Genomic DNA, 144179 nt, shown 5'->3' with positions numbered 1-144179 from the left:
TGCACTGGGAAGGAAAGAGAGAGGGAAGATGAGGCTTGTACTTTGCTGGATTGACTGGGACCAAGTTAAGGCCTAGCAGCACTACCAGGAGCTCAGCTCAGCTCCTTGGCTAGACAACTGGCCCTCCATGCCAAGTACCCAGAACATCTCCAGGCTATAACTGGGAAGGGTCTGGGTGGAGCTTATCAGATCAACCAGTGAGGCCTGATAAGGGTTTCTTTTCTTTCCAGTGCCTGTTGGGAAAATGCAGTTTCTCAACTGAAAATGATGAGAGTTGCCTGTGTGTTAGTCCATGGCTCCATTCTAACAGGCAGGGCCACACATAGGCTTCCCATTTTGAACTTCCCCAATGCTTCAGAAAGTAGACAGGACTCCCTAGGACTCAAACCTTTTTCTGGGGTGGTGGTGGTATCTCAAGCCATTATCCTTTAGGTTGTAGCTCAACCCCTTTATATAGACAGGGAGACATTGTAGGTGCTGTTCTTTGTTGACTGAATGTAATGTAAAATAGGAATCATTGCACTGGTCAAAACAGTTTCAGAGATAGGTCCCTCCTGGCCACTACCACAGGATGTGGGGTACAACTGCTAGATCCAGGTTGAGAAGCTCCTGGAGATTTGGGGATGGAGCCTGGGGAGTTCAGAGACCTCGGTGGGATATAGGGTTGCCAAGTCCAATTAAAGAAAAATCTGGGGACTTTGGGGGTGGAGCCAGGAGACATTGGGGGTGACAAGCATAATTGAACTCCAAGGGAGTTCTGGCCATCACATTTAAAGGGACAGCACACCTTTTTAAATGCTTTCTTCCATAGGAAATAATTAAGGATAGGGGCACCATCTTTTGGGGCTCATAGAATTGGACCCTCTGGTCCAATCGTTTTGAAACTTGGGGGTATTTTGGGGAGAGGCACTAGATGCTATACTAAAAATTTGGTGCCTCTACCTCAAAAAATAGCCCCCCAGAGCCCCCAATACCCATGGATCAATTCCCTATTATTCCCTATGGGAATCGGTCTCCATAGGGAATAATAGAGTGCCCAGTAGACATTTCCCTCCCCCCCACGCTTTCTAAAGGGGGGGAGGGCCTCCAAACCAGGGAATCCCCTGCCTCCTCCCTCTCTCTCACACACAAATACTTACTAGATCTTCTTCTTGCAGAACTCTACTTGCTGTGAAAACGAAAGCAAAAGAAAGGGAGGGGCCGTTCTCCATGGAAACTATTATTGACCCTTTCCAATGAAGCCCTTCCTGTTTCCTGTTTCCTGCGCAGCCTTAAAGGCACACATTTTACAAACGGATCAGGAGCTCTACAACTACATGATGCCTACACGCATATTCTCCCCCTCTTCCGGATTTTTGGAGAGCGGGGGAGGAGGCTGCAAATGCGAGGGTCCCCCGCCAGGGCGTGGGGGGGGGGGGTTGGGAAGCCTAGTGGGATACAATGCCATATATCCACCCTCCAAAGCATCCATTTTCTCCAGGGGAACCGATTTCTGCTGTCTGGAGATGAGCTGTAATTCCAGGGGATCCCCAGGTCCCACCTAGAGGCTGGCATCCCTGTCAAAGGGCAGCCATGTTGGCCTGCAGCAGAAGAGCTAGATTTGAGGCCAGTAGGCACCTTAGAGACCAACAAGGTTTTCAAGCAATAAACTTTTGAGATTGATAGCCCTACAATTATGGAACTGCCTCCTCAGGGACATGCACCTGGCTTCCACACTTTTGATCTTCAAGAAGTAGTTGAGGAATTTCATTTAGGACTACGTTTATTTAGGACTACATTTGACTTAATTTAATTTTTCTTTATTAGCAGTCCTAACTGTGATTTTAAATTGTGGCCTTTTATATCTGTTCTGCAAGGTGGAAAGGTCTCTAATAAACGTTTTCAAGAAATAAATAACTTTCTCCTAGACCTTTTCAAGTGCCATGGTAAGCTATGCATGCCATTCTGGGTTTCCTGACCTCTTACAAGAGCTCTCTTACCTCAGCCCACTGTCATCAAATGTAGCCAGAGGCTCCTTTTGGCATGGCTGTTGTTGTGTATGTGGACTTTATGTTCCATGGGTATGGGTACCGTAGTTCCTACCTGGCTCATTGGAGCCTTTAGGACTGAGCTTGGGAACTGGGAACAATGGGAAGCAGGATCCAAATCTCTGCTTCCCCGGACTAAACACCAGCCCCTACTGGTTCAAATGACCCAATGGCGTTCTAGTGTGGGAACTCTGGTGTGTATATAGTTGGCCCTGTTGGCCTAGTATTTCAGTCTTAGTCTGCTTATTACCATGCTGTAATCACAATAAAAGAGCTTTGATTCACCGCTAGCAGTCTCCTCATGCACTGAACCCACTATTTAACAGCCATCATTTAAACATCAAGTCCTTCTCCTGCTAGGAGTTGTCATTGTCAGTTGAAGTCAGGGAACACCCTCTCTGGACTTTAAAAATGAAACAAGAACCCCAACTCTCTTTATTTAAGAAGCTCAGGATAGCATTCAAAGTGTTTTCCAACTGTATCTTCATGACAACTGTACGTCTCTGGGTTAGAGTACACAACTTGATGCTAAATGAGGGTTTGAACTGAGGCCTGTCTGGTCTGTGTCCAACAGCAACAGTTGAGGGCAGCAACAGTTCTCCAACTAGCTGGCACCTTCCATTACTTGATTGTCCCTCTTTCCCCCTGCTTGTAAGGAGGCTGATGGTCCAGAATGGAAACTAATTTAAAATTCACCATCTGACTTTTAATGCCGATGTATTGATTCTATTTGTATACTTTATTTTTTATGATCTGTTGTTTTTATTATATGATGTACATTGCCTAGAGCCCTGCAGTAGCAGAGATGGGCGATTCATAATTTTAACAACAACAACACATACTACATCAGCTTTGGCCCTGAGCTGTTAAGTGTCCCACAGTCCCAGGTCACTGTTATAGAACCAGTACTGTGTCTCTGTTTAGACTCAGAAACAGGGCCCTTTTTTTCAAGCAGGAACCCACAGGAATGCAGTTCCAAATGGCTTGATGTCAGGGGTGTGGCCTAATATGCAAATGAATTCCTGCCAGACTTTTCCCACAAAAAGCCCTGTGTGCAACAATGGTGATGTCAGGGGGTGTGGTCTAATATGCAAATGAATTCCTGCTGGGGGTTTTGTACAAAAAAGGCCTGCCCAGAAAGATTCAAGTTCAGTAGAACCTCAAGAGACCGAGCAGCTTTTCAGATCACTCTTCCAAAGGAGGTTTGACTCTTGAATCTCACTGCCTGAAAACCTCATTGGTCTTTAAGGTTTTACTGGACTCAAATCTAATTCTTCTACTTTATATCAACATGGCTACCCTCTTCAACAAACAAACCAAAATCCAGAGTTTTCACCAGCACAATTGCTTTCATGGTAAGCATTAAGAAAAATCAACAACTACTCATTAGCACAGCCCTCCTCCAGTTATATGGGAATTAAGTTATATATGGAAATTTGGCTGTCTGTGACTTGAATCAGATAGAAGTCTTATGTTTTCTCCTTTTTCCTGCTCTCACATTTTTATAACATGTAAGGCCACTGACCCCCATATTTTGAAGCATTCCTCGCTTACACCCAAGCCGTTTGCAATCAGCCTGCCCTGAACCAGAGAGCCTGTGGGTGTTTGCTTGGATTAATGATGTGGGTCAATGCTCTGCTCAAAGACAGCATTGAAGGAGTCAGCTGAAAATGGCTGCAACTGAGTGGGTGACAAGCGGCATTCAGGACGTTTATATATTATCAGTCTTGGATTGCATAGAGGCTGAAAGAAGAAAAACAAACAGGACAGTAAAGGCACAGTTTGAGGGTTTATTTGCAGTTTGCAGGGGGCTCCATCTAGTCCAGCATCCTGTTTCCCACAGTGGCCAGCCAGAGCAATTGCTGACAGGACACAACTGCTGGTAAGCATGGTGATCTTGTCTATTAGTTACTGATTGGCCTATCCTGTATGAATTTGCCCAGTCTCTTTTTAAAGTCTTCTGGGCTAGTAGCCTTCACTACATTCTATAGCTATGAATTCCATGGTGTATGAAGAGTTTTTTCCCCTTTCCTAAATCTATTGCCCCATTAATGTCTGGTATTGTGGGAACAGGAGACAAAGTTCTTTTTATATATTTTTACCATGCCGTGAATAATTTTTATAAATCTCTGTCCTGTTCCCCTACCTCCAATCATCTTTTCTCTCTACTAGAAAGCCTCAACTCTGTAGCCTTTCCTCATAAGGAAAGTGTTTCAACCCCTTGAACATTTTGGTTGCCTTTTTTCCTGCATCTTTCCAAACACTACAATATCCAGGGTCTATGTAAATGTAAGGAGACGTGGTTCCCTGATATGCATAATGAACTTTGATTCACATTTGCCATGTTGTCCACTCACCCAATTTGATCCTTCACAATCTGCTTTCAGTTTCATAATCAAGAATAATTTGGTGCCATCTGAAAACCTGGCCACTTCCCCAGATTCCAGCTTAATTATGAACAAAATTAAATAGCTCCTTTCCAATGCAGATCTCAGTGCTTATTTTCCTTCTTTGCGAAAATAATCCATGTACTTCTAGTCTCTTCTTTCTGGGTTTAACCAGTAATTAATCCTTGAGAATGCCCACCCTCTTATCCCAGGACTGCCAAATTTACTTAGGAGCCTTTGGTGAGGGACTTTGCTAAATACTGTCTTGAGATTCCAGTGAGGTACCATCTACTGGATCACCTTTATCGTCAGTTCTGTTAACACCATCAAGCCTCTGAGGAATTGGTAAAGCAGGACTTCTCAATACAGAAGCCATGCTGATTCGTTTCCTGTATGCTTCACCATTAAATATTTTTAAATCAGTTGTTAGGCTAACTGGTCAGTAGTTTTCTTGCTCTCCCTTGATCACACTGTTGGATAACAACAACAAAAATCAGTGTTGTGTATTTGTCATTGTCCAGCCTTCTGCCAATGAAGACCAGCTCATTTTAGAGAAATTTCACATTGTTTTAGGGGAGCAACAATTTTGTATCTGAGTCTTTAAAGAACCTTTAGAAACGTGCTGCCCAAATTCAGTGACTTAGTTATTAATTTGTCAGTTTAATTTAATTTAAAAACCACCTCGAAAAACAAGGCTGAAGGACATTTGTACCTCTTGACTAAGCACTAGCATGAGTGGATGGAAAGAAGACCATAACTGCTGTACCTTTAATAATTGTGTAGAAGAAGCTCTTTCCTCAGGTGCAGCTTTTCCTAGCCTGCTGCTCCCATTTGTTTTCAACTGTTAAAGATATAGAAACCTTGTCCTCTGTTGCATCTGTTCCCAGTATCAAGTGTCATAGTCAGGAGGGCTAGATAATATTCATCCCACACACAGCAATCAGTGTGTTATCTTGTAGGAACAAACACATTTCCCCAGGTCTAGCAAGGTTTTATGGCTGCTGTCTTGACAACTCCTTGGGCCCTTAACAGCCAAGAGTCATCAGGTGATGTTTTTGGCTGGGAGATGGCTTCCTGATAACCAAAGTTACATAGGAGTGCCTCTTCACCTTAATTCACACACAGGCTGAGATCACACATGCTAAATAATGCAGTTTCAATCCCCTTTCCGACTGGATTTTACTGTGGGCGCTTTCACACACACTAAATAATGTGCTTTCAATTCTCTTTCAAAGAACTTTGCAATTGGATTTTATTGTGTGGAATGGCAAAATCCACTTGCAAACAGTTGCTGAAGTGGATTGAAACTGCTTTATTTAGCATGTGTGAACTGAGTCTGTAAACTAGCAAAATCCAGTGTGAAAGTGGATTGAAACTGCATTATTTAGCATGTGTGGTCACAGCCACAGTGTATTCATTTGAAAACAAAAAAGCAGTACACAGGCTGCATACGTCTCTCACGGAAAAGGAAACAAAATGGGGTACAGCTGTCTCTGGAGCATCTTAAAACTCAGAAATAGGAAGCACACATCAGTATTTCCAGAGAGGTAGGCTACTGCAGCAAAATAAAACTGAAGTACAGCAGCATACGTGATGAAGCGAGCTCCAGCTCATGAAAAATTGTGCTGGAATAGATCTTGTTAGTCTTTAAGGTACTATTGGATTTCTCTTTTACTTAATAATGATATTTCATTTACACCTCATCTTTCTCCCCAGTGGGAACCTAAAGCAGTATACATTGTTCTTCACTCCTCCAGATTATCCCCCTCCCCCAAGAAACCCTATGAGATAGGTTAGATTGAGACTGTGTGACGGGCCCAAAGTCACACAGCAAGTTTCCCTGGGAAGTAGGGATTCCAACCTAGATCTCTAGGTCCTAGACCAACATTCTAACCACTTTACCACACTGACTCTCAGACTGACTCCTCAGATGCAGTTGCTTCACCCATGGGGTTATGCTTTCCCCGGCTCAAGTGATCAATCCCCCAGCAGCTGCTGTGCAGGTGCATTTTGATCATGACTCCATCTAATTTCCCTTGCAGCTTCTTGATCTCTGAAAAAAAAAAAAAAACAAGAGCAGGAAATTGCAAGGGAAGTTGGAGGGAGCCCTGGATCAAAATGCACCTGCACAGCAACGGGTGAGGAACTGATAGTTTGAGCTAGGGAAAGGAGAAGCCCAGGGGTGGAGCAACTGCCAGTGAGGAATCAGTTTCAGGATTGTGTATGTGAGAAATACAAGCTTCCTCTAATAGAAGTGCAATTTTGAGAGCAGACATATGGAATGTGAGCTACAGATAAGTAACAAAGGAAGTATTCCAACATCACAGCCATGCCTGGTTTATTCTTGGGTTTGTGTACCACCCCCTGCTCCTTCCAACCATGCACAGAACTGAGTCTCCAATCCAATTTACTGTGACATCTTAATTCAAGCTCTTCAACAAACTGGAGTTTGTTTTTTTTATCTACAAAGGATTCTAAAGGATCCAGTCTTATGGGCAGGAAACAAACTCCAGTCATTATAACAAACTGAGGTTATATGAACCAGAATATCTTTAGATCCATGAACAACTGAAACAAGGAGACAGTGGGCAATACCAAAAATATTGCCATAAACTCCAGTTTGTTTATCTGAATAAAGGAAAATGCTTATTTATTGCATGATAAATCCAGCCTTCTGAATGGTCCCTTAAAACAAGTCCTGTGTTTCTTAGGTCAGCTCAGAATGAGGGTATCAAAAGGGGGAAACTCTGGTAACCACTACCAAACAAGAGGCAAGACAGATTCATAGCGATACTAAAATCTTAAGAGAAACAGCACATTCTTTCATGCCATTTCATGCTGGATGAGAGATGAAATCTGATCACAATGAACAGTATTTACAAGCTCATAGTTTAAATTTAAAAGCACAGCAAACATTAACCATTGCCCTTGAGCTTACATTTTCTATTTGTGTGAAATGAATGAATGGACTTGACAGCTGTTTGCTTAGTTGGTTTGGGAAAGAGCAACTATTTTCCTCTCCCTGACTGTCTCCCTCTTTCTGTGCAGTTGCCTGTATTGCATCAAGACTCCAAAGAAAAATAACTCGCTGAGTAGTCTAGTTTACATGTGCTTGTCACTCAAGGAAAATGTAAACTGACCTAGATTTTTTTCTCTGACACACCCACAAGCTTGATCCTAATCATGATTATTTGGAAGTAAGATACAGTATGGGACTTACTTCAAAGTTGGATATTCTAATGCAAGAACAAAACTCACAGTCTCATAGTTACAGATGCTTCTTTCTACTCAATGCCATAAAACATATTACTGATCTTGAAGATACATTGGCTGTTATCCAGCAGCTGATACACTAACCTTCTCTCTCTGCCTTTTTTCTGGACAATTGCTGGACATTGCTGGACAATTCCAGGCTCCTATTTAACCATTCCTACCATGTAAGTCTTCCACAGTTTCTCTGTGTCAGGGGTGTGGTGGGGTAGAAGTTCTCTCCCTTTAATAGAGGCTTTATGGCAAGGGTCGGGAACCTCTGTCCCGAGGGCTGTATATGGCACTTGAGATCATTTGGTGTGGCCCTCGGGGATTGCTGGGCCAAACCAAGTCATGTGGCAGCCTTTCTGGGGCTTGACTGGCCAGCGAGGATTGTGGGGCCCAGCAGGAATCACAGGGCCCAGATGTACTGTGCAGCAGCCTCCTTGGGGTCTGGCTGGCCGCCCAGAATTGCTGCAGGGCTTGGGAAAGTTACTGTCACAGTTCACGTAAGTTCCCCCTCATGTCTTTATTTCCATTTCTTTCTTTCCCTTTATCCCGCTTTCTTACCATTCTTCCCCCTTGTTTACCTTTATTACCTTTTCTTCCCTGCATTTCATTTCCCTTTCTTCCCCCCATTTCTTTCCTTCCCTTTCTTTCTCTTTCTACCTCTTTTCTCCCTTCCTCTCTCTCTCTCTCTCTGTGGAGCCTGTGTGGTGGGCATTGTAAAGGACTGCTGCTGGGGTACGTGGGTGCATTTAAAGGTCTGCTGGGAGCAGCTGCAGTTTCTGTATGAAAGGAGGGAGGGAGAGGTGGCAGGGATGGGGGGTGGGAGTCAGCTACTAGTTCAATTTGTACTTGTTGGTGTGACCTAATATGCTAATATTAGGGGATGTGATTTAATATGCTACTGAGTTCCTGCTGGGCTTTTTCTACAAAAAAGCCCTAGACCTATGCATTTGCCTAGGCCAGCAGGCCGTGTGTGTGTGCCAGATTAGGCTCTCCCCACATGACTTCAAATAGAAAAACAATTATTTGCATTAATTTTGCTGGCCTGAATCATTCTTCCTCGGCGGAGCACTGTTTTTTAAGTTGATAATTTTGTATGGCCCGCAAATGATAAATATCTGAATGGCCCTTGGCAGAAAAAAGGTTCCCTACCCCTGCTTTATGGGCACTATGCCAAGATAAGGTTCTCCTGCCACAAAACACATTAAGCCTATTTTAAAGAGACAGGATAGTTTTCTCCAGGCCTGTGGCCAAACTACGACTGTTTTCGCACACAGCTTACCTTGCAGTCACAATCCTGTTCCCTCCGCAGCGTCTGGTTGGATTTCCTACCATCTGCGCCGAAGTTACAGGAAGTGCCGCAGCTTTTGCGTAGCAAACGTAAACCGCTAAAACCCAGTTTACGTTTGCTACGCAAAAGCCGCGGCACTTCCTGTAACTCCGGCGCAGATGGTGGGAAATCCGACAGACACTGCGGAGGGAACAGGATTGTGACTGCGAGGTAAGCTGTGTGCGAAAACGGTATACCTACCCTACGGTGGGAATCTTACCAGGTTGCTATAGCTTTAGGAGATCTGAGAACAAGAGCCCCAATCCCAACCAGTTCGGAAGTCCCATCTGTTTCCACTGAATATGCTTACAGTCCATAGAATGCAGCTTAAAACAAATACTGGCTTTTTTTCAGTGCCTATATTCATTTCCCACAAATGAGCTTAATTCTGTACATTACCTTCATACTCATCAGTGCGACCCACTTTCATGTATGCCAGTGGGCGGCTGACCTTTAAGCCAGCCTCATCACACTCACATCAGTAATGCTAAGGTAACTTGAGCACAAGTGTACCATGTTAGAAGTGAATGCGGCCTTAGGGGAATGCCACTTTTTCTTTTCTGGACAGATGGCCCATGCCTTTAACCTGGGATCATTTTGTAGAAAAAGAGGTGCTGGAGCTCATTAGCACAACTCATTTGCATATGCCAAACATCCCTGATCACCAGAAGGTGTACTAAATTATATCAGCTCAGCATCTACCTTAAAATCCTTCTTGAATTAGAATTGTCATGATAAAACCTTACTCCCATCATGCTTTTTAAATTACTTTCTCCTATGTGGCCACAGTAGCAGGATGAAGATTCCCATTTGTCTGCTTTATGTGTTTTGGTTATTTTCCCATTTTTTGTGGGGGAAAATATTAGAAAGCTTGTCAAATCTTAGAGTTCAGCAAAAATCTCACAGAGTGTTTCAACAATGGTCCAGAAGCAACTATTTGGGAGGGTTTAGAAAGAAAAAGCACAATAAAATGTAGAGGTTCCAGAGCTCTGTTCTTCTGAGCTCCTGCCCAAAATGAGGCCTGCCTTTGACAGTTGCCTGCAAGAGCCAATAAGCTTTGCCCCAATTACAGTATCTGTTCAGTGCCTGTCTTGGCCAGATGTTAAAAGGCAACTTCAGTTAAAAGCTACCTCCTGTAGCAGAGCGACAGACCCACTCACCTCTGCCTGAGATCTGGCAGAATTGTTGCCCATCAGATCGAAAAAGATTAGGTGAGTCTGGTGTATTCATAGTTTGTGAACTATCATAACTTTGTGCATGTAAAAAAAAAGCATGTGGTGGATATACGTTTGTCACCTGAACAGAATAAGGTGTTTGGCTGTTGTCCAATGCTTACTGATACTAAGGCTGCAATCCTGCATGCACTTGCTTAGGTGTAAGAAAACCCATTGAATGCAGTGCAACCCACTTCTGAATGCAACCTGCATAGGTGCCAGCAGTATGCAGTTTGAAACAATGCAGCCTAAGGCCTCCTTCCAAAAGCTGAGGTCTGCAGTCACTTCAGTAATGAGACTCCATTAGTTAAGGCTGTTAGCAAGCATCAAATACTGCAGAGTTTGCAATTTAAAAGCCTGCACAGACAAGGCCAACTAAAATAAATCTTGCATCTACAGTGACTATGTACAATCACTGTGGTTAATTTTTTATTTGCCTTCCAACAATTGCACAATACTCACAGAAGGATGCCAGCCTCCAGGTGGGACCTGGGAAATCCCCTGGAATTACAGCTTATCTGCAGACCACAGGGATCAGTTTCTCTGGAGAAAATCGATGCTTTCGAGGGTGGACTTTGTGGGATTGTACTTAATTGAGGTCTCTGTCCTTCCCAGGCCCCATCCCCAAATCTCCAGGGATTTCCCAACCTGGATCTGGCAACTCTATCCCCCTCCCCCATCCCCCGCGGGTGGACAGGAGTGACCTGGCAACCCTAGAAATAAAATAACTGCAGTGTGGGAGAACTTTACTCGTTGAACCTCTGCCTGTCTCCTAGTTGTTATATTGGCCACAGAAGAGTGAAAAGCTTAATGGCTTGACAGAATTTAAAACCTTGAGGATTAAAACATTCCATTAACAGGAACCTAAGGTGAAACATCTGGAATATTCCCTGCAGAGAGAGGAAGTGCAGGAGAAAAGCAAAAAAAAAAAAAAAAAAAGTGCATGGTCACTGCAGCCAATTTTCTTTATTTAGCTCCTGCCTGGAGCAGTGTTGCTGACTCAGTAGGACTCCTCTGGAGCAAGTTTATGCGATTAAGAACGCCAAGTTTCAAGCCAGCCCGTACCTGGACTGGAAGGCGATGGTGGTTGGGAACGCTTGGGACAGCGCTTCTTTGACTGGACCCTATTAACCCCTCGATGGGCGGCAGGGGCTGACCTTGAGCCGAGGCGGAGGCGCGGCCGCGTAGGGGGGCTGTGTCAACAGAGCACCGCGCTTGGCCCCCAGTCCCGCAAGCAGAGCAGCCCACCTCCTGCCAAGGGCGCGATCACGGCCAGGCCAGCCCGGCGCTGATTGCTTGGCAGGCGCCTCTCCTGCGAGGGGATTGGCTGCTTCCCCGCTTTCACGTGAAAAAGGCCGCTCAGCGGTTGATAAGCGGCAGCAGCCAGCTGGCGTGGTCGGGAGACTGCAAGTGAAAGGCTGCGGCGGGGAGACCGCAAGGGGGAAAGACGTCTTCCCTAGTGGTGGCCCGCGAAGTAGTCCTGACTGCTCCGTGGCTCGCCCATCTGCCCTGCTCTTCTCGGGTTTCGTTTGTTCCATGTAACAAAGGTGTACCAGGTAAGCCTCATGACTAGGGAAATTTTAAAAAGGGTTGGCGTTACAGGTAGAGAAGACGGTTTTGGGAGGCTAGGTACAGTAAAGTGGTTTCTTTGATGGATGCTGTAGAGTGCAGACCTGGACACCTGCTTTGGAGCAGATCCGAATTGGACTCAGTTGGGGCTCAGTTCTTAGTGGGATCGGCGCTCTCTTTGCATCACTGGCACTCTTTAACTTGGTATTCCGAGCTGCTGACTATTGCATGCAACACTGTGCTCTGACTAGGCACTTTTTTGGTAGGAAGCGAAGCCCTCTCTCCACTATCTGGTATGGCGATTGTTCTTATTTGGTCATGTTTACAACTTTTTGTTCCTACCAGTTTTCTAGGGTTGGGTTTAATCTGTTGGGAGTACAATGAAATATAATAACTGTAAAGTCTTAAGTGGCAAAACTTACCTTCTGCTTTGGGGATTCAAACATTCCATTAACAGGAAAGTGAATCGTTTCAGGAGTGGTAAATGTAGCTGTTAATCTTGCAGAGTTGGAGAATGATGATGGGGGGATGGGAGGGCTGTCTGCGGATTTGGCTTCTTTCTCTCCTCTTCACTTGGTGATTCCTCATAACCTTGTCAAAATTGGAGTCTCTTAAGTTCCTGTTAGTAAGTGGCAGGACAAGGTAACTAAAATATATACATAAAAATATGTATATTATCTCCCTACTCCTTTCCTGAAAAATTAAGTGGCTATAGTTGAGAGCTTTCCCCCCAAATTCAGTCTAGGGTGCTCCAAATCCACTGGGTCTGTTATAAAGTTGGCAACGCTCAGGTTCAATTTGGGTTTTGTTTCTTTGGGTGAGGGGAAACTGCAGCAATAAAAAAAGCTTCCTTCAAAACAAACCAGCCATTGTAGGATGTAAGTGGTTCCTGTCATAAACTCTGCATTATTTTAAGGACTAACCTAGGAAACCATAATTGGCAACAATGAAGGGAGCTTGGGGAATAGTTACTGCACGCCTATGTAATGAAAACAGACTTTTCCACAGAAGTTCCCTAGTGTCTCTGGAAACATCTGAAATTGTTGAGCTGCAGGGGACTTATTTAATGTCTTTTGCTTGAATTGTTCCAGACACAGGCGAACAGTATTTTAAATTATCTTGCAGGGCACTTCATAAAACATTATATGAGGGCTCATCAATGTGGCTTGTAAGAAGTACTACAAACAAGGGATATAGAGCTAACTACTTAAATGGGACTTGTGAATGCTGGTTTTTATTTTGGATGAGCATACATGAAACACCCGGGCAAGGCTTCAAAGTGTTATGAGTGCTGATTATGGCTATTGTTATTTCATATAGCATCCTTGTGTATTCTTAAGCTGTGGCTGCCTGCTAAATGTTAAAAATCTGGTATCTCTGACCCTTAACATAGAGTTTTCATAGATGAATAAGAGTGCAAAATCCAACCCTTAGCTGATTCCAAAACCAAAGTGGAATCTACGTGTGTACCCTGAATAGCATATTACTATTGCTTCAGTTCTTCTGCCTGCTGTCATCTACAGTTCTGGTTAGTCTTGCTTATGACTAAATTATTTAAAGCCCTGCAGCCATCGAATCATGAATTATGAAGAGGGTGAGGGCAGTCAGGAAGTGTTTGCAGAGCTTCTGCCCGTATGTATCTGATGCAAAAGGAAACCAAACCTGCCTGTGTTTGCATTTCAGAATGATCCAAGTTTTGGATCCAAGGCCTCTGTCCAGTTCCATCATGCCTGTAGATGTGGCCATGAGAATCTGTCTAGCTCGTTCTCCACCTGTGAAGAGCTTTCTCAATCCATTGGATGAATATCGGAGAAGAAACTTTGTGGACCGATTTAAGCCTCTTAGACCATGCCTCCATGTGAAACGTGAGACTGAGTCTCAGAGCAATGACTGGAAACGCTCTGCTGGCCGAAGCAAAAAGAGAGTGGTCTTTGCAGATTCTAAAGGTCTCTCGCTGACTGCAATCCATGTATTCTCTGAATTCCAGGAGAACCCAGCATGGGATCTTCAGTTTGATATGTTACATCTTGAAGACATAACAGCTGGCTTAAAATTGCATGAAGAAAAGAACTTGATTCTGGGTTTCACTCAGCCGTCAGCTGATTACTTAGACTTCCGGAACCGCTTGCAGAAGAATTTTGTCTGTCTAGAGAACTGCACCCTCCAAGAAAGAGCTGTGTCAGGGACTGTGAAAGTGAAAAATGTGAGTTTTGAGAAAAAGGTACAGGTCCGGATCACCTACAACTCATGGAAGACTTATTCTGACATAGATTGCGTCTACATGAACAATGTATATGGAGACTCTGACAACGATACCTTTTCTTTTGCTCTTGACTTGCCTCCAGCCGTTCCAATAGAAGAAAAGATTGAATTTTGCATCTATTACCAAAGTGGAGAGCGTGACTTCTGGGACAATAATGACGGGAAGAACTACAAGATTGTCCATGCAGAATGGAAGTCTGATGGTGTCCAAGCACCAGCGTCACCCAAGAAAGACTGTATGACACTCAAGTCCTCAAGGAAAGTGCATGAAACAGGCTGTGAACAGCTCGGCAGCCCTCGGATATCTAATGGCCTTTTCCCAGAATGGCAAAGCTGGGGGAGGATGGGAAACGCCTCTCCATATTGGTGAAGGAAATAAGCTCCAGAGTTATCTCCTGTCAGCAGTGGAACATTAACTGGTCTCCTAGAAGGATCTGCTGACCGCTTAAAAAACAAACCCAACTTGTTACAGCTTCAGAAAAATCTAACTCCATCATGGACTTGAGAGAGAGAATACAAATTCAGTGACACTGTCTCCTCATATAGGAAGAGACTGGGTTGTTCATAAATGTGACTGTCACTTGCCTGAATGAGAGAGGCTTGTTAGGAAGTAACATTATGTGTGTGGTGGCTTTTTTGTAAGGTATGATTGTTTGTAAGGGGGATGTTGAATACAGAGCCACAAAAAAAAATTGTGCCTGTTATATAAGATGTAGCGCAGACTGTGAGAGATGCTGAACTCCCAAACCTGGGTCCTAAAATCAAGGCTGGACAAATCTTGATAGTAACACCATTCATAGTTTTAGGATTTTGGGATAGGAGTATCTCTCTTTCAGTGGGACTGAAGGGGAGAGAAAGAAGGGGAAGATGTGTGATAGCACTGTATTATAGGGAACAGTAAAGCTTTTTGGTGGGGGATCTGGTGTCCCAAATCGCATGAAAAACTCTTCAAGAATCTGTAAGCAGCAAGAAAAAATGTCAAGAAAGAACATCAGCCCTTCCAATTCAAGTACTTCTCACAAAGATGTGGGAGTGAAGAAGGGTTGCTAGTCTGTAGTCAGCTGCATGACAAACAAAAATTCAATGGATGTGGCTTTCCCTCATATATGGACAGGCTGCACATGTTCTGTTTGGAGAGGGTAGAGGAAAGAAGACAGGAGGCAGCATAGGATGGGGATGGTGCTGAGGGAATAGGCCTCTCAATGGTCATGGCTGTAGAAATCCATCCTGCTAGACAATGGACTCGTTCTGCTTTCATAACGCTTGTGAAACTGCAGTTCACAGGCAGGACAGACAGGCTATGCCTTAAAGAAAATACCATAGATTACATAAAGAATTTAGTTTAACAGACAGACTGCCTCTTGTAAAATGCCTTAACCTAGATATTGTTGGCTAGTCTATTGATTTTTTGCTTTGTAAAAGTTTCTTTACCTTCCTTACCTTGCTCACTTTTGCAGAGGTTTTTAGTAATAACTTACTCTTCAATGGCTAGCCCTTCACAACTGTGAAATAAACCTAAGCAAATAAAAGTCCTTCATATTGAAGGGGTGATAATGCGGTTGTACTTTTCAAGCTAATCAGTTTAAAATGACAGTATGCACCTTGCACATAAATAGATATAGGTTTTAAAAATTCATGCTCAGACCTCATTATTTTCTCCATAGCTTTTACAGATGCAGAAAGCTTTGTGTGTGACTTCATAAAAATACTAATCTTTCCCCCAAAAGATCACATTTGTAAATAATAGCACAAAATTTTGGACACATATTGTATTGGACAAAGCAAAATGGGAGTGCACATGAATCCCTATGTTCTCTTCCTGCTTTGTAGTAGTGGTGTTTTTCTATGGAAATGTAAATCACAGTGTTTGCTATGCCAATACTGAGATGGAATTTGCATTGTAAAAAAGGGAAAAACCTCTTCCACCTGTTTTTTTTTCTACTGTATCTCACTACTGTGTGCATTCATTATTTTTAAAATAAATTGTGTTTTTGATAATTGTGGTGGCTTCAACTTGATCATCATGGTACATTTCTGACTAGGGGAAGAGAAAATGGAAAGCAAGAAGCAGGGATGGAAAGCAAGAAGCAGCAACAGGCTATATCTAATATTTTCCTCTTTCTGCTCCTTCCTGAGCAGTCATTGGCTGACATCTACCTTTTGGAAAGGACAGAATACTTAAAACCTCTTCAGCAACTCTCTGTACAGTGATCTTACACACTTGTGTTATGATGTAGTGTCACTGTTAGCCATGCCCCAATATTCTTTGGTTGTGGCCTAGCATCACATCAACAAGTGGTGACATGTGCAGAGAGACCATGGAGGTGGAAGCTGAGTCAGCATTGTACAAACCAAGCACCACCCCACAGTGTTGTTTCCCTACCACCCCACATCACCCCGATGGCCATCTCCTGTGAAAGAGCTGTGTTCTTAGCTTGGGCTGTGCTTGCCAGGCTAAAGGGTGTGTGATATCTATGATTGCAGCATATGTTTTAGCAATCAATTAGCATGCTTTTTGTACACAGACTTTGGCTAAGTGTAGTTTAAGCACAAAGACCCCTGGGAGGCTGAATTGTGCATGTTTCTGCACCCTCCTCTTGGAACACAATTAGTGGGCTTCTAGCCCTTAATAGTTGCAAAGACGGGGGGGTTTGCATTACAAGGGCAATTTTCCCCCTTTGACCAGTCATATGTAGCTTTGTCGGAGAAATTCCATCAATCTCTCTTTCTCTCTGTTCTTGGGGGGAGGGGAAGGCCAACTGCTGACAGCCACACAGGCAATATTTAGTTTAAGCAGCTTTATCATGATACCCTTGGCTGAAAAGCCTATTTTCCAAACAATGCATGTTGACATAGCACACCTGCCAGAGACCCACCCTGATTCTTGCATTTTTCAATCACAAATATGCAGCTTCCCCCACCATGCTTCAGCCATGGATCCTAAAATACCTTAAAGGTTGTAGTGCAGATCCAGTACACTGTTAAGAGTGCAGTCAGCCACAGCGTGATCAAGGAGGGGGTGGAAAGGCTTGATTATATAAGTGATATTTTCTTTGGAGAAATACTTGGCTTAAGAATTCCCACTGGCTAAGACATAAATTTAGCACACCGCATCAGGTCATTCTAGGAGAAAGGGAAGTAGAAATAAAAGCACGCTGCAAGCTCTTATGCTTTTGTGAGATGAGCGACTCACTGTGACAAATATGATTTGGATGCATAGGACACTGGTGATACCATTAATGATTTAGCTCAGGACAGGAATCTCTAGGACTTCCGCTCCATGTTTTCCAACCCCTTAAGGATGTTCCTGAATAAAAGTATAACTTAAATGTTCCTAAATAAAAGCAAATCAGTGGGCTAAGGTTTTTTGTTTTTAATAAAGTGTTTGCATGGTACACCAAAGGGCGCTAACCAAGATGAATCCTATGCTTGTTACATGTATCTGGGAAGGCATTACCATCTTAGGCTGTGGCTTCTGTTCTTTTAAAGCACTGCGGAACAGGAGGCAGGACCAAGCTTCAATAGTTACGAATGAAAGCCCCTGAAAATAAATAATATGAAGAAAAAGCATGTTGCACATTTAATAAGAAATGCTGGAAATATTTGTATCTTGTATATATGTTACTTATAGGCTACAGCAGACAGAAATGTCTCAATTGATTTGTTAACTTTATTCTGCTTGGCACATCAGAATTCTAGGGTGAATAAGTTTTTCCACATGAATTGGGCCTGAACTAATTTTGAAGGTGTGCTGAATGAGTTACTGAGCTTTTATTGGTTTGAAAAGCAACCAAGTCAGAACAGCGGCAATCACAGCTGAATAAAATGCTCTTAATGCTATGATTCTCTTCTAGGCTTGCTGTTTGCCAGCCCTCAGTGCCCACTGTCCACCAACACTTTGGCGGTCAGGAAAAAAAATTGCCCTAGGAGGATGGTATTACATCACTTCCAGGGAACGCCCAGATATGATGTCAAGTCTCTCCAGGAATTGCCATAAAACTCTATTGTTTTACCTTATAGCATCTGCCCCCTTCCCCAGATTCCCCCTGGTTTCCAGCTGCTAACTGGCAGCCCTATTTAAAAAGTCTCTGCCCAAAATGGCCCCCCTGCATTCCATATGTCCTCTACAACAGTTTTGGGAATAGCTTAAGAATGGTCAGCATTAGAGATCTCCAAAGAAGGAATTTTAAAATCTGTGGCGCAGCTATCACAAATGCCTCTCTATATGACAGCATAGCAGCCCTGATCTATTTTAGAACCCTATATAATTCACCAGAAAAAAAAAATACTAAGGGGGCTTAGATCCCATCTGAAATTTCTGTGGATGGAAGGATTTCATCCACAGAGCATCAGGAGCTTTGGGGCTGGGGCAAGTGGTGGATATGACACCACCATTGTATGCAATGTCATTTCTGCCCCCCACTGTTCTCCCACTAGCCCTGGGGGTGGGGAGGAAGAATGACTGCCTGAAGCAGGCAAATAGTATGCCTAATGGAGCATGACTTCTCCACCTCCTCCCTCTACTGAAGCCTAAATGCTGCTCCTGGAGGATGGAGGAGAACCCTAGGAACAACTTGTGGAAGGGAGTCTAAGGTCTGCAGTAGGAAGAGATTGGTATCAACTGCCCCTGCTCCTGCATGCATAGGACTTTTAAGCAGAATCCAACCCATTTCCAACTTGCTTTCAGGCACAGAGAAACATTTCAATTTAGTAACACTTTACTGAACAAGAAAGGCCATTTCCACATGAGTTATCTGCTGGACCTTTCCTTTTCTTATCTGCCCTGGGTTCGATGCATTTGTGCACCTCCCCATTTCCCTCCCTCCAGCATTCCTCTGACCGTTTGCAAATAGGGTTGCCAAATTCAAATTATCAAAGGCAAGAGATAGCTCACTGCTACAGGGCAAATTAAGCCTGCTCTATGCAACCATGATGTGTAAATTGAAGGAAGGAAGAAATGCACAGGCAAAGCCATATGGCCATCATGTGCATTCAACTAACAAAAAGCAAGAATAGTTAGCACTAGTGACTGTTCCAGGTTATTGGGGTACCATTACTGTAGAAAAAAGTTAATAGCCTGTTGTCTTATTGTTATGCTTTAATGCAAGCCACGGGGAGGGGCGGGTGCGAAAAGAAAGAAAAAGAAATAGTTGTTTCTTCCCTTTGAGACAAGACTAATGTTGCGTGAAGCCCCATCGTTCAAATCTCAGGTTACTAGCAGTAACTTACCATTTTGTCATGCTATGTCTCTGGTTTAACATGATTTGTGGAAGGAGTATACTTTACATGGGCCATGGTTTATTTTGCTCATGCTCAAGAAAAAATAAGCAAGACACAACAATATGAAAATAGAAATAATAAACTGTATGGGTGGTTTTCTGTGACTCTGGAAATGGGCAAATGCTTACAATATGGATTAAAGAGTCCAATGCTGTGAGGTTGTCATGCCACTGGAACAAGATACCCAGGATCTTACACTCAATTCAAGGACTCAGAATAACTTCCGTGATCAGGAACCCTTCTGGGAAAGGTATAGCAGGCATTGGCTTAATGAAACAGCTGCTAAGAGATTAAAAAGTAACAGCAAGCAAAGTGTGGGGCAGAAGTCCTGGCCATGGGCCTCGCAGGAAGGCTGAATCCACTGGATTGGATTGGCACGTGTGTGTGTGGGTGGGTAGGTGGGTGGACCTTTGGGAAGCGGAGCATCAACTGGGACACTCTTTGCCTGTCTATTTAGCACTTCAAGTAGTGGCTGCCACCCTTCTGATTCCACACTAGCCTTTGTCCTGCTCTCATTCTCAAGTTTGTGCGGCGCAGGGAGCAAGCAGGGAACACGCAGCTCCGCTCCAGAGATGCCAATGCAGGATCTGGAAAAAAAAGAGCTGCCTTGAGGAGCCCCGCACAGAAGAGAGGGAAGTGCTAAGTGCAGAATTAGTCCAAAGTCAGGAAAAGGGGGAGGTGGTATGTGTAATGGCAGCCATATAAACACCTAGTGTGGAGCAACAAGGCAGCAAGAATACCTGCAGGCATGTTCTTAATGAGCTAGGGATGCCAGGCTCCAGGTGGAACCTGGGAATCCCCTGGAATTACAGCTCATCTCCAGACTACAGAGATCAGTTCCACTGGAGAAAATAGATGCTTTGGAGGGTGGAGTGTATGTCATTGAACCCCACTGAGGTCTGTCTTCTCAGGGCTCCATCCCCAAATCTCCAGGAGTTTCCCAGCCTGGTTCTGGCAACCCTACCCCCTCATCCCCCACTGGTTGCTAGGAAGGACCTGGCACTGCTATAATGATCTTGTGTGGCTTTGTGCACATGTTGGAGCCCTGGTGGTATTCAGGTGCTCTGTTGGACTCCCCCTGCTGGCATACAGGCCTCTGCTGATGCTAAATTCGCCTTGTGAGCCTTAACAGTCTATTCTTTTCCTCTGTGCCATGCTTTTCCTGCTCCTCCTTCCTGAGCTTCTCCTCCTCCTTAGTTTTGGCTTGTGCCTCAGACTTGCGCATAGTCTCCCAGATGTGGTGGTCTGCCTTCTGTTTCTTTGACCTGGAGTGACATGACATTAGAGCACACAGAATGAAAGAAGGCCACTATCCAGTCTGTGGTCCAGGGCCCTCTGTTTCCATTGTAAAGGGACAACTATTTAATTCTGAAACTCGGAAAGGAGGTTTGAGCAGCATTGAAAATACTGTACTTTTTTTTTTTTAATCATATTTGAATTATAACTCAAATGGTTTCTCAAAAACATCTAGAAAAGAGTTTGGCATTGGAATTGCTCCCTCTTTTCTTTGGTATTATTTAGGAAAGGTCAAATTAAGTAATATCTTCTTGATACGGAAAATGAGCCACAGTAGTTTGGTTTTACAATTTATGTCTAGTTTGCTTATAATTTCCCCAGTAGAGAAAGAAGTCCTTTTCTCCCTTTCTCACAATACAAGAACTCGTGGGCATTCGATGAAATTGCTGAGCAGACAGGTTAAAATGGATAAAAGAAAGTATTTCTTCACCCAAAGGGTGATTAACATGTGAAATTCACTGCCACAGGAGGTGGTGGCGGCCACAAGTATAGCCACCTTCAAGAGGGGTTTAGATAAAAATATGGAGCACAGGTCCATCAGTGGCTATTAGCCACAGTGTGTGTGTATATATAAATTTTTTTGCCACTGTGTGACACAGAGTGTTGGACTGGATGGGCCGTTGGCCTGATCCAACATGGCTTCTCTTATGTTCTTATGTTCTATGTATGTAAAGGACTCACCATAATGGGTTTAAATTAAGGGTGGAAAGGTACTTACTGAATATTAAGAAAACCTTTTTTAGAGTAAGAGTTATTCAACAGTGGAATCAGCTACTGAGAGAGGTGGTGAGCTCCCCCCCCCCCGTGGCAGTAGTTAAACAGCAGCTGGACAAACGCTTGTCAGGGATGCTCTAGGCCAGGGGTTCCCAACCCCCGGGTCGGGGACCGGTCCCGGTCCAGGGCCTGTTTGCAACCGGGCCACCACTCCCTGCCCTCTGACAACGCCATCGCTGCCTCCTGCCTTGGCAGTGCAGCAATGAGCTGCTCAGTCACACCCCCCACCAGCATGATGAGGCTCAGCTGCCGCCACCGCCTGTCCCCTCCCTTCCTTTCCCCAGCATCGCGCTCCATCCCCCCTCCTCCTTCATCCACATGATTAGAGGAAGCTCAGAGGCCCTACCCACTTCAACGTTGTTGGAAAAGCAGGCTGGAGGAGGAGGAGTTTTGCCCCTCCCTCACTTCCTTCAGCATGATTCAAATCAGCTCAGCCATGCTGAAGCTTCCCAAGGCCCCTCGCGGTGAACCCTCTGATTCCGTGGGGGTGGGGAGAGGCCGACGGCAATGGGGCTCGGCTCTACGCTGCCCTCTCCACAGCCGGCGCTCGCAAAGCGCTGGGTTTGCGGAGGGGGCGGGTGCTTCCTCCTTGCCTGTGTGCCTGGCTTCAGCTGTGATGCTTAAAGCAAGCGCTGGGATCGGAGGGCGGAGGGAGTGATCCCAGCGCTTGCTTTAAGCATCAGAGGTGGAGCCAGGCAGACAGACAAAGAGGAAGCACGCTGCCCCCAGCGCTTGCTGGAAGAAGATGGAGCCAGGCAGGGAGGCGCGGGGGAAGCGCCGGATCGGCGGCAGAGGCACCGGATCACCCCCCCCGGAAGGTACGTACCTTCGCTCCATAAGACACACACACTTCCCCCCCACTTTTTTGGGGGGGGGGAAGTGCGTCTTATGGTCCGAAAAATACGGTATATATGCATGCATACGTGCATGTTATGTATGCATTTATAACAGAATACAGCAGGGGCTGCAACATAAAGCAGAAGATTGGCCAGGGTTGTTTCCCCACTTGGGTTAAAATCAGCTTGGGAGGTGGAAGCAATTTTGAGCAGATTAACTGGGTTAAATAACTTCCTTTTCCATGTTGGAACGTGATGCCAAATAAGAAAATATAGAAATTCTTCTGATGATTTGTGATGGCTGTACTGTTCCATTTGATAACCTCATCTCAGTAAATTAATCTGATGAAGCATCACAAGCTCTGGAGAAAGAGAGTCTTTAAAACGACTTAATTCACTGGGCTCTTTGGTCCTTGGCTTTAACTTGTTTTACTCTCAAGAATAGGGCTGCCAATCCCCAGGTCTGGGCAGGGGGTCTCCTGCCCAGGAGGTTCCCAACCCTTCGGCTCACATTGGGCTGGCGGGGGGGAACCTCCCCCAATATCGCTGGTGCGATGACGTCACCTGGAAGTGATGTCATAAAAATGGCGGCACCCATGCAGGGCCACTCTAGGCATTTCCAGGAAAACTCTATGGTTTTCTCAGACACTCTAGCTATTTGGGAGGAAAAAACTCTATGGTGCATAGGTGCAATAGAGTTTTAACCTTCCAAATGGCTAGAGCGTCCGGGAAAACCATAGAGCAGCCTAGAGCAGCCCTGCATGGGCGCTGCTATTTTGATGATGTCACTTCCGGGTGACATCATTGTGGCATTCACGTGCTCCTTGCATGAGAGAGAGTCCCCCGCTGCAGGAAGCTGGGGACTTGGCAACCCTACTCAAGTCTGACTGTAGCAAACACTTAAATATAATTGAAAACTGTCTTCATACTTACTATGTGATACACTCCCTATAGGACTTTTGTACAACTCAGCTAGGAATGGACTATATACTGAATGGACCGTGCTTAGATTTCTAATGAGTATGCATTGGAAAAGGACTGTTGCTGTATGTTGTAGACTTTGTAACATTTGTATTGACATTTATGTTTGCACTGATTGTAAATTAATACATTTGCTATATAGTTGGTAACTTTCAAGATAATTGTATTTTTCCCAAGGGCATTTTGTATTTTCCAGTCTTGAAAAGCAATAGGTACATAAGAACTAGGGACCATAATATATCTGAAATTACCATCTGTATTCTATCATCAATGTCTAACTGCATTCATCTGTGATAAGAAAACTGAGGGAACAGTGGTTGTAGTTTCTTTTGCCATTGCCTTTCCATACCATAGTCATATATATCACCTCTCCATATGCAAAGTAAAACATAAATGGCAAAAGAAAAACAGAATCTGTGCTGTTCTTTAACTGATTCCCTATAATACCTTTATTTCAGTGTTAAAAATGCTGCAAACTTATTTTAAAGCTGTGGTAAATGCCCCTGCAATGCCTAAACTGCAAGTCTCTCTTTCAAAAGCCAGCACAAAAATAAAATGAGATCACTGGGAGATTATTCTGGTCTTTGCTGGAGAGTCAGGCACGTTTCTGTCTGTGAGCCCCCCTCAAATAACTTCTTATGGCTGTCAGTGTTTAAAATTCATGACAGCAGTTTTGTTAATAGTTTTGCCTCAGGGGTGATGAAAAATCTTTAGTAAATAAATAACATTGGGGGAAAGAACAGTGTTGTCAAAAGGAAGGGTATTATGGGAAGTAAAATGTCATGGTTGTTAACAATTTTTCATTAAAATGAAGGGGGGAAACGAGTGAAGTGCAGACATGTTTAGTCATTTTTTGACAAAGGAGCACTTGGATTTTAGAGCCCAACCTATTTTCTCTATAATGTGTGAATTAATAATCTGAGGATGGAACCAAAACTGGAGTAGTGGGCAATGTTTTTTTCCCATAGCATCACAAATGCTTGTGTTTTCAAATTTGCTCTTTCAAAGAAACTAATAAATGTATCACAACCTTTGCATTGTTTATATCCCCTCTTTCCTTTTTTTGGTTTTTTTTGTAGTGTGTGCAGGGCTTTTTTTGAGTAGGAATGTGTTCTAGCTGGCTTGGCTTCAGGGGGTGTGGCCTCATGAGTTCCTGCTGGGCTATTTCTACAAAAAAGCCATGTGTGAAACAATGGTGATGTCAAGGGGTGTGGCCTAATATACAAATGAGCTCCTGCTGGCTTTTTTCATAGGAAAAAGTGTGTGCGCACGCACGTGCATGTGCGTGTGCATGCTTGGAAGTCATGGTGAGTTCTGGCAACTCCTACTGGGGCATGGAGGATGTTCAGAGAAGTGGCTTGATACACTTGCCTCTGCCTCCCACATCCTGAACTGATTCCCCACTAGCTTTATGCTGCTCTCACACTCCTCTTCTCTGCGGGGCTTCCATTGGTTTTCATACTATCTGGCTTGGGGCTGCAACTACCTTAACCTTTTTCGCGTGGCAAGCAGAAACTGGTTTTTAGAGGATCTTGTTTGCTGTGTGAAATAGGCGGGGCAAGTTGCAGCCCCGGGGCACATAGTGTGAAATCCAGCAGAAGCTCTACAGAAAAGAGGAGAGTGAGAGCGACATAAGGTTAGTGGGAAATCAGTCCTGGTGTTCCTTGGAGGTTTCCTGTCCAAGTGCTTGCCAGGGTCAGCCCTGCTTAGGTTCCAAGATCTCACAAGATCAAGCTTGCCTGGGCTACCCATGTCAGGGCCTTTATATCTCCTCTTTCCAAAGATCTTGGGACAGCTTACACAGTCCCTACATTTTATCCCTGCAACTGTCCTGAGAGGTAGGTAAAGTTGAGGGACAGTCACTTGCTCAAAGACTAAATAAACTACAGAGCAAAATAGGTAACTCAGATCCTCCCAAGGCAAGTCTAAAACTCTGTATCTACTGCACTGCTCTAATTCTCAAAGATATACTAACTTCTGAAGGCAAATAGTATTGTATCCCACCCCCCTCTAGAGATGACCTCAGTTCCCCGATGTGGGTTCACCTCAATTCAGATGACTGTGGCATGGATAGAGAAGGGTTTTATGCTCCCCTTCACATACACACACACTCGGATTCCCAGCCTCCTGCTGGAGGAGGGGGTTCCTCTGATTTCAGGGCCTCTAACCCACTGGCACAGGATTGGCCGACAGGGTTATGGAGACAGAAAAGACATCACAGCATCACAGATGGCGTTCCAGTGAGCCCTTGCCCCCCTAATCTCCTGGTGGTTGCCAGCTAACCCTAGAAGTACCTCAGTGGTGGAGAGAATACCTTTTTAACACAGGCAGGTTCAGGTTCCTGCTCCTCAAAAAAGCTCTCCCTTGCTTTCCTTTTCTTTCCTCACCCAGCACAGTTTAGCCTGGCCACCTCCACCCACACCCGTTGGCCCTCCAATGCTTTTTGCATGTTTAAGGATGGATCCCCTCCCCACCAGTGAGGTCAAAACTCTTCCTCCTCTTGTTGTCATGTGACTCTGATGTCATATTAATGCTGCCATTTGAGGGCTTGCAAAAAGTGCTAGAAGAAACGTTAAACCAGCATCAGCCCCAAATACACAAACTTTAAAAACCAGTGGGAATGCTTGCTTATTTTTATTTCATATTCTTATATAACTTCTTGACTATTGAAATTATCTTTGGAATTAATATCTAATTTTAAAAAACCCTATGTGGTATGTCAAGAGGCCACCTATTTTTGCCAACTATGCATATCATTTGTTTGTTTCAGTTTGAGTCATAAGGTTAATACTGGTCTTTGGGAGGGGGGCGGATTTACCGTAATTTTTAAATCCGTGGGGTTCTGGTGTGGTCGAAGTCGACTCAGTGCCTCCAAGTTCTTTTCACTGAAATTTTATTTGATTAAGCACAATGGATTTTGATGCCACAGACCATTACAATTCCAGCTCCTCCCTCCTTCCTTCTCTTTTCAAGCGGGAGATTCATTCATGCAGTGGTTTAAATTAAGTGTCTTTGTACGGTTTTAAATTGGTGACGTGTGTAACTGCCTCACTCCCTAGTAAGTAGCACGAACTGGAACAATGAGAGAGTGGTGCTAGACTAGAGTCCCTGGATAGTTTCCACTGTGCTTTATTTAACACTCACCACCCATTTCACTCTTCCCACGCTGATTGCCAAACTCCAGGCGCTTCCTGCACTTCATTCATGCACACATACACACACACAGAAGAACTGGGGCAGAGAATATATGGCAGGCAGAAATGGAAGGGGATGGGAGTGAAGTCTGCCATACAAAGAAAGGTACCACTCTCCGGTCCAATGCCTTGGCTACAGTTGGTATTTAAAAATGGAACAGCTTTCTTTTCTTTTTCTTTTTTAAAGAGAAGAATGTGCTTGCTTGGGTATGCTACTGCAAGAAAAATCCTGCTCAGAGAAAAGAGAATTGGACTTGACAGTGCAAAGGACCACTGAGCAGTGTTGCTGCCTCCCTGGAGATTTTTCCCTACATGGAGAAGCAGGAAGCCTCTTGCATTTAAGAGAAACGTTTATATGATGTCATGCTTATTCTGAGCTTTCCCCTTGAAGCTTGATTTTTTAAAAATTACTTTGATCTGGTTAAAAGGGGTTTCTTCATAGTGGCTATGGGAAAGGGTCTGTACAGATTCTTCCTTTGTTACCACAATGGAGAGGGGCAGAGCTAAACTCCAATGTCAAAATGGTGTAGGGCAGCTTGCTGCTGTGCACCATTCTCTCTCTCCCCCCTCCCCCAACTCTGGCACTTGAAAGGGCTTTTACAGGGCATTTTTTTGTAGCAGGAACTCCTTTGCATATTAGGCCACACATTCCTGATGTAGCCAATCCTCCTGGAGCTTACAGTAGGCCCTGTGCTAAGAGCCCTGTAAGCTCTTGGAGGATTGGCTACATCAGGGTGTGTGTGGCGTAATATGCAAAGGAGTTCCTGCTACAAAAAAGCATTGCAGCACAGCTGGGGTGGGGTGGGGAAGGACTGCAGGGGTTTTGGCTTTCAGAAGGGTGGCCTAGTTCATTCCTCCTGGCTGTGATGGATCATGTTTCCATGTAAGTGTGCTTGGTGTCACAAGTGGCTATGATCCTAAATACCTGACTTAAAGGTTAAGTGTCACTGAGGTGCCAGAGAGAAAAAAAACCCCAGCCTTTCTTTGATAATTCTTTATTGTTTGGTTAACTCTTATCTCTATTTTGTTCTGAGCTGAAATCAATAATATATTTGATATGGGTTTAAGATTCTTTGGTTGCTGCCATTTTTTTCTCTGTGGTTGTTTCTGATATTGCTCTTAGCAGTGTCAGTAGCACCAAATAGGAAGCAAACAGAAAACAACACCTTGAACAAATTATTAGCATTTGCTAGAATTTTGATGGGTCAGAGGCACCCGTGTTTAAATGTAGACTTGTACGTATAGTGGAAAGAAGCTGAAAAAAAGAGAAGCTGAAAGTTGCAGCAGAATGCAGAGAGTGAAGTACTACTCTGTCAATCAGACTAAGGCTGAAGGCAAGTTCCTAGTCTTTAAAACAAGGCCTGGCCAATCCAGAAGCATCATACTGCTATCCAGTCACAGAGACAGATGTTACAGGGACTGATGTTTTCCTGAAGGGTTGAATATGCCGTAGTTTGTCAACCTGCATCCCAGTCTCAGCCTATGATTAGGGCGGGGCGGTGGGCCCTTCCACTAGGCAAACTAGGCGATTACCTTGGGAGCTAGCCTTCTGGAGGCATCAAATTGGGCGCCCCCTCATGTGACTTGGTGATGTTATCAGTGGGGGTGGGGGGACACCAGAAGTTAGTCTTGCCTAGGTTGCAGACAGTCTAGGCCTGGCCCAGTCTATGATGCTCTCAGTTTGTCTCAGAGGCCCAGAAATAGCTATAGGTGTCTGTAGTGTAGAGCTTTTTCAGAATGGCCATCACTAACCCCACTAGTCCATGTGAAATAGCAGTAGTTAGCCTAAATCTCAGAACCCAGTACCCAGTTTGATTCAAATACTGGTCTCATACAAAGTACTATACCTCAAAATGTTCTAAACTCACATAAGACTGCTGAACTATTCTGAGGCAGCAATGTTTATTAAAATCAAAACACATTTGAGTACAACTATAGAAAGCTTTTAAAAATGCTGCATGGTCCCACTCCCACAGTAGCAGTAAATATATACTGGATGTAGTCCAGATTTAGTCCATTCCTTCAGTGGGTGTGATTTCCTTGGTAACCCATAAAACATTCACACTATAGACCCTATAATTTCACCAGAAGCATTGCCTTCACATGCTAAAAGGTCAAATTCTTATTCAAATGTTGATTCTCAGATAGTATCAGCAGTAGCTTACACTAAGCCTAGCTTAGTTGTCAGTACAGGTGCAAGTGGTTTTTAAAGCATTTTTCACCCTCAGAGAGAACTCATTCTACATCAGCTCTTCAGCCTTGGAATCCAAGCTTGTTCAAGAGGATTATTAAGAATGTTCTAGCACTACAGGCACTGGCTAGTACCTCTGACGGGCCATACTGTTACCATGCATGACATCAGACTACTTTCCACTGGCTGTGCATTGTGCTAAAAGGCTGGTATTTATTTATTTAAAAAATTGTAGTCCTGTTAGTAAGCTTACAATTAAAATATCCAAAATCCCAGTAAAGTGAAAGCAGATATAACAACCTACTATGAGTAAGAAGTTCTAAGAACAGTACAGAATAAAAGAAGATGAAAACATTCCAAGGCAGTAGATAAAGCTGAAAAAGCCTGTACTCCAACCATTTATCAGACAGGTCTGTGGATCCTTTCCACGAGGTTAATCCAAGAGATCTGAGAGTCCCTTGTAACAGCAGAGAGTGATTCCTTCTTGTGTCATCCAGCTACCATGAAAAAAATCCTGCTGATTTCTAAGGAATGAGGCAGTGATTCTCTCCTTCCGTGGTTTCCTTGTCTTTCCTTGGGATGTGGCTCATGGAGCTGCTGCCATCCAAAATCAATTAGCTCCTACATCACCTCTGAGCATTAGCTAGAACATATGGAAACTGTTTTCTGGGAACCAACAGTTTAGCCCTAGAAACTTTTAATTTGTTGAGAGGCACCAAGGAGCTACAGTCCTAAAGCAGTTGCAATGGTTATTTTGGGTATAAAAATGAAATCTATTTTCCAGGGCAAACTATTTCACCAGAGAGAGAAGCAGATGCAAATCTGTGTTTGTAGATGATAAACCAATGGTAGTTTTCAAATGAAAACTGGAAGCTGATGTTTTGTGAAACTCTAGGCCAGGGGTGTCAAACATGCAGTTTGGGGGCCAAATCAGGCCCCCGGAGGGCTCCTATCAGGCCCCCGAGCAACTGGCTGTTATCTGTTTCCTTCTCACTAGTGTTTGCTCCGGCGTAGCGCCCCATTTACCTCCGGATCTTCTCTTGGATTTCGCACATGTTGCTCCGGCGCTGCGCTTTGCTCCGGCGCTTCAGGGATTTTACGCCGGAGTATGTTTTTCAGCATGTTGCCGGAGTTTCCGAAAACCTCCGGATCCACTCTGGATCCACTCAGCGGAGTTTCCTGTGCGAAATCCATCCACGCCGGATCGACTGCTTTGGGGGCGTCACCCTCTCCCTTTCCGTCCTCCCACCCCATCCACCCGCTTGGCCAATCATCAGCCTTTCGCGGCGCTTCCCCAAAGTGCCGGCACGGCCATTTTTTTTTTTAAAACTTCACAGTTTTGCGTAATAGCGATATTTCGAAATTAACAAATAGAAAAAAAAAACCCTCCTGGAATAGCCTCAATTGCCACTTCAATTGGTTTCGTTAGAATTTTTTTTTATTATTGACTTTAGTTGCGTTATTCCGCTGTTGCGTTATCTCGATAATGCGAAAACGACCATTGTTGGGGGGGGGGGGAATGTAGTGCCGGTGCGGGCCAAAGCGTCCATGTGTGTGTGTTTTAAAAAGGGAATGCCTCCCTCAGCTGTGCCACCAGGATTTCTGGACCTGCACAAAATCGCCATGTATAAAATGGGAAGTTGGAGTCCTGCATTCTTCTCCCTGGCTACATTCCGCTCGGTTAGAAAATAGACGCGAGCTCGCTCTTCACACGCGCCACAGAAGGGGAAGGAGAGAATGGAGCGGGGGGGGGGAGCTCTGGCAGCAGGAATCAGTCAGGTCCCCGTTGCAAGCGCCAGCCGGGGAGAGGAAAGAGAGCGGAGGAAATTTGGGGGGGGGATCTAGTGCTTCAGAATTTGGGGGGGGGGAATCTAGTGCTAGGATTCTCCACTGTGAATGCTTCCGTTAATACATAAAGGGCTGTGGAGGATTCTACAGCTGCAGCCAATCCATAAGCAGCAGCAGCACACGTGATGCAGTTTGTCCAAGAAAAGAAGGGGAGGGAACAGCTCGATGTTACGTTAGTACGTTAGTACGTCATTACGCAACCAGACTTGCGCTTAAAAAAAAAATGATTGACAGGGCATCGGACTCAAGCCGATGCCAGTGGGAAAACGATTTGAGCCGGGGCTTCAGGGAAGGCGACTCCGCAAAGAGTCACTAGTTGGAAAACGAGAAAAATGATCCGGACATAATTGCGCCGCGGAAAAAGGGGAGCAAACGCTAAGTGCGAAAACGGCCACAATCTTGCTTCCTTCTGCATAACAGCTTGCTTTGCAAGGCTTGCTCAATTACACAGGAGCTACAGAACAAAGCTTCTATTTTCTCCATTGGCTGAAGCTTCTCTCATGAGGAAGGAAGGAAAGAGCCAGGGCTTCCTTTGCCCAGTTCCCATGATCCCATTGGAGAAATACAAAGAAAGCACTTTAAGACCAATGAGTGCTAATGTTTTAAGCATGTTTTAAGGTTTTTTTTTAAAAAGCTATATATATATATATATATATATTTGTGTTTGTCTGTGTTCTTTATAAAATTTATATCTCTGCTACCTAATCTTAAATAGGTACACACATGGCCTGGCCCATCATGGCTCAGCCCAACCAGACATGGCCTGGCCCAACAATGTCTCTTTTATGTCAGATCTGGCCCTCATAACAAAAGAGTTCGACACCCCTGCTCTAGACTTTTTTTTTTATTTCTATGAACAGCTTTAAGAGTTTTTCTGGACACCCTCCCTGTTCTATCTAGATGTTGTTGTTCTGTTGGGGATTCCATAAAGTAGGGAATAGCACCATCCTGTCCTGCCCATTTGTACTTTCTTGAGTTGTTACCAAATGCAAGTCTCTGTGTTTGAGGTGCTAAATACCTGCTGCTGTCAATGCTGCTGTGCCGCTTGCTTTCTTGGGTTGCCAGATGTCTTCCTGTGCCTTTTGTGCAAGTGAGAATTATGATTCCCCATAAAACTGGGACATTTTCTTTCATTGGGTTGAAATTTGGCAGCCAGAGATGATTTGGGTGAGCTGCACAATCTTTGTGCATTTTATCCCATTTAGTTGGGAGAGTATAGGTTAGAGCCAGAAATGTACTGTGCTTTATGCTGTCTATAAAACAGGAACACTTTTCACCATCTGTCTGAAATATGGCAACCATAATCCCATGGGCGAGTGCTATGACTGTATCCCAGAAATGTTACCACCAGGGCAGCATTTCTCATTGAAATAAATGGACATGAATAACAAACAGAATAAAGGAAACAACGCACATAATATTAAGAATAAAGGCAATTAATACAAAAGGCAATTAATATAATTAATAAACAATACAATTAATAAACGCACCAGAAACATGGATAAAATGAAGCTGCCACTTTTTAGCTCAACCAAGATGGTCTCAGTTATAAATCTAGGTCTCAAGCCAAACTGAAATGGCTAGTGAGGGCTGGCTGTGTCAGCAGGGAAGGACAACCACTCAGAAAGCACATCATTAGTTCATGAAACTGAATTCTGGCATACAACACCCTGGCTAAGTTAAGCAGTTTGTCTAAAGTCCCATGTACAATGATGATTTAATCTGTTCCTTTTATATCCCATTCTTCCTCTGTTATGTATTGGGACTGGAGTTTGGCCTTAGGGCCGGCAGAGACTTGGCTGAGCTTGAGACCCTAAAACATTTTATCCTCCATGAAGTTCAAGACTGAATACAGAGAAATTATCCATTTTTTTATCCTCGCAAACAGCCCTTTGAGATAGATCAGCTCGAGGGATAATGAATAGCTCACTATTCCCACTGAGTTGGGGGGCAGGGTTCAATCCATTCCTCCCCATTCCAAGTCCCACCTGCTGCACGGCGCCTAGAAAGAAGAGTAGGAATTGTGCCCATGACAAGGAATTCAGATGACCCACACACCACATGCCCATGGTGCAGTCGATAGAAGCACGCAACAGGATTCTCCTCCACATGCCACATTTCACAACAATTGTTGAGATCTGATTTCAAAACACATTGTAAGTGTCCTGACTTCAGCAGCTGTAATCTTAACACTAGGATGGCTTTTCCCCCTTTTTGCTTCAGAAGACAGCTGTGTTGTTCTGGAGTAGAAGTACTAGACTCAAGTCCAGTACAGACCAATAAGTTTTTTACCCCCAAAATCTTGATGGTCTCTAAGGTGCTACTGTACTCAAAACTCTCTTTCTGATATAATTTAAACATGCAATTACGGACAGCGGTTCTGCTGCAAACCTATGTATATAATCAACCAATAGGTCACTTATGATAAAAATATGCTTTTTAATGAAAGAAGGGGATGAGATACGGGTTTGCAGTTAACACAGGCTAGAACAGGGGTGGCCAAGCTGTGGCTTGGGAACCACATGTGGCTCTTTCACACATATTGTGTGGCTCTTGAAGCCCCTACTTCCCCATTGGCCAGCTTGGAGATTTATCTCTTTAAATCACTTCACCAAGTGAAGCCAGCCAGCAGCTTGGAGAATGCATTTAATTAAAGTTGCTTCATTCCACCCCTCCCTCCCCATCTATTTTCCTTCCTTGCTTTCTTCCGTCCGTCTTGCGACTCTCAAACATTCTATGTGGCTCTTCCATTAAGCAAGTTTGACCACCCCTGAGCTAGAGCTCCTATGCCTTGTCTTTGAAAGAAGCAGATGGTGCATAATCCACCAAGGAAAGGGCTGATGATAGCATGTAAAACAAAGCACTTTATTAGCTGAACATTTACAAAAGAACCCTCCTCTGATGTCTATTTAGTTATGATAGTGTGGCCAACTGACCAGGGGAGAAATTACCTGGCCTTTTGATCCCTGGCCAGGAATGTCAAAGCCAGAAAATTTACCAGAAGTAAAACTTCACTCTGTGATCTGCCCCAGTCTTTGCTGCTCGACACCCCTTGGGAGTAAAAATTTGAAATCAAAAGTTGGCAATGCTACCCTGAGGTCAAATCAAGTGGGAGAGAGGTTGGGACTTGCAAGCCAGCTCTTGGACCAAGTAGACATTTTCACTGCTCTGCCTTGCTGCAACAGACTTTAAAGTTACTAGTAGGTATTTAAATAGTCTGTTGGGAGATTCTTGGCAGGTCCCAAACAAGCAGTGCATAAAATGTGCTGGTCACCCTCTGTTTCTCCAGACCATTCTTGCACTCAGATTCTCTTCCAGTCTTTAGCGGCTGCAATGAGAAACCTTTCTCACACTGAGTCCTTGCAGTTGCCAACGTGCTCAACACATGCAAATTTCCGTGGCTCATCATTCCTTTAAGACTCCATGGAAGTTCTGGACCGTAGAAGCAATATAAACCCCTTGGGCTATCCCCTGTGGCCCTCAGGATCATATGCTGTAGAATGGGACCAGATGCAGGGAGCTCATGTGGACAAATGAATTTTAGATCTGGTTCAAGTCTTCTCTTGAAAAGCTTTCTCTTTGTATGATGCTCCCCTGTCCATACATAGGTGAGACACAAAAGAAACCTAGCATTCTGGAAAGGACATTGATATAATTTCTTTTTTGCGCAGTTTTCTCTTTTGTGGGGCATGACATGTCTAGCAAATGGACAGAAATACTTTACAGCACATCCAGATTGTCTAGCTCAGGGATGTCAAACATGCAGACCAGGGGCCAAATCAGGCCCCCCAGAGGGCTCCTATCAGGTCCCCAAGCAACTGGCTGTCATCTGCTTCCTTCTCCCTCTCTCTTGCTTCCTTCTGCATAACAGCTTGCTTTGCCAGGCTTGCTCAATTGCACAGGAACTACAGAGCAAAACCTTTATTTTCTCCATTGGCTAAGGCTCCTCCCTTGGAGAGGAAGGGGGGGGGAGGAATAGCTTGCTTTGCCAGACTCTCTCAATCACACAGCAGAGCTACTGAGCCAACCTCTCTTCCTTCTATTGACTGCAGCTTCCCCCCACCCCACTCCCTTGGGAAGGAAGGCAAGAGCCAGAGCTTCCTTTGCCCAGTTCTCCCATAGGAGAAATACAAAGAAAGCACCTTTAAGACCAATGAGTGCTAACATTTTAATTTTTTGTATATATATATTGTGTTTGTCTGTGTTCTTTATAACATTTATATCTCTGTTACCTAATGTTAAATAGGTATGCACATGGTCCAGCCCGACATGGCTTGGCCCAACTCGACATGGCCCGGTCCCTCAAGATCTCATTTATGTCAGATCCAGCCCTCATAACAAATGAGTTTGACACCCTTGGTCTAGCTGATCCCATTTTAAGAAGATTGTGTATAACCGTATCTGGAATGTGTATGTCAGTATCTTCATATTTACACTCCTGCAGTGATAACATTGTCTAGTGCCCAGTGGGAGAGTTTTCCATTACCTCCTTGTCCCTAAAGGGGAAACATCCTAGTTTCTCTTTTACTCCAGAATGTACAAAAGAGGATGGGGGCTTTCAAAAGACTTCTTGGCACTTCTCCATATATGGTGTTTCATCTTCTTGAAAGTTCGTGCTCTCTTCCCCCCTTGCTGTAGCATAATCTGCTGGATAAGACCACTCTTCACTTTCTTCAGTGCCAACAAGATAATATGACAGTAGTAATGCATGGAGATTGTGAATGACACACTTTTGAAACACGCTGTAAGCACATAGGCACTGACGTGGGCACTAATACTGTGCTGATCTGCTCCATGTCTGAGGCAGATACAGGAAGTCTGCATAGCTAGAGTCGTCAACTTCCAGGAGGGGCCTGGAGTTCTCCCAGAATTACCACTGATGTCCAAATGACAGAGATCCATTCTCCTGGATAAAATGGCTGCTTTGGGAGGGTGGACTGTATAGCATTATACCTCACCCCTCCCCAAACTCTGCCTCCGCAAGCTCCACCACCAAATCTCCAGGAATTTCCTAACCTGGCTTTGGCATAGCTGGATTTCTAACATCAAAACAGATGCTGTTGCTCATACGGATTTCTTCCTATGTGATCCCATGTCCCTTACAATGGGGAAAATGCAGTTGTGAGGGGCTGCTGGAGGAAGACATGCAGAAAACTTCTTCATGGAAGCTCTGTCATCAATGCACATGCCTCTGCATTTACCATGGCAATGAAAGGCACAAAGGGAATCCTCATGGTCTGGATGCAATAGAATAAAGTTAGAGTCCAGTGGAACCTTTAAGACCAACAAAGTTTTATGCAAGGTTGTTGATCCTAAAGGTGTCACTGGACTAACTTTAGACCCCCGGGCCGCCGACTAGTCCAGGTTCATGGCCTGTTAGCAACTGGGCCGTGGAGCAAGGCAGAGGCACTGCACTGCCCCTTTTGCTTGCCTTGCAGGGGGGCAGTCTAGGAGTGAGGTAGAGCTGCCCCACTGCCCCTTCTTCTTGCCTGGGACCCGGGCAGATGAAAGAGGCAGCACAGTCTCATTCCGAAGCACCACCTCTTTCATCTGAGAGAGCCAGTTTGGCGTAGTGGTTAAGTGTGTGGCTCTTATCTGAGAGAAATAGGTTTGATTCCCCACTCCTCCACTTGCAGCTGCTGGAATGGCCTTGGGTCATCCATAGCTCTGGCAGAGTTGTCCTTGAAAAGGCAGCTGCTGTGAGAGTCCTCTCAGCCTCACCCAACTCACAGGGTGTCTGTTGTGGGGGGAGAAGATATAGGAGATTGTAAGCCGCTCTGAGTCTCTGATTCAGAGAGAAGGGCGGGGTATAAATCTTCAGTCTTCTTCTTCTTCTACCCCTCATTTAAAGACCCCCATGGGAGGCAGGGATGGGGCGTGGGCAGGGAGGCAACCTGGGGTGTCAAAAACCCTAGCACCTCCCCACACCAGTCTTCCATGGAAAATTGTCTTCCATGAAACTGGTCCCTGGTGCCAAAAAGCTTGGAAGCCACTGTTTTAGACCAACACAGCTGTCCATTTGGATCTGTCTGATGCAACACATCTTAAGTTTTAATACCACCATTATTTCAAACAATCTTCAAGACATCATCAGCCAGGGTCTCCAGGTACAAAACTGGATGTTCTGTCTATCACGTTAAGATATTATAAGCTGAGCCGTGGTAGAAAGCAGAGGCTTCTCCTGCTCCAGTATTATGGTGGGCAAAGAAAGTGGCAGGAAGTGGAACTTCTCTGCTGGCTGCCAGTCTCTTAAAGTAACACTCTGGGGTTGCATCTGGCAACCCTAGGCACTAGAACCCATTAGGAACAGATTGGTTCCTTACCCAGCCCCATCACCTCTCTCAATAGCTGTGACTCAATTTTAATTTCCCATTGATGAAGACCATAGACTGAAGAAATGAAGGGGGCTGATCTAGGGTGAACAGCTCCTTCTAAACTGTCTCCTCTGTCCAGCAACAGAATCCCAAGTCCCCACTAACTGACTAGTGAAAGATAGCATTTAATAAAATGGGTGGTTGCAAATAGTCAGTAAGGCTAATGTAATTGCTGAGTAACTTGCTGAAATTTTTCTTTACTTTCCTGCTAGCTAGTGCCTTTACCACATTAACAGAACTGCCCCCCCTGCACCATTTAAAGCACTGAAACTGCTTTGAGGGGGCTGTTTTGGCACTTTGAAAGGCATGTAGGGAAGAAACAAGAGAGCCTCCTGCTGCTGTGTCACAGGCTCAGTCAGGATCAGGGCTCTGCAGCAATTTTTAAATGGCTAAATTCTTCTCTAAAATGGTATCGGCGGCGCTTAGACTCAGGACCAACTCCTAACTTACTGTCTCCCTGAAACAGGGAGATATAACCTCTATCCTTGGCTAAGTCCTATTTGAGGGACTGACCCCCTTTTCCTGCCTCTAACTCTTCTCCTCCCCTCTCACACAGAGGATCCATGGCCTCTCATTGGCTGGAGTCTCTAGCAATTTGCATATACCACCCTGGGATCAGGGATTGGCGGTTATGCCTGGTGAGTAGGGCTGGAAGCCACCCATCCATATACCTTCAGTATAAAGCTCTAATTAAAATGCAATATATTTTTTAAAATTAATCTGTACTTAACCAATTAACAATTTAAGTACTTGAAAGCACTGGCTAATCCACTACTATTTTCATTAAAAACCTATGGAACAGGTATCTATGCCAGTAATCCCAGATTCTCCATTTTAAGTGTGGCTTCTAGTTGGAAAACTTCCACTTGCAGGGTCTACTACTGCAGGCAGCTGCAATTTAGATTAATCCCAGTATAAACAAAGCATTGTTTAAAGGGGTCAGTGTGTATTTGCTCCCATCCCAGCCCTTGAGAGGAAAGAAAAGCAACTGACCCAAGTTAGCGAGGGACCCCAGGTTTCCGTGCATGAGTCTCCATGCTGACAGCAGGGAAGATTTAGAAGGATGGAAAGCAGACTCAGAGCCTGCAAAGTGTTAATGGCCGGAGGATTTATTCTCAGCACCGAGTGTCTGTGAGGGGAATCAGAAAGGAATGCAAAGCCCCTTTCAAGCCAAGTTCTCAGTTGAGCGTAGAATTGCGGCAGTTGAGGGGATAAGGAGCTTGGACTAGATCCAGTTACTATAAGTAGAAAACAATGTTGAGAGAGAGAGAAAGAGAGAGAGCAGGCACTTATTAGATGTCTAATGTTTCATGAGCTCAGCAACTTTCCCTGTGGCATGACCAAAAGGTTCCTCTCTCTGAAATTTACCCAACCGATCTAACCGTACCCTCGCCCCACCCCGGGCTTAAGCAATAACAGCCCCACTTCAGGCTTTAGCCCATGAGTTAGTCGCTGATATGAATTCACTTCATTGATGCCATTTTTAAAATATATGCACGTCCCTGGAGTCCGCTTGCAAACCTGGAGCAGAACAAGAACTGACTTTGACAGAGCGACAAATATAGAAGGATCACATGCACTGAGTACTATGGTCCTTGTGACAAAATTATTTTCCTGGATAAGATGAAAAGTTACCACTGCTGCAATACCAGAGAGCTGTAGTAATGAGTGTTTGATTTTGTCTAGCGAGATCTGGGTTCACCACTCAGCTATGGTGCTCACTGGCTGACTTTGGGACACACTTTTTCAGCCTAAAGATTGTTGGAAAGATCAAATGTAGGGGACGGGATCTGTGAAAGTTGACTTATATGCCTTGGAGGACAAACAGAGGGGAAATGGGGTAGATTGGTACAGACCCTTTTGAAAATAATACAGCAAATTTTGCCAATGGGCTTTTTTTGTAGCAGGAACTCCTTTGCATATTAGGCCACAACCCCCTGATGTAGCCAATCCTCCAAGAACTTACAGGGCTCTTAGTACAGGGCCTACTGTAAGCTCCAAGAGGATTGGCTACATCAGAGGGTGTGGCCTAATATGCAAAGCAATTCCTGCTACAAAAAAGCCCTGCCAGCTCCCATTTAAGGAGTTCCTTGGATGGCTGACATTGCCTTAGGAATTTATCAGAATTCATTAAACACCCGCATTCTGTTGATCAAAACTGTAGATTGTGAATGATTGTAGGGAGTGTGACCAGTGGTGTTGATCATGACTTCCATGTAAAAAAAGTAAAAGATGTGCAAGCACCGAGTTGTTACTAACCCATGGGGTGATGTCACATCTTGACATTTTCTTGGCAGACTTTTTACGGGGTGGTTTGCCATTGCCTTCCCCAGTCATCTACACCCCCGTGGAGCAGAGTGGTAAGCTGCAGTACTGCAGTCCAAGCTCTGCTCATGACCTGAGTTTGATCCTGGTGGAAGCTGGGTTTGGGTAGCTAGCTCAAGATTGACTCAGCTTTCCGTCCTTCCGGGGTCAGTAAAATGAGTACCCAGCTTGCTGGGGGTAAAGTGTAGACTTCCATGTACCGTTCCAAAATTCTGCATGCACAAGCAACTTCTGTGTATTCAGACAAAAAGAACCACGCATCAACAAAATAGTACCTCTCTGCAAAACAACCTGTTCTCATCCAGCACTAGCACTATGGCCAAAACAAAGCCCGAACAGCAATTGCCTGGCCATATCCCTTCTTCCATTCCCCATGACAGCTGTGTATCCTTGAATAATATATTTTTTTTCTGTGAATACTCATCGATATTTTAAAGAATCTTTGGGTTCATCCACTGAACCATTTTTTTTTTCCAGAGTTCTTTTCCACAGCAGCTGACAGAGGGATACCGTACATTTCAAACTGATGTTGGAGGACAGGAATTGCTATCGTGTGTCTGTATCTTTTGCCTCAGCTGCTCTAGCAAATTTTATCTGACCCAGAAAGAGCATGTGTGTTTCATATAAGCCAGCCAGAGCCAGATGGTGCCTGCTCTGTTTTGGCAGAAAGGCTTTAGTGCTATATTACAGAATGAAATTAAAATGTCCTGCCTTGTATTACCTTATCTTTGGTCCAACACTGCTTATCAATGATTTCAGTAATCTCATTTGTTTTTTCAAGAAAGCTGCTTGCACTAAGTGCCAAATGGCAAATGTCCCCCCCAGGAAATTGTTCCAGAGCATTTTGAATAAATGCACTAATTTTTCCGTGTCAGTAAATATCAATTACTAGGCAAACAATAAATTGTATCTTTCGGGCTACTCTCAATTCAAACCCTCCATGGCTTATGAAAGCCTGACACAACAGACCAAGATGGAAGTCTGTATTCTGATAGTGGGCCTCCAAACTCAGGCAGTACCCACATGGTGAGGGTTCTCTGTTCCGCTGTCATCACTACCATAATAGGCTAAGGCTCATGGTCCCAAAATTCCCTACACATTTCACCAACAGGTTTCATCAGAAGACTCTGTTCATCTTGCAGTAACTCTTTAAAAGGAGTACAAAATCTTTTTTTTTTAAATTAATGTAATAAAATATACTTTTATCTGATTTTGCACCATTGGCCTTGGCCTCATTTTTTAAATCTCCTGTGACTGGTGTGGCCCTTTTGTTTTCTTGTCACTACTGCAAATGCAAGCAATTCACATTTGCAATAAAGCATCCGCACAAGAGTTTTATGCACAGTGCATCACTGAAGGCTTGTTTTGGACTTAATGATTTTTGCAATTGCTAGATTACTATTGCACAATGACATTATAATGATCTTGACTGATTAGTTCCTCTGAATTCCCAGCTTTCATTTTTAAAAGTCTTTTTAATTGCACTCAACTTTTTTTTTTTTAAAAAAAGACAGCTGAGAATTCAAAGGAACTAGTAGGTGGTGGCATTAGATCATTATAACCCAATAGCAATCATCACTGATTTTTTTTTAAAAGCCTGAAAAATGCCTTCTGGTCGTGTGGGGGCCCTGACCTGCTAGCCTGCTTTTATCAGATCTTGGAAGCTAAGCATGTTCAACCCTGGTTAGTACTTGTATGGCAGGCCACCAAGGAAGTTCAGGGCCACTCCACAGAGGAAGGCAATGGCAAACCACCTCTGAAAGTCTCTTGCCTTGAAAATCTTATGAAAATCGATGATGGCAAAAAAAAAAAAGTAGTGAAGGGGAGTGGTAGTTACGGAGGTCTGAGGCAGGCGAAGTGGACAGGACCTTTAAAAATGTGTGTCTTCCTGTTCACGTGGTTTGCAAATGACTATGATCTTTCAAAACAGATCCTATCAAACCAGTTCTAAATAAGATGGGAGGTGCTGTGGCTCAGTGGTAGAGCATCTGCTTGGCATGCAGAAGGTCCCAGGTTCAAATCCCAGCATCTCCAGTTAAGAAGACCAGGCAGTAGGTGATGTGAAAGACTGTGCAGAGCTTCTGCCATTCTGAGCAGATAATACTGACTTTGATGGACTGATTCAATATAAGGCAGCTTCATGTGTTTTTGTGTGTGCCAATTAGGGGGAAGCCTGGAAAGTGGGTGTTTAAGGAATGATGTCATATGGACGCTCCAAAAAAGCCCACTGTGGTTTAGATGCCAAACCAGAGCAAGCTCTACCTTCCACTCAGTTCTCTGACCTGGTATCAGATATTTGCTTCAGACTTTACTCTGCTCAAATCTCTTTATGTTCTGCTGTGAATTGAACTGAAGGTTGTAACTCACATACAGATTCTGCTGCTGGTGACTGAATTCCTTCCTTATTCAGGAACAGTATATCTTATGGCAAACAACCATATTAAGGAGTCCACCACAAGCACACACAGCAGTGTCACTTACTACAACTCACAGCAATGTGCAGAGTTGTTCCAGTAGTCCATTGAATTTAATGGGTTTAGACTGGATTACTCCCACATAGGATTGCACTGTCAGTCTAGGTTTGAATGATTTGCAGTTGTCAACGGCATAAAGACATGGTAAAAGCACAGCAGTTGTCTCTACAAAACAAAACCACAGATTATTTTCAATGAAAGTGCATTATGTTGTATTATGAAGGAGAGGGATTCGTGTCCCTTAACATGGTTAATACAGAGGAGCACGAACCCCAACAAATTCTGATAAAAATAGACACCATGCAAACTATTTGCGTATACAGTGGCTCAGTCTAATAGCACAGATGAAAAGACACATGAGAACTATAACATATGATACATCTTTTAGAACCATCAACAGAGGTGTAGAAAGATATGCTAGCATAAATGCTTGGGATGGGTGTCATTAGGATATTTGATAATAGAAGAATCAACAAATCATATCTAAACATGGAGCTTTCATTGCAGATGTTATATCTATCCCTCCTCCTGCTTTGGATTTTGAAGTTCAGAGTGGAGTCTTTGGACTACATCAAAATATATATATGTGCAAACATTTGTATATGTAGTATATTCACATGGCAGAAATAGCATACCCCCCTTCCCCAGTTTGCATTTCCAAACCATGCGCTTGAGAGAAGGCTTTGCATGAATTGCCTCTTCTGCTAACGCATGATTATCTCCAGAAATATCTTCCAGTACATGGAACCTAATTACCGTTTTAGGCTGGTTTTCTCCCAAAGATGTATAATTAAATGTTAGAACTACGTGCAGAGCTGCATGTGCAAAAAACATCCACATGAACGAAAAGCTCTATTTCTTTTGCACTTTTGCACACAACTGGAGGGGAAAAACCCTCTTATTCAGAAGCATTTTATAAAGTTTCTTTACATGGCTTACCTTTTCCCCAAAGTATTTAAAGTACATGGCTCTATGAAATGGGATTCTTACAATAACGTTACAGTGTTTAACCGCATGTTGATGGTTTCATGATTGGCACATCTTGACCCCAATAAAAACATGGTCTGGAGCCGAAGGAAAAGTATTACCCATGCCAGGATGCCATGTTACATTAGGACACCAGAAAACGACATCTATTGCATCACTATTGCAGGCTTTTCAACTTTCAGACTAATTTAATAAAATAAAACTGTAAAAACTGGACATCAATAGTAGCTGAGCGCACAAACATTACAATTTAGCTCTATCAGCATGTCATGTAGATGATTGTAAGGCTTTATTGGTTTTAAAATATGACACAGATTTGGGAGTTTGAGTGCAAGATTTGGCAGTGTGTGTGTGTGTGTGAGGGAGAGAGAGAGAATGTACTCTGTGTCTGTAGATTCAGGTGGCTAGCCGTGTTGGTCTGAAACAACAGACTAACGTTTGAGTACAGTGGTACCTTTAAGACCAACAGTCATTGTTGGTAACTCACTGAAAATGTCCGAGACAATGTGTGACTGCAATACAAAAGGCCAGTGCTATGCTGGAGATTATTATGAAGGGAATTGAAAACAAATCAGCCAGTATCATAATGCTCCTGTATAAATCGATGATGCGGCCTCATTTGGAATACTGTACAATTCTGGCCACCACACCTCAAAAAAGATATTACAGCATTAAGTGCAGAAAAGGGCAACTATAATGATTAAAAGGTCGGAACACTTTCCTCTTTAGCTTGGAGACACATCGACTGAGGGGGGATATGATAGAGGTTTACAAGATTATGCATGGGATAGAGAAGGTAGAGAACGAAGTACTTTTCTCCCTTTCTCACAATACAAGAACTTGTAGACACTCAATGAAATTGCTGAGCAGTCGGGTTAGAAAGGATAAAAGGAAGTAATTCTTCACTCAAAGGCTAATTAACACATGGAATTCACTGCCACAGGAGGTGGCGGTGGCTACAAGTATAGACAGCTTCAAGAGGGGATTGGATCAACATATGGAGCAGAGGTCCATCAGTGGCTATTAGCCACAGTGTATTGTTGGAACTCTTTGTCTGGGGCAGTGAGGCTCTGTATTCTTGGTGCTTGGGGGCAACAGTAGGAGAGTTTCTAGTGTCCTGGCCTCACTAGTGGACCTGCTGATGGCACGTAGCTTTTTGGCCACTGTGTGACACAAAGTGTTGGACTAGATGAGCCATTGGCCTGATCCAATATGGCTTCTCTTATAGTCTTATGTTACGTTCTTAAGTTTAATTCTGCATATAAGCTTTCATGTGCATGCACACATCTTCAGAGAAAGAGACTGTGTGTGAGAGGGACTGATATTAGGCCACTTAAGCCTTTCCCTAACAGCTGTTTTTCCTTTGAAAATCATCCCAACTACTTCCCTTCTTCAGGGAGAATAAGTATGGTTAGTACTCAAATGTTGTGTTATCAGTCCTAAAGCACAATGCAGTAAAATACAATAAAATCAATAAAAGGCCAATAAACATTCAGTTAAAAATCAAAAAAACACCATGTTCCAGTTGTGGCTCTTCCTGCTACAACCTTTTTTATTTTTACATGAGAAAAAGCAAGTCTTCATACTAATCCAGAAGGCCTTTAGGGAAGCAGCCACTCTCAACTCCTGTGGAAGTTCATTCTCAAGTTGGAGAGACAACAACCAAAAGGCCTCCCCCACCAGCTAACCCTCTGCTAAGTCTGGTTCCTAGAGGAAGACCTCCAGGTCCAGACTTCAGGTCTAGGGCTGCCAAGTCCAACTCTGGAAATATCTGAGGACTTTGTGGGTGGAGCCAGGAGTAAGGTTGTAATAAGCATGATTGAACTCCAAAAGGAGTTCTGACCACCACACTTAAAGAGACCATGCTCCTTTTAAATGCCCTCCCTTCATTGGAAATAATGGAGGATGCGGGGACTTCTTTTGGGGGTCATAGAACTGGACTCTCTAGTCCAATCTTTTGGGGTGTTTTTTGAGGAGAGACACCAGGTGCTATGTTGAAAATTTGGTGCCTCTACCTCAAAAAACAGCCCCCCCCAGAGCCTCAGATACACATGGATCCATTCTCTATTATACCCTATGGAAACTGGTCTCTATATGGTATAATGGGGTGAACAGCAGACATTCAGACCCTCCCACCCCACTTTCTGATAACCCTGAAGTGGGAGGAGGGCCTCCAAAGCTGGGGATCTCCTGCCCCCAACTGGGGATTGGCAACCCTACTAAGTTGTAGGTTGATTGATACTAATGGAGGTGTTCCTTCAGGTATTCTGGGTCGAAGCAATATTTGGATTTTGTTCTGGGAATGACCCAGGAATCTCTCAAATGCCTGCACCTCCTCCTTCCTTTCTCCTTTCCTGCAAAGCTAGAGACATAAAAATCTTCAGGTTGTGATGTTGCTTTAATCAAGTAAAATATCAAGACTGCTGAACTGGGGTTTAGAATCCTTGTTTGTAAGCAGCAAAACAGATAACAATTTGTGGCTTTTCCCAATTCAAATGGCACAACAACTGCAATTCGTTCACTTTCCATGTTGCACAAGGAGTCCTGCCTCAGTCCCATGGTCATCTTAGTAGTTCTGGGACCTGGGGCAAAAGTCTGGGATGAGGCCCCAAAACCAGAGCTATCTCCGTGCCAGGGCCTTGCCCTGTGTGAGGCAGAGAGGAGGTACTGCCACAGAGTTGGCAGTCTAAGCCTTAGATGGGGTCCATGCAAAGGGCTACTACTGGCTGCCCAGATGACACAGTTGTGAGCAGTGGCTGTGACAAGAGCCTGTTCTTCATCTTCTTTCCCTCCTTCATTGGGGGTGGTAGTGGCCATGACCTTTCAAACACAGAACTCAAGCAGCTGTCCTGGTTCTGCACTGGTTAAATCACCCCTGTCCAAAATCACTGAAGTTTTTTATGACTTCCGAATGTAGTCTGGCAGTTTAATCCTAAAAACACTTTACTGGGAGGAAGACCCATTCAATAGGCTTAGGCAGGATTCTGAATAGACCTGCACAGGATTGATAAAATCTGTTTAAATCTGTTTTTCCTGTCTTTACAGGGTATCTCTGCAGTCAGAACAGTATTATATCCTTGGCATTTTGATTGCCTATATAAATGTTAAATAAATTTCTGTAACATCAAAAAAAAAAACTTATGCAGGCCATCAGGGCTTTTTAAAGCCCAGTGGGAACTCATTTGCATATTAGACCACACCTCCTGATGTCACCATTGTTTCACACAGGGCTTTTTTGTAAACGAAACCCAGCAGGAACATATTTGCATATTAGGCCACACCCCGATACCAAATCAGCTGGAACTGTGTTCCTGTGCGTTCCTGCAAAAAAAAAAAAAAGCCCTGCACCTCCAAAGAACATAAGAGAAGCCATGTTGGATAAGGCCAATTGCCCATCCAGTCCAACACTCTGTGTCACACACACACACACACACATATATATACACACTGTGACTAATAGCCACTGATGGACCTCTGCTCCATATTTTTATCTAACCCCCTCTTGAAGCTGTCTATGCTTGTAGCTGCCACCACCTCCTGTGGCAGTGAATTCCACATGTTAATCACCCTTTGGGTGAAGAAGTACTTCCTTTTATCTGTTTTAACCTGACTGCTCAGCAATTTCATCGAATGCCCACGAGTTCTTGTATTGTGAGAAAGGGAGAAAAGAACTTCTTTCTCTACCTTCTCCATCCCATGCATTATCTTGTAAACCTCTATCATGTCACCCCGCAGTCGACGTTTCTCCAAGCTAAAGAGCCCCAAATGTTTTAACCTTTCTTCATAGGGAAAGTGTTCCAACCCTTTAATCATTCTAGTTGCCCTTTTATGGACAGTTACTGTACACTGCCAAAAACTGCCATATACACCACCAAAAATTTACAAACAGGAGGAACAACTGAAGAGCATGAGATCTCTTACTCTGTAGAAGGTGCAAAAACTCTGGAGCAAGTGGTTTGTGGACTGCAATTCAAATAATCTCCTTACATATTTCTGTGGCCTAACCGCAGAACTTCCCCTAGTCTCTTTAACATGCCTGCAATTACCCCAAGAATGTGACGCTGGCTGAACTGTGGTCAGGATCTGGACAAGAGCCAGAAACACAGAAACGAAACAAAGCAAACTTAGAATCTACTGTGGCTAAATCCGTCTGTAGTGCCAGTGGCAAGAAGCTTCATGTCAAAAATTAACAGAGAAGCAAAGGGAGAAATGGAATTTATAGCCTTGTGGGCAACAATGTTTGCCTTGTTTGGCGGAGGTGAGGCAGAAGTCTCAAGTGAAAATTCACCTACAAGAGCGGGGGAGATTCTGTATCTGGGCAATTCTGACATTTTCACTCATTAATCTAACAATGCCTCCCACCACATTGTCTATATAACTACTAATACAGGACTGAAAGCAAAAGAGAAACAGATGTACATTCTTGTCATTGTAGGTTTTCACATTTATATTACAGATCAACTTAAGCAAAAAAAAAGTGTGAAAGGTACCCAGGCCAGCACTGCTTTAGCAAATGCTGGAAGATTTTGAGGATGGTGGAGTTTGGGGAAGATAACTCCCAAGTGATGCATTAGGCTGCCTCCCCTAGTCTTGGTGGTCTTTACCACACACATTTGTGGAAATTCCTAGAGTGTCAGTATGTGGAGTCCATTTTGTTCTGGCATTCCTCAATTCCTTATGGGCAGGACATTGGGACTAGGAGCAGTTAAATCCCCACCCTGATAGGTAAATGGGAGGCCTAGTGAAAATGCCAAAGAATCTAATTTCAAACATTAGTCCCCATTACTTTTTTTTTTTAAACTTTGCCTAAAGCTTTAACAAACACTTGATCAGCAGAGTTAGTGAGAGATAAAAGCTATGATACACCATCGCTTATATAAATGTGTGGTTGGTGCGACAAACTCTGGTTAGTTTGTTAGGGTTGTCGATTCCCAGTTAAGGCCAGGGGATTCCCTGGTTTGGAGGCCCTCTCTCTGCTTCAGGGTTATCGGAAAGCAGGGGTAGGGATGGTTGAAAGTCCACTGGGCTCTCCATTATACTGTATGGAGACTGGTCTTCATAGGGTATAATGGAGACTTGATCTATGGGTATCTGGGGCTCTGGGGGTGTTTTTTGAGGTAGAGGCATCAAATTTTCCGAATAGCATCTGGTGCCTCTCCCCTCATTGTGGCTCTGCCTCACAACCCTCTCTCAGTGGCTTTGCCTCTCTCAAGTTCTCTGCCTCAAGATGAACAAGACAGGTGCTCATACTGTTCTTTTTTGCAACAAAATTATGTGTCTGGGAGAGTCAAACATGGATTCCCTGTATCACATGTAGTTTGTCCCTTAGTGGTGGTGAACAGGATTAAAATTTGAGACAGATTATAGGTTTTGTCAGAGAGCTAAAAGTCATTTGAAAGAAACTGCTGCTCTGGATGTGTAGTCATCCCACTGTGAAATATGTTTTCAGAGCCCATTGGCTTGCATATTTTTTAAAAAGAACACCCAAACCTATTTGATCAGAGGCAATAAAGCTCTCAAACCACTTCTACCTTTCAATAATGATTGTCTCCAGTCTATATATTGCTTGGCATTTCAGCTTTTCACCAGCAAAGAGGGCCACATGGGGTATATCTCGGAATTAAGTGCCTTCTGCAGTCACAGACTCCCTTGGCTGACTGCCCCACTGGACAAGGTTGGAACCACCCATCCTTTTTACAGGTCAAGGCAAGCACCTTTCTTCTGTCCAATGAGCTGAGAGGGTAGTTGTCTCCAGTCTAAATCTCATGTGGTGTTTTAGCTTTCTACTAGGATCTAGGGCTGCCAAGTCCCCAATTGGGCAGAGAAAAAAAACCCAAAGAAACAAATGGACATCAGCAGGACATCACTTCCAAGGAAAATCTGGAAGTGACACAAGTCCTCTCTAGGAATCACCGGAAATTCTTTGACTTTACCATAGAGTTTCTGGTGATTCCTGGAGAGACATAATTTCACCATCCCCAACAGCACCTCCCATGTCCCATCCTGCCCCACCAGTCTCCCACTACTAGTATCCAGTCCAATCCAGATGCTGCTGAGCTGGAACTTCTTTCTGTTTCCAATATCTCCCTATGTAGACTGTGAATATTAGGGATCATAATTATTTCTCTCATAATATAGACTTGCTAAACCCAGTACTACAAAGTCCTTAGGATAGGACAGGATATAAATCAGTAAGATAAATGTAAGAGCTGAAGCACAAAGCAATATTTAAAAGTAAACCTGCCATTACAATATCTTACAATAGTCCACAGAGAATGTCTGCTTTTGATGAATTATGTGTACAGGGTTTCAAAATTCCCTGGACTCATATTATGTGGGAGAATAAGACTATTTAAGAAAAGCAGGCCTTTCCAGCTTGCATACCTTTCACAAATCAGGGGGGCCTCTTCTGCCTACTGGCAAATCTCTGCAATAAGCAAGGTAATAAGTAGCACACATAAAGATGAAACACAATGCAGAGTCTACTGACAGTACAAACCTAAGCAGAGTTAATGGGCCTGTTTAGGATTGCACTGGAAGGTAGGTTTGCCAACTTCAAGATGGGGCCTGGAGCTCTCCCAGAATTACAACTGATCTCCAGACTGCAGGAGGAAATGGCAGCCTCAGAAGGCAGACTGTAGAGCATCAGATAGAGTTGCCAGCCTCCAAGAGAGCCAGTTTGGTGTAGTGGCTGAGTGTGCGGACTCTTATCTGGGAGAATCAGGTTTGATTCCCCACTTACAGCTGTTGGAATGGCCTTGTGTCAGCTATAGCTATCGCGGGAGTTGTCCTTGAAAGGGCAGCTGCTGTGAGAGCCCTCTCAGTCCCACCCACCTCACAGGGTGTCTGTTGTGGGGGGAGAAGATATAGGAGATTGTAAGCCGCTCTGAGTCTCTGATTCAGAGAGAAGGGCGGGATGTAAATCTGCAGTCTTCTACTTCTTCTGGTGGGGGCGGGGCCTGGAGATCTGGAATTGCACTGATCTCCAGACAACAAAGAGCAGTTTCCTTGGAAGAAGTGGGTGCTTTGAAGGGCAGGGTTCCCAGCTCAAACCATGCCCATACCAGGCTCCAACCCCCAATTTCCAGGAATTTCCCATGCTAGAGCTGGCACCCCTAAACATCATACCTTCACTCTGCTCTCTCCCTTTCCCAAACTCTGCCTCCTCTAATGTTCCCCCTAAATCCTCAGGAATTTCCCAAGATGGTGTAGGTAATCACACTGGAAGCATGCCCAAAGTTTAAAACAGGAACAAAGAAAATTTCAAACCAATGACATGGATTGGGGGGGGGGGGGATTTAGATAGTTCTTCAAATATCACTGTATCTTTTCCACTTCTCAAGATGAAGTGATTTTTTTATCTAGCACTAAAAAGAAAAAAAATGGTCATTTTGTTGCCTCAAGTGTCAAAAAAAAAGGTCTTTAAATATCTCTAGAACTTGCTTTGCAGTTCTTACTAGAAACTGGATATGGGGGATGGCTTCTAAATCCATCATACTGGAAGTCTGTTGGAGGCGTTGCTATTTGCACATAAGATTTAACCTCTACAAAGTTTTTTTTTGTGATTCTTTACAGCCCTGTAATTTTTGCAGTCTCTGCTAAGCCCCTTCCTTTGCCCCATTCTTATCTCTGGGACTCTCTGGAATTATTTACTTTGGCAGGGTCTCCTTGCCGGATGGGATGGGGTTGAATAAATGTTCTTATGTTCTGAGCAAAATGTGCTTTACTATTTTCTGTGAGTTACAAATTATATTTTGGGGGTATAGAAATACAGCAGAAAGCCAAGAAAATCTTTGAATTGCTAAATACCTTTGCATTGAGCCCTGGGACATGCACTGGATGGTGCCAAAGATTTCTTGTCATCGCTATACTAGCTACATGAGAAAAAATAAGTAAAGTTCAAATTGAGGTCAGCTGTCTAACATTGCAGAATCGCCAGTCCAAGGTCTAGGCACTGGACTTATCTCATATCACAATAATTAATAGGCATAAAGCAGCCAGAGAGAATGTGACCATATAATAAACAACATGTACAATTTAGTTTCATATATCTATATCTACTAGCTGGAAATTCATGCTTTACTACGGTAATTTACTACGCTTATTTCAGTTATAATACTGAATGCTGAGTGATTGCCAGCCCTCACCTAGATATTGGCAGCAATGGTTCCCCCCAGGAGGAAATGGCTAGTTTGGAGGATGGCGTATATGGCATTGTACCTTTCTGAGTTCCCATCCCTCCTCAAATCCCACCCTCTCCAGGCTTCACTCTTGAAATCTCCAGGAATTTCCCAACCAGGAGCTGGTAATCCTATCTCCTTCCTAGCAGCAGAAGCAATGTTATTACACAGGTCCATGGGTTTGGGCTGGGCATTTGGTGAGTCAACAGAGTCACACTACAGGCTCAAGTCCTTCTAAAATAAGTCAGTTTTGTGCATTCTCTGAAAAAAATGTTTCAGAGGGTAGCTGTGTTGGTCAGCTGTAAAAGATCTTTCATCTCTGAAAGAAGGTGCCCTTTGAACTTCCTCCAGTAAGCTTTCCCATAGAATTGGCCCAATGGCTGAGGATGTTTTAGAGTGGGCAGAAAAAGAAGAAAATCCTCTGTGAAAGAATACAGCGGGGGCCCAAAACAGATTGGTTTATGGATTTTTAAAAATCTTCTATGCTTGTATTTCACAAGGGACACACTAGGAAAGTACTTTGTACTGTATTTTTTATGTTTCAGCTTCTATGTGGGGTGGGTTTTATCAATATTGTCTGACATCAAGATGCACACAAATGTGATCTTATGAACATATGAACATCCACACAATTGTTCCTTTGAACACTGGCACTTGCATGCTCAGTATTTTTTTTAAAAAACTCAGACCCAGCAATTGAGAATGTATCATTCTATACAAACATACCATTGAAAATTATAACTGATGCCACCTCATGCCAAAATAAGCCCCTTATTTTGAAGGAGGTAAAGAGAATGCTCAGAACTGCAAGAAATTCTGGGGTGTCAGCCAGGTGATCAAAACTCCCTGCCAACGCTCCAGTGAAGATGTGTATTTGAGCAATGGGAAGGGGCTATGAGGACAATTACAAATGTGACTTGAAGAGCCTGTCTCCTCTGTATCCAAACAAAGATACATACGGATTAAGGATACAAGGATAATATCATGTCTGGTTAGGCTCTGAGAGGAGAGTGGTCATAGTAGCACACTGGTTCATACTGGGAGATTGCCACCAACAGAGAGGAGGAAGAGGTGGGACTGAGGCATTTCATGGCAAAAATGTTTATAGGACAAAGAATTAAGCATAGCTGCACACCCTCAAGGGAGTTACAGCCCACAGTCACTCACTAAAAGGGAAACTGTCTGTTGCCTTATAAATTATGAAATGCAGGAAGAGCGTGAATAACTTTTAAAACATCTCTTTAAGAAACTGTTTCTTTAGGCAGGGGAGGGGGTAATTATATCTAATTTAGAAGGAAGCAATTACCCCTCCGCCTGTAACAGATTAAGCTTAAAGCTCAGCATCATTTTCCCTTAGGACCTGGACCGGGCACGCTTGTTGTTTTTGCCTGGAACATCTCTTTGGCTCCATAGTCCTGGCATAGTGTCATGTGGGAGCTAGAGGGAATGTTCTACTATGCCCAGATTTTGGTTCCCACCTCCCCCACACAGCCACACACAGACACGGACATAAAAGGAACAAATACCTGGGGGGTTACTATATATACCGATAAAATACTTTGTATGATATTTTCAAAGAGGTTCCTGTGGATCACCATTGCTGGAAAACTCATCCATAACCAATTATGCTTGCAATTAAAAAAAAAACGCATCCTAAAGTCTGTTTTTCTAACCTTTGCAAAACAAAATATGATATGGAAGATATTTTCAGTTCCTCTCACAGGATTTCCTCTTTTCTGAAGGAAAGTGAAAAAAACCCAGTCCACATGTTTTTTCCACACAAAGATATCTTTGAAATGGATGAAAAAAATGTGTGTGCGTGTGTGTACAGTACCATCAAGTCACAGCTAATTTACAAGGGCCCCTGCAAGGGGCTTTCAAGGCAAGGGAGCATCAGAGGTGGTTTGTCATTGCCTTCTTCTCCAGCACCTTCCCTGGTGGTCTCCTTTCCAAGTACTGACCCTGTCCAGTTGCTGAAAACTGATACAATTGGGCTATATTATGCCTCCTCTCCTGGATGAAAAAATCCTGCATGTAAAAAACACATCACCAATGTACTGTACAAGTCTGACCCAAGAACTTCTATTTTATTATACAGACGTCCATGACTGCTTGGACCGACTCCTCCCTATCTGCTTCTGGGGTTCCAGCTATGACCCCAGGTTGGCAAAAGCCTCAGATGCAGAGAAGGGAGGGGGTTAACTGCAACTTGGTCCTCCTCCTGTATTCCCATGCCTTTCCTCTGCCACCTACAGAAGACCTGGAGCCTCCTTCCTGACTCGCCATTTGGTCCCTTTTATAAGGTTGCCAGCCTCCAAGGGTTGGGGTGGGGCTGGAGAGCTCCTGGAATCACAGTTCCCCTGGAGGAAATGGCAACTTCATAGGCATCCCATAGGCAACTTCAAACAACTTCATAGGCCTAGACTTTCTGGCATCCCATCCTATGACAACTTCATAGGCCTAGACTTTCTGGCATCCCATCCTTACTAAGCTCCCAAACTCTACCATCCTCAGGGAATGAACACAAGTCTCCAGGAATTTTCTAAGCCAAAGCTGGCAGCCCCACATATGGGCTAGATTTAATCATGAACATACCCAACAGGCTTCCCTGATGTCCCATATCTATTCCTTATTTGCCTGGTAGCTTGGCTGGTCTGAACCAGCTGCAGCTGCTGCTGGCAACTCCTTACAGGGTCTACTTGGGGCTGCAGAGGAGCTCCACACTGCCTGGCCTGGTGATGCCAGCCCTCTTGCCATTGGTGCAGCTATAGGAATGGTTGGACATGGCTGGTGTCATGGCTATCTGCTGTAGCTAAGGCAAGTTTGGGAGAAGATTTGGCTTTGGACCCCATATGGGATAAATTAGGACCAGGGCTTTTTATGTAGAAAAAGCCCAGCAGGAACTTATTTGCATATTAGGCCACACTCCCTGACATCATCATTGTTTCGCACAGGGCTTTTTCTACAAAAAAGGAATTCATCTGCATATTAGGCCACACCCCTTGACACAAAGCTGTAGGAATGAAGACTCTCGATATTGAGGAAGTGAGGAAAGCTTGCTCTCTCTCTCTGCAAGTTCTCGTTTTATTTATACATCTCTAGCTGATGCTAATCAGGCAGTTAATGAAAACAGGAAGCTTTTGTTCAAAAGCATGAAGTTATGTCTTCATAGCCTCTAAGATTCGATACAGCCAGCAATTTATCAAGAATACATGTGTCAGCAAAAGGAAGCGAGAATATGAGTGTAAGATGTCTGCGCCCTTTTAACCTTTCAGACACAATGTGGGCGGCTCAGGCCGATATGCCAAATGTGTGATCCACCCACATTTCTGTCTTCAGGCTTTGTGGAGCCAGCTGGAACTGCATTCCTATGTGTTCCTGCTCAAAAAAAGCCCTGATCAGGACTATTTTAAGGCAGAATGTTGAGAATATTATGTATTTTTCCTAGTGGCATGCAGATTTGGGGCCTGCTTGGTGTAGCCAAGCTTGGTGTAGTGGTGGCCTCTGATCTGAGAACTGGGTTTGACTTTCCACCCTCCACATGAAGCCTACTGGGTAACCTTGGACCAGTCACAGTTCTCTTAGAACACTCTCAGCCCCACCTACCTCAGAAGGTGCCTGTTGTAGGCAGAGGAAGGGAAGACCACTGCATATCACTTTGAGACTCATTAAAGGGTAAAGAAAAGCTAGGTATAAAAAAATCAGCTTTTCTACCATGATGAAACTGCCAAGAATGTTGCTAGTGTTTATGTTAGGCTCTTAGAGCAGTAGGTGTAGATTCATTCCCTATAAGGCCCAACAGTGTTTTGAAGTTCAAGGCTGCGTAACAGAAAATGCTAAGAGGTAAAGCAGGTCTCTCTAAAGCACGTATTTCTGAAGTCATTGTCCTACTGGGACTGCAGCCAATTTACGTGGAAAACCACACATAAGCAATGTCTTCCAAGAGTCCTAGTTCTGAGGCCAGTGATTATTTTGCAGCTTGTAAATCATTACATGATTTTCGAGGGTGTTTCTTTTGCACACACTTGTAGAAAGTAGGAGGCTGATATGAAAAGAAATATCACTGGCATTCCTGCCTGTGCTAATTACATGTATATATGCAGGGCTTTTTTCCCCCTGGGGGAACACAGTAGAACCGAGTTCTGGAACCTCATTGTAGAAACAAAATTCTCAAAAAAAAAAAGTTTAAACATTCATGAGAGGCACCCATACATCTCTCCTAATTTCCTTCTTGAGAGTTCTGGCACCTCTTTTTCCAGAAAAACAAACAAACGAACATGTATGTAAGTATACTTTTTACAGACTGCATCAGTATTTGCTTTCTGGAATTCTTCAGGCTTTTAAAGAAAATCACATTTGGACTCATGTAGCACCAGAGTCGGAAATGACTGGTGCTTGCACAGGGGACTACCTTTACCCTTTTTAGCACACAAAAGAATCATTTGTCCCAGTTTGCAATATGCAGCTAGAGAGCCATACCAAAAATCTGATTGAGACATCTTAGTTCTTACTAAAAACAAAACCAAAACCTAGCAGCCTGTGTGTACAGACCAGCCATAGCACAGTGATCTATTGCGGTGAATGCATATTTGGACATAGGAAATTGTCTTCTGCATAATCACATCACTCGGCTTCCCCTCCCCTCCCCTTCCTTAAGGCTGAACGTGTGCAATTGCATGCATGTTCTTCTAAATACTATATCTGATACTTTTTGATGAAACAGGATTGTGAATTTGTCAGATTCCAGGGGTGTGAAAGAGTTTCTGCTAAAAGAAATTGGCAGGTGGAATAAATTAGGTGAATGGATGCAGTGGCACATGGACTGGGAAGATAAGGACATCTCTTATAATGGAAGAAAGGGGGGGGACAACAGTCCAAGACTGGAACAGCATAAGAACTTTTCCCAAACCAGTCACACAAGACTGTGGAGCTCTTTGACAGACATACATGTATGTATATTTGCTTCAACATTTATTTAGTGTTTTTAAATTGTAATTTTCCTCTGTTCCCCCCACTCCCTTTAAAAAACAACAACTTCTGAGAAGGTAACTTCATGACTCACTCAAGGGCCAGCTGATCAGGGCTGCGCTGTACACATTCTTGCTCTGAGAAAGGGATGTAACTTTGTGCATGATGCAAGTGTTGGCCAATCAGGGCAGTGCAAATCCAATTTGATATGGGAAAGGAGATAATACATATGACTAATCAGTGGCAAGTATGCTGAGGTGTGGAAGGTCACATCTTGGGACAAAAAGATGTGAATGAGCTGAGGCAGGAGGGAGGGAGCTAGAAATCAACATCTGTCTCTCCTTTTGAACCACTGCTGCTATAGCTGCAATAGTCATCTCCTGTGCAAGCTCCAGTTAATTCTCTGGGGTGACGTCGCATCACAACATTTTCATGGCAGACTTTTTACAGTGTGATTTGCCATTGCATTCCCCAGTCATCTACACTTTACCCCCCCCCCCCCCGCAAGCTGGGTACTCATTTTACCAACCTTGGAAGGATGGAAGGCTGAACCCAGCTTCTGCCGAGATCAATCTCAGGTTGTGAGCAGAACTTGGACTGCAATACTGCAGCTTACCACTCTGCGCCACGGGGTAGCCAATAAATGGGTAAGAAAACAGGAAGGAGCCCCCTTCCCTGCTTACAACCATAGGTGGAGAAGAAGGACCTCTCTGGTCACAATAATCTCTCTGGATTGAGGTGAGCATGAGTTCACGTTCTAAGCATGAAATTTGATGGTAGTGTTGTTATTTCCAGCCATGATTGCAAATCAAGGAAATACATGTAGCTAGTTTGGATTCACACTAGAGTTGAAAACTCTCCTTCATCCATCTCTCAGGAGCGGCTCTTTTATACCCTGCTTTAGAGAATGCCCTTAACCGGGACTTCCGGGGTTGGAAAATGCTGAGCTGAACTGTTTCTCAGAAGGGGAGCAGGCTGGAACTTCTGTTCGGGGTAGTGGAAGGCAATCTAATGCCTACTGCCTACTTTTCTCAGTCAGAGATGAGTCCAAGATATGCACAGGAAACTTTGAGGAGATTTACTTTGGCTAAAAGGGAATCCCGGGGGGGGGGGCTCCTTTGAGGCTTTGAAGGGTCTTTGGAGAAGAGTTGCATTTTTATCATCTGCAGAAGTTTCCAGAGTCATTTATTTGATTTAAGCTAGACAGGATCCTAATCTTCTTTGATACTACTAAACATCTAAAGCTATACAAGACCGGTGTTGATCTGGATAACTACAGAAAAGGTACAGATCGCTATTTTTCATTCCGGGACTAATTAAAGTTAAACAAAATAAAATCAGAAGGTGGGAAATTGAAATCTTGGAATAAGAAGGGGAGAAGGGGCGAAATTTGGACTTTGTAAATTTAAAGGACAGTGTTAAAAACTGGAAAGGAATTTATTGTTTAGTCTACTTGCGGTTTTTGAGAAAAAGCCCCATCGTCATAGAACTGCAGCTCCCACAGTCAACAGAGGAAATACGTCAAGCATCGTGAGATCTCTCTACCAGCGAAAACAGGATTTGGTGGCAAGAAAAGCAGGAAGCATTGGATGAAAAAGGGAAATCATTGAAGCAGCCAGTCTACTCTAGGACTATAATATAGAAATACATCGGCGGCCATTGCAAGGAGGTCAAAATTTAAATAAAACTTTTAAAGTGTTCGGGACATTAAAAAATTGGTGGAGCCAACAGAGGTGACGATTATAAGGTAAATGCTATTGGACGTTATTGCTAATAACTATTTTAGAAGCCTCTAGAGGAAAAAGGAAATTTTTTTTAAAGCGCAGAGAGTCACGACCGCCATTTTGGAGAAAATAAAAACTTTAAAAATAAATATCTGAGCCCAAGAGGCTTTGAGGACAGCGAAATTAGGCTAATTGAAGAAAGCAAGCTTCACTCTTTTAAACCTGATAGCTGAAATTTAATTTGGTGAGGTCAAATTTTTCGGTGTTTTTACATGTCAGACCACAAGCAAACCCATGCAAGGACTGCTTCACTGGAGAAAATTCAGGACCAATTGGATGCAATGGAAGCCAGGATAATGAAAAGGATGAAGGAGATGATTACTGCTTCCAAAAAAGAAATTAGAAAAGATATTGAAGAGCTAAAAAAAGATATAGAGGATCTCAGAAACGAGACTGTGGTAACATCAAAGAAAGTTCAAGAGGTGGAAGGGAGAGTGAAAGTGCATGATTTCACCTTGTTAAAAATACAAGAAAAAGTGGCAATTGATGACTGCAAATTTGATGGAGACTCAGATACGTCTGAGAGGAGTACCTGAGGATGAAGAAACTGACTTTAATTGACATGTTGTGGGGCACTAAGGATTTAGGCCTTATAACAAAGAAATAGAGATTTTACCTAAAATAGGGGCTGATCATAACCCAATAATGTGGATTACAAAATTGTCTAAAAAGTTGAGAAGATGGAGATTAAATGAAGATTTACTACAGAATAAAGAAATAGTGACATCTCTAGAAAACGAAACTAAAGCTTTCTTCCAAATCAACGATAAAGAAGATATAGAATTTCAGACGGTGTGGGATGCGTATAAAGCAGTAATGAGAAGAATATTGCTTACATTGAATAATAAAGACAAGAAGGCAAAAGAAAAAAAGATGCTGGACATTCAAAATGAAATTTAAAAAAAGGAAGGGGAACGGAGAAAAAGGCCAGGGAAACAGAAAATTATGAGGGAGATTGCAATATTACAAACACAAATGAGACATTTGTTAAATAAAGAACTGGAATGGAATCTGAAAAGATTACAGTAGAAATTTTTCGAGGGAGCAAATAAACCTGGAAAATATTTGGCCTGGCAACTGAAGAAAAAGAGAGAAAGCAAAATTATTAATAAAAATGTGGTTGATGGAAGAGAGGTGGTAGATCAAGAAGGAATAAAAAGAGAATTCTTTAAGTATTTTGCTAAATTATTTAAGGGTGTTAAAATAAAGAAAGAAAAGATGGAAGCGTATTTACAAAATATTAAAATAGCACCCTTAACAGAAAATATTGAAAAAGTTTTGAATGATCCAATTGAAAAAATAGAAATTGAAGCAGCGATTAATGCAGTGAAAAATGGAAAGGCACCTGGGCCAGATGGATATACAGCTAAATTTTTTAAAACCTTCAAAGAGGAGTTAATACCGAAACTTCAGAAACTGATTAACATGATAAGAATAAAAGGGAAAATACCAAATACATGGAAGAAAGCTGTTACTTCGTTGATTCCAAAAGAAGATAGAGATGTCACAAATGTAAAAAAAATTATAGACCAATCTCACTATTAAATAATGATTATAAAATATATACAAGAATATTGGCAGAATGGCTTAAACAACATCTGACAAATTTTATAAAGGAGGATCAAACGGGGTTTCTCCCCAAAAGGCAAATAAGAGACAATATTAGAACTGTTGTAAATATTGTAAAATATTATGAAAGACATCCAGAAAAGGAAGCAGCATTATTCTTTGCGGATGCAGAGAAAGCATTTGATAATTTAAATTGGGACTTTATGTTTGCAGTAGGGTGGCCAGACCGTCCCGGTCTCCCGGGACTTTCCCGGTTCTGGCCCCCAATTCCCGGCTCCCGGGCTGGCTATACCGGGACCATTAGAAGTCCCGGTATAGCCAGCGGGGAGCCGGTGGGCCGCGCGCGCAGGCGGGGAAGGCGGCGAGTGAGGGAGCCAGCGCACGCGCAGGGATGCTGGCTCCCTCACTCGCCGCCTTCCCCGCCCGGGCGCGGGGCCCGGCGGTGGCGGAGGCTGGGGAGGCCGCGGAGAGGCAGCCGCTGGTCCCTGGAGGGCCTCCAGAGGCCCGCGGAGGCCGCGGAGAGGCCGCCGCTGGTCCCTGGAGGCCCTCCAGAGGCCCGCGGAGAGGCCGCCGCTGGTCCCTGGAGGGCCTCCAGAGCCCCATGGAGGCCGTGGAGAGGCCGCCGCTGGTCCCTGGAGGGCCTCCAGAGGCCCGCGGAGGCCGCGGAGAGGCCGCCGCTGGTCCCTGGAGGGCCTCCAGAGGCCAGCGAGGGCCGTGGAGAGGCCGCCGCTGGTCCCTGGAGGGCCAGTAGAGGCCCGCGGAGGCCGTGGAGAGGCCGTCGCTGGTCCCTGGAGGCCCTCCAGAGGCCAGCGGAGGCCGCGGAGAGGCGGCCGCTGGTCCCTGGAGGCCCTCCAGAGGCCAGCGGAGGCCGCGGAGAGGCCACCGCTGGTCCCTGGAGGCCCTCCAGAGGCCCGCGGAGGCCGTGGAGAGGCCGCCGCTGGTCCCTGGAGGCCCTCCAGAGGCCAGCGGAGGCCGCGGAGAGGCCGGCGCTGGTCCCTGGAGGGCCTCCAGAGGCCAGTGGAGGCCGCGGAGAGGCCGGCACTGGTCCCTGGAGGGCCTCCAGAGGCCAGCGGAGGCCGCGGAGAGGCCGGTGCTGGTCCCTGGAGGGCCTCCAGAGGCCCGCGGAGGCCGCGGAGAGGCCGCCGCTGGTCCCTGGAGGGCCTCCAGAGGCCCGCGGAGGCCGCGGAGAGGCCGCCGCTGGTTCCTGGAGGCCCTCCAGAGGCCCGCGGAGACTGCAGCGGCACGCTAAAGCAGCCTGTCGGTCACTTCCGGGTTCCTGTCCTGCGTCTCGACCTGTGTTATTAGTGACAGGCTGCTTCGGTGTGCCACTGCGCCGGCCCCCTGGGTCCCACATTGATGGGACCGATGCCACAGGGACGGGCTCGAAACACTCTATAACCCCTCAAAAGAACAGCAGTCTAGCTCGCTTCCCCCGAGCCCTGCCGCCATAAGCCTCAAGGGGGCTCATTTTGCGGCATCTCCCGGCGGGAGGGTGGCACCCGCACGGGACACATATCAAATGAAAGAGGGGGCGCAGGGCTATCAGAAACAGCCGGCGGAGGGAGTCAGGAGACCACCCCACTGGGGGATCCACACCCCGAAAGTGATGAAGGTGGCGCAGATAGAGCCAACAGAGCAAACAGGACAAAATAAATAGGCTGCATTATGCAGCACAGTCTCACTGGAATCTCACTGGAATCTGACTGGCTTCTCAGCATGGAACCCGTTCTCTCTAGTCTTCTCACTTTGAAAAAAGTAAAAAAAGAGTTTCATTTAACTTTACTTCCCCCTTTCCCTCTCTATAAATAATCTTGGTGTTTCCGGCGGTGATATTTGGGGGATTTTTGGGGACGTCACAGGAAGTGCTGTGAAGTCACTTCCTGTTTCCGGCAGTGGCATTTGGGGGAAATGATGTCATTTGGGGGAAATGATGTCACAGGAAGTGATGTCACTTCCTGCTTCCGGCAGGTGGCGGGATGATGTCACAAGAAGTGATGTCACTTCCTGTTTCCGGCAGGTGGTGTGTGTGGGGGAAATGATGTCACAGGAAGTGATGTCACTTCCTGTTTCCGGCGGCGGCGCACTTCGCGCACGCGCACCCCTACCTTCCTCCCCCCAAAGGTGTCCCTGGCTGACCTTCAGACATTATGGCCACCCTAGTTTGCAGTAATGGAGAAAATGGAGTTGGGGGAAAACTTTATAAGGATGTTAAAAGAAATATATACTGAACAACGTGCAAGGCTATGTATAAATGCAGATCTTACAGAAGATATGATAATTAGCAAAGGTACAAGACAAGGCTGTCCGCTTTCCCCACTATTGTTTATAATGACTCTTGAAATATTACTGATGCAAATCCAAGAGGACAAAGAAATAGAAGGATTACATGTAAAACGATTTACTTATAAATATAGAGCATTTGCAGATGATGTAATGTTTGTAAATGAAAATCCTATACAAGCAACACCTTTGTTGTTAGCTAAAATACAAGAATATGGAAAATTGGCGAGACTTTATATTAATAAAGAAAAATCAAAAATTCTATGTAAAAATATGCAAGTAAATAAACAAAAGGAATTGCAGAAGCTAACGGGTTGTGAAGTTACCTCTAAGGTAAAATATTTGGGTGTGGAGATAACAATGAAGAATATTGATTTGTTTAAAAACAATTATGAGAAGCTATGGTGTAAAATGGATGAAGATATGATAAAATGGAATAAACTTAATTTGTCATTGCTGGGCAGAATAGCTGCGATTAAAATGAATATTCTGCCAAAAATAATGCATTTGTTTCAAACTATTCCGATTGTGAAAGACAGTAAACAATTTAATAGATGGCAAAGAAAAATCTCAGAGTTTGTGTGGGCTGGGAAGAAACCAAGGATTAAAATGAAAATTTTAACAGATGCAAAAGAGAGAGGTGGATTCCAATTACCAGACTTAAAATTATATCATGAAGCAGTTTGTTTAGTGTGGATAAAAGAATGGATGATACTGTTAAACAAAAAACTCTTAGCGTTGGAAGGTCATGGAAATAAATTTGGCTGGCACGCTGATATGTATTATGGGGAAAAAAAGATGGATGTTTTTTCCCCCCTCACCATTATATAAGAAACGACTTGTTAAATACGTGGATGAAATATAAGAAATATGGGGATGAGAAAAAGCCGTTATGGATAGTGCCAGCAGAAGTAATAAAAATAACAGCTGAGATGTGTGAAGAAAGGTGGTTGTTATATAACTAACTATTAAAAATACAAAGTGGCAAAATAGAATTGAAGAACTAAATAATAAATATGATTGGTTTCAAATGCAACAAATAAAGAGCTTGGTGGAAAAGAATATTAAAACTGAAGGAATAAGAAAAGAGCTAACAGAAATGGAAAGAGTTCTGCTTGGATATAATGAAAAATTAATTTCAAAACTAAATAAATTACTTTTAAAATGGTCTACAGAAGATGAAGTAGTGAAATCTCAAATGATAAAGTGGGCAATTAATGTAAATAAAAAAATACAGGTGGAAACTTGGGAATATTTGTGGAAGAATTCTATTAAGCTTTCGACATGTCACAGTATTAAAGAGAACTGTTTTAAAATGATGTATAGATGGTACATGACTCCTAAAAAGTTGGCAAAGATGAACAATAAGATGCCAGATAGATGTTGGAAATGTAAAAAACATGAAGGTTCTTTCTACCATATGTGGTGGACTTGTGAAAGAGCAAAAAAGTATTGGCAGATGATTCAACAAGAAATCTCTAGGATCTTGGGATATGAATTTAAGAAAGTTGCAGAGACTTTTCTGTTGGGATTACAAATGGAAAAATTTTCAAAAGAAGATAGAACTATAATTTGGTACTTGCTTTCAGCTGCTAGGACATTGTATGTGCAGTTATGGAACCAAGAAAAAATACCAGAGAAATGGGATTGGATTGTAAAAGTTATGACATGGAGTGAAATGGACAAATTAACAAGAATTTTAAGAGACTATGATTTAGAAGTTTTTAAGATGTAGTGAAAAAAGTTTAGAAGATATGTAGAAAAAGAGTGGAAAATAAAAGAACATTGGACAATTTTTGATAATGATTAAGTATTAGAAGGAAGAAGGGTATTAATCTTTGTTTTTATTAGTTAAGGGTACCTTTAAATATTAGTATTATAAGTAAATAACACCGGCGGGGGTCAAGTAACGGGGGGAGGGGTGGTTAGAAAGTAATATATGGGATAGATAAAAAGAAGTTATTAATGATGCAAGAAATAGATATTGTTACCATATAAAATAAAAATTGTTTTAACTTAGAGAATGCCCCTAACCCAGGCAATGACACATAAAGAAACAACAAAGTTATCATGGATAAAGCAATGAATGTCATTGTGTTAGTTTGGAAGAACTACAGACAACTTTGGATACAGGGAAATCAAATATAATTTTATTGAGTAGAGTAATGAGAATAATCAGATAATCATATTATGAAACTCACATTAATGATTCTGCCCTTATTAAGAAACAAATGTTTTGAATTCGCACACACTGTGCAATGTGTATCAAACAGGAAAGGGAAGGAAATGGCTAAAGAGGCAGAGAGGGAGTGAAGTCAGGGTGATATTTGCCTATGATACAGGCCCCTGAAAAAGGTTCAGATCCCAAGGCCGGAGTCAAAGAATCCAAGGCAGGGAGCCAAAGTATCCAAAAGGCATATCAAAAGAGGAAAAAACAAGGGGGGGGGAGGTTTCCAAGCCTTGCTGTGGGTAGAAATGCAAGGACCAGTGGTTGTGTTTTAAAACCACAAAGCCACACACAAGGGTGAAGACAGCCAGCGCACTGGAACATTTGTTTTATGAGAGATTCTGGCTCCAGTTATAATGCAAAAGATTTCAGTTATAAATGAGATTCCTAGCCTTGGAGAAAGAAAACAGGGCCAGGTTAGTTAACTGGTATGAAAAGGAAGGGTCCTGGGTATATTTCTAAGGAAGGAAAAATGAGAAAGTCACTGGACAAGAAATGGAAGAGGACTTAGTTACCTTCTTTGAGCTGGGATTTAGGTGGGACCTTCAACAGTTTAAATTAGATCACTCTTAGTGGGGAACATCAATATAAATTTTAGATTTATTTATTTTTAGGAGTTGAATGCTAATGTCATCATATCCTTTATGCTCCGGCAATGCATACTTTAATTAATTACTGAGAGGATTACTCTAATTACTGAGCGAGGATTTACTGATGGTAAAGGCAGAAGCTTTGTTTTGCTGTGATGCTGCTATTGTTTCCAGTCATCGGGATGAAATTATGCAGGAATTATACTCAGTCTTGCTCTGTTGGTTTTCAGCCTCTCCTTAGAGATGGCCCAAAATTCATCTTCTGAAGATCATGTGGCAAGCCGAGTGAAGATGGTGTTGGAAAAATGAGCCAGAGATTTCATAGCAACATTCTAGTTAATCAGAATGCTTGTGCAGATGTAATGCTAACTAAAATTAAATCCCCAAATGAATGGGAGGGGGAACTTGCATGTGAGGAGGGAAGAGGGATGCAGTAAAATGTGCAGGCCAGTGGGGCACTTTAGGAAACTGGAGAGCACTGCATCTGCACTGGGCCCTATTTAATTTAAGATGACTAATGTGCTCATGGATAACAGAACTATAAAAGGAGAGTGTATTCCAGTGGAGAAAAAGTAGGTCACTGATATGATTTGACTATACAGACTGAAAAGGAATGAAAAAGAGCTGCAAAATACAGAATGAAAGTTTTTAGTTATACGCCAACATCCACAGAGCAAAAAATACAAGTATTTGCTCTTCCTACTTAATGTGAGTTATAGACATCTTAGTTTCCCCTCTGAAGTCTATTAAAGGTCTGTTAAATTTTAACATACTGCTTTTACCACAAGATTACAATCTCAGAGGCAATGCCCAGAGTAAAGAAGGAGTTTCCCTGTTTTGTGAATGGTTAGTGGGTAACCTTCACAGACTGCCAATATAAATGGCCTTTTCTGATAAGTTACCCCTTTGATCATGGCGAAATAGTCTCCATACATCTGTTCACAAAACAATAGATTCAAAAGATTCAAGAATTAAATACCAAATAGGTTGTTACGCTCTCTCTCCTCTATTTTGTGTGTGTGACAGAGCAAAAGGAACACCCTGGAAATTAATGTTCTATTCAGACATTCTCAGAGGGTAGCCACATTGGCCTATAGCACAACAGCTAGATTTTAGTCCAGTAACACCTTAAAGATCAAGATTTTCAGGTTTTAAACTTTCAAGAGTCCAATGAAGGGATCTATGACTCTCAAAACTTCACATCCCAAAATTTTTGTTGCTTTCTAAGGTTCTACTTTAATCTAGTTCAGAGATGTAAATCTCATTTCAATTAATGTAACTATGAGCCCACTTATATGAGGAAAAGAAACACCTTGGACCAAAGGCAGCAAAGAGTTTTTTGGCACCCGAGTTAGAAAATCCAGTAGCACATCTCTCTGGTAGTAAATACAAAAATTAACTAGAACTAGACAATCAATGCTTGAACTGGTGTGGCAATAAGGATTTCTGCTTGTTAGATTTTGTAGCTACTGAGCATGCTCGCTTACAATATTGAATACTCAGTAACGTCGGCTTTCCCCCAAGATTTAGTTTAAAGTTTAGATAACTTACTGAAAATGTCAAGACAGTGTGCGATTGCAATAAAAAAGGCCAACGCCATGCTGGGAATTATTAGGAAGGGAATTGAAAACAAATCAGCCAGTATCATAATGCCCCTGTAAAAATCAATTTGGAATACTGTGTACAATTCTGGTCACCGCACCTCAAAAAGGATATTATAGCATTGGAAAAAGTGCAGAAAAGGGCAACTAGAATGATTAAAGGTTTGGAACACTTTCCCTATGAAGAAAGGATAAAACGCTTGGGGCTCTTTAGCTTGGAGAAATGTTGACTGCGGGGTGACATGATAGAGGTACTTTTCTCCCTTTCTCACAATACAAGAACTCGTGGGCATTTAATGAAATTGCTGAGCAGTCAGGTTAAAACGGATGAAGGAAATACTTCTTCACCCAAAGGGTGATTAACATGTGGAATTCACTGCCACAGGAGGTGGCGGTGGCTACAAGCATAGCCAGCTTCAAGAGGGGGGTTAGATAAAAATATGGAGCAGAGGTCCATCAGTGGCTATTAGCCACAGTGTGTGTGTGTGAGTATTGGCCACTGTGTGACACAGTGTTGGACTAGATGGGCCATTGGCCTGATCCAACATGGCTTCTCTTATGTTCTTATGCCCACAAACTCCCTCCCGCTCTCTCTCTGTAGCAAGGAAAAAAGCTCACATCTCAAATAAAACTTAGTTGGTCTTAAAGGTGCTTTCTTTGTCTCTCTCCCATGTGATTGAGGAAGCCCTCTTCTGTAGGCTCCCTTCCCAGGGAACAAGCAGGGGGAATGGAGGAAAGAGAGGCTTGGCTTAGTAGCTCTGCTGTGCAATTGAAAGAATCAATCTGTGGGTACTCTGGGCTCTAGGGAGGGGGGGACACTGTTCTTTGAAGTAGAGGCACCAAATTTTCAGCTCACTTGCTCTGTAGCTCCTGTGTGATTGAGAGAACCTGGCAAAGCAAGCTCTCCTGCTCTGTAAATCTTTTGCAATTGAGAGAGCCTGGTGAAGCAACCTGCGATGCAGAAGAAAACAAAAAAGAAGGAGAAGGAAGCAGATGACAGTGAGTTGCTTGTGGGCCACCTACAAGTCCTGTGGGGGCCAGATACATTCCATGGGCCACATGTTTGAGTCTCCTGTTTAAGCCTGATTGGAACAAGCAGCCTAATATCTGAAACTGGCCCTATGGGATGATCAAATCAGAGAATATGATGCTAATTCCCTGAAGTGTTGGGAGTAAGGTTTCCTCTATCCAAAGAGGAAGGAACCCTGTCCTGGATGACAGGGTAGCCCAATTTTGTCAGACCTAAGAAGCTAAGCAGAGCTGTCCCTAGTTAGTATTGCAATAGGAGACCACCAAGAAAGTTTAGGGTTGTGACGCAGAGGCAAGCAATGGCAAACTGCCTCTGTTAGTCTTTTGCCCTGAAAATCCTATGGAGTCACCATAAGGCAGCTGCACCTTGATGGCACTTCCCACCACCAAAGATGCAGGAAACTTGTATCAAAGCTACTCGTTAATGTGTTAGATTTGTGATTATTATTTCAGATATTAATAAATGAATAAAGGCATTTTTGACAGCCTTTCCCCTATGATGCAAGATGATTTTTGCATAGGAAAAGGAATTTAATTTTTGTAAACAGATACAGATAAATACAGAAAAAGATAGCATCTTTACTGTTGAATGACAACTTCTGGAATTGCTGTTGAGTAAAGAATAGAAATTTCTGTCAAGTAAAGAAAAGACAGTTTTGTAATTATATTGCATCACAGAAGCAGGCAATTGATCAATTATAGAAATCAACACAGTCTGCATTCCCAGAAGAACATACAAAACATTGCAATGTGTCTTGTGGTGACATTTCCAAGATAAGTGGTGCCATGGTATTAGGGTGTAAAGGAAGATGGTATCCCATTCAGGCTTGAGCAGAAAAAGGAATTTAAGCTGATGCGGTTTGTTGTGCAACTGCCAAAGTACAAGAGTGCATGAGTCTTCCTTTTTGTCTCCTCACCTTGCACAGAGACCTGCATCTGAAATATCTACATTATATCTATCTCACTATGCCAGAAGAAACAGAAAACCAGTGGCCCTTTTTATATTACCATTCTAAACTGGATGTTATTCATTGGTCATTCGATTTTGAGTGCAGTGATATAGGGACGGGGGTTTCATACAGTGAATTTCCTTTTGTTAATGAGCTGTCTCTGAAGTAAGATGGTCTTTTCAAGTGGTGCCACTTCCCCAGCCCCCTTTCCCCCATCTGATCTTCCTCAGGCTCTAAAAAAATGTTCTAAGGTGAATGCTATAGCAGGCACCATTGAGATGCATTGACACAATGGGGTCCATGCATCTCAGTGGTGCCACGATAGCACTTCAGTGCTTTTGTGGTTTAGCTACAGCACTCACCTTAGAATGTTTTTAAAAAGTCCAAGGAAGATGGCATGGCGAAAAAGTGTGGGAAAATAAAGCAGCATTGCAAGAAATTGACATTTTAAACAGCACACCACAGTGATCCAGAAGTGCAATGAAGGGGTTGAAAATGGAGAGGGGGAAACAGTTTCCCTCAAAAGCAGCTCAATCATGCTTTGCTACCCAACGCAAGCGGGTTTGTATGAACTGGTAAATAAATTATGTTAGCAGCCAGTTACCAAAACTGGGTCTGTCTGAAATGACAGAAACCCCCCATTAGCAACCAGTTACTAAAATAGATACAAAGGCAGTTTGAAAAGGGTCAGTGTTTGATTCTGTATGCCAGGGAGTCCTCCAAGTTCAAGGTGCATATTTATGTGAAGGGCCTAGATGCCAGCAGGAACTGCCCATGAAAAAAAAAACACTTTTAAACGCTGATGCCACTTGATTTACAGATTGCTTATGCTAACAAAGGTGAAATGCTGCATGAAAGCAACAGTAATACTTCTTTTTCAGACAAGGGGAACTGAAACTTCTTTTTTCAGAAACATAAGTTTCTTTCAATGACTATATTTATCTTAAAAGCATAGTCAGAGATTAATTATTGACTTTGGAAAGCCTGCTAGTGAGGCACTGTTTGAGGGGGCACTAACCCCTTCCTCTAAAGTACCAGTCACTCACAGCTATGCCTCAGAAGCACCTTCAATGACATAGTGAAGTAAAGACGTTAACAACTGCTAGTTATACTTTTTGGCAATTTAATCTTCAACATATTCAGGAGTGGCCTTTGAATCTTGCACCTGCACTACTAAAATCTCCCTCCCTGCCACAACCTGAATGGGGCGATTTGCATGTTACAAAGGCCTCCTGTCTGTCATGCTTTCAGGCCTAGACCAGGGTCAAAAAGCACCCCCGTGGCCGCCCAGAGACCAGCCGGGGCATGCAGAGCACCTCTCCCCCCAATGTCGCTGCTGCCTCTTTCAGCTGCCTGAACGTGGCTGTCCCTCCTCCTGCTGCTGCTGTTACCTCCTTCTCCAGAGAGCATGGCCCAGACAGGAGAGGAGAGAACAGAACAGCCAGCACAGGGCAAGAGCCGCAGCAGGCAGGCAGGGAAGGTGGGGAAGGTGGCATGCACGGGGAAGGCTTTGCCTTACAGTAGCTACACCCACTTTCTGAAAATCTTGGTAAACACCAAATAGGGTTGCCAGCCTCTAGGTGGGACCTGGAGATCTCCCGCTTTTACAACTGATCTCCAGATGGCAGACTAGCTCCCCTGAAGAAAATGGCTGACTCTATGGTATTGTATCATGTTCAGGGCCCTCCCCTTCCTGAATCCACCCCCCAAAGTATCCAGGTGTTGTCCAAAACAGACCTGGCAATCCTAGCAGCAAGAGAAGCATTAGCAGGTGCCATGGTTCCTACCGGCACCCAGGGCTGGCCCAAGACTGTCTGGCACCCTAGGCAAGTGCCCCACACTGCACTGATGATGTCATGTGGGGGAGTACCAATTTGACTCCCCCAGAAGTCACTGCCTTAGGCAATCACCTAGTTTGCCTAGTGGCAGGGCCGGTCCTGGGTAGGGCAGTCATTCTTTCTCTCCTCTCTGGATTGCTGCTTCAGTCCCATGAGCACCCCAGCAGTGGCCGCAGAAACCAAGCAGTGGTTGGAGGCAGTAGTGTAGGCAAGTGGCAGAGGGAGGGAGTGGGGGCCAGAGAGAGGAGGACGAGGGGTCCTCTGGGCATGTACAGACAGAGCAAGGACCAGAGCTTCCTGCAGCCACAGTGTGGCTGGTGTGTCTCTCTGGCTTGCAGCACATGTCTTCAGTTCACCAGGGGGCTGTCAGTGGAGGGAGAGGCCAGTGAGGGTGGGGGGAGCTTGCCTTCACCTATAGATGCCTTTACCAACAGGGAAGGAACAGTTCTCAAGACAACATGGATCACATGCCTGTCAACATTAGCACTGGGTGTAGGTCCTTCTCATGAAATTGAACAATGACAAAATACTAACACAAATATCCTGATTTTTTTTAAAAAGTGTGCATGTGTGTGTGTCTGCACATGGAAGTCATGGCGACCTCTGGTGACTGACCCCTGCTACAGGCCTGGAGGATATTCAGAGAGATAGCTGAATAAAGCCTACCTCTGTCCTCCCTACTGCTGGTATTCTAAGGAGGTCTTCAATCCAAATACTTGCAGAGTCAACCCTATTTAGCTTCTGATATCTGACAAGATCAGGCTTTCCTCTAGGGTTGCCAGCCTCCAGGTGGGGCCTGGAGAGCCCCCCCTTTTACAACTGATCTCCAGCTGGCAGAAATCTGCTCCCCTGGACAAAATGGCTTCTCTGAAGGGGGGGGGGACTCTATCAGAACCAGATTAACAATTAGGCCAAGTAGGCACTGGTCTATGGGCCCCCACACCTTTAGGGGCCCCGGGCCGGCTCCCCCCCCAGTTTCCCCCCTGCTTGCAGCCCTCCCAGCCTGCACGTGCAGCCAGCAACTGAGCCGCTCTTTGCCTAAGTGGCTTGGTGTGGCTGCTGCTGGTGTTGTCACCAGGTTTGCCTCTCTCTGCTCTCTCCTGCAGCCTCTCTCTGCTCTCCTTTGCAGCTTTTGAGAAGGTGCCTGCAGGCTGCAGCGGAGGCCGTGTGTGGCAGGGCGGGCACTCAGACTCTGAGATAATTTGTGAGGGGGGCCTCAAGATTCCAACTACCTAGGGGCCTCCACAGGTGCTAGACTCTATGGCGTTGTACCATGCTGAAGCTCCTCCCCTCCCCAAACTCCGTCTTCTCCTGAATCCACCCCCAAAGTCTCCAGGTATTTTCCAACCCAGACCTGGCAACCTGGATAGCTCAGGGCATCCTGAGGTTTTTAAGTTATAGCTGAAGCTGAGTTTAAAGGGAAAAAAACAGAGACTGGGAGAGGGAGGAGGAGAGACAGAATCTAGTAAGCGAGCCAACAATTGTTGGCAGCTGTCTCTGTGCCCCCATTTTTAAAGGCAAGAAGGAGAAAAGCAGGGATTTATTTTAGCTTCAAGCAATTTTTGCTGAAGCCTAATCCATAATTGTTTAAGCCCCAGACCATGGACCCAGAATTATCGCAATTAACCATTACTTATCAGAGCTCCAACGCTATTTTCCTGTACTGGCGAAGTGCTCTTGAAACCACCTGAACTTTCCAGCACAGGATAATGTTATTTTAAACAGTGGCTTACATCTCAAAGTAGCCTTTAGCTATGGCAGCTGGGCCACAGAAAAACTAGTGCAACTGAAGATGTGGGCGGCTCTCCATTTATACTCCTGAATGCAGATCCTAATTTTCTCCATACAAGTTACTGGAGAGGTATCTGTTCAAATTACTTGTATGGGGAAAGTTAACAACAAAAACGTTAAATTGTGGAGACCAGTTATCAGGGTGCATATTACCAGCTATTCTCAAACTTAAGCAATCTGATTTAATTTTTTTTTAAATGGGCCCACCAAACCCTTCACTTCTCCCTCATCTCCTTAAGATAAGATATTAAGATATTGGATTTATATCCCACCCTATACTCTGAATCTCAGAGCGGTCACAATCACCTTTTCCCTCCCCCCCACAACAGACACCTTGTGAAGTAGGTGGAGCAGCTGAGAGAGCTCTTACAGCAGCTGTCCATTCAAGGACAACTCCTACAAGAGCTATGGCTGACCTGAGGCCATTCCAGCAGCTGCAAGTGGAGCTACAACAGGGGAATCAAACCTGGTTCTTCCAGATAAGAGTCCATGCACTTAACCATTGCAACAAACTGGCTCTCCATCTAGGGTTGCCAAGTCCAAATGAAGAAATAGCTGGGGACTTTGGGGGTGGAGCCAGGAGACTTTGGGGGTGGAGCCAGGAGATGTTAGGGGTGGAGCCAATCTCAAGGCTGTGACAAGCATAATTAAACAATAAAACCAATAAAACAGTTACTAGCGGAGACACTTTCAGAACAACCTGACATGACAGGTAGAGAGGACTGTCCTTTGCCATGTTTCATCGTACAGGGGCCAGTGATCTTTTGGGTGACGCTGTATCCAAATTACAAGCAAACCTGTATTGTCATCTCTGAAACCTTTGTGAATGCTCAGACTGTTCCGAGACCAATTGCCAATCACCGCCATCATAGTCCTTGCTAGCCTGGCCAGTGGTAGTTCTCCCATTAGCAGGAATCCTGGACAGATGTCGATTTCACCAATAGATTAAATGAGAGTAGTTTGCCGGGAAGATGAGAGGAGCTTTCCCTGTTCTCTCTTGTGTTTAAGGCCGGCTGTTGTGGCAAAGTGGCAACGAAAAAAATCTGAAAGCCCAGCTTCCACGGGGGAAGAGCGGGGTATCAAAATCTGCAGTCGCCTCCTTCTTCAACCGCAGGCTGCTGCAATTCCTTCCTTGCCGCGGGAGGCGCTTGCGGCGTAGCCGGGCTTGAGGTGGTCGCCATGGTGACGGGCGAGCGTCGGTTGGGCCGGGCCGGGGCCTACTGCTGCTGCCGCCGCCACTGAGGGGAAGGCATGGACGACGGGCGGGTGGAGTGGCTGGGAGAGCGGCTGCGGGCGACGCTGAACATGGAGGAGGCGAAGCCCTTTGAGGAGCTGCTGAGCCGCGACGACGGCGAGCAGGCCGACACCCTCCTGCGCTTCCTCAACCGGCGCACTGCCGCCGACGAGGGCGAGGCCTCCGCCCTCCTCCTCCGCCAGCAGCTGGCGGGGCTGTGCTGCGGGGCGGCCGTGCTGTGCCCCGCCGCCGCCGCCTCCTCCTGCTGCTGGGCGCCGGCGGGCCGCCGCCTACGGCCTCACTGGGCGGGGAGGGGGTGGCAGCGGCGGCCTCGTCCGCTCCGGGATGGGGTGGCTCGCCATTTCCCCCCTCCCCCCGCTTCCATTTGGGGGGGGGAGCGGGGGAAGAGGGTGAAAATCCTGGGGTCCCCCGCCAGAGCGGGAGGGTTGGGACCCCTATCTCCATCAGTCATGTTTCAGAAACCTTCCATTCAAAGTACATGGCAAACTTGTATCCCTCTCCCTTCATAAGAACATAAGAAGAGTCCTCTGGGTCAGACCAGAGGTCCATCTGCTCCAGCATCCTGTCTTAGACAGTGGCCAACCAGTTTCCCTGTAGGCCCAACAATAGTGTACAGAGGCCAAGGCCTTCCCTGATGCTTGCCTCTAGAACTGGTATTCAGAAGTGTAGTGCCTCTGAATATGGAAGTTCCCTTTAGTCACCATTGCATGAGAACATCAGAAGAGTGTCCTCTAAAAAATACAGCGAGGTTAGGTTTGCCAGCCCCAGGTGGGACTTAGAGATTGCTGGAAATACAACAGATCTCTAGATGTCAGAAATCAGTTCCTCTGGAGAAAATTGCTGGTTTGGAGGGTGGACTGTATGAAAGCAATTTTAAAGTGGGTGCATGTGAATAAACGGAAACTTAATCCTGAGAAGACAGAACTGATACTGGTGGATGGAAGGTCTGACCCAGGATTTAAGGTGCCACCCATTCTGGATAGGGTTGCCCTCCCCTTGAAGGATGTGGGCATCCTCTTCTGCGAGGGCATCGCTTCTTATCCCAGCCATCTGGACCTCCACAGACAGTGGCATCCAGAGTCATGCCCAGACTCTTGACGGTCAGAGCCAGTGATAGGTGTACACCATCAAGAGCTGGGAGTTGACAACTCAACCATAGCTTCCCCCCAGCCACTCACATAACCTCCATCTTACCTGAATTCAGTTTCAGCCAACTCTGCTTTAACTGCCAACCCTTGTCCTCCAAACCCTTGGCTAAATTCATGGGAGTGCCATCTGGTCAACCGTCCATCAACAGAAACAGCTGGGTGTCATCAGCATATTGATGACACCCTGGCCTGAAACTCAGCACTAGCTGGGCAAGGGGTGCATGTAGATGTTAAATAACATCAGGGAGAGAAATGCCCATTGAGGGACCCTGCATATAAATTCCTTTTCCTGGGCATTGCACAGGCTTGCAGTCCAGCCCTTAAAACATTTTGCTCTGTGAAGCCCTCTTTGCTACAGTATTAGTAGAGGGTAACCCTAATAATCAGGCCTGGAAAGAATCCTGTCAGGTGTCTGCAGACCTGAGAGGAAGCACAGAGGAGACATTGTGCTCCTCATTCCCGCAAGAGAGTGAGAGATGCTCAAGTTCTAAATGCAGGAAGAACAAGAGTCTTGTGATAACTGAGCAGAGGAGTTCCAAAATATCTGTGGGAGGTTTGCAGTGTACTTAAGTGCGTGTACAGAGAAAATCCAAAAAAAGAACCGCTTTAATGATTTGCAATTCTGACACGTTAATGGAATCAGATACCTGATTATAGAGACATACACACATTTCCCAAGGGAGCCCCCAGTAATGATTCAAAAACCTCTGCATTACGCTGATTATGTTTCATAATTGTGTGTCAAGAAAAAAATCAATTTACGCTAATATAGACAGATTGCTTATAAAACTGTTTTCCAAATTTCCATTAAAAAACCCACCCCTGCTTAAAACTGCCTCTGTGTATTGGTTACTGTTCCATACAAGGAATTATTTCTTCATATTGGCTCAACATGCGTGTTGGCCCCGCCATGTGCCTGGATCTCCAAGTTGCTGTTGGCATTGCCAAGCTGAACCCCAGAACTCTGCTCTCATTAAAAGTGATAAAGTTACAGGAGAAGCTGCCAAGGTTTTGCCTGCTCCGTTTCTACATTAATCCACATGATTCAGCTTGCCTCCATCTTCAACCTGTTACAACCATGAACAGGAGTTGGGAATAATGGGACAGTAAGCGAGAGTTCTTCTATGCCAGACCTCAAAAGTAATTTATGTTGGGGATTTTATGCGATTATACCAGCTTTAATTTATGCCAGGTAGCAAGATCAGAGAACCACAAATTGCTTCAAGCAGCCATCTCGCCTTTATCCCCCTCCCAAATTCCAAACTATGAAAACCTAATTTGTGGTGGAAAGTCTTCCCTAAACTATCATTTCTTTTCATGGCAACGGATCAGAGAGTTTTTATAAGGGGGCTATTTGACAGCTAGGGGATGTTTTGCAGTAGTTACTTAAGCTCTTCTTTGCACTAGTTAGTCTAGAAATCTTTATGACCAAGCATTCCCAAGTCTAAACTTTTGAGAGAGCTCCTGTACTTTTAAGAAGTGTACCAATGGGAGGATCCCCCCACCTCCCAAGGTTGATGACTTTTGAAATAAAAATGACTGGGGACAAATGCAGGCTCAAGAGGTGGTATCAACTGGATGTCTGGTTCGGAGGCAGAGCACAGCAATTTCTTGTGGGTAGGTAGAACAAAGAAACCTGTCTGTTCACCTACAGCATACAGCTTTAAAAAAAAAAAGCACTGGTGTGTGGTATGAGTGTGGGGAGGGAAGAAGGAAATAGCATTGCACATTGCTTTTGCACTGCTGGCCTCAGAGCTTGGTTAAGTTGATCTCCCTCTGGGCAGCTGGCAATCATCTAAGGTTGCCTCTGTAATGAGGCAATAAGCAAAAACAACCAATAGTGACCAAATAACTATGTTATAATAATAACATTAACATAGAAATAACAATATTCATCAATAAGCAGAATTCTTCTCAAGAGGAGTCCTGATGTACAGGAAGTTGACTTGACCAGTCCTGTTCGAGAACCGATAGTGCCTGCCTTGAGTAAACTGATCAGCAACACTGCCATTATAGAGTATAGCTTGAGTCAAGTTGCACCTTTAAGACCAACCATTTTTATTTAGAACGTAAACTTTCGTGTGCTCTTAAGCACACTTCATCAGACAAAAAGAGGAAGTGTGCTTAAGAGCACACGAAAGCTTACATTATAAATAAAAATTGGTTGGTCTTAAAGGTGAAACTTGACTCCTGCTTTGTTCAACTGCTTCAGACCAACACGGCTACCCGCTTGGATCTATCTATTATAGAGTATGGACCACTGGTTCCAGATTAATTACTCTCAGCTTGCAGCGTTGGCCGCTCATAGAGAACTATTGCCTAAATTGACCTAAGGATATTATGAATTGAGCTGTGGTTCTAGAAAACTGCCTTCTTTTGTCAGACGAAGAATCGCATTTGAAACACAAAACACAAACTTTACTGGAATTGTGTCACATGCACATGTTCTTCTGGATGAGAAAATTCTGGCACCTTCCTATAATTTTCATGTATTAAGTGCTTTTCCTGTGCAGGAGGACTATATATGGAATTATTGTAGATTGATATATGTGTTCATATTTTCAGTGTATGCTTCCTTCAATGTATGAATGTTAAGTGATTTTTCTAGACATTATGTGCAATCAGTACTTCTTGTGAATAATGTGTAATCAGTACTTCTCATGAGTAACAGTGATTTAATGTTGGTAATTTTTCACTTGTAACACAGTTTTCTCCCAGTCTTCGATTATTCTTCTGGCATGGAGTGCTCCATAATAACTTGTTGATAAAATACGTATAAATTCAGTGTCAATTACATTACTCTCTTACTCACATTCCCAATGCTGCAGGAATATTTAACCTTTCCAAAAGGGACTTAACAGTCTCCAAAGAGATTTCAACCAGCACTACACTCAAGACAATGACTCAATGAAGCTGTCTGATACAGTTTTAACTTCCCATGGCAGATTTTGGAGACGGCCTTCTCTCCCATTTCTTCCACTGCCAGCATCCCATTGCCAGCCAGCAAGAGTTACCAACTTACAACTGGCTTGCAGGCTACAGAGATGAGTTTCCCTATAAAAATGGCTATTTCAGAGGGCAGACTAGGACAACACATCTCCATGGAGCTCCTTTCCCACCCCAGACTCTGCCTTCCCCATGCGCTTTCCCCAAATCTCTGGGAATCTCTCAAGCCAAAATTGGCAACCCTACAGCCAACCAGCTGCTTGATGAACACCACTGTTGCCCAGGAGCTGGCAGTAGGATTGTTGGCTCTTGGAAGGCCCAAGGGAAAGGGGTAGATATAGTGGGCTCAATCAGTGGAAAGCATGTACTTGGGGCAGATCTAAGAGGTAGAAGCTCAGAGCCAACAGGAAATATGGAATTCATATTAGATGCACGGCTTTTCCATGCATTTACAAGTCAAGCAATAACCCATATACCATAAAAGGCCTTCACAGATGAAGCTATTACATTCCAGATTTCAATTCTGCCATTAAGCACAAAGCAAGAACTAAAAAACCCATCAAATTCAAAAGGGTAAATGCTGTAGTTTACATATTTATATATACCACACGTGTATACTGCATATTATCAAGGAACTTAGCATTAGCCACAAAAATCAGTTTATCCATTTTAAGGGCTGAATGTGAGCATCCCTTAGGAAGGGCTGAAGGAGAGCATCTCTAGTTCAAAAGATAATTAGCAGAGAACTCAAAATGTATGCAAATAATATCACTCAAGAAAGTGAGCCATGATGCACATCTATTGAAATCTATTGCAGAAATATCCAGAATGTGTGCAAAACAGCTGATCAGTCAAGAATGGGAGCTGAAGCATAGGGCAAATGTATCAATCTCTAGAACAGAAAACTCAGAAACCAGGCAGCTGCTTCCTCCCTCCTGGAGACTTGCCTTGGCACTTGCTGTTGACAGCTGAACACAAGGTGTGGTTGGAATGGCAGACAGGTTGCTGGTGCTGCCTACACAAAGCAAGGTGCTCCCCCTGACCTAATAGGAGTTCCTGACCGATTTTCCACTAGCCTTAGGCTGCTCCCACACTCTTCTTCTCAGCGGGGCTTCCATCAGATTTCACACTATCTCCCCCGGGGGTGCAACTAGCTTTGCCTTTTTCGCATAGCAAACAGAAACTGATTTTTAGAGGATCTTATTTGCTGTGCGAAAGAGGCAGACCAAGTTGCAGCCCTGGGGCAGATAGTGTGAAATTCAATGGCAACTCCGCTGAGAAGAGGAGAGTGAGAGTGGCATAACGCTAGTGGGAAATCGGTCACTGTGTCAGGATAGTACCATAATAGCTGGGACTAGGAGTCCAGAAGTTGGGCCTCGGGTTGGTATCTGTTATTTTCTACTGACCAGGTGGAAAACCCAACCATGCCACAAAATCAGTAAGATTTACAAGAACCTCAAATAGTATAAAACACCTATGTTTCTGGTTTAAAAGTCTCTGGGTGCGGTCACACGTCACATTAAAAGTGGGTGCGTAGCACTCAGATTTGAACCGCTGAATATTGATTCGATGCAGGGCCGATCAGACGAGCATCCAAGAATGCGACTCATCCTGTTGTTGAGCGATCAGACATCCAATACTATCACGCTCTTTTCTTGGAGCATGCGTGATCAGATGGTGATTCTGGGGGGGGGGGGAGGAATTCATTGAACATGCGCCCAACTGTTTGGAGGTGGGAAATCAAATATTGCTTCAGAGGCGGGGGTGGGAGGGAAAGGGGGGAAAGTTTCCGGAATTAACGTTTCCGATTCAAACCAGGGGACTGCCAGGAACTACTTTCCTGGAAATTGGCAGTGACAATGATATCTGGAAATCCTCCACATGGAAAAAAAAGATTTTTTTTTCCTGTTCTGAATAGTGGGATAGCATTTCCCACCCATCCCCCTCCGATCCTGTGTTGATTGGAGAAGCAGAAGCGTCACCTCAAATTCCCAGATGATCTGGCAATGCGCATGTCTGCTGGGGCTTTTAAAAAAAAAAAAAAAGTGGGAGGGGCGGTAAACATTCCAAGGGGCAGTATTCCAAGGGCCGGATTTTCTGCGCTATCAAATTAACGTGGTATTGATCTGGAGCAAGCTGGGATGACCCCCGATGATGCTCGATTGCCAGATGTGGATGTCTGGATGAACATATTTAATCCATCAGCGAGACGGACCTGTGTCACCACTAATGGTACGTCTGAATGCACCCTCTGTTTACAAAAAGTGAACAAATTAGTGTCAGTCCATACCTTTGGGGCTTTGCTTGCTCCACAGGCTGTATGTGCTGTATGGTATTTGAGCATGACAAAAATGATAAGTGTTCACTGTCAAAAAGACTAGTGGTTTAATTTAAATCCCTGTCCAAAATCAGTTATTACAGAAATGAAGAAGACTGAAAAGATTTCTAAAGACTAAGAGTTGTACCATTTTTTTTTTTTTTGCTTTAGTCTAACATACTTTTTCAAACACCTTTTTTCCAGATTAAGTGGGGAGGGGAGGTAGCTCAGTGGGAGAGCCCATGCTTTGCATGCAGAGGTTCAGATCTCTGGCATTTCCCCATAAATGGATATCTGATAGAAAGAGATAGAAAAGCTGGGAAGAATTTGTAGTTGGGACCCTGATCCACTGCCAGAGCGGACGATGTTAGCTAGATAGACAGACCACAGGTCTGACTCAGCATATGTCAGCTTTGAATGTTCAGGGCTGCTATAGTGTGCTTACTTAGCTTATAAGAAAATCCCATTAAACACAGTGAAGAGCATTACTTCTGAGTAAATATGCATATGATCTGATTAAAATGCCTGTCATTCTGTTTTGGGAAAGCTTTTAAGAGGAAGATAGAAGAAGATATTGGATTTATATCCTGCCCTATACTCTGAATCTCAGAGTGGTCACAATCTCATTTACCCCCCACCCCCACAACAGACACCTTGTGAGGTAGGTGGGGCCGAGAGAGCCCTTATAGCAGGAGAGCTATGGCTGACCCAAGGCCATTCCAGCAGCTGCAAGTGGAGGAGTGGGGAATCAAACCCAGTTCTCCCAGATAAGAGTCTGTGCACTTAACCACTGCACCAAACTGGCTCTTTTAAGCTATTTTAAACTTTTTGGGGAAAGCTTTTAAAGGTATTTTAAACAGTAAATAGTGCAGTAAAAAAGTGGGATTATCTCCTCTGGTTTAGGAAGACTGGGGGGCAATACTGAAGGCAAACTGGCTGCAGCAAGTCCTGCAGTTTTCATCCCTCCCAGTAAAACTTTTAAAACTTGGACCACCACATGTTGATTTCTTGAAGGTACAGAAACCCTACTTGTAATGCTGTTCAGTGTGGGGCATTATTCTGGTCTAAGACAATTTGCCCTGCTGCGCCAAAGTAAGTAATATGCATTTGGGTAATTCTGTTATTTCTTCGTTTCAGAAAAAAAAGTAAATTTTCATTCTACTCTCTTGTTAAAAACCCACAGCACATCTCTGTTATGATTTTTGAAACTCCACAGGGTCCTTAAGTTTCAAGGTTAATACTAAGGTTTGCAGAAACCAATGGCTGCAAATTAAATCAAAGCCACTTGTCAGCGCAATGGAATGAAAAAAAAAATAGGTTAACTTTGGATTCCTTGTGCAGAACAATAGCAGAATTTTCTGTTTTAGACTGTTCACATTTTTCCTTCTAGTTATCCAGCCTTTGGAAGGACAAACTTATTTTGTCTAAAGTCAGCCAGGCAGCTTCTGCTAAACTCTGTCCCAGTTCATTAATAGGCTGTAATGCAGGGTTCATTAATGCAGGGTTATGAAGGATTATCTGTTTTAGATGTATTTAATGGTTTAAATGGTTTTAATGGTTTTATGAATGTTTAATGGTTTTATGAATGTTTATTTAATGGTTTAAATGGTTTTAATGGTTTTATGAATGTTTATCCATTTTAGATGTATTTAAATGGTTTTAATGGTTTAAATGGTTTAATGGTTTTAGACGTATTTAAATGGTTTATGAATATGTGTGTTTGATGTGTTGGTATGTTTGTGGAAGAGCACCTCATTTCGTTGCTCTCTTTTTGTTGAGAACAATGACAATAAATTCATCTATCTATCTATCTATCTATCTATCTATCTATCTATCTATCTATCTATCTATCTATCTATCTATCTATCTATCTATCTATCTATCTATCTATCTAATAATACAGCACAGATCAAAAGGCCTCTTGGGAGAAATCTGAAGCTTCAGGATTCTGTCATCATTGGAATTTTAAAGTACATTGTGTCAGATGTCATTGTTGTGGAAAATATGGAAGTGGGGGAAAGGAGGGGGCAGCCTTAAGATGTCAAGCACCTTCCAGTCATTCCAAGAGTCACTGACATTCAGGGAGTTTCTGGCAGGCTTTTGTACTTCAAGTGCTTTCAGAGACAGATAGATAGATGGCTTTGGCCTGGGTCATGCTGACCCAGGTTGTAGCTATACACAGTAGATAACAGGAGAGGATGGTGTTTCATCCATTTAAAGATCATAATTGCCAAGCAAAGATGATGAAATTATGGCAAAGTGAAGCAATTTGTGATGCGGGAGAGGAAGAGATCATGAGGTTGTGGTTTTGTCAGTGGTTGTGATGGTCCCCACTGTTCTAAATGGACTCTTACACAAAACCAGAGGTATTGCTTTTTGAACACAAGCGTTTTGACTGAAAAATGGTCCAATTTTTAAAACATCACTTGTTAAGTATTCATATTAAAAAGTAGAATAATAATCAAGTACAATTGTAATGAAGTATTTCTATCAATGCACATCTCGAACAGCAGCAATTCAAGAAGACTAAAACCTTTCTCCCTGAATGGTTTTCCATACAAAACCCTTCTTGAATGTTCCTCCATTTATTATGTGGAGGGAATTTTAGTAGGCATGGGGAAGCATTCAGTCCTGTAAGTCTGAACACAAATGTACTGCCTCAGGGAGAATTACGTAGACCTTATGTCATGCCATGGAGAGCATTTCAAGCTTTCTGTGGCAGTTCTGAAATATAGACATATGAAAAAAAAAACCCCCTAGAGGAACACATGGCCTGGACTAGGATTACCAACCTCCATGTGGGGCCTGGAGATCTCCCAGAATTACAACTGATCCCCTGACTGCAGAGATCAGTTCCCCTGGAGAAAATGTCTGCTTTGGAGTATGCACTCTATGGCATTATATTGTCCAACCCTTCTGCAAAACCTGCCCTCCACAGCCCCCCCTCCCCCAAATCACTATGAATTTTCCAACCCAAAAATTTCTAGAAAAACTTGAAAGCCATAGTTGGCCATGATTTTATATGAGTGCTAAGTAATACTGCAGTATCTGTTGGCATTTCTGTAGTGAAAGCTGTCCATGTTATGCAGCAGAAATTAGAGAGGAATGCCAGTGAGCCCGCCAGGGGAGGGCGGGATATAAATTTGATTAAATAAATAAAGAACTGTAATGATGTGCAACTTCAGTCTTTTGATCTGTTTATTACAGGGAATGATGCGTATGGGTACAGGATTGCCACACCTCAAGCTTTTGGGACTTAGTTTCAGGGTGGGAAGTTGCTAGGGTTGCCAGTCCGCAGTTTGGAGGCCCTCCTCCTGCTTCAGTCATCAGAAAGCGGGCGGGGGGGGGGGAGGGAAATGTCTGCTGGGCACTCCATTATTCCCTGTGAAGATTGATTCCTATAGGATATGATGGAGAATTGCTCCATCAGTATCTGGGGCTCTGCGGGGGTGTTTTTTGAGATAGAGGCACCACATTTTCAGCATAGGATGCAGTGCCTCTCCCCAGAATACCCTCCAAGGTTCAAAAAGACTGGACTAGGAGGTCCAATTCTATGTACCCCCCATTATTTCCAATGGAGGGAAGGCATTTAAAAGGTGTGCAGTCCCTTTAAATGTGATGGCCAGAACTCCCTTTGGAGTTCAATTATGTTTGTCACAACATTGCTCCTGGTTCCACCCCTAAAGTCCCCAGAACTGGACTTGGCAACCCTAGAAGTTGCACATCAACTAGCCCACACACTTGATGACTCCTTCAGGAGGTTTCTTTTTTTAAAAATACTTGTTTGTATTAACTACTGCACAGGTTAGCTGGATTACTGCTTCCCTGGTGCCATAGCCAGGGCTTTTTTTGAGCAGGAACACACAGGAATGCAGTTGCGGTTGGCTTGGAGCCAGGGGTGTGGCCTAATATGCAAATGAATTACTGCTGGGCTTCTTCAACCAAAAAGCCTTGTGTGAAATAAATGATGTTAGGGGTGTGGCCTAATATGCAAATGAGTCCCTGCTAGGGTTGCCAAGTCCAACTTAAGAAATATCTGGGGACTTTGGGGGTGGAGCCAGAAGACATTGGGGGCGGAGCCGAGAGCAAGGGTGTGACAAGCATAATTGAACTTCAAGGGAGTTCTGGCCATCACATTTAAAGGGACTGCACAAATTTTTAAATGCCTTCCTTCCATAGGAAATAATGAAGGATAGGGGCACCTTCTTTTGGGGCTCATAGAATTGGACCCCCTGGTCCAATCTTTTTGAAACTTGGGAGATATTTTGGGGAGAGGCACTAGATGCTATACTGAAAATTTGGTGCATTTATCTCCAAAAACAGCCCCCCCCAGAGCCCCCGATACCCGCAGATCAATTCCCCATCATTCCCTATGGGAATTGTTCATGGAGGTGCATGATGGCTCTGGGGGCGGGTCTTCCCCCACCGGCCAGCTGGCTGGGGGAGGGGGGAAGCCTGTAAAACCGGGGGATCCCCCTCTGGGACCTGGGGATTGGGAAGCCTAGTCCCTGCTGGGCTTTTTTTTACCAAAAAAGCCCTGGCCATAGCCCCATTCCAAACTGTGCCTCCTGTGGCTCCTTTTTAAGGTAATACTATACTTGGGAAGATCTAACAATGGATCCCCCACCCCAGCACAATATAAAGTTTAGACCTTCTACTAGGATCTCCCAACCTTTTTGAGCCTATGGGCACTTCTGGAACTCTGACACAGCATAGTGGATACAGACACACAATGGCTGCCATAAAATGGCTAATGCAGGAGTTGGATCCAACTACAAATGGTTGTCCCAGTTTACTTACGGTTTACAATTCCAATTTTAAAAACCTTTATTGGCATAACCAGTTTACTTTCAGTTAGTGGGCAAAAGCCTTACCTAGCCCAGTTCACTTTCTAATACTTGGCAAGTAGGGATGCCAGCCTCCAGGTGGGGCCTGGGAATCTCCTGGAATTACAGCTTCTCTCTAGACTACAAAGATCAGTTTCCCTGGAGAAAATGGATGCCTTGGAAGGTAGACTCTATGGCCTCCACAGGCTCCATCCCTAAATCTCCAGGAGTTTCCCAACCTGGATCTGGCAACTTTACTTTCCCATCCCCTTCCAGTGGCCAGGGGAGACCCTGGTAATGCTAATTGGCAGGCACCAGAAAAGGTATCCTTGGGTCCCATGGGCACCACATTGGTGCCTTATACTATAGGACAGAAAGAATATACTGTTGTTTATGTCTTTCAGGTCAGCAGTTAGGGTTTTCCTAATCAAAAAGGGCAACTAACAAGCTCAGGTAATGCAAAACCCTGCACAGTGACCAGGGCTGGCGCTAGGGGTTCTGCCACAACAGGCAGAACGCACCCCCCCCCTTAAGCACGCACGGTACAATGACGTCACCTTAAAGTGACATCATCGGGATGACAGGGAGAGAGGGTTTTCTCTTGCCTGCCCTTGCCCAGCCCTCTCCCCCACTTCAGAGGAAGCTGGCGTACTTTTTCCTCCACCCAGAAACAGGATGAATGAAGAAGTATGCAGGCGGCTGCTGGCCAGTCAGCTCCCCCTGTAATTTTCTTGGTGTCAACTCCAGTGGTGCTTTGCAGAGTAAGGTAAACAACAGATGAGTCCCAGCCCTGAAGAATTTCTATTCTAAATTGCAATCGAGTTTAGAATAGAAAGGAGAGCAGAGCCAGATAGAGGTAAAGGTGGCAGGGAAGAATACATGCAAAATGCACCACATATGCTTAGGGTATGGTGGAGATCTAGCTGGAGATCTAACAACAAGAGACAGGGCTTTTTTTGTAGTGGTACCTTACCTTTGGAATGTCCTCTCCCTTTAGACTTGCCCAACTCTTAAGAATCAAGCTAAAATAATTTTTACTCAGGCTTAACTAAGGAGTTGTGTTTTTAAAAAACAGCTTTAGCCTGAGGACTGGTTTATGAATATTCTTTTGAGGCTGCTTAGTGGCTATTTTACGCCATTATTAGGTCTATGACTTGTTTTAAATGTTATTTTAATACTGGATAATTTATGTTTCACAGTATTATTATTACTTGTAAGCTGCCTTGAGCAGATCATTGGAGGGGTGGCATATAAATTCCCTTAATAACAGATCCAAAACTCTTTCGCACTCTTTCTGTTTAAGAAATATTACTAACAATTGCAAGGCTCTTTAGTTGAGATTCATGCATCCCCCGTACTATTTTCACATCCTTAATTTTCACATCCTTAATGCTGTTTGCTCTCTGAAGGAAAATCTAAGGTACCCATAAGGAAAATCTATAAATACTCTGCCCCCCACCCCTGCTAATTTCTTTTTAAAAGGCAGGCAGGCGATCCATTCCCATTTTTTTTCCTTCTGTGCTGTCTAGTTTGGACCTTACTGTCTCTTTGTTGTGAGGACTTTTGAGGAAGAAGAAGAAGAAGAAGAAGAGTCTCAGAGCGGCTCACAATCTCCTTTACCTTCCTCCCCCACAACAGACACCCTGTGAGGTGGGTGGGGCTAGAGAGGGCTCTCACAGCAGCTGCCCTTTCAAGGACAACCTCTGCCAGAGCTATGGCTGTCCCAAGGCCATTCCAGCAGGTGCAAGTGGAGGAGTGGGGAATCAAACCCGGTTCTCCCAGATAAGAGTCCGCACACTTAACCACTACACCAAACTGGCTGAAGGAGGCACTTGCGCAAGAGGGAGGGAGACTGTTTCGACATGGGGAAGAGCTCCAATCCATTTGGGGCACTTCCACACAATGCTATGCTGTTTCTGAGTGTGATTTGTGGAGCTGGTGAGGCTGTCCCCTTTAAGTCACATCAAGGAAAAACCTCCTTTGCTTCACCTCTGGGGACACGGAGGGGTGGCTTTGGGCCTACCTCCCCATTCTGCCCAGCTCAACTGTGAAAGGGGCTGGGGGATGCTGGGCTGGCATGGGCTCTCAGCAATATTCTCCACATGTAGGCAGTTCTGCACTGATGTGACAGAGGGATGGAGGGAGAAGTGAGAAGCATAAGGATTGGACGTGTCTGTAAACCCAGTCTCTGCCCACCCACCCTCCTCCCCCTCATTGCTTCTACAGCAGGGGCAGCTTTTCTCACCCTCAGACCAAAACACAAGGTTGCACCATGCTGGATGTACTTTTATTTTACATCTCTGACATCATTTTCAACCAAAGAGGGCTGTAAAACTGTTTCAGTGCAGTGGGATAGAGGAGTTATGAATTGCAGGCTGTAAATGCAGAACTTGTTCTACAGCAGGGGTGGCCAACGATAGCTCTCCAGATGTTTTTTGCCTACAACTCCCATCAGCCCCAGCCAGCATGGCCAATGGCTGGGGCTGATGGGAGTTGTAGGCAAAAAAAAAACCATCTGGAGAGTAACCGTTGGCCACCCCTGCTCTACAGTACTGAAATATTCTAATGAAGAATCAAGGAGCAGCGTTTGTATGTGTTTTGTGTATTAGCACAAGAAAAGCTGGTTTTCAGTGTGATATGACAGCCACTTTAAATTGATGAATGTTCTCCAGCTGTATCACTCATTTCATACTTGGCATTGCAGTAACCTGGGAAGACAGCAATCTTCTTAAAAAGGAGCACGGCTCTCTCTGAACACACACAAAGCAACACCTTCCTCATGTAATTTGTCCCCAACAGCTGATAATCAGAGACACTGCTTTTCAAAATGGAAGTTCCATTTATTTGTAATTGCTGCTAGGTAATTGACAGACCAGCCCTCCAATAATGTGTCTAATTCTTTTAAAAAAATCCATCTGGGCAAGTGTATAGGTTATGGCAACAAGTTAAATGAAAGCTAGAACACATGATATGATTTTGTAACATTCAATTTTATATAAAAGCTTAATTTATTTTAAACGATGTGTAAAAGACTTATCGTATCAAGTTTCTAATTAAAAGATGCATAATTTAAAAATATCAAAAATTACACTTCTCATTGTGCTGAGAGGTGACTTGTTCATTGAGTATACAAATTCAGGTCTATCAATGCACATTGATTTTTTTCTTTTAAACTACAGTTACAAAAGTACAACAGCCAAACCACTTTGATATCATAAACATGCACACTATTTAATACTTAAAGTCTGTCCATGAATAGATTAATTTAAAATAGCAGCTTTTATATTCCTGTACAATTATACTCTGTTCATCTTTTCAAAAGCTGAATATATAACATCTGAAACTCAATAATTTGTAAAAATAAATCTTTAGCTGTAAATGGCACTATCAAAATCATATTGCTCCACAGGCAGTTATTTACATGCTTTTAAAACAACTAAATTCATTTTCAGAATGAAAACCAGAGTATTTACACTGTATATTTCATCGGAACTATTTTTTGCCTCAACACGAGAAACATCCACATGTCTCAGGTCTAATGGTAGTTATAACTTTGCTGTAGTGTGAGTGCTGACTGAAGAACAATCCAACACTGGGTTTAAGTAATCAAGAAATATATTATATATATGTCACAATTTCCAGATAGAGCATGATTTGCAGCAGCGAGGATTAATAGTAAAGTTCTCTGAACCTCTTGCCTTTATAGTCTGGGCAACCAAGATGATGGGCTGGATCCATTAACCAGCCATTCCCTCAGAAGGTAGTGGCTGTTCTTGTCACACACACTCTGTATATTACCTTGAATATTATACAAAGCTGTTTTTGCTGTAAGAAAGTTGTAAGAACATTTCAATACAGAAAAAAGAATGTATTTTTCTTTTTAAAAACACAAAAATTACTACACAGTTCTGTCACAGACTACCACACTATCAAGAGACAGGAATTTGAAGAACTTTAAAGGCACAATGAGAGGAGAGCGAGTGCTACATGTGCTGCACTTTTCAAGTCTTCTTATTCTAAACCAAAGCCCTCTGCATTTGAAATTCCAATGGTTAATTTTTCCTTCAATTCCTTTTTGGTCTTGTAAGGAGGCAGGCAGAGCTGATTAAAGCATGTGTGAGCAACGGGTAACCTAAAAACATTGCACGAAATGATAAATACATTGTTAATAAGAAATAATTCATGTATTAGTCATAAATAATTCACAAATAATTATTTCTAAATTGAACTTCTGTTCTGATCCACAGTTTTATGTATCTGTGAGTAAAACATATATGTGCATGTGACTTGGGACACCATCCAACGAGAGGGACTTCATTCAAAGCATTTCATACAAATTAGTTGTCATCAAAAGCTTCAACTGCCCATTTCTGCACATTAAGCCTTTTAAAAATCACGATATTTTTATCCAGATCTGTTGGCAGTCCTATGTCACATTTATATTAATACTAGAAATTCACATTATTTTTGCTTTATTTACTTAACATCTGGAACTAACAAAATATTCTGATAGACTCCCCTCTGCTCAGCCATGGATAGGAGGTGGACTGATCAAAGCCACCGAGTAATACAGTGTCTTACAGTTTGCAAAAATATATTACAAAGATTATGTACAACACATAGTAAACAATACAATATTGATAGAGGCCAGCGGTAACAGAAACCCCAAAGGGGCCAAAAATCCCCCGTCCCCAAATGAATAAATATAAGTCCAAACTTGGAAATAGTCCAACTGAAATTCACAAGGTGGGTGCTCCTAAAGAACGTAGCTTCAATGCAGCCACTTTCTTAAAAAGACATCTCTCTAGATTTTGATGACGTTTCAATTCCTTCTTCAGTTTTAATGGCTCAATTGTTTAGGAACCCTGTTCTACATTCTTTAATCACAGCATTAGGCTTCTCATTTTCAGTGTGAATATTGGGCTCTTTGGATAGGAGGTTAGCTGGCAGCAGCAATGCTTCTCCACTTTTGTTCTGAGCCAAGTATGGAAAAGGGGGAAATAAGCATGAATTGGCCCTGGCAAGCAGTAGCTGTCCAGACAAGAGAGTTCTCTCTCTCTCTCTCTGTGCCCATGGCAAGTTCTCTCCCTGTGACCTAAGGGGGCAGGGGCTGACTTCCTGGATGAAGCCAGGTAGAAAGTGGACACATCTTTTCACACCAGAAGCCAATGAAAAATTGATGCATATTATTAAGGAAATTACATAAGAAATCAGAAATTTTTAGGTTCACTAGATATGATCCACAGATAAGATCAAAATAAGTTAAAATGGACCACAGTTTGTCCAGAAAGAACATGTGAAACTTTCAATATCATTAATAAAGCATCCAGTAAAACTACCCTAGAGCTTTTCTTGTAGCAGGAACTTCTTTGCATATTAGGCCACACACCCCTGATGTAGCCAATCCTCCTGGAGCTTCCAGTAGCCCCTGTAAGCTCATGAAGGATTAGCTGCGTCAGGGGTGTGTGGCCTAATATGCAAAGGAGTTCCTGCTACAAAATAAGCCCTGCCTAGAGCCATAGGGCTATATCACAAAACTGACCTTTGGTATTAAGGATGTCACTCATTGATTTTAGTGTGTTTTTGAAGGTTAATTCTTAGTGTCTTTCTAGCTTTTTGGTTTTAATGTTTACTGGAGATCCTTATGATGCCTTCAAGCTAAAAATGATGTTGTCTTTCCTAAGCTTGTTTCCTAATACAACTTCAGCGGGCAGAATAACACCAGGAAAAAAACTATTCAGCTACCAAGATACAAAAGCTGGAGTAGCCTGGTCCAAAGTTTTGAACTAAAAATTGGGGGCAATTATCACAGTACTACAATTTCTACCTCTTCTTTAGGTATCTACTACCATTTTTTATTCCAGCCTTCCTCCAAGACTAAAGTCAGTGAACATGGTCCTCTCCGCTTTAGTTTTATCATCACAACACCCCTGTGAGGCATCTACTACCGTTTTTATTCCAACTTTCCTTCAAGAATCTAAAAACAGTGAAAACAGGTTTGTACTTATCTGTAACTGTTGTTTATTAAGTGGCCTTCTATGCAGGCACACATGGGACTGCATGATTGCTGGCCTGCCATGGAAAGGAGCTTTGAAGCTTTTCAGAGAAGTTTCTAGGCCAGGGGTGTCCAAACTTGCTTAACATAAGAGCCACATAGAATAAACATCAGATGTTTGAGAGTCACAAAACATGAACATCAGACGTTTGAGAGCCACAAGGAAGGAAGACAAATAGATGGGGGGAAGGAGGGATGAAAGAGCAACTTTAACTTTAAATGCATTCTCCAAGCTACTGGATGGCTTGGCTTGAAGAAGTGATTTAAAGAGAGAAATGCCTTTGCTGGCCAAAATGGTGGTGGGAGCTTTGAGAGCCACACGATATGTGTGAAAGAGCTACATGTGGCTCCTGAGCCGTAGTTTGGCTGCACCTGTTCTAGGCTCTGGTCACGAAAGACATCTTAACCTTCAAAAGGGAAGTCTTCTTAGCTCTCATGTTCTGTGGGAGGGCTGACAAGTGCAGCAACGAGTATCTCCTTATGACAGTGCCAGAGGCCATGGATCTACTATGGCAGTCTGCCCCATGCCTAATTACATTGAGTTGCTGCTTCTTTAGCTTTTGGACTCCTGCAATAAGGAACTTCAGAATGCTCTGTTTATCGCTGGGTAGCTTCTTCACAAACTAACATTTGGTAGCAGCCCATGACCACTGTAAAGTTAGCTGCCTTCAGTTTCATTGCCCAGCTGAAGTAGATGTTTCTTCCCAGCAAGTCTAGTCTTCTGCTTTCCTTATCTAGAGGGGATGAATGACTGCCTGCGCTTCGTTTGGCTGGAAGGACTTCTGACACTATAGAATTTGCTTTTGGGTGGCAAAACAAGTAGTTGCAGCCCTCTCCGCTGATCCTGTACATATTCTCTAGCTTCTTAATAATAATAATAATAATAATAATAATAATAATAATAATAATAATTTTAAAATAATTTTTAATTTATATCCCGCGCTCCCCGCCGAAGCAGGCTCAGACAATGCTGGATTGGATGCAGGCATGGCCCAAATGGACATGGCTCTGTCTTGCATTCCTTGAAACACTGGAAGAGCTACAGGACAGGAGTTGGGACCGTACAACATCTTCATTATATGGTCAGATGGTTGGGGTCCCAAAGCATGATATTCTGAAGTTGGGCTTTTGGGATTCGGATCAACTGTTCTGAGTACATCTTAAGGTGGGCCCTCTCTCAAGGTGATAGATCAAGATGGGTAGCCATGTTAGTCTGTCTGTAGCAGTAGAAAAGAGTCTAGTAGCACCTTAAAGACTAACAAAATTTGTATGGGCTAACAAAAAGGGTATGAGCTTTCGTGAGTCACTGCTCGCTTCTTCAGATATCTGTATCTACTTCTTCAAGGTGGTATTGCTCTTGGCAATCTCCTCTGGATCTGGTAGAAGGCTTCTGGGGTTGCCATTGGTATGAACTGTATGCTGACTGAGGTCCCCATTGCAGTGGTAACATAAACCAAAAATAGTCCCTTCCCCCAAGGACTTTGCTGTGTTGGCCATCAATTGGCAGCTGTTGATCAGGTTGTCCTTTGCTTTGCAACATGGCTGGACCTGAAGAAGGTACCTCAAAGACCTCATCCTCCAATGGAGAGCTCTCAGTGCATCTCAATGGTGAGGACATTTTCAGATGTGATGGATCAATCTCGAGCCCTGATAAAGTCTTGACATTAAGAGGACTTTGATCTGAACATAGTCAGCATGATTCTGAAAGGAATTAGCTTGCTGGGGTCAAGGTGGGGAGAATTCATGACTTTGAGCTGATGGCAAGCCTTGGCACCATGGATATGAAGTTTGTCAACTCCATGGCGAGACCGAACAACATTGACATGATGGTGATTTGGCTGGACTGTGATTGGCCTTTTTCTTGGCTTTCCTCAGTGGCAGTTCTGATGCTGATCTCAGAACAGAGTTTTGGGACTGCGATTCCGATGCTGAGGGTGCTGGTGCTGAAGCCACTGAATGCATCCTCAAATCCTTATCCATTTGGGCCCCTTTTTTCCAGAGGGGATCTGGGGCACCCAAGGCTTTCTCCCATAATACAGCCTTAAGCTGTGCAGCTCTACCCTCATGAGCTTTAGGGCTAAGGTGTAGGCAGGCTGGGCATGTGGCTGTATTTTGGATTTCTCCCAAGCACAGGAGTCAGGAACTATGGTCGTAATTATGAGCCATTTTTGCTTTGAACTCCCCACAGTTCTTAAAAAGAGCCATCATACCCATTTGCAGGTTGAAGTCTCTGGCTATCTTCATGGAAAAACCTGAATGGACTGTCCTTTGAGACCCCCCCCCCAAAGCAGCTGCTGGAAGTACATCCTCTCCTTATGGTGGCAAGAAGAGAACTGAAGAAGGAGCGCTCACCCTGCCTCTGTCACATGGCCCTTTGTGCGGGAAAAGGGATCTCTATAGACAGAGGAAAGGGGGACACTCCAGAGCCTAGAAATTTATCTGAAAAGCTTCAAAGCTCCTTTCTGCAGCTGGCAGAAGCAAAAATGGCCTGCAATCATGCACTCCCAGAAGCTGCTGACTATGGTTCTTCCTTAGTTTTATTATCACAACACCCCTGTGAGATATGCTAGATTAAGAGATAATAACTGGCTCAAGGTCATCCTGTGAAAGCCATGGCTGTGTGGAGAGCTGAACGTGAGTCTGCTCCTTTCAGCATCTCACACTCAAACAATTATATGCTACTAATTCTGTATTTCTCTGCAAGGAGCCCCACAGCTATTCACAAGAAAATGTTTCATTTCATTGTTTGTAAAAAGTTTGAAATGCCTCATTTTTAGGGAGGCTGTCCAAATCATTTGGATGGTTTCTGCCTCATTTCCCAGTCCAAAATATGAATGATATGCACAGTATCCATATAAATACATTTAATAACATGAAACTCCTTTTAATCAGCAATTAAGAATTTTTTAGTGGCAGTTTTTCATCAGTTTTATATCAACTGTTAAATGTCTACAGCTTTTCAAGCAAAAATTCCAGGTGAAATGTTTCTGCAGTTTTGGAGAAATCAAATAATAAGACAGCTAGAAACCATATTATTTACCAGTCTGTGGATGCTTCACTCTTTGAAATCTTGAAATTCAAATCAGCCATTCCTCCCACAGGTACTCTATCACTTCCTGTAGCAAAATGTAGAAGCTTTTTTTGAAGTTCAAGAGGAAATTCAAGTACCACCTCCCAGAAGTATCTATAATATGCATAAAATAAATTTTAGTTCTTAGTTGCAATCAGTTCCTACAACAGTTCTATACCTTTAAAAGTCAAAGCAAAATGTCTACCGGATAGTAACATCAGTCTTCTGGTAGCCGTCGTACTGAGTGTGTTTCTGGAGGGCATTCATATCTAATTCAGGACTCCCACAAACTAGAATTTCAACCTCTTCAGGGCGAAGCAGCTGCCAAATCATTGAATTTGAGAATTAGATCACACAAACCAGTTAAGCAAGAAGGTACTGCCTTTAAGCGAATTCATTTCTGATTTCTACGGACTTGAATACATATCCAGATTGGCTGTACTGTGGGTCAAGCTGCAAATATATAATAGAGGAGATTTGTAAAGAGGAGGGGGATAGCCAGAACTCATTCACTATCCTCTACAAATAAATAAACGATGTGTTCTGAAAGGAATCCACATCTAAATCTCACTACTTTTGCACAACCAGCCTCCCACTTTTTCAGTCTTCTGTTCAAGCTCAAATATAGCTTGTGTTTCATATGTTCAAGTCAAATACTCTAGAACAGGGGTCCCCAACCCCCGGTCTGCAAACTGGTCCTGGTTCGTGGCCTGTTAGCAAACGGGCTATGGAGGCAGAGACCTTCACCTACTCCTCATTTAAAAACCCCAGTGGGGGGGCAAAGATGGAGTGTGGGCATGGGGGCAGCCTGGGGCAGAAAAACCCTAGGACCCCCACCTCCACCAGTCCGTGGAAAAATTGTCTTCCACAAAACCAGTCCCTGGTGCCAAAAAGGTTGGGGGGGGGCACTGCTCTAGAAGCTATACCACAGTGGTTTCTGTATAGCTTACTGTTAAAAAGAAACATACGTTGTATAATTTTATGAGGAACTTGCCTATACCTCTAAATGCTCTAGAGCAGAGGTGTCGAATTCATTTGTTAAGAGGGATGGATCTGACATAAATGAGACCTGGTTGGGCCAGGTCATGTTGAGCTGGGTCATGTGTGTACCTATTTAAGATTAGGTAGCAGAGATATAAACTTTATACAGGACACACACAAACACAATTTAAAAAAACCCTTAAAACATGCTTAAAATGTTAGCATTTGTTGGTCTTAAAGGTATTTTCTTTTCATTTCTCCCATGGAATCCAGGGAACTGGGCAAAGGAAGCTGTGACTTTTTCCTTCCTTCCCCAGGGGACAGGTGAGGGAGGAGCCTCAGCCAATAGAAGGGAATGAGGCTTGGCTCAGTAGCTCTGCTGTGCGATTGAGAGAGCCTGGGAAAATAAGCTCTGCGTTCCCCCCTCCCTCCCCAAGGGCGGAGCCTCAGCCAATGGAGAAAATAGAGGTTTTGCTCTGTAGCTTCCTCTATAATTGAGCAAGCCTTGCAAAGCAAGCTGTAATGCAGAAGGGAGCAAGAGAGGGGGAAGGAAGCAGATGACAGCCAGTAGCTTGGGGGCCTGACAGGAACCCTCTAGGGGCCTAATTCAGCCCCTGGCCACATGTTTGACACCCCTGCTCTAAAGAGATCCTAGTCTTCTATACCATTCCCCTGCTAGTTTGGCACCTTGGGAAATTTCTGGAGAGTTGGGGCTGGAGCTTGGGGTGGAAGCCCTCAGCAGAATATCATGGCATATAGTCTACTCCCCAAAGCAGCCATTTTCTCCAGGGGATCTGATCTGATAGTGTGGAGATCAACTGTAATACTGGGTGATCTCCAGACCCCTTCTGGAGGGTGGCCACTGTTGGCTCCCCATGCAGCTGTTTAGGTCTTGAACAGCTAAGCATATTATAAACACACAATCCCCAGCAAATGTTCCATTTGCTTCAAACATTATTGCTAAACAAACATCAGGAATGACCATGCAATTTTTGTTCTTACCAGTAATGCATATGAAGCACAGACACTGTGAAATCCATAATAAAATGCTGCAAACTGTTTGTAGATTGATTTGTTGAGAAGGAAGTCTACATAAAGCTGCACATACTCTAAAAAAGAAAATATTTCTTCTATTTTGTTATGCATTGCATTGTATCATAAACTGGGCTAAGAGTTACCAGTAGTACTTTTAAAAGCCAGCTAAATACAACTAATATCTCAATTGAACAAAATCTGAAAATCTGCAGTTCTAATTATACAATCAAATTACCTTTTCTATTTTGATTGGTAACTGGGATTTTATCACCACCAGGCTTTAGGTTGTAACTCTTGATGACTCCAAATTCTTCTTGAAAAACCTGAGGAAAGAAAACAGCATTCAGAATTCAGGGACGTTACTGATCCCTATGAGTTTTGACATTGTGCTCAATATAGCCTATAGCTACTGATCTCAGCTTCTCACTTTGGCCCTAACCTTCATAACAGACCTTTTAGGTGCTAATCTGACTATCTACAGGGGTGGCCAACGGTAGCTCTCCAAATGGTTTTTGCCTACAACTTCTATCAGCATGGCCAATGGCTGGGGTTGATGGGAGTTGTAGGCAAAAAACATCCGGAGAGCTGCCATTGGCCACCCCTGCTATATATTATGGAACCCACCCTAAGCCTGCCTGTGGGAAGGGCAGGATATAAATTCAATAAAGTAATCCATTTTTAAAAATCTAAGCTTATCACAGTATGCTCTTGGCTCAGCCTCCCCCCCCCCTCCCGACTTTATTTTTGTTATGGAATTCCATGTGGAACATCCATTGCCCATTGGACATTAATGTCCTTATCTGGAGAAGAAAAACATCTGTGTCCCATTATTTGAGATTTAGGCTGCAATCCTAAGAACACTTTCCTGCGAATAAGTCCACTGAATAAAACAGGACTTCTGAGTATAATTGTTTAGGACTGTTTCCTTACTTTTCATGCAATGTATAATACATACATAATTTTAAAGTGAACTCATGTGAGCATGTGTCTTCTGTTTTGTCCAGACATGCTATCTTCTTTTCAAGACCAAGCTCAGGGGACCAAGCTCTGGTCCTATTTCATTGAAATAGAAGTCAGTTATGAACAGTGACAATTAGCTGTACCGCTGATGTCATTAACCTACCTAGCCCTTCCCTCCTTGATCAGTTCTCCAACATTTTTTAAAAATCAGCCTTTTCTTGTTTTAAAGAAGGGAGGATACAAATATCCTATTAAGAAATTCATTTGCAGTAATGCAGAGGCCAAAACAAGAGTAGGGGGAACAACCTACCTGAAACCACAATTGAATTGGCAACACAATGCCTATATTTTTCATAGTGAAGGGCAGATTAATTAATCCTGGGGAGGACAAACCATGTTAAGACCTGCCCTGGTAAGTTATGTCTGTGAGTATTTATAGAGTTAATATTTGGCTGACTTCTTTAATGAACTTTTTGACAATCTCTGGACTTCCCACAAACTTTTGGATAGGTCAGCTCTCATAGAGCAGGGATGGCCAATGGTAGCTCTCCAGATGTTTTTTGCCCAGCCATTGGCCATGATGGGAGTTGTAGGCAAAAAACATCTGGAGAGCTACCATTGGCCACCCCTGTCATAGAGCCACTTAAACATATTAGAGGAACAAGGGGGAACACACAAAGACTTGTGGGAGGCATTGTTTCAACCTCCCCCACTATTTCTTCTTTTCTTTTCCTGAAAACCCCCATAGCCCTTTTGCTGCTTCTTTCTTCCCTTCCTACTCCACAGGCAACCTACATTTATCTACAGGATTCCCTCTCCCCACCAACAGCCTCTACCTAAAAAAACTATGTCCCAGCTGTGGGGTGCTGGCCACTTTCATGGTAGCAAAGCTCAAGGACTATTGGGGAAGCACTTTACTTTCCTCTATATCTCTCTCCCACATGATTTCCTCTTTCCTTCCTCCTGGGAACTCCCATATCCTGTTCCCTTTCCCAGTCTCATTCTCACCTTCTTAACTATTCACCAACCTATCTTTTATCTGCATTCTATTTTCAGCTATATTTATTATTCATTTATACCCTACCTTTCTCCACAGTGGGGACCAAAGCAGCTTACATTATTCTCTTCTCTTCCTTTTTCAACAACCCTGTGCAGTAGGTTACGCTGAAAGTATGTGACTAACCTAAAACCACCCAATAAGCTTCTGCAGGCTCTCCTCTAACTCTACCCCCAAATCTCCAGGAATTTCTCACCCTGAAACTAGCAACTCTAGCCAAGCCTTGCCCTGAAGAATCCCCTCTCAAAGGCCAGAACAGCCCTGGAAAAGACCCTGTCCTTTCCCCTTCAGATTGGCCACTATCAGAATATAATATGGCCATCTGCACATAACAATGGAATTCTCACTATCTGGGAAATTTTTCTACACCTGCTGGGGGGAGAGGAGGGAAGGGATGGAAAGGTCTGCTTCAGCAAGCAATTAATAAGTTCTAACCTTCTGCACTTTAAAAAAACACCTTTGTTTACATATGGGTATCTGTGGTGCTAGTTCCAGGATTGGGTATAATGGCACCTTTGGAGTTGCACTGAGTAGGACTTTCGAAGATTTCAGCAGTCTGAACCACCTGTGAAGCCCTGGCTAAACTGGCAATGGCTAAAATGCTTTCAAATAAAATGTCTTCCATTCTGCATTAGTGTAACAAATTATTTTAAATTTTAGTTTTGTTCAGAACAGAATATATAAAAATATATCAAATGAGGGTTAATACATTGTATTTTACAATAAACATATTTCCTTCATACCTGAAAGGTTGAATAAAAATCTTCTTCAACATTCCCTTCATATGCCAGAAGTTCCTTTAGTCCATGAGCCAGCTCCTGTAAGTGGACAAATGTACACAATATATAGTACATAGAATATACTTCTTTTCACACAGTTCCTAAAGCATGAGGTGCAGGAGATGAACTGGGAAGGCAGATACCCAAGCACGTGTACATACTTTGGTGTTTTGTCCACTACAAGCAGGGGCCAATCTTTTCCTGGTTGTTGCTTTTATGTACTGTTTAAAATGTGGAAATTTATATATGTGTGCATCCTTCGTAACTAGAGTTGCCAACCTCCATATAGGGTCTAGAGATCTCCAGATCACAGAGATCAGTTCCGCTGGAGAATATGGCTGCTTTGGAAGGTGGGATTGTACCCTGCTGAGGTCCTTCCCCTCCCCAAACCCCACTCTCTCCAGGCTCCAGTCCCCAAATCTCCAGGTGTTTCTCCACCTAGAACTGGCAACTCTACCTCCCAGCCCCCTACCCAGAAGTGGCAACCATGTTCACAGCTGATTCAATATACTTGTATTTTGTACTCACATTTCTGTAGAGTTCAAAATCCATTGTGAATAGCTATTCTCTGATCCTTTCAGGTATTTTATCTGGCTCTTCACAAGGCCAGGTAAAGGATATTAATTTGATGAAACCACACAACTTGGAGCTAAAGCATGTTTTTTGTGGGAGGGTAATTATCATAACTGGATGTTAATTTTGAATTTTTCTTTGAACAGGTACAGGAGATTCTAAGTTTGAATGAAACAGCAGCACTGGGGGACAACATTTTAACCATTTGATAATTTAAATTCCCTCATCTAATCTTCAGTGAAACAATTTATATCAAGAAAATGAATAAATGAAAAAATGTAATCACATTCTTCCAGCACCAATCTTTCTTTCAGCTTCCTGGAGCATCATAAATTATAATAAGACCAGCGATTAAAAAGGAAAAGAAATCTAACCAGGCACAGAGTTTAGCTGCAAAAACCAGCTGGGGAGGTGTGGATCAAAGCCACAATAACAAAAAAAGCCTTTGGGCTGCATTCGACCCAGTTGAGAAAAGGACTAGTACCTGTTTTGCTAGCCTATCTCCCCTCTACCAGGGACTAAAGCAGTATCTAGGAGTGTTTTTGATCACTAATGTCAGTGTAATTTGGCCCTTAAATCTAAAAGAATTAATTCTCAGAGAGGATTTAAGCCCACACTGTAATAACGTGTGCTTTATACTATTGCTTTTAATGCTACTTTTTGTTTTATTATTCTGCTGCTGCTTTTATGTTACTATTGAGTTTTGCTTTACTGATTTGATTGTTCTATGCCTTTGCTAGCCTCATTGTATGCAAGAACTGATTAAATAAAGAGAAGGAACAATTTTTTTAAAAAAAAAAATAATGCAATATTCTGGTGTTAGGAAGTACTAGCAAAGTGTTTGTTTTAAGGCATGCCAATTCTCATCTTCAGTTTTTAAAATAAATGCAGAAAAGGAAGTAGGGCTGTCTGCTATCAGTGTACATTTGAATATATCCCTGTTGAAAATAACTCAAAATCACTTGGTTTGGGAATATATGAAATGACCCCAAAATCTCCTGAAACTCAGAGAGTAATGAAGTTTTCAGAAGTGCTTGGGGACACCAGGAACCAAGAGGGAAAGACAGGAAGATGGATCTGCCAGATAGATGTTTGACAGCATCTTGCTCCCCTTAAATTTTCAAGGGCCACGATTTTCTATTGGGGGGCCAGGTCTACCCCCAAAGAAAATAATAACCTCTGAAAATCTAATGGGATGGAAGACATCAACTAATGGCTGATCTTGTAGACCTGGCCTGAGAGGTTAGGTTTACTGCTCATAGGAAACAATGGCTCCATTATATCCTGTGGGTACCGGAGAAGCTAGGTCTATCCATTCAGCTGTTATAGCTGGCCTATAAGCACCTTTACATTTTAAAGGCCCATTATATTCTTTGGGGTATACTTGGCCACCTGATTTCATATAGAAATACTATAGAAAATAATGGGTTTTTTTTGTAAAGAAACCAAGATGCTACCAAACACCTGTTTGACAGGACAAGCTTCTCTACCTACTTCCTTCCTTCCTCCCTCCTGCTGCCTGTGGGGGGAATTGCTAAATGGACCCAAAAACTCCTGAAATGGTATAGAACCCCCCAAATTTGGGATAATGAAAAATGTGCCCTCCTGAAATCTAAATGTGAACTATTACATTTTTTGAAGTGCACACCCCTACTCTCTGCATTCAAACATTTAATGGAATATAAGCAGAGTACTAATTTTCATGCCTATTTCCACATCAGGAAGTGACTTTTGGTTGTTACTCTGAGATATGACTTTCATTGCAGAGATGTACCAAACATTCTTTAGAGAGGTGACAGAACATGTAAACACGTACTATGGGCATGGTGAACATCTGTAGCCAAATCTGGACCACTGCAGCACTCCCAAACTGGCTACCAAATGATTCTAAAAAAACTGTGGTCAATTGCATGTGGAGCTCAAGCAACTACCTTTGCATTGATGTCATAAATTTACCGCTTGGCCTCATAATGTGACACTCAGAACTTTTACCTATGCTTGCAAAATCCCAGTTACATACTCAGTATATATCTGAAAATGCCCATTGCTAGGGCTTTTTTTGTCCAGCAAGAACTCATTTGCATATTAGGCCACACACCCCAACATCCCCATTGTTTCACACAGGGCTTTTCATAGAAAAATCCCAGCAGGAACTTATTTGCATATTAGGCCACACACCCTGACACCAAGCCAGCTGGAACTGCGTTTCTGTGCCTTTCTGCTCAAAAAAAGCCCTGCCTGCTGCAAAACTGTGTTACAAGAATTATTACAAAAAGTGGTGTGTTTTTTTAAAAAAATAAAATCCATACTTACCGGCATAACCTGGCATAGGTCATCTATTGTAACACTACCAATCCCTACAGGTGTATTCTGGTCACCAGGTACAATGGGCGGACTGAGCAGTTTTTTATAGCAGCATGGTGGAAATCGAATATCCAGTGTGATGCTGTTGTAGACTGCTAGTCCCATTAGCTATATGTTCTGTTAAGTTTAAACCCGCACAATCATCTATTATCCTAATATAGATTTAGTTGAAAAAGTCTAAAGATGGCTTGTAAATAATATAATACAAGACTGATGAGAAATTTTGTTTATTTATTTAAATTGCTAGGACTCTGCATTCTAATAAAATGTTGTGTAATAGCCAATCAACAAGGAAATTATTTTAACAAGTAACTAAATTCCATTCCATTTTAGAGGAAAAATACAAGAAAGGAAGAATAGATAACCCAAAAAATCTGAATGAAAAATGAAAAGAAATCTGAAATCTAAACTACAGAAGTTTCATAAATTCATCCTTGCAATTTGCCAATGTAGATAAACTGCACTAGCATGTGTATCCCCCTTGAAAGCATTCTCAAATGTTTTTAAGGACATGTATCTGCCATCCATACTGAGTATCTGCTGCAGGAGACATGAGGGTACATACAAAAAAATAAGACTGCTGCTTAGGGTGTGCAGCTCCTTTCCCCAGCAAAACCCCAGCAATATGCAACATGCCAAGATGAGAGACAAAGAGCTTCAATCATTTCCTGTTAGCCATGGCATCCAGAAACTGAGGTTCTTTCCCAGTAATCTGGATTCTTAAACACATTTTAATCCTGGTTAAGAATGGGGGGAAATATAAACTCAGTTTTGGAATGTGTATTTGAACAAAAGAACTATCTGGACTCAGTGAATCGGGGGGGAGGGGGTGTCCCATGTAAATCGAGACACTGTGTGAGAGCCAGCAATTAATCCATTCTTGAATTATACATTAAAGAAAATGTAGATTTTACTTTTTATATCACAACTATGTGTACACTGGTATTGACTTCATAAACAATGCAATGATTCTATGAAAGAAACCTCCCAAAAGAATACATAAGGTATAACATATTCGTGAAAAGGTGTGTCTGCTGTGCATACAGCACCTTCTAGTGGGCAGCAAAGGATACAGCTCCAACCAATCGGAATTCAGAATAATTATCACAGTTTAAGCTACTAAACCAATGACAATGGGAATCCTTGTGATACGTAAACATGCCTGTAGAAGAAAGCAAACATTTTATATCAACTATTGTCTCAAATTTAAGGTGCCAAAAGTAATGAGAATTAAGTATGTTGATTTCAAACTGACTTAAACAGGCACAATTAAGTAAAAGTATAAGGCCTTCTAGGGGTTTTTTTCCTAGATGAGGGCCTTCATTGACTAAATTCCTGTTATCTGAGCATTAGAAATAAATTCCATTAAATAATTCATCTAGCTCACAGACTGTTTTAAAAGTTGCTTTTATTTCAGATTGTGTCCTCCCCTTTCATTTCATTCTCAGAATCTTTCGGTCCTACAATCATTAAAGAAAAATGTATAAATACATAGCTCCTAAAGGAGATCAACTTGGAAACTGAATGGAAAAAAAACAGAGTGCTATAAATCCAACACTGACACCAACAAAGTGATAATGAATGATTTGGCGCCAGGAGCTGATGCAACATGTATTTGTTTTGTTTTTTAAAGCATTTACCTTTACATTTATTAACTCTAATCTCTTTTGTGCAATATTAGAAGAGATTCAGTTTAGATACTTGCCATAGTCTGGATGAAAAATCTGTCGAATTAGAAGCAGAAACCATTCTTTGGTTAGGCCACCCATGTCAAGACCAGCCTCTCCTACAAAAGTAACTTTTAATTTTTTTTTCAAATCTTCCCTCTTCCTTGTCAGCTGTTAAAAAGAAAAATATATAAATAAAATCACAAGTGTATAACAAAAACAAATAATTTTTCTTTAGCTTTCTTCTGAGCAAAATAACATTTTTATAGTTTTTATTTAACATGAAATATTAATTTACTGGGTTATCTAAATTTCAGACATGACTAAACAGAGCTGGATGGTTTTAGGGAAATCATTCTGCAGGATCTGGGACTGTTCTTTTCTCACACTTCGACTCGGGGGGAAAAACCTGAATGCCAGGATTACAGGAGCTCAAGCAATTTATTAATGTGTCACATTTCCATTCTGCTTATTTATGTATCTAAAACATTTATTAGTGATCTTTCTTTTTTACGGAGCTCGAGGTGGCTTACAATATAGATAAAATACATAAAAGAAAAGACATTAAAATTCTCTTATGGGGTCACAGTACATTTTCCATGGGAAAGAAACTATTGATGTACTGAGGGATCCCTCACCCCTGCATTTCAGGGGTGTTGAACTCATTTCTGGGCTGGATCTGACACAAATCGGACTTTGTGGGGCCAGGCCATGTGTGTCATAAAATGTAATGTGAGGTAGCAGAGATATAAACTTTATAAAGAACACAGACAGAATTAAAGATATCTTTAAATTTAAAATACAAATGCTTAAAACTCTTGCACTTTTTTGTTTAAAATGGAAAGGTGGGGGAATAGTGGGATTTGGCAATGCAATTTTAAAAATAACACATCAAGAAAAGGCACAAGAATCACAGCAGAAACTAAAAATATAAAATACTCTGAGCCTGTGTAAACAATGAAATGGCACTGCAAGCTTCCCCCTTCCCCTACTCCCCAGGGTCTACTCAGATTGGCAATGGCTCTCCAGTATAATATTCCCCCTTTGGCTGTGGGTTCCCAGGTTAGAGTACACACTAGGTCAGGTCCATTCAGCAGAGACAAGCTGGCTCAAAGCATCAACCCTTTATTTGCAAAGACACAACTCCAGGAAGCATGAGCTTCAGCTGGCTATAGGAACGCTGAAAAGTGAAACTGACCCCCACTCCATTCAAACACATTGCAGCAAAGTTGCAAGAAACTGTGGAATGGATTTTCCATTAAGGTCTCTGGGCCCTATCTATCTGGGCACAGAAACCTTAATGGAAAATCCATTCCACAGTTTCCTTGCAGCTTTGCTTCCTGCTGCAGACAGCAAAGACAAGGCAGAAAGTGTAGGGAACTTCATCAGCCTTGGATCTTCAAAGCTGAGAACAGGAGAGGGCGGAGGGGGAGAGAAAAGAGCCCCACAGGCCTGATTAAAGCCCTGGGTGAGCTGGTTCTGGCTCACAGGCTGGACATTTGACACCCCTGGCCTACAGCATGATGCAGGGAGGCCTACTACCAAGAATTACAATGAGACCCCAGCCAACATCTTATCTTGGAGGATTATAAGAAGTGATTCTTAGGACTCATGTAGTACTATCTGTTTCTAACTGCCAAAGACTGACCTCTAGTCTGGTTGGATAGCCTAACCTCTGCAACAGGGCCAGCTGTGATGAGCATTTAGGATTCTTTCAACTCAGGGGAACTCAAAATAGTGTGTGAAAACTGGTGGTGGCCAGGTCCAGAAAAAAAGGAGGAGCAGAAAGTGGTGGCCAACTAGAATATGAGGCAAAGTAGGAGAGCCAGCAGCAAAAGTGAACTGCATATCCACACTTGGCAAATCCTTACAGGATTACTTTATATCATACTACATAAAAATATGTGATGAGGTGAGGAGTATTAGATGTCTAAACATTTCAAATTAATTACTAATGATGAAGGAATAGTATCTTTCATTTTCTTATTCTGTGTAGCATTTATTCAGTTATTATTATCCATGCCTGTGTCAGCATTAAATTAATTTATAGACACTGTGGTGCACTTTTCATATCAGTAAGGTATAACTGTTCCATTGTCTTCAACTGAGATATGCAGTACTGGACAAATGATGCCAAGTTTTCTAAAACTGTTTTGTGTGTGCTCTCTCTTCAATTACTGTTTAATACCCTATATCAAAGACCATGGCTGACATATTGTCTTCACTACCACTTATTAGCCTCCAAAAACATGATCCAGAATCTCATGGCAAAATTTTAAAAGGCCGCTTTTCACTTTATACTATTGTAGAAGTGTCTCTGTTTCTTAAGAACATAAGAGAAGCCACGTTGGATCAGGCCAATGGCCCATCCAGTCCAACACTCTGTCACACAGTGACCAAAAAACCCAAGTGCCATCAGTGGGGCTAGAAGCCCTTCCACTGTGCCGCCCCCCCACAAGCACAAGAATACAAAGCATCACTGCTCCAGACAGAGAGTTCCAACAATAAGCTGTGGCTAATAGCCACTAATGGACCTCTGCTTCATATGCTTATCCATTTCCCTCTTGAAGCTGTCTATGCTTGTAGCCGCCGCCATCTCCTGTGGCAGTAACTTGCTGATTATTACAAGATACAAGCACATGAAGCTGCCTTACATTGTATCAGACCACTGGTCTATAGAAGAACTCTTAATATTATCTGTCTTGTTCCATTTATTAACAGTTCTCTCTTTACAATTTGTTCCATACCAACCAGGAAGAAAATGTGTTTTGCATTCAGATAGCATATTTTGAATTCATTTTCTTCATAATACTGTGCTTCTACATCAAATCAAATTGAAGGAGAAAAGATTAAACCCCGAAATTAAAAAAATTACAACCATATTTCCTAATCAAAAGCGATTGATCTACATAAGGAACAAAATTCATGTTTTAGAACCTAGTAATAGATGAGTTATATAATGACAGTGGAGACGTAATTAAAATAAAACCCAGCATTTTAGGAGTATTAGGAGTACTGTATTTAATAATATCTAATAGTTGTTCGGATGTGAATTTTTTTGGTGCTTTATACATGCTATCATGGCCCACTAAAATTTGGGGATGGAGCCAAGAGAATTTGGGGGTGGAGCCGGGAGACAGGAATTATGTCATTTCCTTTGGTGTCAAGGGCCAAGTGATGTCACTTCCGGGGCACACTGAACCAAAACCCCACCTTTTCCTGTGATGTCTCTTCCAGGGCACTCCCCCAAACCTGCCTCTTCTTCTGAAGTAACTTCATTTTCAGAAAAATTTCTCTGAAACTCACGCTGAGCCAAAATGGGGGTGGAAAGTGGGCGGTCCTCTCTTTCCACTCCAAAACCTGCATGCACCTATCTGTTCGTGTGTTCTTCTCCAGCTTGCAAGCAATCCCAATGCCCATGTTCAATTGCCTGCACCACCTACACACCCCTTCCTCAACAGCATTGGCCAGTGTATGCAGTTGGGAGTCCTGTTGCCATTGCCATCAGGAATGACAGCACTGTGTATCACCCACACTGGGCCCTGGCAGCTGCTCTACATCAAAATATGCTGAAACATTTAGTAGGCCCTTCCTTCAGTTGCTACTACTGGAACCCTGACTCAAGCTATAACCAAGCTTGCTTAGTTTCAAGAAAATCTTTCGACAGCTATTTTTCATACTTTTCTTTGGCTGAAACACTGGGAAATTGCTGTGAAAGGTAGCAGAGAATTGTACTGCAATTAATGAATTAATTTCAAGTTATATGAAGTTCATACAAGTTTTTCTGCAGTTATCCCAAAAAGGATATTTATGAGGGGCTTGCAGCTTTTTACTGGCTGTGTTTCCCATGCCTTTAAAAGCAACCTGGTTTACAGATATTTAGCCAGTGAACTTCTTTATATCAGGATTTAATATCTACAGGAAGAGTTTAATTTTGGTATCAGACAGCTGTTAAAAGCAGGACCAGTAAAATGGTGCCAAGTTCATAGTACCATCACTTCCAGTGCTGTTGAGATATACTACAGTAATCTCCAATAATCTCTTTCCACCCCACACCACTCACTCTCACTCACTCACTCACACAGAAATCTCATAGAAAGGCCAGCTGGCTACAACTGGGGGTGCCAACTTTTCATTGGCAGAGCCCCTATGTCTGCAATAACAGTATGATGAACAGAAAAGTTTCATCCAGCAAAAATGGAAGGAGAGAAAGAGAAAGGGAAAGAATGATATGGAAGGAGAGGAAAAGAAAGACATGGAAAGAAAGAACATAAGAGGAGCTATGTTGGATCAGGCCAGTGGACTATCCAGTCCAAAATTCTCTCATACAATGCTCAAAAAGCACCAGAATCTTCACCAGTGGGGCCAGGGCACTAAAAGCCCTCCTACTGTTGCTTTCCCCCCTCCCAGCACCAAGAATACAGACAGAGCATCACTTGCAGGGAAAGAAAGAAGGGGGAGAAGGGAAAAAAAGCCTCTCTCATCATCAGATGACCCCAGCCAGCAACAATTCTGCCCAGGGGTCATTTGGTAAAAAAACAAAATAGCTACTGGAATGCCCACTCCCCGCCCCTCTTGGCTGAAACACACACACACACCCTTCTTTGCTGCCCAGGCCTCCCGGGGAAATCTCCCCAAAAGAGCATACTGCAAGGCACATGAAAGCTCATACCTTGAAGAACATTTCATGGGTCTAAAGTGCCAGTGGACTCCAGCTTTTCTCTTAAACATTGGGAGGGCGGAGAAAGAAGGAGAGGCAGCTCAGCTCCTCTCTGCACAACAGAGAGATGGGGGAAGGAAGGAAGCCAAACAGAGCTCAGGCTTTGCAGCCTGTGTCAGTCTTCAAGGCTAGCTTTTCTCTGCACAACAGAGAGACGGGGGAAGGAAGGAAGCAGAGCAAAGGTCATGCTTTGCTGGGGGCGGGGCTAGCTTTGGCTTTTCTTGTGACTCAGTAGTGGGGCTTCCGTGGCCCGGTACTGGATCATGACCCTGCAAATGGGAAACACTGACATAAAGAGCTCCACTTCAAGCTCTTAGCCAAAGAGAAGGGGTATAAAAAACACAAAAACAAATATTAGGTTATTTGTACTCAGGAACAAAAAGGCAGTTTAAAGCAGTTAATAGTTGGGTAAAGTTGTGACTATAATAACTGAGCAGGTAGAAAAGAGTTTTGTGCAACTGAAACTCAGATTTTGTTAAAGCCCTTGGCTTTGTATGCATCTTTTGCTAATGCCCCAGGTGGACAGAAAGGTCAAAAGGAAACATGGATCCCTTAAGCTAGGAATGGATACTGCACTTAAATCCCTTAAATATGATACAAAGATCATGACAGTCTGCAATGCATACTATAAACTTAATTGAGGTTGATACTGCCAGCTTTTCCGCTGGTCCAAGAGCGAAGAGGAGCCCCTTTTGACCTCTCAAATGGCTATGCCTGCAACTGTGGGACCCATATGAACAAAAATCTCTATGGGACCGGGATGCACTGTGGAGAGGAATTGGATGTGATTGCTCCTCTTTTTACTCGTTAGCTTACACCATTCTCCTCCCCTCCATTTTACCCTTGTGCCAAGAGCACCCAGCAAGGTTTCATGACACAGTGGGGATATAAACTTGGATCTCTCAGATTCTAGTCTGATACTCTAGCTACTACACCACAGTGATGTACAGTTTATCTATGGAATGTTACAGGTCTAATGGCAAGTTTTATATCGGTAAGCAGATCGTGTGGTGTGTTCACTCAGTTGTAGGCATGTATGCCTGTGTAGATCTGCTGGAATGCTACACAGAATGATAGAGTGCATAGGAACAGGCACATTCTGGAAAAGTAGCTTTATGGGCAAAGTATTTTAACAGTATCAACCTGAATCTTTTAGGAATTCAAAGTGTTAGCAATATTTTCCAACAGTCTTCATAAAACATTTTACATACCTCATCCAAAGAATCACTAACTAGATGCATTCTTCTCACTTTCACATTTAGGAACAACATGTTCATATCAGGCCTCTGCCTCCGAGAGACTTTATCCACAAGGCTTTGCTGTTTAGAATTCAGGAGAAATAAAGGTTAATTAAAAAAAAAAACCTCTGCCAGAAACTCCAATATATGATTATCTAATAGTTTTTGGACTCCCACCAGAGACCATGACAATGGTAGAATAAAGTGATACCACACAAAAACAAATGCAAGCTAAAGAGACTTTCTTCTGTAAACTATAGGTCTTTCTTCTGTAAGCTATAGGTATGCTGCAGTGCTGATGACATGAATGCTGCAACTAGCATATCACAGCTAAATCTCCACTGGCTGAAAGCTAACACTATACACTCAGTACTGGGTATCTTTCAGCAAACTATCTGAACCCCCTTATGACTATCATTCCTTCACAGCCGGCGTCACAATACTTAGGATAATCACTAATAGCAGAAAGGAGAAAGGGTGGGTGAAAAAACAGGTACACCTGCCTGTACAGGTAAAATTGCAATCCTGGCAATCATGACTTGCCATTGAGCCAGTCCACCCCTGGCATAAACAAGAAAGCAACTGATTAGATGTTTCAGATAAATGCTTTCCATTTTCATTAATATCTCAATTGTTTTGTGAAGGCTGTTAGATCTGGTGGAAATGAGGTGATTATATATTGCAGCAGGTGAAAATATTTTAAATTGCAAGGCCCATCTAGTCTTATCTTCCTGGCCTGAAAGCACTCCACACACATCAGATTCCTTACAAATTACCCATATTGTCCAAATTATAACACTCTGGCAAGCAAGCCAAGTTACAGGCTACAAGGGAAGGGCAGACAAACAAACAAACCCCAACTTCAATTCAAACTATTCAAAAGCTCTAAGACAGTTTATGTGTCACTGCCATTTGTAGATGAGGCACTCCTTAAACATCTACTTTTTCTATTAGGGTCAGTTTTATGATGCTCAAATGAAGTGTCCAACCAAATGTACAACACTACACAAAGTATTCAGTATGCTGATTATAGTAATCTGTATACCTTCATAGATAAAAATACATACCCGTGCAATATTTATCATTTGCTGTTCTGAGTCCCTTTGAATAATAACTTTTTTTGCTGCTATAGAAATAATGAATGGATATTGACAGAAGGAAAACCTACATGACAAAGCAAATAAAAATGTCATCATTTCCAAAGTAATCCATTAGAATCCTTTACACTGAATTAGCTGTGAAATACCTAAAATGAACTGCCAAGAGTGAGGTTAGCCAAAATTTTTAACATTGTGATTTCTTACAGTCACTTGCCTATCTATATACATTACATCAGTGAACACTGGTGCAGAGCCCCATAACTGATGAAAAAGATTAATGCTGGTAGAAGTGGCAATTAGGTTGAATTTACAGCTGTTCCGCCTTCCCTTGCAACTCCTCATTTCTCCTGTTTTGCCACTCTCTGGTTGGGGTTACAACCAGGAAATCTGCTGGTTCATAGCAAAACAGTGTGTGGAGAGGAAATATGGGGAAAGTAGCAGGTTGCCATCTTGCAAACAATGGCTATTTGAGTGGAATCTCATGTACATGCTCTTATGGGAACAGAGAATGCACTGACTGCACTGAGTCTCCAGTGGTAAGCAACTAGAGGGGCATAAAAGGAACATTTTAACATGAGGATTTCTTATATAGTTAGCTGCAAACCCACTTTTATAAGGGTTGGAAAAAACAGTCTCTTTAAATTGGTTGAATGGAGTGGTTAACAAACAGGCACAAAAGCTAGCAGTACATACTTAATACTATAACATTCCCTCTTATAATTGTATAAAGAAACTTAAGAGAAGCCTTATTGGATCAAGCCAACGGCCCATCCAGTCCAACACTCTGTGTCACTCAGCTGTACATTCTAGAAGTTTGTAGAAATATCCTCCCCAGCACACAAAGATGAACACTCATCTATAGTTCAGATACAGCAACTCAGTTGTGATAATTACATTATCTTTCATTTGCTGGAATGATCACAGAACAAATATTTTAGAAGAATTTTTATTGCTGACAAGCTATAAATTTCAGGCAATTCTTATTTGCCTTCTGAATTTGCAATCTGAGTACTGATTTAAATACTTCAAAACAGAACAAACTAAGGTGAATGTTGGGTCATAAACTGAATGAGGTCTTGTGAAAGGCTTCTGAGAACCATAGAATCACACAGCTGTCTGAAAAGAACTACACCACTGAAACAAATGAGACATGTAACAAAGTGTAAACCTGTACTTTTGCAAGTCAATTATCTGGACTAATATGACAATCTAAACTGCTACTTACAATTTTTGCAAGATACCTATTAGTTTATTTTGAAAATGATTGCTTTTCAAAAGGATACCATAGCCAAAATTAAATGTGGAAACTTTTCATTTTAATAAAAAGCAAACAATTTTAATGCTGGAAACATCAATACTTCAAAACTAGTGTTACTCACTTTTCTAACCACTATGTTTTCTTCTTACCTCTGAGAGTTCCCATAACATTGCCAATTGTGATATTCTTCCATAAGATCAATATGATCCAGTGTAGAATTATAGAAATCTGTATATGGAATAATAGGAGGATTTGCTAGACTATTCGCAGCATCTGCAAAAACACATTTAAATAGACAAGTTTTGGCAATGGATTGTGGAATAAACTTGGTTTAGAGACAATTTAATCTGAGATGGTGCCAAACAAGGAACAATCTTATTTTATAAGGGGTGTGTGTGTGTGTGTGTGTGTGTGACTAAAAGATAACATTAGACCTATGTGAATGTCAAATATCATTATACAGAAGACCAATAGTTCTGATACCAATTCAAGGGGCTCACTTCAGGTGGGACAGATATCTACTATAGCCCATTGCTGGCAGATCGCTGCACGTCTACTGCTCCTTGATGCTCATCTTTCATTAAAAAAACCTAGTGCAGAGCCTTATACCAGCCCCTCTATATTTCTATCCTTGTAGCTCCCTGTGACTGTAGAAAAACATATGCTACTGTGGAGAGAAGGCCTTTAGAACTGGATGTATTCCTTGCCTGAACACTTCACTGTTTCCACTTTGAAAACCAGCTCTGTAGTCACAAATTTCTGACCAGTTTCCAACGCCAGTTAGAACATCCAGACTGGAGATTCGACAAGATCTTAATAAATGGGAAAGAAAACATAAGGCAAGAAGCCTAGAGAGTGAAAGGCTTTCTTTGAAATCTGCTAAAGCCAATTCTCTATTTCATGATGTTTGTTTAGCAGTCAGAACTTTACTCTGTGCTACGTAATCTCTCCATGCCTCATGGAAATAAACTTGGAAAATGCCTAATATATCTCATAGCTGAGAACAATGAGAATATGTTATGCCAGTAAAGGTGTGATATTGATTGATTGAGAATAATAAAAAATAATTATTTAAATAGTTCTGGAAACTGTGGTTACATTTAAAAATATTTTTCAAGAGGAGGAGGAGAAGGAGGGGATTGGATTTATACCCTTCCCATCACTACCCAAATGAGTCTCAGTGGTTTACAATCTCCTTTTCCTTCCCCTCCCCACCACAGACACCCTGTGAGGTAGGTGGGGCGGGGAGAGCTCTCCCATAAGTGCTGTTGAGCAGAACAGCCTTGAAAGAACTCGTGGCTGACCCATGGCCACATCAGCAGGTGCATGTGGAGGAGTGGGGGATCAAACCTGGTTCTCCCAGATAAGAGTCCACACACTACACCAAACTGGTGAACAGGGATGAAACAGAATTCTTAAAATGATTCCAATAGCTAAAATAGCATTGGATTATAAGGACTATCTATATTAGTGGTTCCAGAAGTGGTGGTACTGCCCCTTGCGAGTGATGGGATTACCTGGGGTGGGGGGTGAATACTAAGAGGAAAGGAAGCAGCAGGGAGGCACTGGATGTGAGCCCCTTTGACCCATTGTTTGCTTATGTATGAGTGACCAGGCTAGAGCCTAGAGTGAAACATCTTCCCTGTTTCATCTTTGAAGTTGTACTGCTCTTATCGCTTTCTTTGGTCACATTTGTATGTATTTACACGTTTGAGTTGTCTCAAAATAAACTAATTATTGGTCGCAGCTATTGATTTTGTTATAAATTAGTTACTTTACCTCTATAGTAGGTGGAGGTTTGTGCAAGTTTGGTAATAGATATTTTATGCTATACATTTCCTTCACATATACATTTCCTTCCTCTATATGACAGGCTTTCAAGTATTAAAGATAGTGATCATATCACCGCTTAGTGGCCTCCTCTCCAGGCCAAACATACTCAGCTCCTTCAACCTTTTCTCACAGGACTTGGTCTCCAGACCCCTCACCATCTTTGTCGCCCTCCTCTAGACCCTTTCCAGCTTGTCTATATGCTTCTTAAAATGTGGTGCCCAAAACTGAACACAATACTCCAGGTGAGGTCTTACTAGAGCAGAGTAAAGCAATACCATCACTTCACATGATCTGGACAATATACCTCTATAAGTACAGCCCAAAATTGCATTTGCCTTTTTAGCCACCAAATCACACTGTTGACTCATGTTCAACGTATGGTTCAATAAGACTTCTAGATCCTTTTTGGACATAGTAATGCCAAGACAAGTCTCCCCCATCCTACAACCATGCATTGGATTTTTCCTACCTAAATGCAGAACTTTACATTTATCCCTGTTAAAATTCATTTCATTGGTTCTGGCCCAGTTTTTCAGCCTGTCAGGATCATCGTGTATCCTGTTTCTGTCTTCTATTTGCAACCCCTCCCAACTGTATTTGCAACCCCTCACAATTTAGTATCATCGGCAAATTTAATAAGCATTCCCCTCTATTCCTTCATCCAAATCATTTATAAAGAAGTTGAACAAAACAGGCCCCAGGACAGATCATTGAGGCACTCCACTTGTCACTCCTCTCCAAGAGGATGAGGAACTATTCACAAGCACTCTTAGAGTGCGATCTGTCAGCCAGTTACAGATCCACCTAACAGTAACAGAATCCAAACCACATTTTACCAACTTAACAAGGATAGTATGCGGAACTTTATTAAAAGCCTTACTGAAATCAAGATAAACTATGTCTATAGCATTCCCCTGATCTAGCAAGGTAATAACTTTTCAAAATAGTTTTTAGTCAGATGGTGATGGTACCCTGTTGTACAGTGGTTCCCCATAAATAGTAAGCAGCATCTGAGCACTGGAAAGGTACCAGAAAGCAGGAGAGGCTAAGATGGTTCAGCGCCCACCACCTCACCCCAAAATAATGCTTTCTATAGGGTAGGACATCGTGTACTGGGAATTATGGAACCAAAGGGGGAGGTGGCCTGAAAAGGTTTAGGAGCCACTGATCTAGGTAAACCAATTTTTATTGTAGAAGGAAAATTTGTAAATAAAAAAATTGTGGAAAATCAGCAGGACTAGATGGTCTAACAGATGAAGTTTACATGACATGTCTAGAGGAATTAGCTCCATATTTAGAAAAGTTATTCAGCTGACATAATTGGTCATCCAATGTAGATATGGGTACAGATGAAATATTTATCAAATTAATGAATAACACATAATAAATGAATAATAAAGTTATCTATCTATCTAAAGTTATCTATCTAAAATTTCTACGTTTCTGGATCTGACCTACTAGCCAGACTGCAAATCTTTAGTTGCAGTATGATGAAAAATAATGATGAGAAAAGTATTGTTTTAGAAGAAGGAACAAAAACCAATTGCACCTGGGAAAACCTACTAAATAAAGACAAGACTTTGGTTGCTGATGAAATCCACCAGTTACACTTCTCCACAGGAGGCAACTCTTCAGGTTTTGCAGGGAACAGGCGTAAAGAAATAAACTGAAGCAGTCTTTCTATTATCATCTTTAATCTCTTCTGTGACAGCCTATAAAAAATATGATAACATTATTCTGAATCCAGACTAGCTGGACCTCATAATTTTTCATGAAGGTATCAGTTATTTGGAGAAAATTCCATATTAATTGTATTACAGCATGTATGGGAATATTTAAATATTTTGGAAAGGATAAGAAATATTTGTTTTGATGTAGTGCCAAACCATGATTTTATGCTATCGAATTATGCTATCGAAGTGAGTTTATACACTTACTCCTTCCTTCACATGTGGCAAGCTAATTAGTGACTTCTGCTTTCAGTGTAAGTGAATTTTCAGGGAAAGCAGAAGCCATAGTTTGATGGTTCAGTTTTAAAAGCAGACCATGGCTGGCTGTGAACAAAGAACTAATTACCTTTCCATGTGCAAAGACGGAATGATGTGAAGATCTCCCAAGGCTTTATGTATGTAGCATAAATTTGTTTTTATTGGTAACTATCAGCTTAATTTTTTCCTCTATGGTAATTTGCAGCCCCAAATATGTCCAAGCTAAATTGTCTCTGCTTTTCCAAAAGTATGTTATGCTTTTACAGTTTACTCCAATCTAAATCAATTAATTTCAATGGGTTTAAACTAGAGTTCCTTTGTACAGAACTGCACTGTAAAAGTACTTTGATTACCAGCAATAAAATGCAATAGCTCTTTAACCTTTAAATTCAGTACAGAAATTATTCTCTTTTTTACATAAAGTTATTCACAGTTCTCAAATCTTGCATTTTGCTCTATTGAATGAAGACATAAAGAAAGCATTATGTATAGCATGCATATTGCTAAATAAGTTACATTTACCGTATATTACTTATGGTAAAATACATGACCAATGTAAAAGTAAGATATTATTCAAGCCAAACTGTTAAAATATGAAGAAAATAAAAATTGGCGTACTTCAGCATAATTGCACTAAATAGGTTGTTCGTTTTCATTATATAGCTCCAAAAATGAACAAGGTATAACTACTTTGTATAATGAACAAAGGAACAAAAATGAACAAGGTATAACATACTCCAATTTATGGGCTGGGATCCAAAGTTCCCGTTGTGCTAATACTGCAGCCTTCCACCAGCGAAACACGCTCATTCCATCAGCTCCTTACACCAATGGAAATGTGCTGCATCAGAGGAAACTTGGGATCCAGCTCCATAGTTGCTACAAATCGTCAGCTATGTTCTTTGACAGCTGCTAGTATCCCAGTGATTTTTAAAAACTAAGTAACTGATGCGCAATCAATATCAGCTAGATTATAAAAGAGCTGTTTGTCAATTAAAGCACAAAAACTGTACAGAAGCAACAGAAAAGAGTTTACTTTTTAAACCAGTGAACGAGGACGTGATGATCGCCTTCTGTTAAGGCAGCAATCTGTCTTAGCAGGTGAGCATAAATGACATATGTTGATGCATTACTAAACAGAGGATTCTGGAAAAAAGTTTAAAAAAACATTAGACTTTACTAAGAAACAGAGTTGTAATTAAAAACTATTGCAAAAACTACACAGTAAATTTACTTGCTTGAATAGAAGTTGTTATAAAGTAACATTTTCCCTTTCCACCTGGATGCTGGTTCCACCCATTGCATCGATACACACAGAATTGGGATAAATGCACAGGCAATCTGGTATAAGGCCAGGGCTGGTGCACCCATTAGGTGACCATAGGCATCTCTGGGGGATGCCGAATTGGGTTCCCTCCCTTCTGGGAGGCAAGTGGAGAGAGCCAGCCAGCAAGTGCAGAAGGGAGAGCTGCTGCCCTTCCCGCTTGCTAATAAGGGCTCTGTTGATCAGCTGATCGGCAGGCCCTTCCAGTGCCTTGCCACACGTTCCAAATCGTGTGGAAGGCAGGAGATGGCAGAGGTGGAAGCAGGGGCATGCGTCTGGATTGCTGCATTTGCTGCATTTGCTGCCTGGTTGTGCTACAGTGAGACGGGAGCTCTGGCAGTGGCCAATAAGTTGGAGAGGCTGGCCAGTTGCCAGGAGGGCTGGGGGCAGGAGGAGTGCTTTGCTGAGGGGTGCCTTGCCTGGGGCAGCGGGCACGGTGGCACATCCTAGTGCCATCCCTGTATAAGGAAGGTATTTTCATAATAAGTTACAGAGTAAAGAGCAGAATCTGGTGACCTAATACTGAGTCAGACCATTGAATAGGCTTCCACTTTTGTGCTAAAGTTAGGGCTTTTTAAAAGAGGATGGTGTCAGGACATTTTTCTTCATGATGCATATCAATACTGTATACTGAGCCAGAGTTAAGGAGTCAGAATGATCTCTATTTTTTCCTTTTTGTTCTTAAATGGAATGCATTGCTAAGTGTCATTTTCATTCTTTGGGTTAAAGGTAGACTGGTATAGCTCTGCTAGTTCAAATACTGATCCATAGGCCTATGTGCTTGAGTAACACTTGTAACAATTAGACAGAGTTGCCAGGCTGCTGCTTATTCACTTTCCTAGAACTCCTGGTCTTTTTTACTGTCCCAAGGTACAAAGGTAGGAAGGAGCCAGGTGGAGCAGATTTGCTTCATTTGAGATGCTGAGCAATGGCAGTTGATGCCCAGTGGCCAGCCTGAGTGTTTTTTATTCCCTTTCCCTAGAACTCCTAGCCTTTTTCCTGTCCCAAGATGACTAGTCCACCAAAGGAGATTTTATGTATTGAGGCTATGCATAAGAGTGCTCATAAGTAAATTTACTCAAAATTTTGTATACTGACATGCAGACTGAAGCAAAAAAGCTATCATTTTTCGCAACAAAAAGCACCACCAGTAGAAGTGTCAATGTTCTTTTTTAAGTGGATGTGTCTCTAATACCTAACTGTAGCCATGCTGCTATCTGTGCTAGCACTATACAGCACTATACACTAAACAGCACTATAACAAGGACTATAAAAAGAAACAAAACAAAATGTACTGTAACAGAAGGGCATTAGAGGTGCATGTATACCCCCATAAGTAAATAAAGACTTCTATACATCCTACCTGTATTAGTATAAAATACGCTCTAAGATCATCTTTTGTTCGTGACCTGAAAGCAAATGAATAGACCAACAAATGAAAGGTACAATCTGGATGTGTACATGCAATCAGAAATGCATTTAATATGCAGTTCCAGCTTCTTTTTTTAACAGCAAGAGATTGTTGTGTATGCACGCACAAAAATTATGCTCGTGCTGTATACATTCAACCATTTTCAGCTAGTTATAAAAGCTTATTATTTTAAACTAAATATATTACTGTAGAAATGAGGGAGAAAATTAACAGGGCTGCTGTTTGAGGAACAAAAGACCAAAGGTCTTGTGGATATGCAGAGCTAGTAGTGTGGTTCTTTGGAAAATTGCCTATCCTTGAAGAAAGCTATCCAGTTAACTAAATGTCTAAGCACAAAATACAAGTAACCTGAAGTTTTTAGACTATAAGGGAGGGGTGGGGAGAGAATCTGTGGCCATTCATGTGGGCTTTCCACATGTGGGCTTGCCTGCTAGAATGCAGTGGCATAAATCGCTGGAGACTAATGTAGCACAGGGGCCAAAAATGCAAAAACCAAATTAACGTTAATTCTAATCCTCAACATCTGCAGAATATCAATTTGTGTCCTAACAACAACCAACAATGTCTACGGTGAGTAGGTGAGATTTATCCCTGAGACTTGCAGTGCTTTTTGGCCAATATACCTTGGGTTTCATGTGAATAAATAAGCTTACAGGTGTGCAACAAGTTTGGAGAGGAAAAAAGTCTCCTAAAGAGAACCAATTATTTTCTATACAGGAAAAGATACCCCCCCACACACCTCAGTTACATTTAAGCTGAATAGAATTTGCTTATGAACTATAGTTCACCAATTTTACACTGAACTTTCCTTATGAAGTATTTTTGTTGAAGTCTGATGATGGCTTTGAGACAAGCAGTACTACATCCTTTGATGCAGCACAGCAAGAAAAATAACATAATCAGAGACTGCTATTGTGAATGGGTCACTCTGGTCTTATCTTGTACACATTGGATACACGGGACAAACTAACTGCAGTTTCTTTTGGCCTCACAGTTTACATTTTCCCCTGTACCCATATAAATATGCCTGAGGATAATGCTTCAATGTTAGGCAATAAAAGCCTAAATAAAATTTAAATAAAAAGCCACAATAAAATTGCTAGTCTTTGTGGTGCCATAGGACTTTGCTGTTTCTGGTGCAAGAGGTATTCAGCTTTCAAATTTCAATTTTTGCAGAAAACGACTTGCATGCTATAAACATGTATTATAATTACCCTTTCCATTCCTGTAATAAACCATTTATTGTTCCCTTTAAGACACATTTCTGAATATCTTGAGGCTGGAACAAACGAAGAGAGAGAAAGAACGCTGTAACTAGCATTTTATCAAAGGAGAAATTTCTACAGTTATCATTATCACCATGTGGCTGGATCATGACTCACAGAATATTCTTATCAAAAGGACTGGGAATAAAGCACAACTCACACTATTATCCTGATAGGATACAACAAAACAAAACAAAGAGGCAATAATACAAATAACTATTAATTCTATAATTGCCATTCATTCAATATACAATCATCACATTATTATTTTAATCCCTCATATAGGATATATCCTAAATTTTAAATTCCTAATTTTTCCCATGTTAAAGTCATCAACGTCTCTTTTGCTGCTCTGCATTTCTCCCCAGTTTTACCGGCATATCCGAGAAGTCAATCTGTTGGACCAATGCTTAGAAGAGAGTGTAAGTGCACCTTCTTACATACTTTCTAGTCGCAAATATATTTGCCATAGACAAGCATGTGACTGTTGCAGGGAAGGGATGGCTTTTGATTGAGCATTCACACTTGTCCCCAACAGTTTGATGCAGGGATGCCAGCCTCCAAGTAGGATTTGGGGATCCCCCGGAATTACAGCTAATTTCCATACTATAGAGATCAATTTCCCTGGAGAAAATGGATGTTTCAGAGGGTAGACTCTATGGCACTACACCCCACTGAGGTTGCTGTCCTCCCCAGGCTCCATCCTCAAATCTCCAGTACTTTCCAAACCTGGATCTGACAACCGTACCTCTCCATCCCCTGCCGGTGACCGGGAAGGCCTGGCAACCCTAGTTAGAGACTATTGGAGATAGTCAGGCTAAGATCTAACTATGTAACAGTTTAATAATATCCAAAGATAATAGTTTTATATAACACTTTTAGTGTTCAAAAAAACCTCATATACATCATCTTGTAAAAAATATTATAGACCAGAATAATTCTCCAATACTGTAGATGGGACTGAGAAGTGAGTAATCTCAAGTGGGATAATGATTAGTAGAGGAAGGGTTAAGTGCACCCCCTTACCTTTCTATTCCCCTTCCACCACTATCTTGAGCAATTTTTCATGTAGAACAAGGAAAGGAAAGGTCCCTTGTGCAAGCACCAGTCGTTTCCGACTCTGGGGTGACGTTGCTTTCACAATGTTTTCATGGCAGACTTTTTACGGGGTGGTTTGCCATTGCCTTCCTCAGTCATCTACAGTTTCCCCCCAGCAAGCTGGGTACTCATTTTACCGACCTCAGAAGGATGGAAGGCTGAGTCAACCTCGAGCCGGCTACCTGAAAACCCAGCTTCCGCTGGGGATCGAACTCAGGTTGTGAGCAGAGCTTAGGACTGCAGTACTGCGGCTTTAAAACTCTGCGCCACGGGGCTCTTAATGTAGAACAAAGGCTACTGAAATAATAGTCTGGCCCTAAGCATCAGGGGGGAAAGTGCTATTCACTTATTAACTAGATGTTTTGGAACTATTTCTTAATATTAAATGAATATATTTGCAAATTCTTATTAGAGTTATCTGTGTCCTGTTTTCACCTTGACAGCTTGTAGGGAAATGAGCAAAATTGCTCTGGCAAGAAAAGACTGATAGCTGCTAGGAACCATTCCAAAAGATGCCAGATGGAATAAGACTAAACTGAATAGTCACAACTTTATAATAGGTAGGTTAGCTAAATTAGATAGAACAACTCTTGTGCAAATGTAGGTTAGAGAAGCATTTCTTTTCACTTTTTTCCTTTTGTACCTTTAGAAGTTAATTCGTTCATGAATCTTGAGCAGCAGAAGACATTTCTTTATTTCTTTTTTTGATGCAAGGGTTAAAAGGATTGAGACAAATTTTGCAATTGCTAGAGTGATCTTAGGATCCTTATCACTGAGCAAAAGAGCCAGGGTTTCCAAAGTATGGGGAGACTGGTTCAATAAAGACTTAATATAGAAATCCCTCATAACCTAAAAAAAATCTGCATTCCAGCAGAGCATGAAAGGATGTATCAATCCTGTTAAGGCTACAAGGGCAGATTCTATCAGTGTAGGGTCTTTTCAAAAGCTCCCTTGCAAAACCATTGTAACTATAATGTTCAGTCTTGCAAACAAAAAACCTCTTCAATAACGTGGGATGGTAAGATAGTACATATTGGGGGGGGGGGTTAAGGATTTTGGGTAAGATAAACCAAAAAGAGGGCTGAAAATACTCTGTGGCTCTCAGGTTCAGTTTCGAGGACTTGCTTTTTGATCAGAGAAAATGTTTTGGTTTTGCCCATCTCAAAAATATCATCAATCAGCATTCTAACTTTCATCAGTTTCTCATCCAGGGCTTTCATCCAAGTTGATCTGTGGATATCTCAAACAGCACTGCCAAGAAAATAAGCCTGGACTGTTCAATTCAGATTTCCAGAAGCAGATGAAAGAGAAAAGCTGGGCAACAAGCTAAATGGGCTATTTCTGAAAAGATATTTGTAAAAATAAACTATATATATATATATAACACTGCACTGAGTGAAACTGGTACTTAGTAATCTAGCCTTTGTGTGCATATCTATCCCTTGATGATTTCTCTATTATGCGGGTACACATTGGAGACCATAAATGAGTTATTCTTGCACAAGGGCTATTTGATAGAAACTGGTTGTGGTCCTAATTAGGTCCTGAATCAGATTTTTTGGGACAATCCTCTCCCTCTTCTCTAAAGAGTTGTTGGTGATTTTCTTATGTTCTTTTTAAAAAATGAATAAGGCTGGATAGGAATAATATAATACCATGAACAAACTTTTAAATGAATCTTACATAAAAAAACAATAACTGAGAGGGCAGGGAAAGAAAGGGCTCTGCCCCCAGTCCTGCCTCTTTCAACAGAAACCAAGGCTTGAAGGTTGGCAATATAGTTGTAGTTGCTTAGCAGCCCCCACAAGGCCACTGACAAGGCACTTGTTTTTTAAAGCTTCAGTCTGCTTTTCTTATGGGGAGCTTAATCCTCCAATGTACTTTTAAAAGATTTTTCTGGAAACCTGGGGCTTGTTTATTCATGGTCCCAGTCTCCAGATTTCAGTGTCCACAGATGGGCCATGCTGAATATTAGATATATTGATATTTAACACACATATTGATTTAATAAGGCTCAGTCTAGAAATCCTTGGGCCTGAAAGCAGGCTGTGAACATGATGAGCCCCAACTTTATGTACTGTTCTCCAAACTGTGTGCACACTACTTCTCTGAATGGCAGACTAGTCATTTTCCCAGTAGGGTTGTCAGTGCCCAAATGGTAATCTCTGCAAACAGTACAATGTTGTATTTGTTAGCCCCCAGATTTCTTTTTGCCTAATTAAAACAGCTTTTGTTTGATACAAATTTCAGATAGCAGTAATAATAGCGAACAAGTTTGTTTGGTTGCTTTTTTCACTACCACGTAACAAAAACATCTGGGGGGAGTGGGTGGGAATAAATTGTTCTAGGCAATTGTTGGTCCCAAGCCAAGACTGCTAAGAACATTTTATTCCCAGCCACCATAAAAGATTCAGTCATGTGAGTTCAATTACATTTCCTAGATAACTAATTTTGAACGGTTAGATTTGAATCCAGTAATGCCTTAGACCAACAAGAGTTTCAGGGTATAAGCTTTTTGAGAGCGAAAGCTCTGGTAGAGGGAGCTTTGATTCTTGAAAGCTTACACCCTGGAACTTTTGCTGGTCTCTAAGGTAATACTGGACTCTAATCTAACTCTTCTACAGCAGACCAACACAGCTACCCTCTGAAACTAATTTTGAACAAACTGTATAAATATTAGCTAGTTAAAGCTAGAAACACCTTTTATCTTTAATTGAAAGCTGCAATGTCCATACCAGGTAACTTTTATTAACATTCTTGTCCCAAAAAATCTGGTCCAGGTCCTAATTAGGGCCACAACCAGTTTCTATCAAATAGCCCTTGTGCAAGAATAACTCATTTATGGTCTCCAATGTGTACCCACATAATAGCGAAATCATCAAGGGATAGATATGCACACAAAGGCTAGATTACTAAGTGCCAGTTTCACTCAGTGCAGTGCTATTTTTACACATATCTTTTCAGAAATAATCCATTCAAAAATTAACAGGTGCAGAGTGCTCATGGAAGATACCTATGATATTTACATCTCCAAACTTGAAAGAAAGTGCTTGTGGTGCTCACATGTCCATTTTCCATAAAGGGTAAGGAACTTCTCAAAGCCTCCTCCAACAGAGATGCCAGCCTTAATAATTCTGTTTCAAAATGGTCTTTTTCAAGGGGGGTTTGAGAAGAGCCCCAAACGCCAATTGAATCTTCAAGGAATGGGTGCTTGTAATATTGAAGTTTTGAAGTACACTGGAGTTTGGCGCTCTTCTCAAACCTTCCTTGAAAAAGACCATTTCAAAATGGAGGACTGCTAAGGCTGAAAGGTGTAGCAGCATCCTGAAGCTTTTGCTAGTCACATGAAGTATCCACTGACAATGAAGAGCATTTCCTATGCTTCCTATCTTAAAGGTAACAAGCGTACTGCTATTGCCAGCCCCCTCCTAGTCACCTGCTAGTCACCACCCCCAACAACAGTACAATTTTGGATATGGGGTGTATGAAGGGCTGGCACTAGGCCTATTATGATTCAAGTTCAAATTTTACAAGGAGGGCTGGGCTTGGTGTTTCCAAACTGGAGAAGTCCCCCCTGCCCAAACTTCTGGAATTTCCATTCCAAATTTCAGCTTTATTACTAATTTACTGAAAATCAATACAATTTTGCTGGTAATATCAGCATATTTTAATGAATTGTTACTAGGGTTGCCATTTGAGGCAGTCAAGCCAGTGGAGGTACTTACCAGGTGGCTCCAGGAGAGGGGAGGGAAGACATATGATTAAACTCTGAAGGAAGTTTCAGCTGTTGCATTTAAAGGAACCGTGTTCCTTTAAAAAGCCTTCCATCCATTGGAAATAATGGAGAAGGGGGCACCTTCTTTTGGGGCTCATAGAATTAGACTCCATTGTCCAATCTTTTTGAAACTTGGGGGGGGGGGGGGTTTGAGAAGAGGCACCAGCAGGTATGCTAAAATTTTGGTGCCTTTACCTAAAAAACTAGCCCCCCTCCCTAAGAACCCCAGATACCCATAGATCAATTCTCCCTTATACTGTATGGGGACCAGTTTCTATTGGGGAAAAGAGTGCTCAGTGACCCCTCTGATTTGATTTGGGGGGAGGGGCTCCAAACTAGGGGATTGGCAACCCTAGATGTTACCGTTAGTGATGCTTAACAAATGCTTTAAAATTAAGTCTTAGTAGCAAGATATATAATATTCATAGCATATAATTTTTGCATGGGAGATATTTGAACTACAAAATAGTGACATACATAACATTGTCCTAATTATGTAATAGTTGTGATTGTACAAGAATGTATATCAATATTCAAAAAATGAAACAGAAAATTAGAATTTTTTAAAAATCTAAGTTTTACTTACAGTAATCAGCAAGGAATCGTACACAGCATTCACAAATTTAATATCAACTCTGCAGTCTTCAATGGAATTAAAAGGAGCATCACTGTATTTCTGTAAATTGCAATAATGCACAGAACTAGTTACTTTAATGTATTCCCAAGCTTGAACTACAAATGTAAAGTATAGAATCGTTCAATTCGTTAGCCTTATTAATAGCTTTTAATTCTTACATTTCAATATACCACAGATCTAATAATCTAACATTCTAATGTATCCATAAATACTGCTGTTGATATCAATCAATCAATTTATTCGGCCAATGACCAGTACAAGTCAAAAGCAAAAACTATTCAATAAAACATTTAAAAATAAAATTGATCTAAATATAACAGGAATATCTCTGATATTAAACATTTAAAATCCATACATAAGAATTTAAAATCTGGACCTATTATATAGCTCTAAAATTTAGAATCTATACCTAAAATTTCACGCCGAATTCTACAAGCTGCTGAGAAAAATTTAGGACAGCTAATAGTGACCTGTGGATTCACACCATCAAAAGCTTCCTTAAAACATCTGCATCAGAACAACCTTAGTAATTATTAAGCAGAGGGGAAATTACATTAGATCAAACTTCCTGATAGAAACGACAACAAAACAGTACATGTTCTATAGATTCCACCTCATCAGTGCCACATGGACAGGTTCTCTCCTTCATGGGAGTTTTTTTAAATTTCCTATCTACAACTGCAGATGGGAGGGCTTGCCATCTTGCCAAGGTGAAAGCCCTCTATTGACTAGGAAGCTCCAAAATGGAGAGGTAGAATGCTGAGGCAACCACATATTTTAGCTTCTCTGGAGTTAGGAAATTTGGAGTATCACTGCTATCCTTTTGACGCTCTATATCAAGCAATCTTTGTTTGATCATTGATCTTGCTTGATCATATCCCCTTTGTAAAACAAATTCTAAAGAGAAGTCCATATTTTGTAGTTTAGAGTAGATGGCCCTTTCCCAAGAGGATTGAAAATTATCTACTGCTATTGATGGACACATTGACCTGGAGTTGTGCCAGATACTTTCAAACTATAGGGCAAATGTCCTTTCGGCCTCTTTAATGTCTTTTGAACAGAGACCGGGAATCTAATTACAGAATTTACCCACCCCGTTAAATATCTGCATTTATTCAACAATATGATAAACTATTTGCCAGTAATCTTTTCCATGTATGATCTTTATGCTTTCTGTTATTATTGAAAACATTATACTAAATTACATACACATTTCATGGAATAGTTTTACTTAGGTAAGCCACACAGAATCAACAACTCAATCTGGTATAAGACAGGGATGTATTGTTCCTATAAAAGTGGGAGGCCAGCAGTAATGCCTAGGTGATGGCAACTATTAGTGAAATGTCCGTGCTATCTGATTAAAACTGCTCATTGCACCGCCAAACAGAATATTCTTATTCAGCTAGTTACTATTTTCCCATTCCTTGGTTTTTATAAACAATGCATATTGCTAGTCAATGTTAAAATAAATTAGGCTGGTTTTTTTACCTTAAATGCAGTATTGACTTCTGAAAAAGAATCAAATGTTGTTGAATAAAACTCATACACTGTTTTCCAGTCTCCAGATAATCTGGCTGTCTCTATGTCCTCTCTAGACAGAAAGCACAAAAAAGTAATTCATATTAAATGAAGCTTTTACAACATTTTATAGAAACAACTTTCAACACATTTTAGAGATCCAACTGTAGTAAATATTGACCTGAACACACTTTACATTTATAAATAGCATTTATAACTATGATGACTTAAAAATCAAAGATTTTTACATCTTTTTTGCATAAAGTAGCAAAGTAGTCTGATGCTGGGATTCAAAGATCAACACAACTACATGTTCAAGGAAGCTATGCATCTCTTGATCAGAAGCTCCACATGGCTCAACATAGCAAATTCTTCTTGTAGAGGAAAGATTTCTAAATTCAGTTTGTGATTTGATATGATGTCTACTATTTTTTTTTTAAATTTTTTTTAAAAAATTGTGCTAGAATATCTAAGATCTTTGGGTCCTGAGCGGGACATTCTCCAGATAAACAGCTATATAGATCTGAGAGCTAAGGGCAGGGTTATTAGAGCCACCTGGAAAACATATATTGATTCACCTAGTCACACAGTATTTATAGTAATTATGTTACTACAATAAAAAGAACACATCAAGAAATGAACAATGCAACTTACTGAAAGTCTTTCACAGTTTTGGTTTGGATGGGAAGAGGAGCTTCTGGAGGAACAGAAACTTTCATTTCTACTGGAAGTGTATCTATGGAGTTGCGCTGTTTTTGTCTAACATCATGGCCAAGGGGAGGAAGCTCTTTAACTGAATAAGAAGTAAATAAAAAAAAGTATGAAATTTCAAGTCCAAACAGTTTCTCCCTGAGTTATTCTGCTTCTTCTCATCTAATCTTAAATGATAAATAATTACTTTTGAGGCAGCTATCAAGTAAAAAAAATAAAGGAAAAAGAAGGGGTGGCATTTTTCATTTACAACATAGGGAGGGAGAGATAAAATTATTCCCAACTCTTGCATTGTCTGCTCAGGTTTAAGGCTACATTATCAGGGTTGTCAGGTCTGTGTTGGAAAATATGTGGAGACTTTGGGGGAGGAGCTGGGAGAGAGTGAGGTTTGGGGAGGGGAGGGGCTTCAGAATGATACAATGCCATAGAGTCCACCCTTCAAAGCAGCCATTTTCTCCAAGGGAGCTGATCTCTGCTGGCTGGAGATAAGTTGTAAAAGCAGGAGATCTCCAAGCCCCACCTGGAGGCTGGCAACCTTAGTTGAAGTAGCCCTGAACTTCAACAGACTGTACCATAGAACAAATGTACTGAACTATTGAGGATCCTATGTTAGCTCACAGCTACTTATCCAGCCCCAGAACTCAGCAGGTTTACTCTATGTTGCTATAAAGGGGAAATTTCCAATTTTTTTTTATCTCCTTCCCACATGTTTCTTTACAGGCCTGCAGCTTGTTACAGTCTAGTATTGCTAGCCATGTTGTTTTTCTTAAATAAAATACTTTTAAAATAACCATTTGAAGTGAATTGACTTCATTCTGGGGACAAGACCCAGCTTTATCACAGGTGGGCTTGAGAATACCAGTAATAGGCTGGTTGAAGATGATCACCCCATATTAAACTCGTCAGAAAAAAATGAGGTACTATTGATCAGGAATACATTTAATCAGGCTATTCTAAGCAAAGTAACATCATAAAATCATTTAAAATTCACAACCATTAAAAATCTAGCCAATAAAAATTCAGAAAATTAAAAGCACAAAGAACTCAGAGGCATAAAAATAGTTTAATAACCCAGACTATTGGTATAAAACACTATCAGTGCAATACTAAGCAAAGTTCCCCCAGTCTAAACCCATTGAAACTAAATAACTTTACTTAGGATTGCACTCTGTGTGATACTATGATTAGCCAAATGTGACAGACTGTCCTTTTTAAGAGGCTTAGAAGTGCTTACCAATAGCTAAAAGACTGTGAAGAGTTATTTCCTCACAGAGCTAGAGAGCCTTGAATGACAGCCTGCTCTAAGCAATCTAATTGGTTGGAATCAGCTAAGCAAAAAAAAAAAAAAAAATCTTGTGAGAGCTGGATGCTGAGGAGTCAGTCAGATCCCTGCCAACTAAGAAGAGATGTGCACTGAGACCATCTGAAAATAGCCCTGACAGAAAAAGGGTTTTGTGCTGACAGATGTCTACCTTGACTGAATGCAATCTGAATTCAGCAATAGTTGAGAGCAGTTTGAACACAGAGAGGGGGGAAAATCTGGCAAGGAAGCTTGGGTAGTAGAGAAGACTCTCATTTAGCCCAAAGGAAAGGGGATAGATCTTCTAGAGGAGGGATGTCAAACTTATTTGTTAGGAGGGCCAGATCTGACACAAATGGGACTTTGTGAGGCAAGGCCATGTGTGTCATAAAATGTAATATGAGGTAGCAGAGATATAAACTTTACAAAGGACACAAACACAATTAAAGATTTTTTTTTAACTTAAAATACAAACATGCTTAAAACATGCAATATTTTGTTTCGAAATGGAAAGGTGGGGGAGCATTGGGATTTGGCAATGCAATTTTTAAAACAAAACTTCAAGACAAAGCACAAGGATCACAGCAGACATTTAAAATATAAAATGCCCTGAGCCTGCAAAAACAATGAAATGGCAATTAAAGCTTCTTCGTCCCCCTTGGGGTCTACTCAGATTGGCAATGGTTCTCCAGTGTAATATCCCCCATTGACTACACACTAGGTCAGGTCCATTCAAGCAGAGACAAGCTGATTCAAAGCATCAAGCCTCTATTTGCAAGGACACAACTCCACAAAATATGTTTCAGCTGGTTATAGGAACACTGAAAAGTGAAACTGATCACTCCATTGAAACACATTGCAGCACAAACAAAGTTGCAAGAAAACATGGAATGGATTTTCCATTAAGGTCTCTGGGCCCTATCTATCTGGGCACAGAGACCTTAATGGAAAATCCATTCCACGTTTTCCTTGCAGTTTTGCTTCTTGCTGCAGATGGCAAAGACAAGACAGAAAGCACAGGGAACTTCATCAGCCTAAGAGCTTCAAAGGGTGAGGACAGGAGGTAGAGGAGGGTGAAGAAACAAGCCTCATGGGCCTGATTAAACCCTGGACAGGCTGATTCTGGCCCAAGGGCCAGACATTTAACACCCCTGGCCTACAGCATGCAGGGAGGCCTGGCTGCAGCAATAATTCATTAAAACATGCATGTATATAGTCAGTCGCTTCCTACTACAAAGAATCATATTGAGACTTCAGCCAACATTTTATCTTGGAAAATTATAAGAAGTGATTCTTAGGTCTCATGTAGTACTATATCTGTTTCTAACTGCCAAACATTGGCCTCTGGTTGGATAGCCTAACCTCTGCAACAGGGCCAGCTGTGGTGAGCATTTAGGATTCTACCAACTCAGGGGAACTCAAAATAGTATGTGAAAACTGGTGGTGGCCAGGTCCAGAAAAGGAGGAGGAGCAATAGGTGGTGGCCAACTAGAATATGAGGCAAGGCAGGAAAAACAGATGCAAAAGGAAACTGGATATCCACACCTGGTAAATCCTTAGAGGATTACCTTATATCATAATACATAAAAATGTGTGATGAGGAGTACTAGATGTCTAAACATTTCAAATTAATTACTAACAATAAAGGAAGAGTACATTTCATTTTCTTATTCTGTGTAACATTTATTCCGTTATTTTGGTATTATCCAGCTAATTCATGACTGAAAGCGTGTATTCCCTCCTTTTCTGCCATCTAAATATAAAACTCTGCCTAAAGGGCAGGGTTTTATACTTGCATGGCAGAAGGTGGGGTAGAGACCCCAGGATACATATAGAAGCTTGACAGAACTACCTGAGTGCCCTGAGAGAAGCTTCTGTCATTTAAATTAGAAGCCAGACCTCTTCTTGAGATTAAATAAGCCATGCACTTTTACACTGAACATACAATAAAATTGCTACTATAAAGCATACATAATTTTACCAGATAGTTTCAAAGTTCTGCTTATTCCTGTATGTACTGTTCTGAGCTTTAAAACAATATTCTTCCTTGCCTCTAATGTCAGCCCCAACTGTTCCAAACACTTTCTTAAATATGCAAACTATGTTATTTAAAGTCCTTTCAGCAATCCCATTTCTTCTATAGTACTTATACAAAGAAACCTGACATTTGAGAATAGCTAAGCAGGTGGCAAGCTATGATTACCACCACTGATTAGCCTACTACATGTGCAAATTGCACACACTAAAGCTCATTAGTTACTTTACCCTACAATCCACTGCTGATTTATTTATCTCAGTCATCTGTTAGATCTTGCATTTTTCAGAATGCAAATTCTTACTGTGGAATGTCATTTACTATGACTATACAATGCTTAGCACAAAGACAGTTTTACTAGCAGCATCCAAGGTAGTGTCACATCATAAATAAAAACAATGACAACTACTAACAATAATGTATCTCCAGTATCTCCTGGAGTCACCAGTAACTAAATAATGAAGTTTTTTATTCTCTTACCATTTTTAATATCTGCAATAACAAACGGTGTAGGTGAACTTCCAGCATCTTCTTGTTTCTGGCTGATAGTGGAAATGAAACTGTTGAAAGGGGAAATATCAATTTTGGGTCCTCTTTCCAAATCCTGCAGTTAAAAAAAACAATGTGATGTTGTGATTTACAAAACTTCTAGTACTTCTCTTTTGTTAAAGAGGAACACAATGGTATTGGTAATGATTTATAAAGAGCTAAAAAAAGCTCAGAATGAATATAAGGTCACAACAAATATTGCTATGTTTACAACCAGATTCTAAGTCCACTGTGCTCAAGTTCCATGAAATTTAAGTACACATACATTTCTATTTGGTGTGAACCTACTTCACATTATGAAGGACAAACACAGATAGGGGATAGCAAAAACTGCCCATCCTTTACCTTCTAGCTGAGAGGTAAGCAATATATTTTAAAGACGTGTCCGTGCCAGTGAACCCGATGGAGATCCGGGCCCTACCTGAGCTACTACCATTTTGTAGGGTCTGAAAGACGAAGCTATTCCACCGGGCCTTTGGTTGAGGCAGTGGGCATCCTATTCCAGCTACTATTCCATCAGTTGGCCTCCCTTGTTGTGACATCATACTCTACTATGGTGCTATCTTATTTATTATTACCATCATTTCCTCTTGGGCTGATAGTTGCGTTATTCTGTTAAATGTGCCCTTCCCACCTGTGATGCACCTTATTTTGTTCTATTGTTCTTGGGTTTGCTAATTTTATTGTATTGTTTTAATTTTAAATTGTAGTTTTTTTACTGTTGTTCAGTTCATGTTGTGATTTGCCCTGAGCCCTTTATGGGAAAAGGCAGAATATAAGCCTACTAAACAAACAAAAATAAAATAAATAACCCATGGCTTTTGAAATTCCTATTTGTATTTGTTGTACATATCTTTCAAAGTATGTTTGGTCAGTCAGACATAATTTTCTCTGTTACATAGGGTTGTCAACCTCCAGGTGGTAGTGTGAGACTGGCCCAAATTCACCTAATGAGCTCCATGGCAGAGTTGGAATTCAAATCTGGGTCTCTCAGATCCTAGAATTCTAATCTCTACACCACACTAGTTTTTGTGCCGTGGCTACCACTGAATAGTGACCAGCTGGGCCTGTTAGAGTGTGTTGCTGGCCCTGGCCCAGAGGACTCCTCCCTTGAAAGCCAAACCATCCTGGAAAGGGCCCTGTCCCCTCCCCAAAAGAAATCAAGCCTTGAATGCTGGCAATATGATTGCCTAGCAACCACTACAAAGGTCAGTGTGGAGGCAACTTGTTTTTCAATGCTATTGCCTCTATTATTGCTTTTTTTTTTTTTTGGAAGGGGGGTTAACTCCCCAATGTATTTGTTTTTAGATTTCATATTTTTCTTCAAACCTTAGACTTTTGTCAGGTTTTCAAAAAGATTTGTCTTGTTCATTCATGCCTCCAATATCTGGTTTTAAGAATCTATGGACATGGCCATGTTAAGGATTAGATATATTGATGTACAACCCGTCATCTGCACAAGAAATTCTCACTCTTTAGAAGCTCTTCTCCCTTTCAAGGAACACAGTGATTTCTTTTTTCAGTCCCACTGCACAGTTTAATTCTTTCCCCTATGATAATCAGCAGATGTCTGTATGGAATGGAGATACCCTGAATGTGGCTTAAAGCCTGTCATACAATTTTGAAAATTCTTTAGTTTGTAGCACTACCTCAAATATGATTAACAGTTTTAAGAACTACAGGGTAGAGATCAATGGGACTAGAAGGAAATGTTTTAACAGAAAAAGAATACCAATGAACTGTACAGTGACTTAATGTGGTTTGAAGGATGACCTATGTCATGAATGCTCAGAACCCAGAATACAAGCCCATAATCAGCAGTGCCAATGTGAATACACTAACTTCAATGGTTCCAGCTTCTTGTTGGCAATAAAATTTCCCAGTGTCCTGAAAAAATCTTCTCCATGGTAGTTGTATTTTAAAAAATCACAAAACAAATACCATCACTCATGGAGTTGCCTTGTAGATACTGGGTATACACAAGCAGTTGTGCACAAGAGAAAACATATATTGATTCACCTAGCTGAACCTTGTTTTATGCTGTGTGTTTTATGTGTTTGATTTTGTCAGCCACCTCAAGAAGGTTCTCTGGACAGATGGCACAGAAATTTTCTTAGTAAATAAGGACATTTAAGCTATTATCTGATCCAAAATGTATTTATCTCAAAGATTGGGATTCTCACAGTATCATTCAAGCAAGATTCAGTTCACTACTCCTACTTGTTACTTCTCAAGGACAAGCCTTGCTGCTTCTAGTAGACATGGCTTGACAAGCTTGACAATTGTATGGGACTTCTTACACTCAGTAATTAGGAACACAATGTGATAGGAGTTTTCAAGAACAACTTTATTTCTGAGTGGAGTGTCTATTTGAATCCAATTAAAAACATTTCAGAATGCACTCCTTTTAAAAGAATTCAGTATATTTAGTTATGAATATGTAACCGTTCAATGTGGTTCTTCAGTTTTGAAGAATGATGCTGTTAATGATGCTTATGAAGACCTATTGTAAAAAAGCTTCTTTGAATCTTTCTTTCCTGAAACTGTTATTGTTACATCCATTGATACTGTTTCCTCACTAGCTGTTGCTCCGCCCCAGGCTTCTGCTTTCCCCGGCTCAAGTGATCAATTCCCCACCAGTTGCTGCATGGGCACATTTTGATCCACTGCTCCCTCCAATTTAGAGCAATAAACCAGGAGGGAAATCGGAGACCACCACAGATCAAAACGCATCCATGCAGCAACTGGTGGGGAAATGATCGCTTGAGCCAGGGAAAGCAGGCGCCCAGGGGTAGAGCTACTGCTAGTGAGAAAACAGTATCAATCTCCCCTGGATGTAACAATCATAGTTTCAGGAAAGAAGTGTCATTCAAAGAAGCATTTTTACAATAGAGCTTCATAAGCATTGTTAACAGCATTGTTAACTGCTACTGAAGAATTGGTCTGAGGTTATTACAAATTCAACCCCTTGTCCAATTCTACATGTCCCCACAGTGTTAAATTCAGGATAGATAGATGTTTGTACAGAGCTCACAAAAGAAAACGAGGAAAAGAAAATCAACAAATGATAAATGCAAGCAGCCCTGTTGGCTTTCTTGGCACAGAGCAACTAGGGTTGTTAACAAACTGGTAAAAAAAAAATGCCCTCTCCATTTAACCGACACTTAATTGATTTTATTTACCAGGTGATGTTATTTACTTGCATGCTGTGGAAAGTCCATTTCCACACACTGCGTCTCTGTTAAAGAGGCAGAACATTTTTTTTCTAGTAACAAAGGAGCAGCCTGCTGTATGCTAAATGCATTCTGCTGGGTTCTAACTGAGAATAGCTCTATAAAAGAAAGTAGAATGTCCTAGCACCACTGCCACAAAGCAGCCTGGTGGGGATATGCCCTATAATGCCATGGAATCCACCTTCCATCATGGTCATTTTCTCCAGATGAACTAATCTCTGTCACCTGGAGATCAGTTGTAATAGTGGGAGATCTCCAGCCAGCACCTGGAGATTTGTCAACCCTACTGATTGACCAAGATTCAAAGTGGGAAACAAAATCCCACTGATATTATTATTACTATTAGTAGACAAACAATGAATAACATACAAATAAATTTATGAGACCCATATTACCCTCAACCCCTCATAACTTAATCACACCCAGGTTAAGAACCCAGGCTTTACAACAGTGTTACACACTGGCTCGGGAGCCACAAGTGGCTATCTGACATGTCACTATGCCTCTACTGGCTGATGTTCCCCAATGTGGCACCTGTGGGTGATGCCATTACTGTGTAGAGTTTGTGGTTGGCAAGTGGCTTTCACCTTGAAACAGGTGCCACCACAGGAACCGGAGCTTAGGTAAGAGGAGAGCCGCAAGCCGCATGCTGGGGATGGAAGTAAAGGGCCTAGCAGGATGCAGGATACTTTTAACATAGTAATGATCCTACTTTAACATTTTTCATGCCTTGGCCTGTACTGGAACTGAACTTGATGCATCAAAGATAGGCAGGATCAGTGGAACACGGCACATAAGTACTATTAAGGATGTTGCATCCATCCCTCATCAAAACTATTGTCTGGATACATTCTAAGGAGCCCTGGTCTCTCAGCCAGGCTCCAGATGGGGCCTGGAGATCTCCCAGAATTACAACTGGTCTTCAGACTACAGGTCCTCTGGAGAAAATGGCTGCTTTGGAAGGTGGATTCTATACCCTCCCAGGCTCCATTCCCCCAAATCTCCAGGCGTTCTCAACCTAGAGGTCACAACCTTACCAGCCATATAAGAGTATTTATCTATGACCAGATGGAAGAAGGTCGTAATCAGGTGAACAGGCCAATTAAGTCTTTTGTATAGAATCTACATCCCTTCCTTCTGGCATGAAATGCACTTGGGTTAACTGAGGTCCAGTCCAGTAAGGATTTTTCATTTTCTCCTTAAAAAATGTTTTATAGGCCATGACGTTTGTTTTGTTACGAAAATATCACTGTGTTCCTGTACTTCCATCTGTTCCTCTTCCATTGATATACTGAAGCATTTCTGTAACACAGTGATAATTTTAAGATTTTTTAAAAACAATTTGTCTGACTTTCTCTTTGCTAGCTCCACCCAAGTCATTCAAGATAATTCAGTCACACACACACTACTAACATAGGTTTACTAGCATAGGTTTACAAAACATACATCTACAAAACATAGGTTTACTAGCTTCCTTCAGTCTATAAACATATTTTATGACTAATGTAAACAACAGGACAACCTGTGCTAACTTTAATTTTAAATGTGCAGCTTAGGTTTTCAACCCTTCCACCCTCCCCACACACTTAAATACCAAACTAGCTTTCCCGCTGAAACCACTACATACAGCCATTGGCCATACTGGCTGGGGCTGATGGGAATTGTAGGCAAAAAACATCTGGAGAGCTACCTTTGGCCACCCCTGAACTTATCTCAGCTTTATAGCAACCATATTTACACCTTCCCCTTTTTCATATAACATCTTACAATTATATGTGGCTGTATAAAAATGGAAATCCCAAAAAATTAGCTGAGTATTTAAGAGACAGACACTTGATGGCATCAGAATGCGAGGCGAGGCAGCTGCAACAGGCTTTCTGGGACCAACTGCCATTTGTCTTTGCCTCTCCATCAGTAGCCATTCCACTTGACTGCATTGGAAAGAGGCCATCAACCTGCCCGTTGCACAAGCGGGAGCTGTACAAAAGAGACGGTCTCCACTTGTCCCCGGATGGAACCAGGCTGCTGGCGCTTAAAATCAAAAAGGTGGCAGAGCAGTTTTTAAACTAAATCTTGGGGGAAAGCCGACAGGAGATGAAATGTCTCTGGTTCGGGAGGACTCGTCTCAAAGAGATGAAGGGTTAGCTGCTATTTTTCTACCGGGTAACAGACCAGAGTTGTCCACTGTGAAGGCGACAAACAATATGGACTGTCTGCCAGAGTCTCGAGGTGGCAGGAGGAAGGTGGCGGGCCTAGCTCGCCTGGGAAATTATAGATGTTTGTATGCAAATGCTAGAAGTGTTCGAAGTAAAATTGGTGAATTGGAATGTTTAGTGTTGGGAGAAAACATAGACATTGTGGGAATTTCAGAAACTTGGTGGAATGAGGAGAATCAGTGGGACACGGTGATTCCTGGATATAAGCTATATCGGAAGGATAGGGAGGGAAGGGTTGGAGGTGGGGTGGCTCTGTATGTCAGAGAGGATATACGGTCCAGTAAGACAGAGGTCAGAGAATTAGATTCACTTTTAGAAATGCTTTGGGTTGAAATAGAGGGCCCAAAAGGAAATTTAACTATGGGAGTTTGTTATCGCCCACCAAATCAAAAGAGAGAGGACGATTATAATATGATGGAAGGCTTAAAGATAGCGGCTAAACGTAAAAACTGTGTTGTAATAGGTGATTTTAACTACCCGCAGATTGATTGGGTCAATATGTGTTCTGGTCGAGAGAAAGAGATTGAGTTTCTTGATGCTCTCAATGACTGCGCTATGGAGCAGATGGTCTCAGAACCTACCAGGGGTGGGGCGATCCTGGATTTGGTCCTAAGTAATGCCCAAGACTTGGTGAGAGATGTAAAAGTGATTGCGCCGCTTGGGAGCAGTGACCATAATGTTATTGATTTCACCGTTTGTATAAATAGGGAGTTGTCCAAAAAGACCGCCACAACCACGTTTAACTTTAAAAGGGGTAAATACACTGAGATGAGGAGGCATGTGAGGAGGAAACTGAAAGGAAAGGTACATACGGTCAAAACCCTTGGGGAAGCTTGGACGCTATTTAAAACTATAATCCTAGAAGCTCAGATAAAATACATACCACAAGTTAGGAAAGGCACAAACAGGCATAAGAAAAGGCCTGCGTGGTTAACAAACAAAGTAATGGAAGCTGTAAAAGGTAAGAAGGACTCCTTTAAGCGGTGGAAAACCAGTCCAAGTGAGATTAGTAAAAGGAAACACAGGCTGTGGCAAATCAAATGCAAGACTGTGATCAGGCAGGCAAAAAGGGACTATGAGGAGCATATTGCAAAAAACATAAAGACCAACAATAAAACTTTCTTCAAATATATTAGAAGTAGGAAACCAGCCAGGGAGGCAGTGGGGCCCTTGGATGACCATGGGGTAAAAGGATTACTGAAGGAGGATAGGGAAATGGCTGAGAAGCTAAATGAATTTTTTGCCTCCGTCTTCACTGTGGAAGATGAGAACTTTTTGCCCGCCCCAGAACCACTAATTTTGGAAGGGGTGTTGAAAGACCTGAGTCAGATTAAGGTGACAAAAGAGGAGGTCCTACAACTGATAGACAAATTAAAAACTAATAAGTCACCGGGTCCGGATGGCATACATCCGAGAGTTCTGAAAGAACTCAAAGTTGAACTTGTGGATCTTCTAACAAAAATCTGTAATCTTTCATTGAAATCTGCCTTTGTTCCTGAGGACTGGAAGGTAGCAAACGTCACCCCCATCTTTAAAAAAGGTTCCAGAGGAGACCCGGGAAATTACAGGGCAGTCAGTCTGACTTCAATACCGGGAAAGTTGGTAGAAACCATTATCAAGGACAGAATGAGTAGGCACATTGATGAACACGGGTTATTGAGGAAGACTCAGCATGGGTTCTGCAAGGGAAGATCTTGCCTCACTAACCTGTTACATTTCTTTGAGGGGGTGAACAAACATGTGGACAAAGGAGACCCGATAGATGTTGTTTACCTTGACTTCCAGAAAGCTTTTGATAAAGTTCCTCATCAAAGGCTCCTTAGAAAACTTGAGAGTCATGGAGTAAAAAAACAGGTCCTCTTGTGGATCAAAAACTGGCTTAGTAATAGGAAGCAGAGAGTCAGTATAAATGGGCAGTCTTCGCAGTGGAGGACGGTAAGCAGTGGGGTGCCGCAGGGCTCGGTACTGGGTCCCATGCTCTTTAACTTGTTCATAAATGATTTAGAGTTGGGAGTGAGCAGTGAAGTGGCCAAGTTTGCGGATGACACTAAATTGTTCAGGGTGGTGAGAACCAGAGAGGATTGTGAGGAACTCCAAAGGGATCTGTTGAGGCTGGGTGAGTGGGCGTCAACGTGGCAGATGCGGTTCAATGTGGCCAAGTGCAAAGTAATGCACATTGGGGCCAAGAATCCCAGCTACAAATACAAGTTGATGGGGTGTGAACTGGCAGAGACTGACCAAGAGAGAGATCTTGGGGTCGTGGTAGATAACTCACTGAAAATGTCAAGACAGTGTGCGTCTGCAATAAAAAAGGCCAACGCCATGCTGGGAATTATTAGGAAGGGGATTGAAAACAAATCAGCCAGTATCATAATGCCCCTGTATAAATCGATGGTGCGGTCTCATTTGGAGTACTGTGTGCAGTTCTGGTCGCCACACCTCAAAAAGGATATTATAGCATTGGAGAAAGTCCAGAGAAGGGCAACTAGAATGATTAAAGGGCTGGAGCACTTTCCCTATGAAGAAAGGTTGAAACGCTTGGGACTCTTTAGCTTGGAGAAACGTCGACTGCGGGGTGACATGATAGAGGTTTACAAGATAATGCATGGGATGGAGAAAGTAGAGAAAAGTTCTCACAATACAAAAGTTCTCACAATACAAGAACTCGTGGGCATTCGATGAAATTGCTGAGCAGAAAGGTTAAAACGGATAAAAGGAAGTACTTCTTCACCCAAAGGGTGATTAACATGTGGAATTCACTGCCACAGGAGGTGGTGGCGGCCACAAGTATAGCCACTTTCAAGAGGGGTTTAGATAAAAATATGGAGCACAGGTCCATCAGTGGCTATTAGCTACAGTGTATGTGTGTATATAAAATTTTTTGCCACTGTGTGACACAGAGTGTTGGACTTGATGGGCCGTTGGCCTGATCCAACATGGCTTCTCTTATGTTCTTCTCCAAACTGCTTCCATCGGCAGCCATTCCGTGTGGCTACATGTTCTGGAAAATGAACCTGTCTGGAATCAACTCCCATTTGACTCCACACTAGGCATGGGCATGAACTGAACCATGAATTGGGCCAATTCGTGGATCGTTTCAAACCACTTCTGACCATGGTGCTTCATTTATTTCATCTTTGCAGTTCGTTTTCCCAGAGAGCCTAGCGGTGATTCAATCAATTGCTAGGAAACACTGAGGGTGGACTTCCGGGAGTCCTAGACATACCCCTAGCACATACCCTTGTCCACAGCTTGATTGGCAGCTCCGGAAGCCAGTCATAGAGCTTCCATTCTGCAGCACAAAGAGTTGTCAGCGAGAGCTAAAGCTGAGCTTTCCTTGCAGTGCCTGTTTTGGGAGGCTATAAGTGGGCCATTCCAAATCCAATCTTTGCCAAACTTGGAGTGTGGATGGAGGTAAGCCTACTGAAGACTCCCACTGAGTTTTACACCTTCCAAACCAAATGAACCAACAAACCACAAATCAGGTCAGAAGTCAAAAGAATCATGAAACGAACCACCATTTCCTCTGGTTTGTGTCCATCCTACACTACACCCTCCCTAAACTGTCTACTGAAGTGGCTACTCCCTCTCATCATTGTGAAACAGCTTTGCAAGTTATTAAATATTTAGTGTCCAAATTTGCTTCCTTTCCCCTTTTCCCTTCAGTAGGTGTTATGTTTAATTGTAAATCACTTTGAAGGCAATGGCAGAAAGGAAGTGTATAACTGCATCACACAAATAACTTTCATAAAGGTTTTCACTAATGTATAACCTGACTCATCAGCACAAAAGTGAGTGATTATAATTTCTCACCCATGTCTATTTGTTAATGTTAAAAAGATGTAGAATTATTTGCCAGGAAAATAAATTATACTCAGTATTAGTTGGACTGATTAATGGAGCTAGTCTCCTGCTGCTTTTTCCTCCAGATGGCAAACAGCATTTTCCTGAAGCGGGAGAAAAGCTGAAAGGAAACAGAATGGAACTCCCTATAGTTATCTAACATATGGGTATGTTACCATTCACATGTGCAGGACAACTTAAAAAGCTTATTCTCCCATGAGCTTTATTGTCCCATTAAAACCTTTGATAGAAGCTTTCCTTTGGATACCACCCACTGCACTCATTTAGGTCTGGCAAATGCACATTGCTCAGAGATCCAAATGTCTTTTCACCTTCTAGTCCATCTGTTGCAGGAAATTTTGATGTTGTCAGTAATGAAACCAAAAATATGTTGTCACTGATATGAGGTTTTGTTCTGTTACCCTGTGGATCAACTATACTTGTAAGTGTTGAATGGGCTATGGCTGTATGAACTTCAGTACCTATATTTTCATTAGCAAGAAGTAACAAAACTCCTTGGCCTGAAGCTCATGCATGCCATTTTGTGCTTCTGAGAAATTTTATTTTAGCGTTTTTAGAGAATGAGTCCTCCCTTCAAATATATTATTCAAAAGCATGAACATTAAAAACTTTTAAACACACAAAAAAATTTACATAACAGCAAAACAACCACCATGCTGATGTTTCACAGACCTTTTTTAATTTTATTTTGAAGACTGTGAATTTAGGATTCAGTAAATTGTTCCTTTCACTCTCCAAAAATAGAACACCTATTTCCTGTTTATAGTCAGGAAAATATGTCTTAGTATGTGGCAAATAATAGAGGATCCTGACTTAGAACAATAAAATGGACTTAGGGGTGGCCAACGGTAGTTCTCCAGATGTTTTCTGCCTACAACTCCCATCAGTCCCAGCCAGCACGGCCAATGGTTGGGGCTGATGGGAGTTGTAGGCAAAAAAAACATCTGGAGAGCTACCATTGGCCACCCCTCATTTAAATGTAGAAAATTTCATTTTGTGGGTCATGAAACAGTTGATCAGAGGATTACCTTGCAAGCAGACAGTTCTAACTCACAAACAGTTCTAACTTGTCTTTAGCTCACCTGTTGACTTGGTATTAAACGATGGAGCAAACTGTAGCTGAAAAATGTTAAATATGTTATTATGCAGTATGCATTAATGCATTTTTAATGCAAACAGGTATAAATATTTATAATTGTGACCAGTTGATATGTACTTTAACATGGTCTGTTAGTTTAAACACAACCCCCTTCACTTGTTTATTATGTCAATAAATAAAGTAATGAAAAGAAGAATGAGGGTGCACATATACATGCTTGTAAAAAATACAGATGTGTTATCACAGTGACAATGCAAAAGAACGAAAATGTGTATCTGTCAAGATCTAATTCTTTTTCAGAGCGCCAAAAGGCAGCAGTCCTAGAAGCCATGTGTGTTCAATATGTCCCATTCAACAGTTTTTTCAAACATAGCAAAAATGTCAAGAGTCTATGAAATAGTGCCTCTACTGCTCACTTATGTCAACAGAGGCATATATTATCTCAAATCAGTGATCTATTGGTACTCTTCTATTTCTATCAAGCTCTTCAATGAAATCAACCAGAGTATGTATCGAGCACTAACACACCAGCTAGTTCATAAGAAAAAAATCCACACCCATTCACACCTTTGCTTTCATTTATCACTGCCTCGTTTTAGCGGCTTCTTTTAACGAACCAAAGACTAAGACACTGATCCAACGCATCATCTGTAGGAGTGAAGCTTTTCTTCAAAGCTGCGGCATTTCTACATACCCCAGAAGCGGTGCTGGTTTCGGTCAGATGGGGAGGCAATTTCTCGCTTTCCTTCCCCTCTCCTTCCGCCTCGGCCACCCCCTGTTCTTGTTCCGCTCCCACCGCCTCCGCCGACGGGGGATCCAAACTCTCTCCATTCATTCCGCAAGCCAGCAAGAACCGTTTGTCCCCGACCGCGGGCAGCAGGAGATCCGAAGTGGCCGCGGAAGGCTGCGGGGTTTGCAGCGACATGGCTCCTGGAACAGCGGCTTGCTCTTTGTCAGCGAGGCATCGGCGGACTGCAGCCCTTCCCACCCTCCGCCAAAGCGCTAGCAGCGATTTCCCCTCCTCCCCGTTACCTCAGACAACCCCTTTACCTCGAGAAGCACGCACGACCCATGCCCCGCTCGCTGCCCTTCTCACTCCCAACCCCTCGAGACCAGAAGTGGAAACACCACCGCGCCTGATCGCCCCCCCCCTTTCTCTGCCCCACAGCAGCCCCCTACCCCACAGCCCCAAGGGTTAAAAGCCCCACGCCGCGCTCCTTCCGCCTGTTCCCAAGCCCACAAGCGAGCGCTCTCTCCTCAGCCAGCCTCAGAACGACAACGACCTCTCTAGGCCGCCCCCGGCATCAGCAGAGGCGGTGGCAGTAGCAGCCGCCGAGCCTTGAGCGCTCCCTCGCCTCGCCGCTACCCGAGACACCCCCGCACGGAAGAGACGAGACGTTGAGTCGTGGCGGTAGCCTCACTGCCGCCTCCGCTAATTTCCCCACCGGCTGGCGAGGAAGGAAGGAAACTCAGACTGGGCTGTCAAGCTGACAGCCTCCCTTCCCTTCCCTTCCCTCCTCCCTCCACCACCGCCCCCGTCGCCGCAGTCGGGCTCAGAGTACCCGGACTTCTCCACACCCCTCGCCGCCACTACGCCACCTACAGCCCGGGGCCAGAAAGCGAGGCCGCCATGTTGTGGAGGGGAGGCTCATGATTAGAAACCCAAAACCGAGAAGGGGGGAAAAAAAAAAAGGCCACGCGGCTACGAAAACTCCGTAACGGCCAAGAAAGCTGCTGGAAACCTTCTAACAGGCGCGATGCGGGAAACGAGAGCTCCTCGCCTGGGTTTGGCGCAGCTGCCGCAATTCACAGAGATTCTCTGCAAAGCGATTCGACAGCGTAGCCGTGCTCTGTCTACGTCCGTGTACGCAGCGGGTATCCTGAAGATGCCGTCTGCTTCCCCGCCCCGCAGGAAGGATGGAGGGAGACCGCTGGCCCGGCTAAGCAGAGGCTGGGTGGATAAGCCCCTTTGTTGTTCTGGGGATACGGTTATTATTACCTTTCCATCCCCCCCCCCCCCTCAGTTTTTCTTTCATCGTTGTCCTATTGGAGAAAGTTGATACTGTAAACTCCTCAAGGCAGGGTTAGGGGGAGGGCTTAAAAAATAGTTTCGCCCAGGGCATTTTAATGCTGCTTCTTCAGGAGAATTGCAGAGGTGTCTGGTAGCAATTTCCTATCCAATGCAACCAACGATGTTAAAACAATCATATCGTTTTACAAAGTGTCTGTGAGGTAGTAGTAATAAGCAGTCTATTGCCTATTCTGCATGAGAAATCGTCTCTAACTTTACCTTGAGACCAGATACTACAGTTGCCAAATTAAAATTAAGACATCCCTCTTTTTGAAGTTAAAAAAAAAACCCGACAACACTTTCTGTAATGTGAGAAGCTACTTACAAGTTTATTTCTGTTTTGTACTCCGGAAGGGGCAAAAAGGTATTTGTGGACAAGGAAAGGATAAAGAACTTCACTATTTTGCTATTCAAGGTTCCATGCTTGCTTTCTGCTTTTAAAAATCTAAACTAACCACTATCATAATCGTGGCTTATTATATGCATGAATAGTTGGCCAGCAGTAGCACCAGAATAATATTTTGCACCAGTAACATTAGAGCTACAGCAACCCGTTACCTCCCATGTCAGCAATCAGGTACATTTCCTTTCCTTTCCTTTGGAATGACACCTGTTTCACTCAAACAAATTACCATCAAGGTACATTGGAAATGAGACATCTTTGGATCCTGCAGACACAGAGCAGTCCCTCCAAAATGGTCAGTGACACAAGCTACCTTTACCAGTCAGACCATTGGTGTATTGACTGCTCTGACTGGAAGCACCTTTCCAGGGTTTTAGGCTTACTACCTGATCCTTTTAATTGGAGATGCTGGGGATTGAGCCTGGGATCATCTGCGTCCAAAGGAGGTCCTCTGGTACTGAGTCACAACCACCTACATGGACATGGGGGGAAGAATGACATCAAATGGCCCTTGAAATCTGCTAATTCTTTCTGCATGGGCATAGGTACAGCCTGAGCTTCAGAATGGCCATTAGAATGGATTAATGACCAAGGGTGACCAGCCACTTAAACAGGCTATCCTCAAATGGTATCGTGATGCCATGCAAGTGCATTGTGGCCTCTAAAGCTACTTAAATAAACCAAGGAGAATCCCCTGCTCAAAACTTGATGAGTTTATAAGAACTGCAAGATCTCCCACTACTAACCCTCCCCCCTAGTTCAGCTTTAGGCCACCTTTTCTCTAAACCCTACTTTGTCTTCTCTGCTCCTTTCTGTAAAAAGCACTTCATGGCAAGGTTGTGGCTGTCAGCAACAAGTTTTTGATAATTTCCTCTCTGCTACCAACAGAGATTGGAAGGCAACATAAGGCTGTAATTGCTTTCCAGCTGTCCCCCACCATGTACTTTTAAAATAATTAGAACTAGGTTACCTTAGGATAGAAATATAGCATTTCCCATTAGGTAGGTTATGTTGAATAAGAAAGGCTGGCTCAAGGTCTTCAAGCAAGCTTCTGTAACTGAT

General features: G+C 42.6%; 2 protein-coding genes across 2 annotated transcripts; one reads left to right on the top strand and one right to left on the bottom strand.

Annotated features, from left to right (window-relative positions):
• The first annotated feature begins 7923 nt into the window (after positions 1 to 7923).
• On the top strand, positions 7924 to 16045 carry PPP1R3C (protein phosphatase 1 regulatory subunit 3C). Its single transcript, XM_060241311.1, has 2 exons — positions 7924 to 8172; positions 13469 to 16045. The coding sequence occupies exons 1-2, from the start codon at positions 8018 to 8020 to the stop codon at positions 14415 to 14417; spliced, it is 1104 nt and encodes a 367-aa protein (XP_060097294.1). The 5' UTR covers positions 7924 to 8017; the 3' UTR covers positions 14418 to 16045.
• A 70832-nt stretch (positions 16046 to 86877) lies between these two features.
• On the bottom strand, positions 86878 to 141605 carry HECTD2 (HECT domain E3 ubiquitin protein ligase 2). Its single transcript, XM_060241310.1, has 21 exons — positions 141338 to 141605; positions 130163 to 130286; positions 126291 to 126429; positions 125607 to 125709; positions 124065 to 124154; positions 118555 to 118619; positions 117272 to 117317; positions 115621 to 115730; positions 114160 to 114308; positions 110913 to 111036; positions 109473 to 109569; positions 108379 to 108486; positions 102486 to 102618; positions 101854 to 101942; positions 100730 to 100888; positions 97808 to 97882; positions 95283 to 95370; positions 95015 to 95121; positions 93237 to 93352; positions 93002 to 93145; positions 86878 to 88038 (listed from the first exon to the last, which is right to left on the bottom strand). Exons 1-21 carry the CDS (start codon positions 141566 to 141568, stop codon positions 87918 to 87920), a joined length of 2418 nt encoding a protein of 805 aa, XP_060097293.1. The 5' UTR covers positions 141569 to 141605; the 3' UTR covers positions 86878 to 87917.
• Between the last annotated feature and the right edge of the window lie 2574 nt (positions 141606 to 144179).

The sequence above is a fragment of the Heteronotia binoei genome, chromosome 6 (genome assembly GCF_032191835.1).
Source record: "Heteronotia binoei isolate CCM8104 ecotype False Entrance Well chromosome 6, APGP_CSIRO_Hbin_v1, whole genome shotgun sequence".
NCBI lineage: Eukaryota > Metazoa > Chordata > Lepidosauria > Squamata > Gekkonidae > Heteronotia > Heteronotia binoei.
Note: the sequence above shows the minus strand (reverse complement) of the source record. Positions and strands in the feature narration are given on the sequence as shown.

Bases quoted from the DNA above. Each gene is read 5' to 3' on its own strand.
- PPP1R3C (XM_060241311.1), top strand. From the start codon at position 8,018: ATGTGGCAGCCTTTCTGGGGCTTGACTGGCCAGCGAGGATTGTGGGGC. The intron at 8,173-13,468 runs GTAAGTTCCCCC...TTTGCATTTCAG, and splicing joins AAGTTACTGTCACAGTTCAC to AATGATCCAAGTTTTGGATC.
- HECTD2 (XM_060241310.1), bottom strand. From the start codon at position 141,568: ATGTCGCTGCAAACCCCGCAGCCTTCCGCGGCCACTTCGGATCTCCTG. The intron at 95,371-97,807 runs GTATGAAGGAAA...TTCTTTCCTCAG, and splicing joins ATTTTTATTCAACCTTTCAG to GTTTTTCAAGAAGAATTTGG. The intron at 95,122-95,282 runs GTAATTTGATTG...TTTCTTTTTTAG, and splicing joins TACCAATCAAAATAGAAAAG to AGTATGTGCAGCTTTATGTA.